Genomic DNA, 144,179 nt, shown 5'->3' with positions numbered 1-144,179 from the left:
CTGTCCATAAACAGGTCTGTGAAGGCATGAGTTGGGTCAGGGGGATTCCTTTATCTGACTCTGTAGACTGCCACAGAGATGCCATTGGTGAAGGACAGTACAATGAGCCCAGTTTGAAAGCACAGATTGGTGTTCTCAAGTCAGCTTGTAAAACCTGACCACCTAGCTCTCTTCAGACTACAGGGGTTCTGAGTGAGCAGGGATTACTTGGGGTAGACCACAGACGAGATGAAAAAGTAACCCAAAGTAACCTCCCCATCTGGTTTCAAATACAAGGGTCCCGAATCATTCCATTTCAGACTACAAATTCAGCAAATGCTGCTGTTGAAGTCTTAAAGTCTTCACCCCAGATACCCCTAGGACAGATCTGAGAATTTGTCTAAGTCCAGACATGAGCTCTGAACCTTCCTGTAACTGATAGGAAAATGCTGGGAAAATACGGGAATACCTGGAAGAGGGACAACCAGCGGGCCCCAAAGGTATTTGTTTTACTATTCATGGCTTTTAATGCAACGCCATGACTGGTGGATATTTGAGTCTAGAATTACCACTAAGCTTTGATATGAAAGCAATGCATTAAACTCTGGGTTGTCCAAAAATTTTGTGTGTAACAAGCATGGTCTTTGTTGCTCTGAGGCTGTGATCTCACATCAAACCTCTGACAATTAGCCACAGATGCAGTTGCACACTGCAGGGTTTTAATGCTGAGTTTCACACCACAGATTTTGAATGTCTTCAAGTATTCGCTCACCCAGTTCTTGAGTATCTCACAGTATGCATATACAGTTACACGATGATTCATTACACACAGTCATGTCAGAGCAGCTATCAATATTAAATCACAAAATGCAGGAGAAAGATGTTGCCAAAGATACAAAAAAATGTTGACGTAACTGCTTTGGGACAGAACAGGAAAAGCACAGGAGAGCACATATATTTTCTTGTCACGCTATGAAGTGAATCAGAAATAATATTAAGTTCACATCAAACTTTAGTGTGCTAAATTATTTCAAAAGATGTAACAAGGTCACACGTTCCAAGCCAATTTAATTGCTGCAGTTATATTGAACAATTGTGTTAAAATGAAACAAGATGTAAAAAGAAGCAGGTATTAAAGAAATTGTTAGGGATACTACAAAAAACCTTGAAGAGCTGAAACTTTGTTCTTTCCAGAAATGTACATAAATGACTGTGCTTGATCTCTGGGGTATGTGTGTGATTTCTGGATTCATGCAAGCTAGGGAAGCTACTCTTTCAGATTATTTCATTCCATCAATTTCTGGTCTCACCCATAAACAAGCCTAGAAAATTAAGGGTGGGGGTGGGGATGGGGTGTTGGGAAACCACAGCTATTTTTGTTCCTGAATGTAGTGCAAATCTGGAGAAGCTAAAAATATTGGTGCAGCGCCAGAACGGTCCTTATTTCAGCAAAATGGGCTGGTCCAGAACTGACTTGGAGGCCATTGGGCCCAATCTTGTTGCCACTTATAAAGAAAGTGTCTCATCTTTGCCAAGTGTGAACAGGCAAATCCATGGCAGGAGTGCAGAGATGGGTGAAAAGTATCAGGATACATTCCTAGCAGAAACAGAAAATGGTTGAAAGTCTGTGCATACATACAAATACCTTCCTTTTCCCCTTCTCTCCCTCTTGCCTAAGGCCAAAATAACAGAATGATCCAACTGAAAAATGGATCCCTGCTCTGTCTTTCAGTGGCAAAAAACACCGGCACCCATTATTCAGAATGTCTGACTTAAATCATAGGGGAGTCAGCAAAGGCAGCCAGGGACAGTTTTGGAGAGTGTGTTACAAAATAATAGATGAATGTGTAAAGCAGCTTGGGAAATTTCACAACTGGCAAACTCCACACAGGACCTTACCACATGTTTCCAAGAAAAAAAACAAAACCCAAAACACTTATCTGCCTGCATGAAAGCCAGCAGCTTTATTGCTGTCTGGCTGCATTGCACCAAGCCTGCATGGGAAAGAGCCACAGCCATCACTCTGCTCACTTTGCTCTGCACCATGCTTTCTCATGCACAATGCAAAAATGAAAGAAGAGAGGGAAAGCTAAATGCAGAGATACAAGCAAAGAGAGGCAAGATACGGAAAATTACTGGAGCAGAAAAATACTGAAAAGCCAAATGGCAGGGCCAAGCTGTTCCACCAGGCTCTGTAACATGGCAAATGGCTCAGGACCTCTATTATTTTATTACAAGCAGATGATATGCAAGGCCTGGATCATTCGTCCTAGGCAGCCAGGTGCTTCATACTCCTTGGCCTTTTCTGTACAAAGCTTTTTTTTTCCTCCTCTTCAGGTTTTCTCCTGCTGCTTTTGCTGGTGTAGTTCCATTTCTGACAGCAGGAAAAAACATGCCAGTGCATGGTGTTTAACCATGATGCCAGCTAGATGTCCTCTCAAAAGCTTTAGAAAGCGGCTTATTGGCCAAACCCCAGCTTTCACAAGACATAAGTCACATCAGTCTGCATCGTTTGCCTGCTAGTTCGGATGCATTTGGATGGAGCAAGTGTATATGGGGAAAGAGGCAAGAGGAAAGAAGCCATTACCATTTCCAAGTTCTCCAGGCCCTGGAAAGTTTTACTGAAAGAAATCCAACTGAAAACAAAAAGGGCCATCAAAACCCAACATGGAAGCTAATGGCCGCCTGTATCCCCATGATTTCTAGGTGCTTGCGTTAGAAACCTGTGAAGACTGAAGGGTGGTGTGTGCCCACTTTGGGCTGGGGGAAGCAAGCAGGGGCAGTGTGAACTCAGTGTGCCAGGGGCTCATTTTTCAAGGTCTGGATGCATGGACTGCCCAGCTGTGGATCACGAGTGACACACAGTGGAGGGGTCCATAAGCAGGGAGAGAATGAAAGGCAGGGTGCAGCTAAAAAAACAAAGCACTATGCCTCATGTCTAATTTGAGCAAAACCCCATACTGTGTAGCTGCAAGACCACTCCTCAGCAACGCCCCTACCCAGCGCTCCTGGGCTTTCATGCAAGGGACTGTAAACAAACAAAGGAGTAGGAAACAGAAGGGGGGAAAAGAAAAACCTAACACCTTTCTCAATGAGGGATTTGGCTCAGAAAAAGCAGCATAATAAAACAGGAGCTCCTCTCTTCTACCTACAGCTGAACACAATTATGAGTAGGAGAAAAAAACCCTTCCCTTTCATGCTGCTCAAGAGCCCCAAGCACACCCCTCCTCACAAAACTGCTGCTCTGTGCCAGCCTTTGCTATTAACACCTCCCTTCCCACAGTGGGTCTCTGGAGGTCCTCCCTGGCCAGCTGCATCCTTGGTGCTCTGCTGTGCTGACACAAGATGGTTAAGTCCTGAAAAAGTAGTGCACCCAGCTGTGCATAGAAAAAGATGGAAAGTAGTTTACTGCTAAACACCTCTTCATGAGCTTTCTGCAGAGCGTTTTCTAATAACTTGAACTGTTGTGCAGAAAATCTGATTTCCTAATTGTGTGCTGGGTTTTTTCCTAACTTTGTGAGCCAAGCTATTAAAACTACCTTGTTGCCTTCTGTTATGCTCTTTCCTTCTGCAAAGATGGACAAACTGCTTTTTACTTTACTACAGAGGAGTAACGACAAGGCAGGGTAGGTTTAATGACTTAGTGAGAGTGCAGATGCATTTTCCAGGGGCAGAGCAAGTGTTTTTTTCATCTGAAGGAGCATGTATCTGCTCCTGTCCCAGTGCCTGGCAGGCGCAGTGCCTCACCCATCCTGGCTCTGTCTCCTGCATTGCAACTGGCTGAAAACTTCTCCTGCTTGCTATCTTCTCTTGAATATGCAGCCAATTTTCTCCTTTATGGAAAAAAAAAATATCTTTTAGAATAACAGGGGATATGAGATAGATTTTGCCTTCCCTGATCAGTGTAAGTTATACTATCCTTGGAGAGCAGCTCCCTTGAAATCTGTGAATTGTGCCACAAGCTCCAAATAGTAAAGGCAGCAATTGCTTGCTGCAAAATGGAGTTTTGCAGACGAAGGAGGTTTGGAAATTAAATGTAAGTCATAGCGTTCATTGAGGCTTATATACAAATAATTTACAAGAAGTTATTAATAGGTGCTTAATAGTTTGCCTTAGTCACTGGCAATCAATTTTTAAGGAGTCCAAAGGGCAATGAATTGCCTCTAGCCATCAATTACCTCAGAGTTACTTGAAAACCACCACGACACATATTAGTCATGAAATATTTTAAATCTTGCAGTAACCTATGATAAAACTTTTCCAGCAAAACTTTCATACAAGTGATGACTGCATTTGTTCTGCAGTGCATGGTGTGCTTCCTGTCTGGATAGATATTTAAACGGTCTGCAGAATTGACCAATGCCACTAGGATGACACAGGATAAGATGACCTGCCTTTCCTGTAATCTTCCCCAGGGTAGTACCTCAGGTTTCAGAAACTGAAGAGTGACTTTGATGGGGCTATGCTGATTTATAGGAATTGCGGTTGTAGCCCTGTAGCAGTTTTTCATTAAAAGTAATAGGGGTTATTACTAAACCTGCTAATGATATCCTAAAGTTTTGATTTCAAGGCATGTGGCTGTAAGAAGTGACTTGGTATGGGGTCATTCTGTTTTTTTCCCTTCTTTAGAGTCACTTTGGGAACAATTTTTCATCTTTGCATATGGTTGTACAACTGCAACGTGATAAAATTCACATACGCATAGAAAATTTATTTCTAACTAAAGGGCCTCTGTGACTAGCCAAAAATTCCTCCCTGAACAGTTTTGTGGAAAGCAGTTGCCAGCTCAAAGAGTTTTGATTCATTAACAAGACTGCTGATAGGAAGTGGGCTGGGAATAGTCTTGAATAAATTGCATGAAGTAATCCCCAAACTTTCCATATTATTTGAACAGTCCCTGTGTGCGCACAACCACTCTTCTTCTATCTGGGACTGCAGGAGTGATTCCATACCTACAACAGAGACAAGCTGGGACTCCTTGTCCAGGTCAAACTTACCTGCTCATTTGGTCCCACTAAAACCAGTATAACTGGCTGCCACAGACGACCAGGTCAAATGAGTCTGATAAATGGTAAGATATTTATATTACCATTTACACAACTATTTCTTCTTCTGCTGCTGCTCCTTTGTTAATGGCATACAGCTACAGAAGAGGCAAACTTGAAGTATAAAAGGGAGAAACTCTGATGTGCACGAACAAAATGAAAGCACTGTGAAAAAAAGAGGAAGAAAAACTGGCCAGGAAATACACATCTATCATATATCCTCACAAATTGTTAAATGCTCCCCACAGTCCTGACTTTGTTCTTTCCAGCAAAATTATTTCAAGTTGTGGAATCCAGAGAGCATCAGAAAACATCTTGCCTGATTCATATATTCACTAATCCATTAAACTGTTTTGTAGTTGTATCAATGTCCTTGAAGGTGTAAATGTATATTTGTCCAAAAGCATTTTAAAGAGCTTTAGAAACAAATTGAGACAGAACTTCATACGTGACATTCCACTACACCGAGTATGCAGGTCATGAGTTTAGCATGCCATTTCTCTGACAGCAGACTTCTTCCCTCGCTTTAACATCAAGAATAGGCAGACTAGAGCATGTCAGATACTTATTTCAGTAAAGCGGGCTCATCTATAACAAAAAAAAAAGTATAATTTTGCTGTGTTCATTACACACATGCAAAACTCCACACTGTTGTTTCTTCCTGCTGGAGCAAATCCTCAAAACATATCCCTTGAGAGGTCTAAATTTGCTGTGAAATGCTGAGTGACGCACAGGTGCTCTCTTAAAAGTTAGGACATAATGGTCCTAGGTGCTGCAGAAACATGCAAGGGTGAGGATATTTTTGCTCCACATCTATCACAACATGCAACAGGTGGGGGAAACAAGAGGGCAGGGAGAGAGTGGAGAGAGCAGGACAGTAATATAAGTGTGTTTTCATGTAGAGAAGTGCAGCTAATTTGTTGAGAGCTGTCAGCAAAAGTCAATCTTCTGCCGATGTGTTTCTTCCTAGTTCATACAAACCGATTCTGCTCTTATCCTGTCACTTGGACACAAAGACATGCTGAAACTGGATGTTCCTGAGGAATTATGCTTGGGACAACCAGAGCTACAGCTGAGCTTCTTTCACAAGACTGGGAGGTGAGCTCAAAATGGAGAGAGGTGTACCTTAAGTGGAAGTTCTGAAAGACAGGAACATTGGGTATTGTTTCATCTTCAGTCCTGCTATTGCAGATGGTGTGACCCAGAAATTCAAGAAATTTGCTAATGGAAAGCAACCTGGAGGAGTATTGGTCAAAGCAGGTAACACAACAGGGAGCAGAACTGACTGGCAAGAGCACCACTGAGTCAGGAAGCGCTTGGAAGATGAGAAGGATGGTCAAAGAGAGATGAGGAGAAGGTAAAGCGGAGAGGCAACAGAAACAGTCAGCATCTCTAGCTGGTGGAAACTTGAGGAATTCTCCTCTGCTTTCAAGGGAAGACACTTTGCATCTGCAATGGTCAAACTACCTTGTAGCTGCCTTGAGTTTTTTACAGGCAGTTAGATTTTTCCAGACCACCTCTAGACTTTTATGGAAGAAAAGGTCACTTAATAACACCCCTTCTTCCAAGAATCCATCCCACAAGAATTTCCAATAATCCCTTGGCCATAGCATTGCTGAAATATGGATTTTCCAGCTGTGGGAAGAGACTTGTTAAGGTGATTAGCCCCAAATAGCTTTTTAAAGCACAACTCGCATGCCTCTGGTGCTTTTCAAAGTTTCCTCAGAATCACATGTTTTGATTAACTTCGAGATAATTTAGAAGATAGGCTAGATGATTAATCTGCCTGTTCTGGACGCAGAGCTAAGATACGCAATGTTAATGGATTTCCAGATTCCTGATTCACCACAGAGAGACAACAGCTGTGGATGAAGAGATCCTCCTGTACCAAGATTTGGTCTGTTCCTCCCATGGTCTGCAGTCATTACCACCCCGAGGGCTGGCATACAGGTACTTGGTCTGTAAAGTGCTTTGGCCCCTGTGGGGTGCAAAGGTTTTTCAGTGGAAGACTGTGACATTTTCTCCTTGCTGCATTGATGTTTCTTTTTTCCTCTCAGGTGCCTCAGGACAGATGCTGCCTGCCTTTCCCCCTCTCTGGTCTGCCAGTAGCTCAGGTTTCAGTCGTGATCACAAGCATTTCCTGGCTACTGGTGTTTGTGTCAGCATAGGGGCTGGAAGCTGTTTCCATCCAATAGTAACCAATGAATGACACTTCTAAAAAAAGGAAAATAAAGGTCTTTGTGCTGGTTTTGCTGGTTTTGACTCCTGTGGTGGAACCTGACATTACTTCTGGGGGAACACAGCTGACACGTTGTTCCCATGTTTTTGCCTGTCAGTTTTTGTGTTTATGGCTTGCAGAAAGGGTTGGGTTTTTTTGCCTTATACCCTGAAAGCCTCTTGTTCCTCCTTCGTGGTGCAGCCCGTGTGGCCATAGGCTCCTGACATAGCCTTGCTGCAGACGCTGGCACAGCAGAGCCAGAGCAACGGGGTTCTGGCCAGTGTGCTCCCGGACCCCCATTCCTGGGCGGAGGGATCAGCCTCGGGACACAGCATCCAACCAAACAACTGCACCACATCTCCAGTGCTTCCACACACAGGGGCATCAGGGGACCTGTGAACAGCAGCTCACACAGCTCCTAGAAATGCTGCCTCTGGATCGCCCACACCGATGTATGAGTCTTCCAGCTCTCCAAGTCCTATTGTTTTGAACTGTCTTTAAGCCACCAGAAGCTCTTTTTCCAGCCAGACCTTGAGAAGTTGCATTCTGAAAGGGGCTGCTGTGTCATAAAACGTAATAAAATACAGTGAATGAGACACGCGCCCCCCCCCCCCCCCCCCCCCCGATTATTAATGAAAAGTCAAACTGATGCATCAATCTACGTTGGCTGCTTCTTTTTTGTTCCGTTTGTCAGCTTTTTTTCTTTTCTTTAACCTTTACAAAATAATGTGCTGTTTGAATTAATTCCTCTAGGCAATAATCACTTAATGCTTTTCAAGTTGGCTAGGTGTGGAGGTGTATTAACAATGTTACACACTAACACGTAAAAACACTTTAAGGTGGGCTATTGTATCAGGTGGGGTTACCAAACATATGTTTGCCTCAACATATTGTTTGAGCTTAAGGAGCTCTGTCAAAACTTTGTGCATTGCCACAGGATCAGCACTGACAGAAAACCAGCATTGCTTAAAGCAAAACCAGGATTTGCTTAAGATCACCAGGATTTAGGAGTGATGCATACAAAGACTAACACAACAGAGATGTGCATGAAGCAGGAAGAGGAATGATGGTTTTCAGCAAACTGTGGAGCTATTAACCTTTGACACTGGTTGGTGTCCTCATGCTGAAGCTGCTTGTACCTATCTGCTTACCTTCCACTGAAAGACTGCATCGAAGTAGGATTTTGAGGGGGTGTCAGCTCTTCTTTGGCAAACAAGAGGGAATAGACCAGCAACTGTGTTTTTGCTGCTGTTTGGGTTTACGTTAGTGAAACCCTGGCTCTTGTGACTACCACTGAAGCCTACAGAGTCATAGTATGTCACTGGCTATAGCTAATCAGAGCATGGGGGGTGGGTGTTTGAGAACTGTCCAGTGTTGGGCTAACTCTTCTCTTTCTGAAGCCACCATGAATTTTAGTGTCAATTTCAGAGACAAGATAGTGCCGAGGGCTATGGAAAATGACACCTCTGGAACCACGAGGTTGTTGTTTTAAACAACTGTATGAGAGAGGTATTTACCTGGGTGCAAAGAGTGTATGCACGGGGCTGGAATATCCAAAGCACTAGTTCTGAAACCCCTTTGTAATGACACCACTCCCTGGGTCAGACAGACAGAAATCCCTCTGTCCATGTGGGTTCAGCTTTCAGTTCCCATTTCCTCTTTACAGCCCCTGCACTTCCTTTTCCCAACATTTTCTCACTTCCTGCTGTTAACACCTCTCCATACTGTGAATGTCATCATGCCATCCCTTTCCTAGAATCATTGTTCAGCTCACTGCTAGCCTTCCCACATCAGCTACTAGTGCTCATTCACAAAATAATAGGAAATGCATTCAGCGCTCCTAACATGTCTGTGCTAATGTATGATGGATCATTTCTGGAAAGACTTCCAGCAGCACGTCTTCATTCACCTAAATTACTTCTGTTCACTCTGTCAGAATTTGATGGTTATTGCTTCAGAGTTTGCTAATGGAAATTGGTCACAGAGCAGCTCTGGCTCCTCAGCCCTCCTGCTGCAGCTGGAGTTGGGAGAGGCACTTTCTGGGATTCGTAAAGGCTGATGATATACTGGGCCCTGCCTTGCAACTCCCAGAAATAATTCTTGGAGGTCAAGAATGCTAGGTATTTTCTAAAGGCAGCTCCATCTTCATGCCTGGAGCTGTGAGCATTCCCCAGCTGTTTAAGATCATCCCTTTTGGTCAATAAAGCATATGCCAAAACCATATTTCAGCCAGTCTCCTATACATTTCCTAAGCTCTCCACACCATCCCATGACCTCTGTTTATTGTAAACATCACAACACAGTGAGGATTTTTGCATGGGGGAGTGAGTAGCCCCTGAGTAGGTGTACAGACTTTGCAAACATGTCCTGAGAATAACCCGTTGCAGAGCCAAACTGGAGAGTTTTTTTGAACAGGTGAAGAAGGGACTTATCGGACAAACATCGCACCTGTATTTCTGGTTGTCCTTTTCACTTTTCTTTTGGATGTCAAATTATTTGCTTGAAAAGAAATATCCTAAAGAAAATTGCTTTCTCTACTAGTGTAAAATTTATTATAGTTGAATATCCAGCTAGGAAGCAGGTAAAACCAATAAATATCAAACTAAATAGTAATTAGTTTTACTCTCAGCTGTTTTTATTTATTTTGAGAGGAGCAATGGATAGTGAAACACCTTTGAAAAACTGCAAGGTAAATGCATTTCAGCAGTTACAGTCCAGGAACATGAGCTTTTAAATGTCCACAGCGTTTAAAAGGAGCTGCAGGAAAAGCAGGCTGCTCTGCTTACTCTGAAACCTACCTTTGAAAATATGAACAACCCCCTGTCTATTGGCAAGTTTGCCATTATGTTGCTGCATCTCCAAGAGTTCACATGGGCTTATCCAGGGAGGATAATATGCCAGGGAACAGGCATTTCCCCCACTGGATGTGGATCACTACCTGAATGCAGAGCCCCAGTTTTTTAATAACCAGAAAATTTTCTTACTCCTGACTCTGAAAAGTCTCCAAAACATATAGAACATGAATGGCCCACAAATTGTAGTGGCAGGTTTGTAGGAGATGGTGAAGCTGGATGGGAATATTTCTCAGAAACACATTTGCAGTGTCAGTTTATGATTCTTCACTGGTTGTGAACAAGCTTTAATTTTCCCCCATTGTTAGCACTAAATCTGTCTGAGATGTTCAAAATAGTGTGGAAATCTTTTCTTTGGAAATCTCAGCCATTGTATCTGTATGATTTCAAGCTAAGAACTTAATCTTTACTTTAAAAAAAAGCAAAAACGTTATGAGGATAATGATAAGGACAGTAGGAAATCAAGGTTCAAAGCCAATACTGATCCAAGTATTACCAGTGTCCTGCAGTCACACTTGTACCTTTCCATGCAGAGACAGCTCAGAGACCAGTCCTTATCACAGGGGAACTTTGTCCCTGACCTGAATGTTAATATGGACTTTAGCCTTTGTTTTTATTTTCATGAGTTTTCAGAGATTACACGTTGTCAAAGGCAGGTTTCGCTCCCATTTGAAGAGTAGAAGCAGTGCCCACGTTTTGATTCTGGTTTTATAGACATGCATATGGAGTTGCTTTTCTGATTGCAATAGGATCATTTGGCTTTAACAGGGAAACGAGACAAGATTGTGATTCTATGGATGACAGTAACACCACTTTTTGTATTTCCTGGTATGCTTCTGGAAACAGCTTAAATGATCTATTTCAGTAAAAATTTAAAGCTGTTAACCTGCAAAAACTGATGTTTCCAGGGTGTGACACCTGCAAATCTGTGCAAACAAGTTAATGGTCTTACTGCAGAAGTAGTTCTTACCAGTATATTGAACACTGCAGCAAAACTGATGGAGACTTCATGGAAAACAAATGCTGTTTCCTTCCTAAGAATGGCCACTGGCTTGTCTGAAAAGCACTTGTTAGCTGTAATGAACAAATGCTCTTATGAAATAGATGCAAATGGTTGGCGTTGTGCATTCCTTAAATCACTGGTGTGGCACCTTCTTTTTTGCCTCCAAGGAGATGTCCAAGGGCTAGGTGGGTATTAGCATCCTGAGCATCCTAGTCATCCCACCGTGAGGCAGCTTGCTGGGCAGTGTGAAAAGTTCTATTCTGTGTTGAGTCCCTGGGACCATCGGTGAGACTCACACTTCCTTCCACGTCAGGGACATTCCCACACAAACCTCTCTGAAGTCAGCAGGACTTCTTTTCCATCACCTTTAGCAGCCTGGGGGAAGGCAGCAGACCCCTGAAAATGATCTTTCAAAACAACTTAAAATGAGAGGGCTTGCATGTGCCCTGAGACTGTTAGCACTCTGTAACTTCAGTTATTCTAGAAGAAGATACCTTCCAATGGTACCAACCTTGTCACTCTTGGATGCTATATTCCCATTCATTTATGGTTGCACTTGCAAGAGAAAATCCATGCTGCCTTTCTTTCTGTCTCTACTCAGAGACATGAGTGCTCTGCCAGGAGGCAGATTTTGAGCCACCGTCCTACATTCCTTCAGCATACTGTTACAACAGAATTCGGCAAGAGAGTGTCAGGCTGATTGTATCAGCAAAACACAGCTATGGCCATGGCCTTGGCTTTGGTGAGGGAAACCAGGAACACATTTCCAGCTTTCACAAAGGTGAGGAAAGAAAGAATCCCAACTAAAGTTAACACAACAGGAAACGGAGGGTCTGGCAGCTGGAGGGCTTGGGGTCCATCCTGCACAAAACATGATGGAAACCAGCCCCAGTGAGCTGGCAGCTGGCCCACAGAAGGTCAGTTCAACATGGTCACTGGAGCCCTTCTCCTCCCTGGATTAGACATTTAATCTTGGTATTTATGAATGAAATCTCTTCGTTTCCCCTGGGGAATTACCAGGCATGAAAGGACCATAGACCCAGAAGAGAAAAACAGGGAAAATGGAGAGAGGAAAAGCCAGGTCATATTTTTTCATAGGGTGTTGTTGTTTCATGCTCCCATCCAACAGCCACCTCAGCAGCTAGTGAGTTTGATGCTGTAGGTTCCAGCCAATATCCTCCATAATAGATCTCTTGTCAAGTTAGTCTGCTCTTACAAATGCTGCTCTGTGCTGTAGTCATATTTTGGAGCTGTATGGCTCTGTTCCTTGTTTTTCAGGCAAAGCCCATTCCCTTCTCTCTCCTCCCAAGCACCACAGGCTCATCTGTAACAGCAGTCCGCAGGTCCACATGGTCCCAGTGACTTGCCATAACTTGCCATAAGGGTCTGGGTTTGCTTAAAAGATAAACCTGCTGACTAACTCAAGCCTTCCAGGCTTTCAGAAAATACAGCTATTTTCTGCTGGACACTACTTCAGCATCCTACTTTTCAGCAAGTCCTTTGATGGCTTCTTCATCTCCAGTCCTGCAACACATCAAGATTTGCAGTTCCATTAGTTTTCAGACTGTGGTCCAGCAGAGCTTAACCACAAGGAGTTTTTCAACTTTACATTTAGTCCATTACATTTACCTTTTTCCACATTTCTCTTCCTGGTTTATCATCACTGAACTTATATTTTTCCTTCTTCCTTCATTGCTAGTTTTTGGTGTCCAACTGCATTCTGACATAATTCTCTTTTTCTGCTTTCCTGTCCAAGTTCTTCTCCAAGAATGAGGTAAATACATTACTAACCGGCTCCTGCCTGAGTTGACAATGAGTCAGCTGGGTGACCAAGTTACTTAACTGAGAGGCTATTGAGTCCTGCCCCAGAAACAGCCTCATCTCCTGGTGGAAATACCGTCCCTTGGAGATGTTCATTTATTGCTCTGGGTTCTGCAAAAACACATTACAAAGCGGCATTCCCCATACTGTGGAATTCACAGTGGAAAGGGAGCAGAGAGAATAAATCTATTATCTCTTACTGAAATGGAAAACTCAGACACTGAGGGAAATTGCCTAGGCATATACAGTCTGTGGCAGAACTGGGCATCATTTCTGCCTCTGGAGTCTTGGTGCACTATTTTACTCAGTTGGCTATATTCCCTCTTTCTTTTGATCATTCCTTGCATTTGTTGAATGTGTCCTGGGTCTCTGTGTTAGAAGCAGGACCAGAAGAGAAGGCAGGGGATGGTACAGTGACCAGACCGCTGCATCATACCATGCGGTGGCCTCATACATGGGCACTGAGCTCTGGGAGAGAGACAAGCAGTGGGACCACAGCCACAGCACTTCTCAGCACAGCCCTACGCTGCCAGCCGCAGGGGCAAACCCAGCTGCAAAGGGACTGGGGACAGTTAGGGAAGAAGGAGGGGGCAGAAGCCCACCCAGTCTGGTGGTGTGGTTGCAAAGGCTTGTGTAGCTTTATTGATGAACAATTCTTTGATGACTGACTGGATCTGCTTTGTTTTTCATTGTACGCTTGACTTGCACACAGTGTTAACTAATGAAATCATGGTTTTCTTTATTGAAATCACACGTATGTCACTGTTAGTTCATAGCAAACAACATGGCTTCATAACAAATTTATACACTGTGTAATTTTTTTCCACTCAATGAAAAACACACTGTTTTGTTTGGACAACCTCCAGACTTTTCAGTTATGGAGTTACTCACTGAGATGGAAGCATGTGGGAGGTTGTTTTAAGCAACATTACTAGCAAAGCCACCTACTCTGAATATTGGCTGCTCTTGTACTTTATTTGGATGAAGAGTAATATTTTGAAAAGTGTCTGAGCTACTTAGGAGTCCATGGCCTGCACCAGAAAAATTTCACTGGTGCATGCTGAACTGGATGTGATATTTTTCCTTCAATGGTTGCACCTTCACACAGTAATACAAGGCACTGAAACAAAGATGCATTTTACTAGTGCATTTTTTTGGTTCCAGAGTGAGAATAACCTGCATTGGCACAAGCAATGGTAGACTAGGACAGATACATTGACTCAAGCAAAGTTGCATCTCTTCCCTTGTATTCAGCAAAATGCAAGCAGCCACATTTGTGAGCGACTTAGGGCACTTGGGAAGAAAAGTCTTTTTGACTTTAAGCCAAAGTATTCTACCAAAACTTTGTGCTTCTTCAGCTACAAAAATGCTCTGGGGAAATGCTAGCCTTGCAAGTAAAGAGACAGAACACTATCATTATAAAACAAGAAATCTGTGCTTCAAAGGCTTTCTCTTATACCACTGTGCACTGGAAAATGGGTAGAAAAAACAGGAACTTGTATTTTGCATAGATGACTTAGATGTTTTTTCTTACACCACTGCCTGGTGTCTGCTAACTAATAAAACATCTACCTTGGCTACAGCTGTGCTGCAGGAAACTTCCAAAATGCTATTCAAATGCTGGAGTGAAAGAAAATCCCAAAGCCTGCTGCAAAGCACAGGATGTGCACATCCTGCTGGTAGTATCTGCTGTGGGACAGATTCTTCCACAGCAGCTTAACCCTCCGGCTAGGCAATGCAAGGCAGAAATGCCACTGGCCAGGAGCCACTGGAGAGGCAGAGGGGCCATCAGGCTGCCATTTTTTCTATGCTCCTGGGAGGACCCGCTCATACTAACAAAGCTGAATATGTTCTTTGACACGTTCTTCTTGGCTGAGTTATAGCCATCGAGCAGAAGGTAAAGCTAGTGCTGAAAAGCCCATCCTGAGTTCACCACGAAGCACTGTGACTGACATCTCGCAACAACAAGCCTTAAAGCCTCAGCCCAGACAACGTTTATATCCTTGCTCCCTGGGCCAGGTCTGCGATCATTATAATCCATGCTATGGATTCATTATAATCACATAATTCCTTCCACTCCAATTGAGTGGTCTTCTGCTGTATCCCAACACAGATTTCACCTCTTTACAGAATGCTAAAGGCAGGGAAAAGGGTAGCCCAGCCTGGCTCTATTTCATAAAACTACTTGCAAGAATTTTTTGACACCTTCTTCTTGCAACATGGCCATGTGGCTCACCTGTGGCTGCTGCTCCTAGCAAGGCTCCCCTGGCACTGCCATCTGCCCAGGCTGACTTCTCCCTTCAGATAGACATGGGGGTCCCCCCTACACCCCACAGCCCCTTTGGTCCCTGCCTCCCTTTGCACCACTGCAACTGTGGCAGGGCAGAAACTGGGGAGGGAGAACAAAACTTCCCCAACTGCATCCCCTTCCTTAAGCTCACTGGGTGCATGTCAGATTCGGAAGCTAGTGCTGGAAGTTTCCAAGGACTGTAATCCTTCTTTAGCAGGTAGGTTTACGTGGTTGTGGTTTTTTTGTTTGTTTGTTTTTTAAAAAGAAAGCTGTCTTCTATGCATGATGACAAAAAAATCATCATTTCTCCCTTTGCAGTTGCTCTTTGTGCCTTTCCAGGATTTTGGAGTATGCACTTAATCAAATTCAGGGTGTGTTCTACTTAGGAAAAAATAAAGTAATGCTGCCCAGTGTCTGTCAGTTTTTTGCACAGAAATATAAAATAATAATAAAAAAATACGTCCTTTAAAGTCTTCTAATTCTGCAAGTTTTCATGAAGTTTGTCTAAGCAAAATCATTGCCTGTGTCACAATTGTGTTTTATTTGTACATTTGCAATAAGAAATTAAACATGCCTGGTGTTTCCAGACCAAAATATACATCATAGCACAGCTGATGAGGAAAGAGGTCTTGACAGTCAAGAGTCTCAGTTCCCGCTGTACTTTCCTGTGCATTCCCTCTGGTAGATGAAGTGTGGATGGCTTGTGCTTTTAACCACATGGACTGAAAAGGAGGATTTCCACTTCATAGAAAATCTGCAGGGTTTGGTTTTTTTTTTTGTTTTTTTGTTTTTTTTTTTTAACCCTGAGCTATGTTTTTGAGGAATGATGATCCACAAGGAACATTGGTGCTTCTGAACCTCCAGCAGCTGTCATTTCCAGCACGTGGGTCTGTGTGAGCTTGGTGTGGTCATGGCCAGATGCCCCAGCCTGGTTGCCCCTTCCTGGCACATGGCTGCCCTCCCTTGCAGGTGGGCACCACATAGCTAGCAGTCCACCTGCAACGTTCCCCCCAAGCCCTTGCACCTGGGGTCTCAAAATGACCTTTCCTCCCCCAAAATGTGGAAGATCTCTCTCTCTCTCTCTGCTGGCTAGGGAGGGAAGAGGGCACAAGCATACCAGGTTACTGTTTCCTGGGCTGCTGCTGCCACCACCCCTGCCTGTGAGCACACGACCCTTTGGCCAGCAACCTGAAAAGTCTTAGTTTGCTGCTGGGATCCAGTGTGCCTGGTGGTTTATAACCCTGGAGGGATGTCCCCACCTGGACATTAAAGGTAAAGTAAGTGACATGGGAAGGGGAAAACAGCCATGAGTAAAAGTAGTGCCAAGAACCAGACTTTTGCAGACATCCACAGAAGCATGGTTTCATCCTTCACTTCCTCAGGCATGGGCTGTGAACCTTCCTTCTCCTTCTCCTCCTCCTTTTCTTTTTCTTCCTCCTTCTCCTTGTCCTTCTCTTCCTCCTTCTCCTCCTTCTCCCCAGTGTGTTGACCACCTCCAAAATGAGTGGTTGGCACTGCCAGGCTTGGGGTCCATGTACACACAGGGCGCTGTTGACACTGGTTGGGCAGTGCAAGCCTGTCCTGGCCAGAGCCGGACCGTTCCTGAGCCCTTTGACAGACCCTCTCTTCCTTCTGCCTCTGTGCCTGTCCCAGGTTGAGCACTCCTCATCCCACCACTCTTTCCACTGACACTGCTGGAGAGAGCAGAGCCATGGACAGGAGTGCATGTATCACTGAACAGCAGGTGAAAGGATAGATGATCTGAAGGCTAAGCAACAGCTCACCCCTAAACATGTTCATGCAAAGATGTAGGAATGATGTTTCAAAAATAAAAGAAAGGTCACTCATCTTTTTCAAACCCTTAACCCCATCCAGGAGAGGAAACTATGTTTCCCTGATGTGCTTCTTTAAGAAATAACACAGGGGCAACCAGCTTGCCTGCAGCATATTGCGTTAGCTGTAAGGACATATATATATATGATATTAGCGTGTCCCCTGACACAAGAATTTCTATACAAAGTTATTGTCACTTGCTAGCATCTAGTTGTGGCTCAAAATCAGACCTCACTGTGAGCAAACAAGATAGGGGTCTGGGAGGCAATAGCAGCTGGACTAGCTCAAAGCAGGCACATTTTTGAGTAACTCCCTTGAACTAGGGAGTGTTTACTTATTTTGAAAAAGCAGGATTGCAAAGAGACACTTGAGGACAAGAAGAATGTACAAACTTCAAAACCTGCGGCAGAATAAGCATTAAAATATCCGGATATCATGAACCTTGGAAATAAGAAGTGAAAAAAAATAACCTGTGTCAGTCCTTGAAGCATCCTTCAACCTTTCGGTGGTAAACCACCATTTATATAAAACCAGTTTAAATTTCTGTTGAAGTGTGGGTGGGAAATGGGAAAGCTTCTCGTTTCAATTGGCCTTTTGAGCTCTTAATAAATGAAATACACCTAAAACAACAGTGTTCTATGGCCGTGTGTGTGTGTGTGTGTCTTTCTGTCTGTGTCTGTGTGTGTGTGTGTGTCTCTGTGTTTGTGTCTGTGTGTCTGTGTGTGTCTCTGTGTGTCTGTGTGTCTGTGTGTGTGTGTGTGTGTGTGTGCGTGCGCGTGTGCGGGAAACAACAAAAAAAACCCCAAGAGGCAATGCCATGGAAAGGACATTATTCTTTCCAAGACAAAAAATGCCACAACCCAAAATCCTTTCTGAACTTGCCAGAAAGCCTTTCAAAGGATCATACAAACCAAATCCTGCACAGAAGGTAGGGTGTTGTCTCCTCTGCTGTCCCTCCCTCACTGCAATTTTTCACCTCCCTGTTCTCTATATATTCTGTTTCTTTATTTCCCATAGAAACATTTAGACTGGAAAAGACCTTTAAGGTCATTGAGTCCGACTGTAAACCTGACACTGCCAAGCCATGTCCCTAAGTGCCACAGCTACATCGTTTAAACACCTCTAGGGCTGATGACTGAACCACCTCCCTGGGCAGCCTGTTCCAATGCTTCAACACCCTTTCAGTGCAGAAATTTTTCCTAATGTCCAATCTCAGCCTGTCCTGGTGCAACTTAAGGCCGTCTCCTATTGTCCTGTTGCTTGTTACCTGAAAGAAGACAGTGACCTCCACCAGCCTACAGCCCCCTGTCAGGCAGTTCTAGAGAGCAGTAAGGTCCCATCTCAGCCTTCTTTTCTGCAGATTAAACAACCTCAGTTCCTTCATCAGACCTGTGCCCCAGCCCCTTCCCCAGCCCCGCTGCCTGTCTCTGGACACGCTGCAGCCCCTCTACATCCCTCTTGCAGAGAGGGGCCCAGACCTGAACACAGGGTTCGAGGGGCGGCCTCAGCAGTGCCCAGCGCAGGGGGACGGTCACTGCCCTGGTCCTGCTGGCCACCCTGCTGGGGACACCAGCCAGGGTGCTGCTGGCCGCCTGGGCCCCCTGGGCACACTGCTGGCTCCTGCCCAGCCGGCCGTCACCCAGCACCCCCAGGCCCTTTCCCACCAGGCCCTTTCCAGCCGCTCTGCCCCAGCCTGTAGCGCTGCGTGGGGCTGGTGTGACCCCAGGGCAGGACCCGGCACTGAGCCCTGCTGACCCTCACACCACTGGCCTGGGCCCATCGCTCCAGCCTGCCCAGGTCCCTCTGCAGAGCCTCCTGCCCTCAGGCAGGTCAGCACTCCCCCCAGCTTGGTGTCATCTGCAAACTGACTGAGGGTGCACTCGATCCCCTCATCCAGGTCATCGATAAAGATATTAAACAGCACTGGCCCCATTACCGAGCCCTGGGGAACACCACCTGTGACCAGCTGCCAGCTGGATGTAACTCCATTCCCACATCACCCCCCAGGGAATTACAAAGAAACCGTATCTGTGATGGAAAGTACCTGGTGTTTACCTTGCAGCTTGGTTCAGAGATGGTTTAGTATGTGGAGGAGCTGCAGAGAAAAGCAACACAAATGAGGAGGAACTGGGAGGGCTCTTTGGAGAGGTGACAGGAGAGTCTGGCAAGAGATTGAGCTTGCAATGACTAAAGGAGCGAGCAGCAGATTCATAACCATGTCAAGGCTAAGCAGTTGAGAAGAGGATGGCTTTAGACAAAAGTGGAAGAGGCTGATTCACATCTGCTCCTGCCGGACCAGCTCATCTGAAGCAGTCCTGTCTTCCCAGCCTGGGAGGGGCAGATCTCAAAAGGCACAAAGCAGGATGGAGTGGTTGGCCCATGCAATGCTGAGGACTGTGCTGCCGGCTCTGGGCATCGTCATCCCAAATGTGCTGGCTCTCCAAGCTCCTGCTCTGCATGCTGCCTACTGCATGCTGAAGCTGTGTCCTGCATTGCTGCACGTGTTGTGTATTTAATGTTAACAGATCACCATATAAACAGTCTGACTTTGCCAGCAAATGGTGATCCAGGGCTTAAAACAAAAAATCCCAGAGGCATTGCAGTGTGTTTTCACAAGGCGCGATTTATTTAGCAATTGTGTATTTTGGCTTTCTGCTTGCTATGTCCAGCAATCAAGCTCTGTGGGGCTGCTTTACATTACACATGCCATATCATGGAAAGCTCAGCACCATGGCATTAGTCATGAATCACCAGGGTTTGGGGAGAAGAAAAAACCAAACTCATCCCTTTTTGTATTTTTGTACTTAGTAATGCCCTGAGTGACTAGTACTGCAATTTTACCTTAGGCATGCCAACTTTATTTTCTGTTACTTTGCTGAAGCAGACACTTGGTTTCTTTCAGTATGTAAGTGATTAGCTTCTCTAACAAAAGGCAGGGAGGGGGTTAATCCTTTGCCTAGGTTAACCCTTTACTTAGGACCTCATTTCTTCAAAATGTGAAACAGGAATTAGCATAAGAAATAGAGTCTTAAACCAGCTATGCTCAAACAACATTGAAATAATACTTTCTTTTTTTTTTTTCAGTTCTTCCTCCTTCCTATGGCTTTGCAAATGTGTGTATGGACACATTAATTTCCATGTATAAGCCAACCAACTTTGGTTTAGTCAATGTACAACCTTCTACAGTATAAACAAAAACTGGGGACTCATTCTAAAAGAAACAGGTCCATGCACAGCCAGAAAGGAAAAGGTAAGCGAGAAGAGAGAAAGGAAAGGGAGAAGGGAGAGGGAGAAAGGAAAGGAAAGAGGGAGAGAGAAAAGAAGCAGCAGGTTTGTTTTCTTTATGCAGGAAAACTTTTCAATGTAGCAACAATTACATAGGAGGCCTGAGGTTAAATGGTACAAATATGGACTTGAAGGAAGTGGGGCAGGTAGAAATCAGGAATAGAACTGATTAGATGATTTACTGGCAATAACCCACCCCTTCACTGTCCCCGTGTTTCAGCCCTACACCATCTCCTGGAACAGGCCAGCCGTGCCTCTACACAGACACGCTTTTTGGGTAATTCCCCTCCACATCCAAAATACTAGCTCTCCCGATGAAGGTTATTTCTTGCACACTCTGTATTACACATGCTAAATACTTTATTGTACTAGATACAACCTCTAAACATTTACAGTAAGTGCACTTAATAGCAAAATTGTTTGCCAGACTTCACTGGCTCTCTCCATACTTGTGAGTTATAAACATGGTTTTCTTTAAACAGGAAAACAAACGAACAGATTCCTGAGTCTCCCCCCAACACTTCTGGTTATCAGAAGTGTATCACATGCAAATGGGAACATTTCACAGAGGCTCTTGTTATAATGCTGGCTGCTTATTAGTGCTGGATTTCCATATACCACAGAAGACAGCAGCATAGTTTAATAACCTTGGTACTTGGGTGGGGTTTTTTTTGGGTTTTTTTGTTGTTGTTGTTGGGGTTTTGGGGGGTTTTTTTGTTTGTTTGTTTTTGGTTTTTTGTCAACCACTTTTTTTCTCCTTCTAGACTTAGAAAACTGGAGCTGGGTGAATAACTTTGTGGGAAAATCCTCTAAAAAAAGAAAACAGGAGGAAGAAAAAGGGCAATTTCTCTTGAGGAGGCATAGCTGGACAGATGTAAGAGTTAATACTCTTTAAGCTTTCTGTCTATTTGAAGTGGCCTTTCCAATCAAATAGCAAAACCTGGGCAATCCGCCTGAACAAATGAGTTTGCAGTTGCAAAACTCCTCCATACAGACATCAGTGTATAGCACAGACTGATCACCAACTGATCGAACTGATAGGAGAGGTAAGGGTATTTTCCAACCTAAATGATTCTGTGATTCTATGACTGGTAGAATTGCTATTGTAAATCGCTCAGCAGGAAAGGCCCTGAGGAGGAACAGAAAGGAAAAGTCTCTGTTTGGGTTATGTTACTTCTGCAGCAGGTGGAAAAGAGCCATCTGCTAACGCTGACCTCTGCCAGCTCCATTCTGTCTCATGGTCAGAAGGGACCCAAAGGAATGACAGCTACAACAGGGATGGGGGTCACACCTCAGCAGAGGATGGGGACAATGCCCTAGAGAAATGCCTTTGACAGCTCTGCTTTGCACCACCTTGATTCACAGTGACTGAAAGGCAGACTACAGGTCTGTGCACCACAGCCTCTCCATCTGGCAGTGTCCTCTTTAATCCCACCTGGGGAGAACAATGTGCTGGGTGGGCTTTTATTTCTTTCATGGAAAAAGCAGTGTGGTTTTAGCCCATGGATAACTACTGCCAGGACAACAGATAGAGCTGGTGGTGGTGGCATAGCAGAGAGGAACCCCAGTTGGCTTCACAGTAGTTATGCCTGGTATCTGGCAGCATACTTCTGGTGCAACACAGAGGTCAGAAAAAGCTACCAAAAGCTGCCTCAGAAGCCGTGACCACTTGAGTTTCCTGGGACAGATTGCCTGCGGCCAACCCCTCCTGACTACCACCAAGGTACAGACCCAAAGACATACTCCCCAGAGTGACTTGGAAAGTTTCATCTAACTGCAGTGCCATACTGGGAGAAATTTATGACAATACTGAAAAGTTACTTTGGAGGGGAAGAAAAACTAAGATACTGGACATAAAAATATCTCCATTCCTGTTTTGACACCCAAGTTGCCCAGGCTTTGCACCATGAACATGCCTGCCCTTTCTTTTTTCACTGAGTGACCCACACCAAGCCTTTGTTGCCAGCTTGTTTAAGCAGTGCCACAGCTGACTGGTTGGGTAAGACAGAGTTAAAAAAACAACAGTGGATCTTGGGGCAACTATTATAAAAATGCCATTACTGGTGCACTACAGGCAGACAGCTGTGCTTGGTTTTAGGAATCACTGAAAAAGCTCTTAACTGGTCTGCCCTGTTTCCTTGTGCCAGCTATCTGCCCAGCTTTGAACATCCCAGTTAGCAGCCAGCCTGAGGCTACCAAGAGATATCAGAGAACACAGAGCAAAAAAGGGGTTGACAAGAAATGCAATGTGTGTCAAACACAGATTATATTTTCAACTTTTCATGTAAATGCTGTGAGTAACAGTTCTGTGGACCAATGGGGTCACCCAGCCTCTATAAATGTGATAACAACAAGGAGTTAAAATTCTACTTAATAATACTTCATTCAAAGGAAAAATTTTCAATTCTCAGACTTGTGCTACCACCAAAAAAATGAAGTAGGAAAAATACATTTTCTTTGACCTACAAGTTATTTCATCAACCATATTCCTTTTAATACACAACTCCCCACCACTACAATTGCTGAAACAAATACCATTACATTTGAAGTTCAAGATGATTTACTTGGACCAGAGGCAGCCAGCAACAAAAGAATTTTAATGACTGTGGGAGGATCGTTGGTATTTTAAGAAGTCTTCTAAAACCTTTTGAAGGATTTGAGATAAGTAAAAATAAGTGGAGCGATTTTTTTTTTCCCATAAGTACTTTGCACCATGTTTTCACATAGCGGGAGTGAGTTCTACAACTGCACAATGAAGCTGGAAAATCTGAACAGAGAAGCAAAGTTAAAATCTGAGATGAAACAAAGTGGCATGGGAACCACTCTAAAGAAGACAGCAAATGAACCCTATTCCAAGCTCTGATTTTTATTCTCTTTGCTCACAGCAGCTTTAATTTCATTAGCTTGCAAAGAAACACTCAATCCACAGATCAGATTTTTCAAGGATATAGAGAGATCATGTCAAAAAAATAAAGCACTAATTAATTTTTAAACAGCAGCCACATGCTCAGTGAGTTCCTCTAGTGGAATCGTACAAGCAACGTTTGCATTCTGTTGTCTTTGCTCTAAAGCATCGCACTTCACCTTCTGGAAGAAAAAGCCACCTGCTGCTAGAAGTGCTCTGATTAATCTACATGACAACTGAAATTTTAACTGAAATTAATTTAAACTGAATTTAATCTTAAATTTAAGTGTTCAAATGGTCCAGCTTCTTGAATTGTCAAATGCCTCCTTGGAGAAGAGCTGATCGATGTACCTGGGCAGCGACTGCCACCTGTCACAATTACAATAAGAAAATAAAAGCTGCCCTGGACACCCATATTCACAAGCGGCCTCTGGACCCACCTGCATATCATGAACAATTGCATGGTTTAACACTATTCACCCATGACTTCTCTAAAATCACTGCACTTTCAGCACAGTAAGCTAAGTGAATTATTTGCTGCTATTTCTTAAGATCGTCATCCCCCCACCCTATCTGGGTTTTAGATTCACTAAACAGCATGCAAACAGCAGTGAAAAGGACACTCGGAAAGGGCACACTGTCCTCAAGCCTCCCCCAACCCCTGCCCAACCCCCCCCCCCCCCCCCCCCGAAAAAAAACACACACCCCCCAAAAAAAAAAAAAGGAAGTGTCTATGATATCCTTCTTTCATGAGGGAGTTGGGGACAGGAAAAAGTGCTCCGCCTGATCCAAGGAAGAAAGCAACTATGAGCACTCTTGAGAAAAGGAAATTATTTTTTAGTCAGATGTTGCCGGTCATTGGAGGCACTCTTACCCTCTCCCTTCTTCTGCTTACCTGCAATAGCTCAAACACCATGCAAGCAGTAATGAAAATTTATGAGTGGCTTAGCAAGAAGATGTTTTTAAATCAAAAAGTTCATATAGCTTGTTCTTCTCTTTCTCAGTACTGTTATGTGGATAAAAAGCAAATTGACCTTCACATTCACTTGCTCTCAAATAGAGTCAGGAAAAAGAGCTGGTTTGTCCAAAGTAAGTGTGACATTCAATAATTTGGTCAAATGGCAGATAATGTGTTTATCTTCTCTGCCCGCTCCATCTTCCACAGTGTCCACACAAATTTGGCTTGACAATACAGATGAATTTTAGTTTTACTAAAAGCCATGGCAAAACTTCCAGCTTTATTCAGTGGAGACAGTTTCTGCTCACTTGCCTCTCTTCCCTCCCTCAGTGAGGAACTGCCTTTCCCAAGCTATTTTATGCTTGGAAGCATAAAACCCATACATCTCTTCAAAGCAAGGGATGCTAAAAACTCTGCTGCTTGCTGGGCTGACCCTCCCTCCTCCATTTCCTCCTTGCCCAAAAGGGAGAATATTGCCCCTTATATTACATTCCAGGACAGTACTTTGAAGGATACATCTCTGTTTTTTTTTTTTGTTTGTTTTGTGGTTTTGGTTTTTTGTTTGTTTGTTTTTTTGTTGTTGATATAGAGGCAAATTATGATGAGTAAAATGCCCCCAGGAATTTACTGTTGATATATTTTACATTGTCAGGAGAACACACAGCTTCCCAGTGAAAGGTCCCAAGTTTTTTATTAGCAAGATCCCATGTTTGTTCACATTTACCCCTGTCAAGAAGTTTTGATTAATGTCACTGATTCTTGGTGACGAAGATTCACACAATTGGCATTTCCCTTCAAAACAGCCATGTACATGAAAAAAATCCGTCTGTTAGGTTAGCTGTTCATAACAATGTGCGTGTGTGGCTGTTACCTGTAGCATGGTCTATAGGTATACAGACCTATAATATATAGGTCTATATATTGCAAGCATCACTTGCAATAGCTGACTACCTATGTCGTTTTGACCTTACAAAATAAAATTGTACCTTGGTTCTTAGTAGTCCATGGCTTGTAGGATGAAGCATACATCTTTTGAAAGATAGCCTAGAAATGTTTCTCAGTGCAAAAATGCAGCAGCTGTTTGTTTTTTCTAATTACAAGAAAAATACCATTAAAACATATCCATTTTTTTACATTAAAAATCCCTTTGCTTTCCCAATGCCATAAATATATATATTTTAAAATCTATCAACTTGACTGTAGCCCTTTCAGACCTTAGCAATGTGTTGTACTTTAAGAACTTGTCCATGAAAAACTTGGGACCCCTCATGTGTCATACATTGCATACTGCACTTCAAAGAAGAAAGTTAAATACCTTGTGACTAGAGTACTGTTTATTTCATAATCTAAACAAACACTGGAATACAGTCTATGCTTTTCTACTTTCCTGACGACTTTACAACAAGGGTTTGTTTTTGTTTTTGTTTTTTTTTACCTAATTAAAACAATCTGCATACACACAGAGCATGCATGCTTTCTAACACCAGTAATGAAGGTAAGAAGAGTCAGTTTCCATCATCTTTCTGTTGCCTGTATTAGAAAAAAAAATACTTTTGTTTTTAATGTAGTTATGGCAGAGTGGCTAAGGATATGAAGACTAGAGCACAGTTTTACTCCCTGCACAGAAAATGTTCATCACAAGCATGCTGATGATGATAAATATTACATGTCTATTAAATGATAGGCATACTTTTATCCCCTTTACTCCCTTTTTAAAAAGACTAAGTGGCTACATGTAAATGCAGTGAAGCAGGTATAAGCTTAATTAATCGGAGTTGATTCAGACTGGCACCAAGATGCAGCGAAGTCCGACAAAGTCTCAGTGAGGCTTTCCATGAGCTATCGATGACTTTCACCACAAGGCACCTGCCTTCTGCTTTTTGAAAGCAGAAATCAAAAGCCTTGCAGCTCGGCCAGTCCTGCAGATGGGGTGGACTGCGCCAGTGTGTTGGGCTCCCTGGAAAAGAAGCACTTGTAGTCCATTAGTGTTTGAGAAAACCTTGTGAGTGGGTAACCTTCCCTGGGGCCGTGCTCCCACCCAGCTCTGTGGCATAGCCCGCTGCTCTTTGTCGGCCACTCGGCTGGCTGCGGTTTTACACCACCGAGTGGTCGTTGCTGTGGACACCAGCCAAGATGGTGTGGTTCAGCGAGGATGCCGACCGGTCCGAGCCTTCGGTGGGGCCGTTGGCACTCTCACTGCGCTGGCAGCAGAGGATCTGCTTGAAGGTCGCACTCATCTCCTTGTCCCGATAGGAGTAGATGATGGGGTTCATGGCGGAGTTGAACTCCGCCAGGAGTAGGAAGAATTTTTCATAGGCCAGGACGTTACACTGGGGACAGCAAACATCGAGGAGCAGCAAGACTAATCCTGGGGTCCAGCAGATTATGAAAGCACCTAGGAAGAGAAAGAGAGGACAAAAACCAACAAACCCCACAAATACACTAATGCACCATTACTTGTCAAAACACTAAGAGAACCATCCGACTGGAAGTGACGATGGTTTTCTCTTCCAAGAGTATCGTTCCCACACTATTTCTTTGTTGACCTGATGAGAGGGATGTGTTTCAAAGATCTGTAAATGGTTATGGGCAGCACATCAAAAGAGCAAGGCATTCCCCCCACACACACTCATCATCCAAAACTCTGCTTGGCAAATACTTTTGTGTTTAAAGTCGATAATGAGGAACACTTTCCCTTCAGCTAGAGACCTCTGACTAATCAATCTCTTGATCAGGAGAAACAATGCAGTAGTTTACTTCTCAAACTAATAACAACAAAGAAAACCTTTCTGTGAGTGCTGTGACTGAAGCATCAGTAACAGAAAAAGAGTGGTGCAGGCAGCGATTCTCAAGAAAAAGAAAGACTGGGTCTTGTTAATCCATTTCAGCCCCATTATGTAACGGAAAGTCCTAAACACACATCCTTCTTGCACTGAAATGCCGGCCTTCAACAGATCTACTTCTTTTTTTAGGGCTCTATTCACTAGAAATTCAGAGGCTCCTCAGGCTTCAATAGCGTAAATGCCAAAGTGCCTCACACTGATTAAAATGCTTCCCCCTCCTTTCTCTGCTTTGCAAAGCTCTGAGGGGAGCAAAGCCCAGAACAAAATTCAGAGTTCAATACAGAAATGAAATCATATGCCTTGCACTTTATTGGGAGTACTCAGTTAAGCAAAGATGAAACCCCCTTCCAAGGTTATAGATGTTTTAAATATTAGCACTGCTGGGGAAGCCCTTACACACTAGTCATGTCAGAACAAAGACAGTGCTCCTGAGATTTTCCAGGCTGACATGCTTGACTGATGTGGAAACCAAGTCTTATCATCAGTGGGCAGGCTCAGCACAGGCAGCAGCAATAAGGGCTTCCCAGCACTACCTGGCAAGTGCTGTTTTCAGACAGGTTCTCCTGTCACTGTGGTATTTATTTGCTAACACACTGACTTTGTTTTTTTCTGCAGTGATGCTCTCTGCAGGTCTAGCAGCTGACTACAGTCAGCCTCTGGAGCATGCAGACTTTTTGCCGTGCCTGCCAAGAAAGTGCCAAGCTATTTCCAGTTTGGGCAGCAGCGCCTGTAAGCTGTGCAGACACCTTTCTGTTTGGATACCAAACTCACCTAGATCAAACAGAAGAATGTTTTCTGAAGGGCTTTGCAAACATGCGTGGTGTGCTGCGCTACAGACACTGGTTGCCAACCAGGCAACCACACACAGGCTTCCTACGTACCAGAAGACATCCCTATACTGAGCTTGCTCGCAACCGATGGTGCCACAGTGCCACTCAATGCCTATCACTTTGCTGACCAACTAAGACTGCAAAAGGGAAAGAAGCTGTTAGGCAAACTGCTGGCTGACAGTACAAAGCACCCATGTCTTTGGCCAAATGACTTTGTTAGGGGCTGGCAGCAATTTTACAGCATAGGGATGAAACTCTCCCACGCCAAGGTGGCATCAAACACAAGAATACACTTCACAGCTTTTGTCTGCAGCTCTTTTGGAATTCTAGCAGTCCTAGAAAAGAGTACTTGAAACCCATACAAAGGACTACAGTCTTTTGTCCCTTCCTTGTACCAGTTCCCAGAAAAGTAGAAAACGTCACCTCTTTATTTGCAGGATTGTCTGCATTGAAACAGAGGCTGTCCTCTGCATGCAGCAGCTCTGCTGAGCTGGTTTCTGCAGAAACCAAGCTAAACTTCCCAATTCAACCACTCACTCCTGAAACTGGTGTGTTCAACCTCTTAGCTAGAGAGGCAGTGGTAGACTGTTCCAGCTTGAGCATGTATTTTCTTCATTACAGCCTGCCTCAGGAGAACATCAGAGAAGGGAACAGTGCAAGTCTTGGGACCTACAGTTGAGTACCAAAGACGATGACAGCATCCTCACCAGGCCTGTAGCAGAGAAGTCCAATGCGGGAACAATAGAGCTGACAAGAAAGCTCTCACTGCATTGTTCAAAGTTACAATTGAAAGCTTCCAATTTTTCAACAATTTTTTGGTTTTCTTTTGTTTCTTTTCCCCCAGATCTGTTGTTGAGAATCTGAACATGCCGAACAGAATACGGTGTTGCTATCATTTTTTGGGTATGTTGAAAGCAGCAACAAGAAGAAACAGTACTGTGAGGCAGGTAGGCATTTGCCCTTGGGAAAGCCCCAAATTCTTTGGCAAAAGTCCACATGTGGCCCACTGCATTGACACTGGTCTCAGGCAGAGTTTCTGAGCCCTTCCGGGCTCCTCAGTATCTCAGATAGGTCCAATAACCCATATGCTGAGGCTTGACATGACTGCACTTCAAAGTGAACTGTGACTGAGCAAGCAACTAAATGCCCTGTGAAGCTCAATGCTACGCTGAAAAAAGATAAAAACAAAGGGTCGCCTTCCCACATGGCTCTGGAAGAGTATGGAAGCAATTACTCTGCAAGTTGTCACCCTGCTGCTCACACTGGACATGGAGCTGGGTCAATGATGTGCTGGCAGCCAGGGTGTCGAGAGAAGGAGAAACCCACACTGCCCAGCTCCAGACCTGCCTGGGTAACATGGGCTTTCCTCTGCCCTGGCCCCCAGCCACAGGCCAGGCTGACTTTCCAACCTTTCCTCCATGTGGCAGCAGCAGCAGCAGCAGAGGAGCACACAGCATCCAGGACCTCACCTTTGTGCAAACAGGGCTAGCTTCAAGTCTCTGAACAGACAGCTCATTTGTTGTTGGAAACTAAAACCCACTGAAGCCAGCCCCATTCATTCTAGCGGGTTTTGTTTTATTTTAGCCCCTGGGATTTTCGTAGCAAAACTTCCCATCATGCTAATGGCTCCTGCAGCTTATTAAGTGCTTGCAAATGGTGACACAAACAATGCTTTGGGTTTTCTCACTTGTTATGTAACTGTCAGTACTCTGGAAAATACTGGAAAGCATCACTCATGGTAAGGGCATGTTTGAGTTAGGTACTGTGCAAGGAACATAAAAATGTCAGGCTCCTATTACTTCAGATTTAGGAATCATCTGTTAACATTGAATTCTTTCTCTGAAAGGAAACACAAGCTTGGAATTTATTTTTCCTACTTCTTACTTGGAATATTTGTCGAAGTAAAGTGATACTAAGCTAGAAGCTAGGTTAAATTCTCCCCTTTCCAGAAATCTGTTCTGTATTGATTTCACCAAAAATGAAGATCTAAAAATATCACATCTAATAAAACTATGCGATCCAAAAACTTCCTGCTGCCAAATACTGAAAAGCCTTAAGCATACATAAAAATCTTGATGTATTTTTCTGCTCAGGAACAGAACTGAGAGTAGCCTGAAGTAAAGTATGAGTAATTTCCACGTGTACCTTAATATTTTACAAACATGGTCAAAGCAATGATATACAAAACAGTTCTATTGCATTCAGTGAATTAATTTGCTCATCTTCATGGGTATATCATTGTCACGCCACGGCACTAGGAGAGCCCAACATGTACAAATAAAATCCTTGGGTGGCTGAAGAGCACCGTGGCCTGGAAAGATAGCACCTTGGGGTGACACCTCCAACCCTGGCAGTCCTTAGAGGTGCTGGCACTGCACAAGGCTGACCAAGCTGTCCAGTTGCAGAAGGAGGAACATCCCTGTGTTGCCTGGCCAAGTTCTGCCCTGCAGGTCTGGCAAGAGGGATGGGTGGGGAAGAAATGGCCATCAGGCTGAAGGGGCAACTGGCTAGCCATGAGACAGGAAAGCTTGAGGGAACCAGAAAAATGCCACTGTACATTTTAAAAAAGGATTTAAGGAGACAAGAGGAGAAGGGCTGATACAGGCCAAACTTTCTGTTGCTGTGTGGTACTTTCATCCATGGCTGAAACTCCAGCTCCTCATGCATACCCTGTCTTGCTGTGCTGTGACAGAAGTCCACCGAGGGCTTTCCAATCACCACAATATGACTTCATCATATCTCCCTGAACCTGGTGCACCAGAGCAAATTGCATTTCCATAGTAGTCGGATGCTTGGGAACTCCTGGGTAAGCATGGCATGGCCTCACAGCAAGATTTGATTGCAAGACAGTAAAAACTGTTGTGGGCAGTAGGCATATGAAACCAACCATGATAGATGACACAAAAATAAGCGAGTAGAAAAATAAAAGAGAAAACTCCAAAACCCAGCAGCAGAAAAGAAACAAGCTACATGAGAATAAGCACTGATGAACTAGTCACTCATTACTAGGATACCAGACTGGATGGCTACTCACGAAACTTCATGAAACTTCTCATGTTAGCAGGTGAATCATTTTGTAAGCAGCAACGTTCCCTTCCCCCCCCCCCCCCCCCCCCCCCCCGACAGCCTAAATCTGTGTTTATTCTATGAATGTTTCTTTTCCTCTAACTCACAACAGCAAAAAAGTGTTTCTGCTCCTGCCAAGTCACACACTGCTGTCCCTGGGAGGCTCCAGTGGGATGTGGCTCTTGTCAATGCACACCTATTCTGAAACACCCCTTTTCTCCTGCTTAACCATATTATGTCCCTTTTGTGTGTCCTTTTCTACCCATCTTGATGTTGACCCTGACTTTGCTGTTTTCTGGTACAGCCTTACACCCACCCTGCAAATCCCTTGCAAGAAGAAGTCCATATGGAGGTGAAAAACTATAGAAAGGCCCTCTTGGAGTGAGAGAGGAGAAGGGGGAATAAAGATCTCACTTGTGTTTGCAGTTTTGTAAAGATTACAGAAACCGGGTAAGGCACTACCATATCAAAGACAGAAAAGACCCACTCCAGCTGAACTGCAGGGACATTTATGTTCTGCCACTCTTGCCCACGCACTGTCCTCTCCAAATCCCTTCCTGTTGTCAGGGGCACTTGTGACAGCTGGCTACACCATCTCTTCCACTGGGTTGATGGTGACCTACAGAGGAAAGGACATCAAGCATCACTGCCAGTTACCCACAGGGAGAAGGGTCTTGCTGCACATTCTGCAGGCTGAAAGCAATGCTATGGGGAGATGATTTGGTTTTTTTTTAACAAAACTATAGCCAAAAAGACCTACAGAAATGCCTGGCAACTTCCATGCCCTGATACAATCCCACCCTCAGCAGGGAAATCCACTTGCTGTGTTAGCTGAGGAGCAAGCTCATCAGCCACAACACAACTGCACTTCTTCATGCCCTAGCCATCTGTAAGCTGTATCAACATCCCTCCTTATCACACTGCATACTGTCTTGTGCATAGCATGAATAGACATAAGTACTGCATGAAACAGTGCTTATTTATAGTTACTTATTGTTTTCCCCAGATACAAATATTAAAGAATGAAATCTAAAATGAATGCTGAATAATTATATATGCAAAAGATCCATGAAGATAATTTATCACACTGTAAACATACAGAGTATATGAGTTGTTCTTCTAATTCTAGTCTGACATAATTTTCCCCAATTTTGCCACAATATTTCTACAATATTGCTTATAGTTCTAGGTGGATGAAAACACAGTTGTTGCTGGGTTTTGTAGTTTCTGCTGAAAATAGTCTATATTGGGGTAAGGTGTGCTTCCACCCATGGAATTTTTATGTGAAAAAATAAAAAGCGGCTACCACATACGGACCAGATTAACAAATGTAAAATAATCCTATGCTGAATTTGGCAAATTCTGCAGAACCTCAGATATACAAGGCTTTTCTCTCCATCCACAGACTCCAAAAGACTAGTGGAAGATGCTAGTGAAAGACAATCCTTGAAAAAGGAGGAGGGCAGCATGCAGCAGGCCAGCAAGAATGGTCTTGTTGGAAAGGGTGCTATCAAAACCCCTTCATTTATTTAAGGTGTCTGTGTTTAAGGAAGCTGTGTGAATTTTGAATTAGTGAGAGATTAGCAGCACACTCCTGCCATTTTTGATTGAGGGCAGAATGCTGCTTTCTCTGACATGTGTCTGGGAGACTTGGATGTGATGGCCCCCTTTGGGTTTCAAGCCAAACATTTCTCTGGTGGAACTGTGTATGAAAGGAAAGGTGGATACCTCCAGCAGTGTAAAACAGGAGATGAGAAACAAAACAACACTAAAGAACATCTACATGCATATTCATGCAATGGTATCTTGAATATACATCTCATAAGATGATTTGGAGCAAGATGACCCAAGCAAATATGAGAAAATACACAACTATGTGGCATATGGGAGGAGCTGGGTGGTATGAGCTATCAGCTTCTCTTTCACAACACTATACATACCCATCCCTGGAGACCCCTGTTTTAGTCTTCCATGAGCTGAATAGCTCTGGATGTGCAGGTTATAGATAAAACCCAGACATCAGCTTTTCCAAGGACCTGAACTCCACATGAGAAGTTGACAGGTTTGCCAGATTTTTCAGTATACTGCATCCATGGTTTGGACAGGGATTTTTAAATAATCTGTTTCTGCTAGTACTGCATCCATTCTCTGACTTCCTACCTTCTCTACAGCTATATGCACCAGCACATTCCGGTTTCTTCCTGAATCCTGTCTGAGCTTGCAAGTTTGGTCAGGCTTTGCACAAAATAATGGGTGGATCATGTAGAACACAGAAATCTTGCCTTGATCCAAAACCTATTTCCCCTTCCCAGCAGGAATACAGTGCTTGCTTCTAACATGTCTTCACTTTTGAACTCCTGTGCACAGAATTTACTCAGTGTTTAAGGGGTGGCCACCTTTGTCAACAAATCACCCCCTGTCTGAGGATCCTTTCTGCTTCCCTCTCAAACCATTCATCTGGTTTAAAACAAGCTGATAACTTTACATGAATGCTTTCTTGGGGCTCTGCCTGTGCTCTAGCTGGGCTGGGAGGAGCGGCAAGCCTTGTCTACAAGTTAAGTTTCAGTGTATGTTAACATCACCTCATTCTGGGCTTTAATATTTAGTATTTCACCTGTCTTTCAATCTCTTTAATGTTCCTCACCTTCTTTCTTTTCAGAGAAAATAAAGTAAAAAACCTCTTCTTAAATGGACATACATCCTTGACCACAACTGATACTCCTGCTGGCATACAGACTCCTTTGCTACAGGCTGGCCTCTGCTCTCCCTGTTCTCTTCCAGTGCTCACATCATTTCACATTTCACATCACCACACTGCTCTTGACAATTTATCATTGAAACACTGATCTTACAAATTCCTTGGTGAAATCTTCAGGTCAAAGTCTTCCTTTTAAATCAAACACACTTCTGCATCTACACCTGCTGCACACAGGGCCAGCTGAAGACACCCCTGACTCACTGCAGCATTTCACTGGGTGCTGACAACAACCGACAGCCAACAAAATGTGCTGGTAGCACCAGCCGCATGCCTGCCGCCTCTCAGCATGGGGATGCTCAGGTGGAAAAAGCTTGTGGTCAGTACGACTGCATCTACAGCCATTGCACCTCCCCGTTTCTCACGGTGGCTGACACCTTCGGTCTTCTCTTTGTGTTTTGGTTTGCGAGCCCAGACCAGGGTAACGAAGAGCAGGTTTCTCTCAGGAGGACTTGCCAATGGCAGCTGTGGGAGTCCTCGTGAGCTTGCTCCCTGCAGCACTTTGAGCTCGCCACGCCTGAGTGCTTGCTGCCAAGTGTGGGAAGCAGGGTACGCTGACACTTGGCCTCCTGCCTCTTCTTCTGAAGGTCCTATCTGCTGGGTGTCTTTCCACCTGGACCCTGAGTGGCCTTTCCATAGAGCCTGGCACCAGCTGCGGATGTTTCAGATACCACATAGGTCTCCAAGCTGTTGTGTTATCTCTGTAGTATCTGAAGCTTTTGAAGTTTGAAACAGCAACAGACAGAAAAGCCTGGAGAGAACTGATAACAAAACAAAACAAACTGAAGAGAAAATGAGACGTGAGCAGAAGCAAGCAGTCAGAACTGATCTGTTTATTTCATGGGTGCTCATTAAATCCTAGCCCAGGTTAACACTTGCCTGGTGTCATTCTCTGCCTGCTGCTCACAGTCCTGCAAAATGAGTTCGCTGGTCTCTGGCCAGCTGATCCAGCGCCTCCCCAGTATTTGTTGACTGACACGTCTGAAGGAGAGATCAAGTGCTAATGCAAATGGAGGAGACCAGGACTGTTTTTCAACTGACACCTGCAAACCAAAGGCGTTTGAATACCTTCACCTCTCAAACTTATGCTTGTTGTGGTTTAAAGAACACATCGCAAAGGCAGCACGTGCAAACCACTTTCCAAAAAGAAAGCAAAAGCTTTGGCCCGTGGCAATTTATCCACGTGCATTTGAATCCCTCAAATCAAAAAGTGTTAAAGGAAAACAGAATTCACCACTGATCTAGTGACGGCAGGAGAGAGACAGTGGTCCCCTCACCACTCCCTGCAAAAGAAGAAATGAAGCCTTTTATCTATAAAAAGCATTTTAGACAAAAACAGGAAGTCATTAAACACCAATGGTCAGGATTCCAACTGATTTCTAAATTCATAAAGATATGTGAAGCTAATCTCTGAATAAAAGCCTGGCTGTTGCCAAAGCAATCTGAGTATTTATCTCTGTGTAAAGACAAACAGTAGTCCCTGTGGAGTTTTGCTGTTGCCAAAAACCTGACATATGGAGGAAATTTTAATGTCTTTTTCAGCTTTCAGCCGTTCTAGATGAGCCTTTATTCTCTGTTGTGGACACAAACACTCCTACAGTCCCAAATCAGTGGCAGTAGCTTGGCTGGAAAAGGAACACAAAAGCCCATCTGATAAGAGGCTCCTGAGGCTCCTGGTCACTGCGACACAGGACAAAGAAAAGCAGGCAACCGATGTCTGGGGAGAATTAGAAGCAAGAAACTGCCTTTCAGTCCATTTCTGGCAACCTACCTGCATCCCCTAGCCCAAACTCAGCCAGGATCCTCTTTGTGGGCTCTGATGGCGCAGGGTCATAACTGGGGGTGCCAGGTGGGTGCCAGACCCATGCCTGAACAGCAAGAAGACCCTGTCCTAGGAGTCTGGTGAGGCCTTCAGGTCCTGGATGCGGGGTAGCCGGAGGTGGCCAGGTCTGGCGGCGATGCGAAGGTGTGTAGACAAACAGGCCTAGGCAAGCACGATGGCTGGCCACAAGAGGTCATCTGAGGCGGGAGCGGGACGGCTGGCACCCTGCAGGCAGGGCTCACAAACTAGGGACTGTTCTGCCCGTCTCCGCAAGGTATATTTAGCGCGCCTGGGACTTGGGTGTTTCCCCACCTCTCTAGTACCTGCAGTTTTCAATCACAGAAAAATCATTCACAGCCATGATGAAAAAAACCCTGTCTTGCCCGCTTTTCCTCTGGAAATCCGTGCACCGCCTGCGGTGCTCTGGTGCTTTCCCATGGACAGTCACAATGCTACACTCAAACAATACAGTTTGTTTAGCAGATTTCAAACAACTCTGGCACAAGAGATTGTTTAATTGTATTTTCTTTTGTTGTTAAGGGCATTAAGTGTTACTGATAATATGTTTGGATAAGCTCCAGTTGCAACACAAGTTTCCAAATGAAGCATGGGTGGATGCAATTTAGTATGTAAAGGACTGCTTTGATTCTTACATAAGATGAAACTAATAATATTAGAAGAAAAATATTAGCCTCTATCTGCTTCCTTAATAGCAATGAAATTTGTTTCTCCCATGCGAGTACCAGACTATGAACAGGAGAAAGGGTTACAAAGAGGTAGAGATACTTAAAATGACTGTTATATTCCAGCTCTACCTCAACCACAATAAAACTGTGTGTGCTTTTATTTTTGCATAGACATACGAAAATTTATCTGATTATAGCTAGCTGGTTAAGCTGTGGTAGACACCCCTTGAAGGAACTGCATCAAGACCAGTTACACAAAACAGTTTAAAGAATCAGAATCCACCGGTGGCAGTGCTCCTCTGGCAAAATGAAGCACACAAGCTCCGGGGTACAGTGGACAACAGGGGAAAACCCCTCTGGGTTAAAGGGATGTCACTCCAGAATAAACCTTCTGGAAAATCAGTCTGTCTTTTGGATATGTTAGGATAGCCTCCTCCTCAAAAAGACCTACTCCTCATCTGAGTAGATGAAAAGACTGCCTTAAAGCAGCAGCAGTGTTGGACAGGCTGTACACAAACTGCAGCACTACCGTAAGTCACCTGCACACCTCTGCACTGAAGCAGCATCTAGGTCATACAGATATTACTCAGGTTATCAGACTACCAGTAAGGTGTCTACAAATAGCAATGATAAAACAGAGGGATAGCAGACAGATATGGCATAACACTTCACTAGAGAAGCACTAAGTAAAACGAACCACCCAAATTTTTCTTCTGGTAAGTAAATTCTGACAGCTTATCAGAAGGGTAAATTCCAGGTTTTAGCACTTAATTCCATATGTACTTGTTTAAACCTGTCTCAATGAGGCTGACAGCTTGGGTAGAAAATGCAGCTTGTGGTCTATATTTCTAGAGGAAGATGAGACATGATTTAAAGGGATGCAGCTACCTCTTGGTTCTCACAGATACTTCTGAATTCCCTTGGAACATCTGGAACAAGATGCCATCATAGTGTAACTTAAGTCTTAGGCGAGAATGGAAGATTAGTATTTTATCAACTACATTGAAGCCAGCCTCTGGCTTTTCTTTCATATTCAAAATCTGGATTCTCTTTCATATCAGGCAGAAAGGAGCAATGCAGTTGGGTACAGCAGGTACTTTTTTCCCTGTCAGAAGGGTGTTTACTGTCCTGCAGCATATAATTTTACTGTGGTAATGAAAGTATTTCTCATACTTAAAATGGGAAATACAGCGAAACAAGTCTGGAAATGTTTCATTGCTGATGGTAGATGTCTGGATTCCAGTGGCAGCTTTTCTGTGTTTTCCTTTGTATTTAGCATTACAGAATCTATATTGATTTAAAGTCTTCAGGCAAACACAGAAGACAGCACTGATAAAGTTTAGCCTTTATTTCAACTCAGCTTCAAGAATCACACTGCCAAACAACGCATTACTGCGGGAAAAAAAGAGTGTGTATGCAGCTAACCCCCCTCTCTCACCAGTACACAGTTGTGGAAAATCCTGGGAACACAGCTATTTGGGGAGAGATGCTTTGCGCAGTTCCACATCATTAGGTCAGGACAAAGCAAGGGAAAAATTCAGAATGCATTAGACACCTCCATCACTACTAGTGAGGGAACCCCAGTCTGATCCACCTAAAGGGTTAGCCGTTAAAACTGCTTCTGGGTTAGGTGAGTGACATATCCTCTCACCACGACTGAGTTTTCACAGACTCCACATATTTATCTGAGATGTGAGTTTGATTCAGCATACTGAACTAAGCTAGTGTTTCAGTTGGTTTTCAGGAGCAGCACTCTACCTTTGGCAGTCTGCTGTCCTGTGCTATATTTAACCCCTGCTATACAAAGTATGGCACCTAGAAGTGTCCAAGAATAGCGCTTGCCTTTCAGCTACTGTGTTAGCACCACATCCTGCGTCACTGTGGCTTAAAGATTTCTATATAAATAGCCTCTGAAACCACAAAAAGAAGCACTATCACACTATTTTGAAGGTTGCTCAATCTGCATGTTTCTGAGGATGTGACTCCTTCGACCTCTGGCACACAGTCTGCTCCGGTGTCCCCATAAAAGACTGTAGATTTTGGCTATGATAAAAAGGAACAATAACGACGAAGGGAAAAAAAAAAAAAAAAAAAAAAAAGCGGTCTTCTCTTTCAGCTCACTTACTCCCACCTACTCATGAAAGAGCAATTTTATTGCAGCAGAATACTAAACTACTTTCAACACCAAAACTGGGCTGATTCCCAGCCACCTCCATTTCTTTCAGGGGTGCCCACAAGAAGTGCCAGACAAAGGTCATTTAAATCCTGCCCTTATCTACCAAGTGAGGAAGGAAGAGGTGTCAACACTGCTGCTTTCTCTCTAGCATGCCTGGACCCCAGCTCGGCTTTGTCCTGGGTCTTCTCCTGCTGGGCACGGAAAAAGCTCTGTTCCCACCGAACTCTTGGCCTCTCTTTTCTAAGGTTACCTGTCTCCAGACTAAAGGGTGAAACCACCTCATCCCTTAGGAAGACACAGAGAAGGCAAGCTGCTGCCAGGGCAGAGCTCATGGCTGTGCTCCCCCACAGACATGCCGGGGAGCGTGCTGCTTCGGCAGGGCAAGATCTTGAAAATTCTTCCCTTTTAGCACTCTCTGCTTGCCAGGGACTTCAGTCCTCAGGGGATAAGGGATTTAAAGACTATTCAATGTAAAATCTTTGGCAGTTGTAAATGACACCATCTAGTATTTTCAAAATACAAGACATTTATCTGAGATGCAAACCGAGTGGATTTGGTAATAATCCACCTCACCATTATACGTGGCAGGACAGTACTTTTTAAAATAACCACTAACAACAGCTCCATCAGATGCAGCACATCAGCTAAGTACAATGCAGGCCACACCAATGGCTGCCAGAAGCAGAAGATACCTGTTGAAAGCGTTTGCTTCGCACTTGGAAAGCCTGAGACTGCATGCAGAGAATGATAAAGCAGTGGCATCCAAAAAGCAAGCCTCATTTTTTATCCACGCTCTGATGACCCTTAGATCTGTCTAATCCCCACTGATTGATCCCATATGCTGTGCCCACTGGCCACATCTGCACGGCATGCTGCTCTGATTCGTCAGTGAGAATAGGTTCTAGATGCAGGTTTGGGATGTCTGCTCAAAGAAAGGGGACGGCATACAAGCAGGGAGCCAGCCATCAAAGAAATCATAGCTCCACTGACTTCCAGAAGCAGTTGTAAAAACAAACAGTTGCAAATGGTACAGCTGGACTGAAAGCAGGACTCCAAAAGAAAAACAAAGGCTCCTCCATACTCTCTGTGGAAAACCACAAGAACTTTCTGCAAGTTTATCAACCCTTAAAAGAAGGTCTTAGTATGTCTAAGCCATCTACTGTAGTGCATCTTTCTGTTTTAAACAATGCTGGGTTGCAACCATGGATACAGGTTGCAAAATAGAAAACCTAACTAGCATAACATCAGCTGTAGTTCCCCAATGAAAGAAGAGCTGAAGGACCAAGACTGCTACCAAATCATAAAGGCAGTTTCCAGCTGGATTACCTTCAGCATCTTGCACAGGTCTGCAGCTCAGCTATGGGGCTGAGAAGGCAGTAAATTGATGGGCTAGCAAAAGGGATGAGACAGGGCCATGCTGATTAAAGATACACCTCCTCAGATCACTGCTGCCAGCTTCTGAATTGCTCCATGTTAAAAAAAAAACCCTACAGCACCAAGGAGACAGGTTCTGCTCACTGGCATTGCTCAATGGTACCAGCATGTGTCCAGGAGGTGAAACCTGGGGACACAGGAAATACGTTTTATTGCAGTGTGAACTAATCAAAGCACTACATTGAACACTCCTTCTCCAGGACACACTCAAAATCGTGCTTGCATGATCATTCAGATTGTTTCATTCAGCACTGCTCACAGGAGTTGAAGTTAGATTATTTTGGGACAGACACACCAATAGATGAATTCACAAGATTTCTGCAGTTGTTTTTGTAGCAGTTGTTTGTGGGCTTGCACCTAAAGCAAATGGGAAGCTGCATGAGATAAACTGAGACCTTTGAGGCAAAAGGCCCTCCACTGAGGAATTTTTGGATTAAAAAAAAAGGCAGAAAGGGCAATTAGTACATTGTAAGCAGATTGGTTGCAAAATCCTATTCAGCAAAGTAACTGGTTCTAAGAAGTACCTCTGCTGCTTTAAATGAAATGCAAAGCTTTTTTTTTTTTTTTTTTCTTCAAAAAAGAATAAACCCCAACAATTTAGCAACAGACTGAAGGAAGCAAATCATACCTAACCTCATTTTCTTTTAAAATATCTTAACAAAGAAGGAATATTGAGGGAAACTCCCAACACAGCAGCAGTGTGTTGGGGGGCACATAAAGGAGAAGCCCTGATACAAACTCAGATCAGCCTTTGCTGGACTTCATTTAAAGCTCCTGGTGATAGTTGCTGGCTTCTCACCATTTTTCTGCAGAGCTCAGAGCAGTGGCCATAAGCGAAGCCAGGCTAGCAAAATTAGGGATGAATGCAGCAAAGCAGCGATGCCATTTCAGTGATGTAGGAAAAGCTCATGCCTCCAGCTGCTTGTCTTTAATAGGCAGGCTTTGTAGCCTCGGGATTGATCACAGCTGTGGCTCAAATAACAAAAAGCCAAACCAAGCAACACAACAAGCTTCAGATCTGCTGGGTTCTTGCTAGCTGTTCTGCAAACCGAGAGGAGGAGAACAGCACAGATTTTCTGTCTCTGATACCTTCTTGGAGAGACAAGTGACAAAAGATGAGTGCACTTGTTCCTCCTCAAAATTAATGAGCAATCAGCTTCCTTAGTCACCTGGTGACACCAGAAGTGTTTTTACTGGCACCAGTGCTCTATCTGCTGTCCTGCCATCTGAACCCTAATATGGTAACCGCATTCATTAATGCGCTATCTTTGTGTGAGAATACAAGGCTGGGAATGGGATAATGACCAGGAAGGTTTTCCAGACCAACCTACTGCAAGTTTGATGATTCCATAGTACTTCCAGCATGTATTTTTCTGAAAACACTCACTATTTATATTTATTGTTCACTACTCTGCCTTAAACAGCATTTATCAGAGAAGGCTGGAAGCACATTTCACCAGCTGTAATACTTTTAAGGATGCAGTCTTGGTGTATGCAATGAGGCTGAACACGGCTATGGGCGCATGACAGGTAACGTGGTCTGGGCAGGACAGAGTCTTTGCTCCTTGTTCATTTCATCAGCTTTTGGCTGACCTCAGGTCTGAAACCGACTGAGTGCTTTGCAGAGCCTGCGGTGTCGGGATCCCTTCGGAGCCACCTGGGTCGGTGAGCTCTGTGTGCTGGTGCACAAGATGTCCTTCCTGGTTGTGACTCAGCCGCCCTCCTCCCTTACTGACATGGCTTACCTGCAGAGTGTGCGCTCCTCACGCCTGACCCACCGCCGGAGAAGCCCGAACCAGTGCCTGACCATGGGGGTTTTGCAAAACCCAAGCTGTGCGTGACTGGGGAGGGGAATGGGTGAGAACAGGGAGGTGGCAGCAGCACTGCTGGACACTGTTCCCCTCTTACCCTCCCCAAAACCAGGAGGGATTTTCCCTAGCAAGCCATAAACAGTGTCACTCTTTCACAGACAGTGCTGGCTCTTTTTTTCCCCCTCCAAACTGGCCAGGGATCCTTCGAGATCAAACCCTGCCACTGTTGCTTATCACTGTGACTGTCCTCTGGCATCGATGCTTTCTATGCTACTGCATAATAATACATTCAATTATATATTTAATAATATATTTATATTTAATTTAGAATAAAATATCTATAATATAAAAATTATATATAATATAGAGTTTAATAATATAATTATAATAATCATTATGCGATACATGATAATATGATTTGTTATATAAGAATATAATATAATAAAGTAGTACAGTTACTATACTATTGGCTATACCTTACAGTCACAAAAGGAAAAAAAAAAAAGGCTCAAAAAATGGTGTCTGCACCTGATCTACAGCCTGGAAGTTCCTCATCTCCTCCTTATTCTTCATCACAGAATAATGATTCATCAGAGTTACTTTGGGCAGGAGTTCAGGGTTGATGGGAGAGGGTTGAACTGCAGACATTTCTTAGGGTTCAGTTGTGGTTGTCAAATACTGCTGCTAGCAGCAGGTCTGAGCTGGAACGTTACTTCAATGCAAGCATTTTGAGTGGAAAATTCATTCATTCGCAGTAGATGGTGCAGGGCGCAGGCAAAGGCAAACACATCAAAAACAACAAAATGAGTTTGTTCACAAAATGCAGTACACACTGTCCGAAGGCTTTTTGATACTGAGATAACTACATACAGTACAATGGGCGCAAGGAAAGGGAAAGGCGGAGGAAGTATGCCAATGCCTGTGAGAGTGCTGCATATTGCTGCAACAGACAGGTGTAGACATTGACAGATACAATTTAAAACTTAATCTTTTCCCCAGAAATGTTCCATCGAGACGTGTAAAAAAGATGAGAAGCGGCAACCCCAAAAGTTGTTAACAGCAGAAGAGGGCCATATGACCTGCTACCCCTCCATCCTTCTCCCTAGCTGTGCTTTCTGAATTTTGTGACACTACGAAAGTTGTCCCATCAAGCCAGAATCACAAGAGCATGAGCTGTCTCCTTCCTGTGCTGAATAGCTGAGAGCACAAACTTGCTGATGAAATCCTTTCTTGCCACAATTCTTAGGTGATTTTTCGGGGAACATTCATACTTAAAGCAACTTGCAACACACTAAGCAGGGAGAAGGAAAAGAGTGTGAATTACGGAACAGTACTGATGTCTCTCTGGCTCATTTACCGCTGCCTGGCTTTTCAAAAGCATGTTGTTACCACAGTTTTAGAAATTATTTAATGCCATTGTGGCATTGTGTTTGTGTTGCCTGGCTTCAAGAACAGCTAATTCTTTTTTTTGTTTTTGTTTTTTTGTTTGTTTTGAGGAGTGGTGATAACAAAAATACTGGCACACCTCCATGCCAAGGGAAGTGATGGGACTCTTTGGGAGTCCTTGCTGGAAGGACCAGGAGAAGGAGCCAGAGCAGCCTCCACTTTTTGGCTTCCTCAGAGAAAAAGGCCAAACAGTTCACAGTGGTCCCCCAGGGAGAGTCATGACCACCCTCTATAGTGCTCCCTGGCATCACGGCATGGCCAGTGAGCCAAAACCCTCACTCGCTGGAGGCACTCCCAAGCCCCAACACAAACTCTCTACCCCAGCCATTTGTTGGCATCCAGAGACAACTGCTATGACTAGAATTTGAGGGTTCATCTCAAATTGTGCAGACCCACCACCTGTGCCATCACAAAAAGTGCAGGCCCACCACTTGTGCCAGTTTTTGGTTTTTTTTCTCAAGCATCTGTATAATTCTGGGAAAGGACACAACTGGAGGCAGTTCCTGCCAATGCATCACATGCAGACCAAAGGAACATTTACCAGCTCTTGAGAGCTCATCAGCTCTAAGCAAGTCCTGGAGCCAGAGCTGACACTGCCACAAAGGGGGTAGTGGTGCTCGCAGAAATGAAGGATCCCCTGGAAAAACCTCACACCAAGGGCACAAATTGCAGTATGCGTATATGCCCTTTAATCTCAAATGATGAAAATAATCTAATATCACCTAAATGAATAAACAGTTCATACGTGAAGTGAGCTAACAAATAATTAAATATTTCCAGATGTTTCTGTTACTGGTATCTCTCATGCTGGTTCAGGAAGTTTCCAAACCTATTGCTAGTCTAGCAACTCTTCTCTCACAGCTCTTTAAAATGCTGGCAATGTGCCTGTCTTTTCCAAGCACTTTGTGTTTTATTTTCCTGGGGCATGAAAGATAGAGGTATTTAGACAAAGAAAATATACTTCCAAGCTTCCAAGCATGTGGACTTTTTTTTTTTTTTTTTTTTTTTTTTTTTCTTTTGATAGTGGTCAGCCCATGTCATGGAAGTGGAGGAGATGGTTTCAAGATGTGGCAACATACATCTCTTATTATCGCAGATTTCAGCACACAGAGAAATCCATCATATCACACTATTGCAAAACGCTGTCTGCAAAATTGCATATGTGCAGCTTTACAGGCAATTATGTCAGGACACTAGTACCTTTTCTACGCACTGTGCTAAGACTACTTTCTTAACAATAAAACCCCTTAACTCTTTAAAACAGTATCAGAAGCCTTCTGCTTGGGCTGACTTTTTTTGTTTGTTGTGGTTTCTTTCTTACATACATCTGAAGAGATGCTCAATGAAATTGCTCCACCCAACAGACTTTTCTCTTTCCTGTTTGAAAGCAACTGCAACAAAAAGAGGCAGTGAACTTAAACTTCAAATGAAAAGATGGGGGTCAAAGCTTCTCTAATAAAATCTCTAGCAAGTATAACATTTTCTTTAGTAATTTTTATTATTTTGGAGGAGATCGGCACTCCACAATGCAATACGCAATGGAGACATCCCATAGCTCACACTTTGCAAGATTCCCTCTACTGTACAAATCAAGGGTAACTCATGATAGTTAGCCTGTGGATGCAGGAGAACACTCTTAAAAGTTTTGGGAGAAAAGCGCATCGTTTTAAAGCAAAGTGCATAACGTACAAAGCTTATGGAGGATCACAGCCATGAATTTAAATAAATTTCATCATTTTTTAAGGTCTAGGTCAGGTTTTAAAATCTGGTTCAAGTTCCTGCTAAGATTTCAGCAACTTTTTTGGTGAAATCCTGGTGTTAACACAGCCAAATGCAGAGCTAGTGCTTCACCCAGCTCTGGGTCCAGCTCTTTCTGCTTATTTTAAATGGAGGAGGTGTTAGAAATTTGAGGCACTGTCATATGCACTGTATCCTGGAAAACTGCTAAGCTGGTGGCTGAACATCCCTCCCAAAGGGAAATACTCAAGCAGGCACAAATTTCTGATCAAGCCTTGACTGGTTGTTATCTCTGTGCAATCTACTTTTTCAATTACTGATGCTCTGTCAGGTCCTTAGCTTAGGAACTGGAAGTATGTGACAACTAGGTTTAAATATTTTTTTTTTTTAAAGTACCTTTTTGGTGTCAAGTTTCCCAGAGCACTAAGGAGGGGTATATAGTCTTCCTAGAACAAGCAGAATTTGGGGAAGCCTGGAAAAAAATGTATCCCTACACTACAAACCGCTGCCGTGCAGGAGGGCATGCCCCACTCCTGCTCAGTTTCTGTGGGCTCTGCTGGACCAAAAAAGCCCCCCCAGATCTCAGCAGCAACAGTAAAATAGCCTGTGCCAGCAGTGGCCAAGGGCAGCAGGCTCTGTTGCACCCTGGTGCTCTGCTCCCTGGGGAGCAAATGCCTGCCAAGCCAGCTCTGCAAGGTAGGTACTCGATACTCCTCCCGCTGAGGTAGTTGTCTCTCAGTCAGAGATAAATCAACAAGGGGGCTCAATGATGAATATTTAATTGTACTATTTCCTAAACTTTCCAAGGAAAAAAACCACAACCTTTAAGTTTCATATCCAAAATTAATGGGGTATCTTTACTTATTTATTTGTTTTTAATTCTTAGCAACTCCAAGTTTCTAGATGATTCAGAATTTCTTGGGAATGTAAGCAACTTGCAGATGGGCTGCAGGGTATGAAACAGGCAATTTCACCAAACCAAAAAAATCCCACCTGAAACATTCAAAAAACTAGACAAAAAAATTAGATAATTTGTCAAAAGTGTAGTGAATTAAGAGCTCCCTGTTAATTAAACCATGCATGCCTGTAAAATCAACGTCCATATCCATAAAAGAAGTGTAAGAGGTTAAATCTTCAATGCATGTCGCTAATAACATACGCTTCAATTTTTTTTTAATGTACACCGAAAAAAACGAAGTATTGTCACTGGCAGGGTGAAAAAATGCATCAAATGCTTCTTCCATTTCACAGCCTCGTTGCAAAAACTCAGGGAAAATATCTTCTCTTCTTAGAGTAGTAAATCTCTACACACTGGATATTTACACCTATGACAATGGTTTCCTGTAAGGTATCTATACTTTGTTTTCTAGAAATAGGCCTGGAACCATTTTTCTCCACCGTGCCACAAGGCAGGACAGCCTGGTAGCCCAGTGCAGCTCAGAGGCACCTGAGATGGGGCTACCAGTGCTGTGGGACAGGGTGATCCAGGCTGCCATGGCCCCACAACATCCTCCCACAGCTCATGCTCCTGTGTACCATCCTGGTGGCTGGGCTGGCTCCCAGAGGTGCTGTTCTTGCCTGCCAGCTGAATGGGGCAAGGCTACAGAAATAAAGTTATAAATAACAAAAGGGAGTGGAGAGATGGGAACAGCAGGAGGGCAGGTGAAGAATTAAAGAAATATAAATAAAAGGGAAAATCTCACAGGAAGCCGCATCAATCACTAGTGTGTTGTCTGGAATGTGCTTAAAAGGTCACATTTTTTGAGTGCATATGGCTTTATAAACAACTCTTATGCTTACTTGGTGGGGCAACTGGGGCCAGTGCTGCATATCTGAAAAACTTCCACTCTTTAACACCTCCCACAGCAGCACATGGGTATTTGACAGATTAACAGACTGAAAGCTGAAGTGTTCATCGAAAGAATGCTACATTAATTATTTCCAGTTAATTAGTTTTCTTTGTTGGGTTATTTAAATTGACCCCTCCTCCCTCTAGACTGAACCAAGCCAAGGTTTTCTGCTGGAAAGAACTCAGCGGAACTCATTTCATGCAGAAGACTGGCTAAACAGCCAAGGATTGGATCCTGACTATCCTCAGTAAAGGACCATTTTTAATCCTCATGGTCTACAGAAGATGTATAAGTCTACTAACCAACAAGCATTCTTTTTACTTTTTGTTTTTCCCTTCCTTTTTTTTTTTTTTTTAACAATAGGAAGGACGTAACACACTTTGATATTACTCCCTCCTTGTTGAAGGAAAGCAAATCCAAAACGCAACTGGGAGGCACAGCCCATCCACGAGGCTGAGCATCAGGCAGCAAGCAAGCAGCAAGTGATGATGCCTCGGCATCCAGAACCCCTACACATACGTCTCACAACATTGCTTCCACCTAGGGAAAAGGCTTTCTGGGAATCGGGTTGCAAAATGTAAAAATGCAGAACAGGGACATAAAGAGTGATGCCAAGGGGGCTGAGCAGGCAAGGGAGTTTTTGCAGGTGGCCTTTCTGTGTACCTCCCATCCCTGTGGGGCAGACTCAAGCACCCTCCCTGGGGATGGGAATGGTGAGGGCAGAAGCCGCTGACTGAAACCTATGGAGAAGTGACTGAAACCAGCTGCTGGATTAACAGCTCTCTCGGGGAGTCTCTTTATCTTCTGTCCTCACCTGGGGCTGGTAGGCTTTTTCAAGTGATCTCATTAAGCCCTTAGTGTGCCTGAGAAAGAAAAAGGAAGGAACCCCCAGATCTTAATGTTTTCATAGCTAAATCCTGCAGACCACCCTATATTCTGGCACCAGAACAAAAGCAGAGGAACAGAAAAGCCAATTTTCTTCATTTCCCATTTCTTTATATTGTATTAGCAATCACTTATATTGAAATCATAATAACAAAAAATGTGGTCTCTTTAAGGAACAATTAATACATTCCACTGGTGTATACTACAAAAGGTACTTCCAAAAGATGTATTGTTGAAATAAATTAATAAATCTTCATGAAGAACTCATAAAAGTTCCAAAACCCATGCCAAGCATTATTAGAAATGCCAGTTCCTTCTGTATTTCATGATGTACCCAGTGGATCAGCTTCAGCAACCGAGGTACCGCATCTCTTCCACTCTCATCTAACAGTGACAGTTACCTCCTTTTCTCTAATATAAATTATTGACTCATCAGCTTCAGAACAGGAATTTTAGTCCGCACACTTAATTGGGAAATGATTCTTCAGTTTCCTAAATGCCACAGCATACAGGAAAAAAATTAAAAAAATAAAGGGAAAAAAAAGTAATCATCATGCAACTACAAGCTTCAGATTAACCATATCAGTAGTCAACCTCTTAAACAAAATACAACACAAATTAAAAATCTACCAATTTACCTATTCATCTTGCCTGAATGTAAGTCTTTCCTTCCTGTTACTGTCAATCTTACAGATTTTTATTTTTTTTTTCCAAACCTTTAGATCAGGGGTCCTCAAACTATGGCCCGCGGGCTGGATACAGCCCCCCAGAGTCCTCAATCTGCCCCCCGGTATTTACAGACCCCCCCCGCCCCCCCCGCTGGGGGCTGGGGGGGAAACCAAGCAGCCGCAGACAGCTGCCTGCCACTGCATCCGCGCCGGCCCCTGGTTAAACAGTTTGAGGACCCCTGATTTAGAGCTTGTGCACCACCCCACGACACCCACCCTGCACATTAAGATGCGACACCCTTTCAGTAACCCACCAGCATCTGTGTGGCTTTTAGCAGTACAACCTATGTTTCAGGTGATTTGTGGCAAGTCAGGTTGAAGACCCAATGACCAACACTCGCACCTGCAACTGCGATTAACTTTAAACATTTCAATTGTGTCTAGTGCAGTCACCACATGGAGAGTGTGCCTTTCAAATGGCACATGCCTGAGAGCCTATAGCAGAACAGTAACTGACCAAGCAAGCCTTTTGTTATTCTGAAGTTACATAAAACCTCTCAATATACAGCTGACAAATCATACACTAGAAGCAAAGCAACAGATACAAAACCCGGAGGCTTAACTGTGACCCATCTAAAATGTAGACCATGCCCTCTCCATCTCCTTCAAAGGCAGAAAAAATGACAGAAATTTCTCAGTCTCAGATGGAGGATGAGACTGAAACACTTGGGGATGTCAGCAGGACCACAAGATACCACCTTTACCTCTTGCCTTAAGGTAGAAGAATAGCCCGTGGTCCCCTCAGATGCACTCTACCATATCCAAGGAGCAGAAAGAGCAAAGTTACAAAGTTGCACACTGTTAATATGTGTTTGGAAAGCTCAGAAGGTGATGAGAACTCAAAGAAACACAGCAGTTGCTTTTGTGTGCAGCAGCATGTAAATGAGAGCGTTGCTGTGGAGGCGAGACTGCATAACACCAGTAGGAAATCCAGACAGAGCAAACGCTTTTTGATTTAGATATTGAAGAGCCAGGTATCTTTCTGTGTTGACATCACTTCAGAAATCACCCATGGTAATCTAAAAATCCACTACATTTTACAGGGTGGAAAGGCAGTCCTCTTCATATTATTTGGCTTCCATGCAAACCTTACAGTTTATTTTGCCTGGGCACATGCATGGCAAAGGCAAGGGATCTCCTGGAAAAGGAACTGGTCAGCAGTGAAATCCATTTGACTATTTGCCTCCAGAGGAGGAACCAGAACATGCTGTGCCCTGCTGATGTGACTTTGAACATCAGGCATTAGCAGACGTGCTTTGCAGGTCTGCCAGCTCAAGACAAACAATCTTCTATTGCAAATTTCTGTTTTGACCTCTTCAAGCAGAGCTTAGGAGAACCCACACATCATTCCCACACTGCTTTCTACAGCGTGGTACAAACAGATGGGAGTTGATATGCATTTCTATTTGCAGAGAAGACATAAGTTTTCTCCTTCAGCCTCTGCCTTTCTCCATCCATGAGGCTTTTCCCAGCCTGGAGTTAAGTGACTCTTTCTAGCCCCTTTGCCAACTAACTGAGAGCAAGGGGCTGTTTCACACATCACTTAAAGTTGACATTTTTTTTCTATGTATTGAAAGAAATATATTTCCCCCTTAAACAGTTGTAACCTGAAGGTAGAAACATCATTGCTTAAAGTACATAGCCGAACTCATGGCTATGCTAGTGATTTTTTTAGTTGTAACCCACCTACATGAAAAGCAGATCTTGTAGCACCAGCTGCTGATTAATAGGCACAACATTACTGACTTTTTAATACTGTTATTCACCAGACTCTTCACTCCTTGCTCTGCTCACCAGCTGAAGAGAAAAATAAAAAAACAGCCTGTTCCTCATATGTTCAAGGTTTGAAATGAAACTTTTTTTTTTTTTTTTTAGTAATTTCATAGAAACTTTTCCTCCCACTTCATGGGAGCTAACCAAAATGCACATGCAATAGCATTGGCACGGAAGCAGGCGGGCTGTGGAGGGCAGCATGTTGCACAGGAGACCTGCAAGTGATGCTGGGTCCCTGGTGCAGTACCTCAGCCTGTTTTGGGGCGTTAGTACAACCACTACAACCTGGGAAAAGTAAACAGAGCTTCCACTGCACCCTTTTCTCTTACATAAGCAGATGCTGTTATGGTAGAAAATGTCATTAAATGTGTTTATTTTGATAATTCATTAAGGTAACCAACTTAAAAAACCCCCAACATATCATGAAGGAAATCCAGTTACGTATCTAAACACATTTAAGATATATTTGAAGACTTACTCTAGATTTCCTTTTATGAACTACAGTTTTCAATTTTAGCTTGTTTAATGGAAGAAAACGGCAACCATCCTACAAAAACACAATCGATTTACACAGGCTTTTTTTCTTAACTCTTATATACACAGCTTCTGCTTGGAAAATTCACCTCTACATTTCTCCTTGTACAAAAGTAAAAAGCGGGCACTTAAAAGCAACTTCAAACAAAGGAAGACAAGAATTATCAATGCCATGTGTCTGAACAAGTTCTTTCTGAGGTTACATCAATATCAGAAGATGGGAAACAGCTCCAAAGCCTCTTTTAGGAGAACAAGGAAAGCAGTGAGTCCAGAGTCAGAGAAAACAATTTCCGTGTAAAGAAGATAAATGCAGGAGCCTGGCAGCTTCTCCTGCTTGTAAGAGCTAAATTCCCTCCCTCTTCTTCGGGGGCCAACGACTTCTTTCATGAAGGAAGATGGTTCAAAAATCTTAACTGTCCTTGTATTTATCTGTGGTTATATTAGCCAACTCATACTTAGATACTATGTAATTTATTAAAGCAGAAGACCCAAGCAGATAGCTCTTACTCCAACGCAAAGAAATAAAACAGGAAGCGCTTCAGACTTAACAAATAATGTCATAGCTTCTGAACTCTCATGACCTTCCATACAAGCTCTGAGTCCTTTTACCTGCTTTCCAGGCACTGATGGGAAAGGAGATGTGTCCACCAGTGGACCTGCCACATACGCAAGAAGCACACTTGAACATAGTGTCAGTGTTTCTTTATGTGGATACAAGGAGAGAATGAACTTCAGTGACTTTTCTAGGCTGAGCAAAGTGGAGGGGTGGCATGAAGGCTTGCTGAATGAGAACTGCAGAAAGCATGAGGATTTTCTGTTGCTGTTGTTGCTTTCAGCTTTAAAGGACGATGTAAAATGTGTAAGTGTGTAACAGATACTTACTCATGGAAGAGCTGGAAAAAAAAACCAGAAAAAAGCAGAAAAGACCTTTGTGTGAAAGAAAAAAAAAATAAAAAGCAGTCCATCTGTGAGCTCAGTGACTGCATCCCCAGCTGAGTGAAACAGGAAAATAAGAAGCTGTTCTGCTAATCAAGCCAGAACCAGAAGAGCTCAGAATCAATTTTTTCTTTCACGTTCAGGTTCAAAATACATTTATTGAAAAAATGCAGAAACTAAGCCTTTTCCTTGACAACAATTTTCATGTTAGAAGGAGGGAGGCACAAAAGCTGTTGTCTGAAAGCTATCGCTCAGTGCTGACCATTTCCCACCCGCTGACTAGCGGCTGTACCTCAGATGTCTCAGCAAGCTTTTCCACTGACAAAAGCTTTGTGTTTTGATGTTAAGAGCCAGAGTTTCATTGAAACTATAAAGGAAAAAGTAATTTGGGGTTTAAAATCATATTCTTGTGTATTCACAGATTACCCCAAAAAACAGACAACCCAGAATACTTACTCACGCTGCTCATGTGCAATGAAGCAATGCACAAGAAAGAGCACCACTTCTTCTCTCCCACAAAACAATCTCTTGTTTTCAATGTTTTCCACTGGTGGAAACAAATGATTGTTCAACGACTCATTGAATGCCGTTTTGCAATGCGACAAGTTAACAGCTGGCATTTTTGTTCACATAGTTTCTCAAGCCAAGGTCTGGTTTGAGCCGTTTTCACTGAAACACGGCAAGGATAAACTGTATCTCAGAGATAAAAACAAAAAAGGGTGGCTGGACATGGACATCACCCAAGATCTTCCAGGCTGCAAATACTTTAACAGTTACCAAGGACGTATCAATTTTAGCTGAGGATGCAAGAAATTTAACCCAGAGAGTTAGCGAAGAAATTAAGCAAAACATTTAGAACCAAACTCCCCATGCAATTGCATGCTTTCTAACGGACAAAAAGTTATCTTGCAAGCAGGCATTCTGCAAAAGCCTTATTGTTGCCTCTTCTAAAAGATGGATTTCCATCCTTTGTTGCAAAAAATTCAGCTCAAAAAGCCCAGGATAAGCAGATAATGTCATGACATTTTACATGTAAGCCTTCCTGCAGATGCTGATTTTCCAGTTTTTTCCTCAGTAACAATTTCTACCCTGGGCCTTCAGCTTTTCTCAGATTTTACCGAGAGCTCTGGTTTAGCAGAGATGTCCCACAGCACATCCCCACCTCTGCTGTTTTGGAGGATCCCAGGTTGGTAAGTACTCACTTGTGGACGTAGCATGGCTAAGTGGAGTCAAGCAGCAGAGTGAGCTATGATACTAATTTATTTGGTTTAGGGCAGATTTTCACTAAGTGAATTTCTTTCTTTAGCCAGCAGTTTGTTATTTCACCTGGATCCAACAGAAAAGGTTGGATTCTACTGCTTGGAATAAGGGTGTGATTTCAAAGTCCTATTATTCATGAAAAAAATAAAAATCAATTTGCTTGGCCTTGTTGTAAAGAGTACCTAACTTTTGCCATTACAATTAAGTTTTAGAAGCCTTTTGGAAATGAGACAACCTATGCAAGCAATTAGAATTATTTTTTTATTTTTTTTTAATCAGAAGTTGAACGTGAGTACAAAGAGAACTACTCAAGGTTTATCCCTCTCTGGCCATTCTTGGAAGAAGGCAGAGAGCTTTCCTTCACCCTTTAAATTTATTTCTTCCCTGAAAAGGTAATAAATTATACTGAAGTCAGGAGAAAGACTTTTATTAAACAAGACCTCATTTCCATTGTATGTAAAGGAATGGATTTACTAGAGGGATTTTCCCCCTTCAAAAGTGAAATAAAATAAAACCACATTCCTGCCTTGGGAAATGATGGAAGTTCCTCAAAGCACAGTTTCAAAGGAACCCAAGTGAAAATAAATAATACTTATTCTTAACTGAAGGGGGAAAGAAGGGGGAAACTTCCAAATGGTTTCCCCAAGGGTGAAGCAATGAATTACACAGGGATACTTGGAATACTTCAGAGAAAAGACAGTTACCAGGGACATATAAGCTTTAGCTGGGAATGCAGCAAATTTAATTGGAAGGGTCAGTGAAGAAATTTAAGCAAAACTGTTAGAATGAGACTCCCAACACACCCGACCATGCTCTGGGTTCAGAGGAAGAGCTGTCTGGATCCAAGGCACCAGTAACTTCTGCTTTAGCAAGGAGAGCTTGCACAGGCTGGTTTTGAAAAAGAAAGCTACTTACGAAGTTTATCACACAAACAAACTGACCACACTGTAATTTTCAAATACTGTGCTTCCTTATTCTTTTTCTGTTCAATATCCTCACCAGCCAAGCAGTACTGGGAACAGGTTTGGTTTGGGGCTACCAGACAAAATTCAAAAAGATTAACTGGAATTCATTTACAGGACTGTAAGTGACAATAAAAATGATTGGGGAGCAGTGAGATTTAGACAGACAGGTTAAGTGTCAGAGAACGTAGCCAGTATTACTTTTACTAGAAGCATTAAAAAAATGAAGCAAACACAAAACATCCTATGCAAGTCCAAAAGGTCTTAAATTTAAGACACACTCCAAGCATTGCATAACTACACATAGATTATAGCTTAGATTCTAACTTAATTTTAACAGTTCTTCGTGAAAATTTTTCTTTGTTTTATAAAACAGAGCTAGATATGTCTAATAGAGTAATCAAGCTATATTTATCACGAAAATAAGAATATGGATATTTACACATATGAACATAAAAATATTAGTCCACTTGTTATGGATAAATAGACATCAGGAAAATTCTATTTTTTGTTATTAAATCTGAAGATTTCACAAAGAAACCTTCTAACAAATATAAGCGATAATATGAAGCCTTCCGTTCTGTTTCACCTACTTGTAAGCTGAATGTAAGCTGTTTTTTAAGTCAATGCCAAAACGTTGTTAAGACGCATGGGAAAAATACGCCAAAAATATTTTAAGTAGTAACAGCAAGCCCTAGAAGCCACCCCCACCCCAAACTGTACATGTTATTTTCCTCCACGGAAGCTTCTGAGAAGAAATCACACCTACTCCTAAGGACTTCCATGAAAAGAAAGATATCAAAACCCATCAAAAATCCTATATGATAAGCTATGCCATAAAAACCCCCAAACCATACGTAGAGAATAATTTTAACAGCTTGAAAGTATTGCTGCTACACTGCAGCTCTGAAAGCACTTATAAACCTACACTCTCCATATAATGATAGTAAGAACTAATACTACAATTAGTCCTCCTCTATGAGGAGCACTCCATATAGACTACAGTCATCAGCCACGATTTCCTGGTTTAGTTGACTGAGTGTTAAATTCACAGTTTATGCACTTTTAAAATTTACTTATCTAAAAACACTGGGACTGCACATAACTGCACCCTGTGTGCTAGAACAGAAACTCATTGATGCTCAGGCTTGTATTGCCAGTGCCAGTTTCAGAATTTATTGCCCTGTTTTTCTGTCAGAACTAAATCAATACACAAGCAACATTACTGTGATGTAGAGGTCAGGCAGGGTTGATGACTCTGAACGAGTCCCCAATGCTGGCCACAGGGTAACTCAATATTTATAACTTCACTCCCTCGCTTCCAGAGATGCAGCAGAGAAAATGTGCTACTGTCATCTGAACTCCAGCCTGTTGTCACTGCCCAGCCCAGCTCTCTAATAAAAATGTAATAATGTCCAGGCAAAAGAAACCCAACTGGATCCTGCTCTTCTGCAAATGGGGCCACTGCTGCCTGGTGGAAGGACATCTCCAAGTTAAGATGACATCCTCATTCTTAGTCATCGCAGGCAAAATGCTGCTGGGGAGCTCAGCTCTCTCCATGCCAGCAGGACTCTTCATGGAGAAGGAAGTTGTCTTCTTCCAGTCACAGGGCTTAGAAGTAAACCCTGGCTTCCCCAAAAGTTCCTCTTACCAGCTGCATTTGGCTACCAAGGATGATGTTTTCTTTGGCCCACCAGAATAACTTTACATGGGCTGGGAAGGTCTGCTGAAGTTCAAGCGATGACATGACTAAGCTCTGTCTAGACAAGACCATCTTCATCTCGGTCCAGTATCACTTAACCTGGTAACCGGTGAAATATAGTTAATAAGGCTTAGGTAGGTCAAAGCCTTACGATTCAGGGGCTGAAAAAGACAGGCCATCCCAGTTAACCACCTGACACCGCATGAGGGGTATGGACATAAAGATATACCTGGGGCAAAACACAGGGTACTGCCGCTCAGGTTGTAGCGCTATTTCAGAGCGTCTTTATTTTCTACTGAAAATCAAGCGCTCTTACTGCTTGAGGAGAGGAAGCAGGAAAAGGTGCAAGCTGCGTGCCAGAAGAAACAGCGTAGATATTGAAAACATCGTTTTAAAAAAATGTGCCTCCTCAGAACTTCATGATTTTGATCTTGGCATGAAATGCTGCATATCAGGCAATCACCCAGAAAGGTTAAAGTTATCAATAATGCACTTCATTTGCTTTAACTGTCTGGCTACAGCACATGTTGACATTCACGTGCATTACCATAGTTACTTGCTGCTTTCTGTTTCCATTTGGTAGCTAGATGTGAAAGAAAACCTACAAAAGTATAAAAATAAGTCTCTCATGCAATTCATAACTGCGGCAGAGAGGGCAGGAAAAAAGCTGTTGCTGAGCAGTTCCACCCTCCCAGATGTTTATACTGAACTTCCAGATGTTTTCCTTGCATTTATTGCTTGGTTATAATAAGTAAGGGACTGTCTTCAAACACAGTGAGACTCCTTTAAATCAAAACAGTTCATAAAAAAAAAGAGCCTTCACTTGTTTATCCGTGCCCACATTAATTTCTAAATCTTACAAGAGTAAACCGCATTCCTCCAAACAAAGTGGATGGTCTTACAGGAGGGAAAGGCCCAAGTGTCTTTTTAGTTCCCAGGAACATAAAGGGTAAGCAATTGTGAATTCCTTGTTTACTCTCCCTACATCCTGGCAGCTAGCTGTGGTGCTCAGCTCAACAGGCATGCCTGATTTTGGCCAAATACTATTGGGAACTCACCCAACAGAAAGCTAATTGGCAGGACTGGTAAAATACATGTAACAATAATAGCAACAACCCTTCTTATTTAAAATTAAGTGATAAAACCTCAGTGTCGTAATCTCACAGTCTAACTTCTAAATAGAGAATAATGCCCCAAGACACGTGTGGAGGTATGGGGAACAGTTATCCACATTGCAAAAGCAAGAGCTGACGAATTAAGGATGGCTGCTTAACCAGCATTTAGGAAGAAAATATATAGGGTAACTTTCCAACAGTAACAATCTAAGCTGGTAGTTATCTACAAATGTGGGTATATAAGAACCCACAAAAGACTAGCCTTTCATGACTTATTCCAGGCGATGGAAATCCAGAGCAGAGCTAGTTTTTCCAGCCCTGAAATCCTTTCTCAGTGCTTTTGCCATAGTATTATAAAACCATAGTTAGCTACTCTCATCCATTTTGGGGCCAAACCTGCACTGGGCCAAGTCAAATGCATTCAGACTCTTAACTATGACCTCTACCAGAAAAACTGTTTAGCTTTGCCTTTAAATATAAGATGAGAAAATGTGGGGGATGGAAGAGAGGATGCCAACTTTCAGCTGTCACCGAACTTTCTGCCTGTTCCCTTGATTGCTCATTTAAACATAACACATGGTAGTGGTGAAAGGCAAAGTGTCATTGAGCTGCAAGCCAAACCCAACCAGATTTTATGGCTATGTGTGTTAACACAGTTCAGTCCTGCCTTAGCCCCAGTGCAAAGGGAAGGCGTGCTCCAGAGAAGGAGCTTTATGTTCCTTGTTACTTTCGAAAGATTTCAAAAGCAGCCTTGTTAAAAGAAAAAAAAAGGGCTAAACTATGAAGTCACTTCCTTCTGTTTAAAATATTTTATTCAAGAAAAAAACCCAAAAGGGCATGAAAAGAAAAAAAAAGAAAAATCTGCTCTCTGCTTATGACTTGTTCCTAGGATTCAGCATCCCACCCGCTCTGCGGGATGACGCAGTGTGCCAGATCCCGACCGTTCCAGCCAGGGCATCAAGCGCCCGTAGTCCTCCCACACAATCACCCTCTTGTCAGCGGCGGCTGGCGTCCACCCCGCACACGCTGACAGCATCGCGTCCAGAGGACTGCACCCCCTTCGGGGCGGCTCTTCTCCTCGTGGAGCAAGGCGTGAGGAGGGCGGGCAGTGCTGGGCAGCTAACGAACAAGAAGCTCTTGTGTTACTTCCCTCCCCCTCCTGCCCCCTGAAACACAGAGTGGATGGGGACAGGGGAAAAGATGTTCTTCCGCTTGCAGCAGTGAGGCTTTGCCCGGGAGTACAGCCAGCAGGAGAACTTCAGGATGGCCGTTTATGGAAGTTTAAAAGTCAAACCAACAGTTCATTGCTGCCCAAGTCACAAGGGGGTTACTTATGGCTAAGCAGCATTTTAACAAAGATCCTAAGATGAGGACCAGTTTGCCTGCCTCTGCCAATGCTCATAGGTTTACTCCAGACTCCTAGCTCTGTTTTTCCTTGGTTCCCAAGCCACCCTCCCTCTCCTCCAAAATGAACTGCCTCCTCCTGGCTAAGTGAGCTGACACACATAAGCTCCCTTCCCCACTCAGCTGCGGGGCAGGAGAGACGGGAGAGGGTTCTTAAGAATAAACTGAAACACTTCCTTTCCCCATCTCCACCTCCAGCAAAATGGTGGTTTCTGCCTCAAACAGCAACATATTACCCTGATCTGCACCATTAAGAAAGGCAGGGTGTCTTTTCCTCTGTGTTATCGAGGTTCACTGATGCAGAAAAAGAGAGAGATTGCAGGACATAAACATTCAGCAAGTTGCTCCCAGCAGCCTAAGACACTCACCATTTCTGCCTTTCCCAAAGCTGAAGCAGATAAACTTGCAGTGGTATGTATTGACTACCTTTGCAAGAGGGCACTCAAATACGGCACTTGAAATTACATTTTCTGTTTGTGAAAACTGCAAGCCACACTTACAAGCATACTGCAAGCGGCACCAGAATACCAGGACACTGGCCTGATCAACAGGCTGACAGCACTGTCTACTCCAAGCTGAGCTACTGCCTAACCAGTGCTTTGAAGGGATGCTTAACTTTTTTTTTTTTTCTTTAGAACCATAAAACAATCCTTCACTGGAAGTGCAAATCCAGTAATATGGGACAGCACTCATCAGCTGATGGCAACTGACAAACATTTCTCATTGTTTATTTAGCAGTCTGCTTAACTACCTGATGCACAAACATTTAACCTCACAAAAGTCCCTGTGGTTGCCCCCAGGCTTGCTTCTTGAGTTCAGGCTTTTTCTTTCTTTCTTTTTTTTCTTTTATTTATTAAAAAAGCCAAAAAAACTAACCCACAACAAACCCACAGGTGCTTGCAGCTACCTTTATCTTACAACCATGACTCACAGGTAGTAAGGCAGTGAAAGCATTGCTGCTTCTTTACATATAGCCCTATGACTGACCTTCTCTAACCAAAGAAACCATACTACTCTGGGAAGGAAAAATACTGAACACCAAACCAAAACCCAAACAAAAAAGTCAATTTTCAAAATAATACCAAAGTGGGAGGTTCGAATACAGGATGACACATGTCACAGCCTGGGAACGCCTTTATTTTCCTCAAACCAATTTAATAAAGTAGTAAGTTACCTCTCTTTGTAAATGGAGTTTTGTGCAGATTAGCAGAGGTGCTAAAGCATAGCATGTGCACAATACTGAATGAACTTAACTGCACCAGAAGCAAGGTCCTGTTTGACTTTTGAAGCTACCTGCAGTCCTGAAAAAAAATCTTACTCCAGATAGCCCCAATGAGGAATCAAGTTATTAATGAACTACATCAGCACCCAAACTTGAGTCACCTTCAGTTTGGCTAAAGCTACTTAACCTCTGGAATTGTTCCACTGTTTCCAGAATAATACCTGGGAAAAATAAGGTACTTATTAGGGGAAAAAAAGGACTACTTGATGTTGTTTGTACACATCTACTGCTGTGGCCACACTGGGTGATCTTCCCTGTGACCTCTGCTCATAGGAGAACAGAGAAGGGTGCAGTCACTACCTCACTTTCCTGCTGCATACATATCTCTAGTCCCATACTGGGAATGCCTGCGATTAGCTGCCATGTACTGTTTATTCAGTGACTACTTTTTTATTCCTATAACTCTGCATTGCACTGGTATGAGTGCTTACTATTTCCCAACTTTTTTTTTTTTTTTTTAACATCTGAGCTAGTCTTTCACCTCACAGGAAATACTCCACTGCTGTATGAACAGCAGTTCCTTCAGGAGGGAAAACAAGGATCTACTTCCTAGAAAGCAGGCTGCAAAACATGAGTTTTCTTTGTGTTCTTAACCTCCTCTTGCCTTCTGCAAGGAGGATCATGGAGGTGGGACAGGACAGATTTCCAAAACACCAGGCAGTCAGGAGAGGTTTTACCCACCACTACAGCCTCCCTTGCAAAACTCACAAAGATTCTTTCCCTAAAGAGAAGAGCAGGCATGTAGGAATACATCTTACCAATGGCTGAACAGGTTAGTCAACTACACAGTTCATGTTCTGGTTACAAAACTAATCACTAGGTCCAAGAGTAACATGTACACTCTTAAACTAACATATGAGTTGACACAGTGACTCACATCAAATCTCTGCAACTGTTCTGCTGTGTTTGTGTAGACAGAAACTGCTAAAAAAACCACAAGTCACAGTGTAAAGCCATAGAAATCAGGATGTCAAAGCAAGGACTGGGGCTATTTATGGACTACTAGGGCAACTTCACCATACAACAGGGTACTAGGATCCCAAGAGACCTGTGTACAGTGCTGGAGGACCTCATGGGTGGGAACACAGGTTGGGACAAAGAGAAAACTAGCACCATCCCTGCCTGCCTGCAGCTCGCTATTATGTGTGGCAACAACGAGCAGGATAAACTGCAAAGAACATCACCAGGGAATGGTACCCAGTATCCAAGCCATGCTTTTGCATAAGAAAATTGGGAGTCCCAGACAAAAAACAAATACAGCAATTCACAGAAAGACAGGAACCTTCTGACTCCAAAGTGTGTCACGACATTTGCCTCACGTTTCCTTGTTTTCCAGGCCCTGAAGTTCAGGCACCTCCTGAGCAGTGTGCTGAAGCACACCAGTGCCTCATATGCTACTTTTCTGCATTAGAAAGTTGTCAAGTGCTCAGATGTGCCAAATATTAATGACCTCAGCAAACTGTACACGCAGCCCTGCTTAAAACGCAAAACCTTTTTCTTCAGTAGCCTGTAGCCCCTCACTGTTCTTGAAATGCAAGTGCACTGCCTGAATTCACACGACAGCTTTTGGCTGGCAAAAAAGGAAGTGAGAGGTACTTCAGTGGAAGACTGAGCCTTCCCTGTACTATTTTAGGGTTGCAGTCATTTGGCATCTTCAAAGACAAAAGAGCCAACACTGCACAGTACAGGCTGCTACAACAGGTTTTAAAACTGCATTGCTGCTTACGTCTCAAGGCTCGGGATTTTCATCAGTTTCATGTCACAGAGCTGAGTGACCAAGTCTCTTATGCCCACTTCCATAAATAAAATTGCTAGTCCAAACACAGTAATGAATGCTGGGAGTTCTATTTACCACCACCTCTCGTAGTGTCTTCCAAATGCTGCTGGACTCCCAGAAGCTGGACATGCATTACTGAAATCTCCTGATAAGAAACAGAGGGGGAAGAACAGGGGAGGCAAATAAAGCACTTACCAAGCACAATGACCACAGTCTTCAGGAGGCTCATCATGGTGTCCCGATTCCTGCGGGGTCCAGAACTGTGCCTGGACATTCTCATAGTCCTTTGGCGGACATACCCAAAGATATGAGCATATAGGACTACCATGACCACAAAAGTGACCAGGTTGAAAATAGCCCAGAAGACCAGGTAGGAGTCACTATAGAGTGGTGCCATGTTGGAGCAGTGAGTGATGTCACAAATGCAGTTCCATCCAACACTTGGTATGGCGCCCATGACGATGGCCATAGTCCAGATTACAACAATTACGACCACGACTCGCCGGTTGCTCATCCGAGTATGTAGCTGCATTCGGAAAACCGTTATGTGCCGCTCAATAGCGATGGCCAACAAATTGGCTACAGAAGCTGTCAGGCTAGTGTCAATGAGACCCTGACGGAGAAGCCAGGTGCTTACAGTCAGTCTTCTAGTGTTGGGTCCTGTGTTGAACATTAAGTAAAAGTAGGCCAGCCCTGCAAAGAAGTCCGCAGCAGCTAAGTTGGCCATTAAGTAATAAATAGGAAAGTGGAATCGGCGGTTGACGTAAATAGCCACCATAACCAAGAGATTGGCCAGCATTATGAAGATGCAGACGGTAATCCCCAGTCCCATTACAAGTTTGCTGACAGTGTTCCATTCCGTGGCTAGATATTTTCCACTTCGGTTATAAAAGAAGGCAATGGTTTCATTGTAGTAACACTGTGGTTCGCTCATGGCTGTGGACTGAAAGAAGAGAGGGGAGGAAAAAACCAACAGAGAGAAAAAAAAAGAATGACATCAGAACTGAAAACATATGATTGCTTCCATGGACAAGACACGCGCAGAGAGCAGGGAGGGGGACAGAAAGGGAACACACTTCAGAACAAATTCATTTGTTCAGACCAAATGACATTCCACAACTCGCAAACAATTGCTCTGAGGAGTCCAGTAACAGCAACCAGATTAGAAACATCCAGAAATGGTTCCATCTGCTCTGGGAGCTAGCATGATTTCTGACGTAGTTGTAAATTGCATTGCAAATGAGCTTCTGGCTAAGCAGACCTGCTGAAAATTCGCTTAAAAAGAAGGGCATGCAATTTGTAGGAAAAGTTAACGTTGTTACAGGGCACCTTATTTACATTATCAGTGCATAAAACTGTTGTTTGGCTGGAGTGGTGTTAAAATAAGTGCTTCTCAAAGAGGAGAAGTAGTGGATTACATATCCTAGGAGGTTTTGATTCATTGACATCTCCATCAGGGGCATTCCTTGTTGTTCTGTCTTAAAAACTGGGAAGAATACCCTCGACTAAGATCATCAATATGCTCTAAGACAGAATTGCCAGGGCTGGGAGCCATGTCCATAAAACATGCAGTGCATTTACAAGCAACAGAAGCATATCAGTGTATTTCTGCAAGCATTCTTCTTTTTTCATCAGCCAAATTTAAAATCAGGGTTAGAAATATAACTCATCTAAACTGGCTTACACCAATTTGAAATAGGAGCAAAGCAAGAAATCAGAAAAACAGTATTCAACTTAACCAGTGTTAAAAGCATCAAGCCTTATTTCTTGCATTAAGTATTGTTACGGCTATGTTAGGGAATACACAATTTATTTTCCTCGCAGAGTACTCAGCTGAGCACAGCTACAGGTGCAAATACAAGCCTTACACTCCACCACAATGTGGAAGTTTTGCATAAAGCTGTTAGCTAACAAGAAAATGCTTAACGAGCTTCCTTCCTCACTTATAATCAGTTACTCAAGGTGCAATTCCCAAAAGGCAAAACTTAGAAAAAGAAACCCTCTGAATGACATCCTGGTTCCCTGTTTGGCACAGCTTAACAACAAAGTTGTAATAATAATAATTAAAAAAGCCCCAAACCAAGAAAATAATGTCAAAAAAGTCTCTTTCTAAAGAGACCCAGGAGACTTGGATCTGACACCCTACTTTTATGGCTGTGAAACTCTACTAAATTTGAATTTTTACAAGGCGGCAACCAATTTTAGCAAGAAACCAGGTAATAAGACCAATCAAAGAACAGAACAACAAGAAGAAAGGATGAGAATTTCTTCCCATTAAAGCATGAGAACAAAAACCTATGTTTTGGACAGCTCCAGCCGTTCCGCAGGAAATGCTACAACTAACCTGACCTTCATGTTGAAACCAAGATGTACCGAACTGGGAAACAGAATTAGTAACTGGACTTGAGTGAAAATAGTATCTGATAAAGATTTCCTTAGAATTACCCAGAGATGTTTCTGTTTCATTTTATTTCCATCTGTTTGTCAACACAATTAAGCTAATTTCAATAAAGCAATATACAAAACTTTCCATCTATATCCGAAGTGCATTACATGACATTTAGACTTATGTTAGAGAAAAAGGTCTTTTTTAGAATGATTTTACCTCCAACACAAACACTGATCAGAAACATTTGCAGACCCAGGATAATAAAAAGCTAGAGTAAACAGTATTTCTCAGCACAGTGACTATAAAACTTTTATTGTTCCTCTAGGATACATCAACTCTCAGGTTAGAAACCTTTCGGCCTTAATTATTTAAGAATTTTAAAAAGTTCTCATGTAAGATCTTTCTGTTGTACAGAAAAAACAATTTATAAAGGATACTTAAAGGGGAACCTAGCTACAAGACATCTGGCTTTAATTCTTTGTTTAAAGACCACGTGGTAATAACAGGTCAAGTATAGGAACCCTTGAGGGAGAGAGGAAGTCATAGGAATGAATTAGTGGCCCTTATAAAAGCTTGCCAACATCTGCATTAATTATGTGAATGCCCTGGTTTCTTTGCTCTCTGTAGGAATACCTGGATGCAGTCTTGCAGTCTGAATTATGGAGGAGGTCAGGACTCCAGGATCTAGTGGGGACTTTTGCATTCCTGACTAAATTCTCTCTTTGTCTCTATATTTGTCCATCTAAATTCCTTTCAGATGGCTGCTGCCCATATGTAACTATTCCTGCTCCACAGTTGCTCCGGTAGGCAGAGGCCAGCTACACCTGACAACATATTTTTAATTCAGAAACTTTAATTGTGGTAAGATACACATAAAAAAAAAAAGGTGATTGTGTGGCTTTGTTTTGCAAGTGGGTTTAGAATGTGAATTATTCCCTTATTTTGTAATAATCTCCCCAGCCTTTTCACATGAAATATGAAATAAGATATGATAAAAAATACCTTGTCTTCCTCACAAAATGCCAAGCCAGGGCTGAACGTATGCAACACACATGAATATGTAAAACACTACAGTTAGACTTGTTCTATTTAAAAGCACGACAGCACTGGAGCAATCTTGGAGGAATAGCATGAGGGTCACTGCTTCTCTTCTCATTTTGAAGACACAGGAACAAAATGCTCTGTTTGCATAAGGGATCTTGGAGAAATTTTGGTTTTAGGGTGTGCCAATTTAAAACCTGGGAACTCTTTTAAAAACAATCTTTTCAGTCCCAAGGGAAAGAAGAGCAGAAGAGATAGTTTGCTGACAAAAGTTCTAACAGGGGAATTTCAGATGACTAGCTTTCTCAGATGCCAGCATATATCTTACAGGAAGGTTTTGATCTCCCAGGTCACGAATGTACAAATCCCAAGGTATTGCATTTACCTATGATGCTGCTATCTGACTGGAAAGGCTCAAGCGGGAGAGAAACACAACATATCTCCGGGTACCGAAAGTGTTAACATACCATAACAGCAATCCAAGCAGGCAGACTCATCCCCTCTCCTGCCCCTGCAGGAAAAGGGGCAGGGAAGTTTATATTTTAATTTCCTGAAGTTTCACTCAGTGTGTTTCATTGCCTGGGTAAGCCAGATGTGCAATGCCCTGAGATTTACCTCATCCATTTAGAATATCTCAACAGAAGTTTAAAACAAACTGAGCTGCAAATTGCCCATGTTAACTGAACCTCTAGGACACATCCCTGTAGAGAAAAGAAAGGTCTGGATTATAAAGCAACAAGACAGATAAAGCAAAATGGAGTAATAGCAGGCTAAACACAAGGCCTCCTCTAACCATGTGAGGTTGATTTAATACTCAAGACACAGTTGTCCCAAACAAAAGAACAAGAAAGTCCTAAGCACATGGAGTTAAATCTCTTAATATTTGTATGACGTAGTTATAACCACGACATAGTACACACAGACCAGGAAATTTGGCACCAGGACTTAATAAATAAACCTTGCTCTGCTTCTATAGTCAAAACCAAGTCATCCTGTGACCAGACATCACCTTGGCACTGGCCTTTCCAGCCGCTACATGCTATACTCATCCTCTTGGTTCCTCTCCTTCGGTGGTATGGAACCAAGCCACTGGGGTGGCAGTGGGGAGACTGGGAAGAAAAACCCATGCAAACATCTTTACAGTGTTTTGTGTTTGATTTGTCTTGCTGCTGTCCCACTTCTCCATCACAGCTCAAAGAGTGGGGTGAGGATCTGGATCCAAGACAAGGAGCAGCTTGCCTGTGGGATGTTCTTAAGTGAGCAGGCCCTTACCCACCTCTTCCCTCTTGGGAAAGGATCAGAATGGAGAAGGTACTGGCTGCCTGAAGCGGGAAGGCGAGAGGGGATCTCTGAATCCTGCCAGCTAAGAGGTGAGTGACAGCCCACCTGGTGAGGTCTGTGCCTGGAGAGATGCTTAGGGTGGAAAACAAACACCACCAAGTTTTCAAACACTGCTGATTGATAACATCTAAACGAAGCATTTAGTTAGCACAAGGTGCCTGAGGGGCAAATGATCAGTTTACAAACCCCACTACAATCCAAGTGTTTGCTGAGTTCCTCAGTCCACCTAACAAAAAACAGAAAAGGAAAAGAGGATACTCACACCCCACCTCCACCTCAGCATGCACAAGTGTATTTATTTCTTACCGAGAGAAACAGAACTGAACATTCTTAGAATACTAAGGTCTCACTTCTACAGAGCTTTTAAAACTTGGAAACCACAAAACTTATTCCATAACCAAGAAAATTCTTAAAAATATTTTGACCCTAAGCTCTCTGAACACAGTCTGCTCCTCTTTCCCCCCCCCCCCCCCCCCTCCCTTTACTGAACTAACCTTGACATGCTGCTGTTTTCTTACCCAGAATGCAAACAGGAGATGAAAAGCAATTTATTTGGCAAGGAAATCTGAGGGAGATTATAATTTTGTACACAATGAAATGCCAAGTACAAGTCAGCGACCACAATTTTGAGAAGTCATGCAACTTGCATGCAGTCTCCTTCAAGTTTGCAGGACTCTGAGGAGACTCATTCTGTACAGGATGAGATTTTAATTCTGAGGTAGCTAGTATTGGATCCTAAAAATAATATTTAGCATTCTTAGTGCTGCCAGAAATCCAGAAAACATTTCAGGGGAAATGCAAAATTAGGAATGATGGACTAGGACTCCAAAACAGCAAGAGGTGTCTTACACCCTTACATTTAGCGCTGCAGTGACTGGAAAAGCAGTAACACTGCCTTCAGTTTACATAAATACTCTGAAGTTTACCAATATACCAGGAAGGCTAGAGCTGAAAAACTCTGGGGAAGCACCAACTTCAAAATCCCCAAATAAGAGTATCAATTAAGAATATTTTAATATAAGCATAAGCAAGTAAGTATAGGAATAATTGACTCAATACATAAATACTTTCTTAACCCACAGCTGCAAAACCATGGGTTTTATGAAAATAAAGTTGTAACAGATGAGAAAAAAATTCCGAGTTGCAACAAAAAATTTCTCCATTATCTAATGAAAAACACAAACTATTGTTAAAACTGCAGAAAGAAAAAGAATAAGTTTAAAAACAAAGGGGAAAAGACAGTGTTTACTTTAAAGTAAAAGTTGAGGAGGCATTTACCCAAAGTTTAAGTAAAATAAAAAAAAATTAAAAAATCAGAAAGTCTCAAGGCAAGGGTCCTGATTAATTATAGCCTTATGCCTACTATGCCTATGTACAGATACAATCTCCTCTGCACAATGAAAGTATGAAACCCTACCACCAAGACACAACAGCTTCTCACATATTCTTTTCAGAATTGCATCTTCCGAAGTAATTGTTCAACACTTAACGAAAAACTTGTACAATAAGGGATCCCTTTAACTCTGCTGTGACATGATAAAGCTTAGGGACAGTGTGGCAATAGCTACCGTATTAAATCATTTTTAGGATGCTTTTGTTGTAAACTGTATTACTATGGAGTCTCAGATCTGACAAGTGTCCCAACTACTAGAAACAGAACTTCTCATTTCAGTGTCTTATACCTGGAAAGAGTAACCTCAACCTATCTAGCCGCTCAGTGTACCAAATGGATCCAGACACCAGCAATACTGGAAAAAGAAGCAATTTTACTACTGAAAGGTATAATTCACAAGTGACACAGATCCTGTTGGAAACTATGATTAAGACCTCCACAGACTGACTATAAAATCAGGGAGGGTGTTGACCTTCTCTACTGCTTATTCACTGTTGACTACTACAAAAGCAAGTTCAAAAATAGTTTCCATGGGCTAAAAAAAAAAAAAAAAAAAAAAGGCATGAGTGAAAGCAGGAAATCCAGCAAACTCCAAAAATACCTTTCTTCTGGAAGATGCCAGGGTAACTATCAAGTCTGAAATACCTCGACTCAGCCCTACAGCTTTTCAGGACAGATAAATCAGGAGCCATGAAATTTGCTATTCAAACACAAGAGCATTATTGAAGAGTAGTGACGGTCAGGAGCAACACTGAGCTGGCCCAACAGCACTGCAGATTACAAGAAGTTGAACCCACAGAGGCAGCACTTGGTACTGCTACAGAAAGGAAGCATGCATGCACAAGCACATGCACATGAAGTCTCTTTCACTGCAGAATTCTGCAAGCAAAAGGAGTTTCAAGAAATTAGAAAGCTAGAAGAGTTGGGAAAAATACCCAATGAAAGACAGTGAACTCATCCCTCCAGCAACCTACCCAATAATTCAGACACTGCTGTGTTGTTCCTCCTTTTCCACATTTTCAGGTGAGCTGCATCGCTCGCCAGCACTACCTACATGTTCTAATGAACATTTTCTAGTTGAGGAGCAAATGTTTGAATCGGAGCATAGTTCTACATCATCACATCCCACTTACTTTGCTAGCATGGCTTAAACACTTTGAATATTAGATTTTTTTATTCCCAAACAGCACTTCTCTGTCACCCCATCTCCACCATTCAAGCTCATCTTGAAGGGAGGCCACCACTGCAACGTGGAGGTATTGCAAAAATAGCTAATTTGCTTTGCCGCTAGGAGAGACATGATAGGGCATGTTGAACCCAAATCAGGTAGTTGAGCCTAAATGTCCCATACAGAGTATAGAAAGGGCTTCTACAAAGCCCTGCAAGCTTTGTTTTCTTCTGAGAGAGCTTTCATGACAGGCTGAGCTTCACAAGCAGTAGCCAAACACAGCTGTAGACTCAACATTTCCCAGCTTTGTGGGAGATAGAGGAAGACAATTATAGTCCATCGCTTAATTTAGTGACTGAAATACTCCACCTCTTACATCTTCAAAAGAAGTCTGTGTCATGTTGCAGACTAGGCTTCTCCACCATCTTGCCCAGCTCACACTCCCAATGCCTACCTGCCTCACTCTCAACTTCACAGCCAGGCATCTGACCTGCTGCAAACCCCTTGAAGGCTGCTGTGCAGGACAAGTGCAGCACAGGACAGACCTTTCCCAAAGACCCCAGTCTCAGGAGGAGCTTTCTGGAGAGGAGTGCAGCACACAGTCCCCTATCTGTGTCACTTTAGAAGCCACAGGAGTGGAAGAAATGGGAGGGGAAAAAAGATCTGCGCCTCTAACACCTCTAACATGGAAGTGAACTTTCATACATCCTTTGGGTCCAGTTTGGTGCTCAGTAAGCCAAGCTGGGAATTAATTCTTGGCTATAGCGGCTGAAAGACTGGCCTTTTATGCGGACAAAATGCTGTAGGTTACTGGGGCTACTTGCACCTCCAGGGCACAGCTTCCATTACTCCTTGTGAAGCAAACCAGCAGTGTGAGCACTTGGGAGAGCTTAGCCTACAAACAAAATGCTTATTCAAAATTATGTTAATGAGCACAGTAAATTTCATTTTGGACTGGAAACTGAGATTTCCAAATGGAAATAAGATGACTATTCTGTGTTTACCATGGCAAATAATTTTTTCTTGAAATATACATTAGACAGTTTGTGTTTCTTTTGCTTTGATGCACTGTTTTGTGAAACATATAAACAGAATATAGAAAAATATTTCTCAGAGCTCTGGCAGCAATGGGTTCTCTACCAGTAACTTGTTCATACAGTACTGAGCAGCTGCCTATAAGGCAGTATTGGTCTACTTCGAACAAAACAGAGATCTCTTTTGAACTCCTGGTAATCTCCTCTAGTGTAAGATTAAAAAAGCCCATTCCCTATGACACCTGTAACTGGATGGATATAGCTCTGATCACAAATGACTACTTCCAGTCTCACCATTTCCTTTTGTTCTCGTTTACCTTGTTCACCACCACCACAGGTTTGTTTTGGTAGAAAGGTTAATTTGTTTTTACTCACCTAGAAGGGGAGAAAAAAAAAAATCGCCCATTTGTTGATGCAGAATTTGGCACCAAATCCAAAATGCAAATCGTGTTGGCCTTTGCTGGGTAAAGGGGTGACTCCATAAAAACTTGTTCTCAAGCATCATTACAAAGAGGGAAAAAAAGCTACTGAGTATAACCATCCTGTGGTAAGGGTAGTTTAAATCTCTTCCACTCCAATTCAAACAAAAAGAAGGGAAAAATAGGTAAGCATTCAGTGGCCCAGAGCAGAAGTGGTTTTTGGCTCTGGTAACCACATAGCAATGAGAGGCCACTATAATGGAAACTGCTCTGGATTTCTCTTAGACAGCTGCAAAGCAGTTATTTCAATGTATTCATTTACTTCTAGTATTTGGCTGGTAGGATCCACTGCTGGCAAAAGCAAAGAGAAAATGATGAATTTTTGTTGTTTTCTTGTTTTAAGCATTTCTAAAGCACTGTTGGAAGTCCCTGGTTCATTAAGCAACTGGAGCTCAAATAATTTCTTCTTCAAAGGTTTTAGTGCAGAATTCATCTCATGCCATTCACAAAGAGAGAAGATACTAATCACTTTACAGAGTATATTAATCAGTTTAGATCATCACTTGTCATGTTTCCTTTTTGCAAACAGCAAAGCCCTCTGGGATGCTAAATGCTTCTCACAGAATTATTTAACTTTCCACTTACTGCATTATCAGACTAATCAGGTTTCTAGTGACATAATTTTGCTTACACATAGCTGAGGTATGAAGTCATATGTACCACAAAATATCCCCAACTTAAAAGTCAAGAAGTTGTTACATTTTGTTTCTCTCTCTTTAAGAGCAGAATGACTTATCCGTTCTGAAACCACTAGACTCTGCCTTACAATAAAAGCTTGTTGCCAAAAACTCAAAGCATATTCTCGAAAGTTTTCATTTCATTGACTTCTTTGACATATTGTGGATGGTGTCCCAGAATGGTTTTCTATTCCAGATTTCAGCTATGGATAGCTAAACTACCCTGAAACTTTATTTATCCTTCACATTTAAACATGACCAAGATGCCTTAATTCTGTGCTCTTAATCACAGCTTATGCCTGTTAACAGGATGCTGGGGGAGGGGGGGGAAGAAGATGGGAGCAAAGAGCTTCAGACAGGTCAGTATGTAGGGAGGGTACAAAGAGACATGACTATGGACAATGTGTTGCTTCAGTAGAGGGTTGCAGAAAGCACCAAAAGCAGTTTCTATAGTGGCATGCTAGCAATAAGAATATTTTAAAACAGTAACAATTTCACACCTGGTATCCAGAAGGGACTTAAAAAAAACTTTTCTCAAGATGTGAATCTTTTGTTACCTGACTCAGAAGGCAAAGCTTGAGTAAGATACCATTTGCAATTAAATTAGCAGGAACTTATTGTGGTGCCACCACATACATCTGTAGGATTGAAGCCCAAGTGAAAACCTGTCATGGTGGGCTTCAGATTGCAAAAGAGCCTGCTGAGGTATCTGGGATTCTCCTTTATGGCCAATAAGAGTCTACTCCTTTTTGACCTGTGCAGTTAAAGGACTTATGGTAGGCAGAGGAATATTTATTACTGATATGCATATACACACGTAGATATATGTACATGTGTATACAAAATAGATAATATTTACTTCTAAGATTAAATTGACCAAATGTGAAGGAAACCAATTATCCTGGCAATGCCAAAAGAAAGTTTTAAGAGAAAACTAAAAAAAAAGATTAAAGATAAAGAAAGTTTAAAGTAGCAAAACACTTCTTCTGAGATGCCATCTAGCTCATGCAAAAGGCATGCAAGGCTACTTCCAAGTTAAAAAAAATAAAATCCTTCCCTGAAACATTAGTCTTTAAATGTCTTCTGCAGCACACTGTAGCATCTACTCTGTTTTAAAAGGCAAAACAATGCACCCCAGGAAAAAAAAAAAAGGTGTTTTAATGAATACAGTTTTATAAACTATACCCAAAATTCATTTGTATGCTACCACAAATGGGAAAGGCAAGCTCATGCAGTCCCAGTCTGAAAAGTGCTTTACTTCAATACCTCCATCTAACGATGAAAGTCCATTATTATGCATGAGCTTGAGAGAATGGCATTGTTCTATGTCAATCTCCCACACTGAGATACAAGTCTTTTCTTCCTGTTGCTACTTCTTTTCAGCTCCTAAGTCAAACATTATTGATGCATAGTCTCTAAAACACATGTGTGGAAGGGCAGCTGTTCAGATTACAAGTCAATGACCAGAATCATCCATTTATCTCTGACCTTGGGTCTAGTGATGCAAGTCCATGGCAGGATTTAATCAGCAGAAACTCCCTGCAGTCACAGGACACATGTATTTATTGAACCATAAGTACAACAGAGTGGTGACTGTGCTGATCAAGTCCTTTACAAGTGATAGCTTTTCTTCCACTCATTCTTGCACCACAGTTGACTTATTTTCTCTTCAAAAAGGCATTTATCCTTACCAGCAATCCTTAGATACACAAATTTCTCATATATAAAGAAGGGTCTGAAGAGACAACCCATGGAGGCAGGGGGTTCAAGTGCCTTTCAGGGCATGTGAGGAGATCCCCTGGGGGAGTCTTTCTCCAGAAAGGGAGAAAGCAGCTAGACAGCCTGGGCTACAAGCATACAGCATCCACCTCCAACTAGGTATTCTGTTCTGCTGTAAAGACCCAAAATCCTTCTCCTGACCCTAAAAGGGACAGAGACTTGGAAAGCAACAAACATACTTCTAAAATATACTAGTTCTCCATATGAAACACAGGAGAATGAGGAGGACAAAGAAGTTTCTCCAGAGAGGATTTTGGGTTCAGCTCACTTCACATCACCACCTACTAGTGGACATGGTCTTTGTAAATTCACAGGGTCGAGAGATTTCTGAACTACTGCACTTCTTAGTGCAGATTGCTAAGAGGTATAGTCTCCTGAGCCAAAGAACCTCCAGCCAACAAACAAAAGCAAAGTAAACATAAAATCTCCTGTTATCTGACATCTGCCTTAAGCAATTGTGGTGCCTTCTACAGTAAAATGTAGAACTTAGAACTGTTAAGGATGTAACAGACACTTGGATCTCTATGAAGTCAAAGGGATTTTGAAAAATGCTTTTCTGAGATTAAATCTTGATTGTTATTAACAGCTCTTTCTGTTTGTAATACTTACTTCACCAGAAAGACACAAGTACTTGGTGTTCAGTACGTGGAGCTGAAGAAATCACTTTAGTATTTATAAATACCAAGCCTGAAACGCACACTTTGATTCATGATAGCAAGATTAGTGTGTTAGTAATTGTAATACATTATTAATTTTATTACTGCTTTCGGCTTAAAACTTTAGCTTTCCTGATAAGAACACTGAAACTGAAATTTCCTGTGGCATTATTTCAACTGAACCACAGTATGACCTTCTTCCATTTTGTATTCAGTATTTGTATTCAGTAAAAAATGAACCGTAGTGCAGGGATCACCTACATGGAGTCAATGAGGACTGTATTTTGCCATATATTTTCTTAAACAAATAGTAAAATAATGTCATGTGTCAAAATAGGACAACATTTTTAGCAAGTGAAGACTGTCTAATACAATATTTCAGCTAAAATTCCCTCTGTGACTCAGAAGTGAGACAGGAGAAAAAGCTAGGATTCAATGAGGAAATAGGAAAGAGGTTCAGTCAGTTTAGTTGCCCTTTTCATTGTGGTCTGCTCACCTCAATTACCTCAGGTTGGGACATCATGGAGGACGGCACCAAATCAGTGGGGATATCCATAGTAGCTCAAAATATCCCTGCTGTCCTTTGCACCCTTCCTCTGCACCCGCAAACCCGTGGTAGGAACACAGAAGCACTTCCTCAGACCCTAGTCATGCTGGCATTTGCTCCTAGTAGGAAGGAAAAAAAAAAAAAGGGTTGAGAGTAACAAAAGAACTGGACATGCAGTCAACACCCAAGCCCCTCGGCTGCTGCAAAAACCAGCCTGTGATTTTGCACAGCCCAACTTGCTTGCATGACGATTCACAACAGATTTGCAGAGAAATTTCAAAGGGCACACTGGAATTTGGTCCAGAAGAACAAAACAATTCACTTGACCACACAAATTAGAATTTACACAAACTGAGTAACAGCAAGGAGGCTAATGCACAGACTGTACACATTTGCAGGGAAAGATGGTCGCTTACAGAGCACTGGAATAGTGTTAACGGATTTTTTTTCTGTAGTTCTTTTGTTTTCCCTACACACCAGAAAAAAAAAAAAAAAAACAACAAAACCAACCCCTCACAGAAAAGTACTCATGGAATTACTTGCTGGAATTTAGGATACATTTATTTCCTCAGCAACTATTGTTTTACAGTTTGGTGATCACATGAACTTTTCTTCTGTCTTAAGAAAAATAACTTAAACATTATGACATCCTTATCCTTGATTTATTTTAACCATACATATTTGGGTGGGTTTTTTTGGGGTTTTTTTTTTTTTTGTTTTTTTTTTTTTGTTTTTTTTTGACAGATTTGCTGTAGGTGAATACTGAATTGGTGTGTAAAGTTTGATCAGTTCATCCAATTTTACTTCTGTAACTACCACGTTTATCAAGGTTAGATCAGCTTCCCATAGGTTTCTATTCTTTGGTGCAAAGAAAACTAAACGAAAGGGGAGAAAATGGTAAATGGCCAAGAAGTTAATCCCATTAAAAAATTCTGGACTAAGGCTACTGCAGTTTTCTCCCCCCAGTCAGGTCAGACATATAAAACACCACCCACAAATTAGCCACCACAGAAGGGATTTTGCAGAGACATCTATTGCTCTCAGTATCTACCAGTTCCTATCCTGTAAGTCGTGGCAGAAAACCACACATGCTAAGTGTATTCAGCATCCAACAAATGCACCAAAAATGGTGTCAAACCTAACTAATCTTTCTAGCTGAGACCATGGTGTAGTCATACAGACACAGCTAGTGACCTTCCTGGCCACCGGTTCATTTTTTTTCAACAGTAACGCTTACGAAGCCAAGAAAGAACAGATCATGCTGTAGGAAAGTTGCACTCCACATGGTTTTCTGAGTCAGTTATGTCTTTTTTTTTTTTTTTATTCGTTTAAACTTAGCCTTTGCACACCACTGTGGAAATTTTTCCTCCTTCTTGAAAAGCATCATCTTGAAATGCCTGCCTCACATTTCAACACATCCCCACATGCCTTACGTCACATGTAGCTGTCTCATCTTCCAAGCTCTAGGATCACTTTTTCCATCTTTATATAGCTTTCCAGTGACCCCTATTCTTTCCTACTCATTTCTTGCTAGTAACCTTTCATTCTTTCCACTCCTTGCTCCAAATTTCTACTATACTCTTGAAGAGGACAGAAAATGGAGATTTAGCAGTCTTCCACTGGAAGCTGAAGAACCAAGCTACACATCCTTCAGGCTTCCCCTTTTCTTTTAAAAAAGAGAGGTTTGCCTTTTTCTGAAATTCACTGCTTTTTGTACAGTGCATGACAGATGAAGGAAACACATAGCATCAACTTGAAACTGCTTTTCTGACTATCTGGCCAAGAAGAGAGTGATTTTCAGTAAAACTCCATCAACAGCCTCAAGATCCTCAACCAACACATTTCATCACTGTCTAGCCAGCTGTCACAAATATAAGAACTCAGAAGACCTTTTTGTTCGTGTTCTTCTGTGTCACTGTACCTACTTTACAGCATCTCACTGTTAGTTTCTTTTAAATTTTATTCTCTTAATCCTGAAACACTGCCACTCCTGGATAATGAAGATGGGGAAAAAAGTACTGATAAAGCAGACTTTAGGGAATACTAGACCAAAATCAAAAGGTACACTTAGAATCCTGTTGGCCACATATGAAAAGGAGAGGAAATCATAATTTTTACTAGGGAGCATCACAGAACAGAAGAAAAAAAAATATCTAAAGAAAAAAAAAAAACCAAACAGGTCTCCTCAGCCTTTTGCTAGTTCTGTGTACTCCAGGTAGAACAGAAATGCCAGAAAAAGCTTAACCCCATAAAATTTAATGAGCACTTTAATGCAGATGAGAGATTTGTCTAATTCCTAAGCCTATGACCATTCTACATTTTTCCTTCTGCACTTAGCTGTATTTTTATTGCTGATATTGCACTGATACCTCAATTCGCCTTGAAAAGGGAAGGGTCTTCTGCATGCGTCTTGCTTCTCAACCACCTGAACACAACCTACACAATAATTAGGACCTTCTGCCAAATCATTAAGCTTCTAAAAGCATTCCAGCTGAAAACAGGTTGGACTATACTAAAAGCACTCTCCCCTGGCTCCTGAACCGCCCCATCTTCTTCAGCAGTAATGAAGTACAAAGAGGACTGTGCTTTCACAGCAGTGCAAAAACAGACTGGCTCCATTCAAGCAAACAAAGGTGGCTTCTAACTTAATACCCGTGTGAGTTCAGGGTGCAGCCCCGTGTTTTTCAAGAACTGTGAATAAAGGGAATAGGATCCTCAAATGAACTTCACTAAAGGGCATTATGACAGAAAATGTAATCTCTATTAAAAAGAAAGCCTGAAACGCACAAGCACAGGGAGTGGCTTCTTACTAATGAGATTTTGATGGCTTGCTGCACTACAAGTAACTGGGGAAAAAAACCCCAAAACCCCAAAAAAACCAAAACCACAACACCAAAACACCAAAATTTGGAAGTAGATTCACAGGTATTATCCCCAGACACTGAAACTGCAGGTGTCGCATGTCAGTACCACCCTACATACTCTTCTCTTCACAGACTCTGCTGTCTTTACTGAGTGCATCTGCAGAACTGCAAGCTGGGAAACACATTGGATCTGTATCAAAAATTTGTAAAATGGAGATTATAAATTTTCTTATCCTCTGTTAAGGTGACTTATCTCTAAGAAACTATGTTTCATTGTAATAAACTACAGCATTTAGAAAATCATCTGTAGTAATACATTGAGTTTTTGGTTAACTGAGGGGAAAAAAACTATCAGCTGACACTCAGCAGAGTAGCCTATATCTAATATGCAGAGCAGGAACACATCCTCACCAAGAACATACTGCTTTCTGACATGCTATCATTAAGCACCATGATTACTGGATTAGCTCTCTGAGACCACAGAGAAGGGGAACAGTGCAGTTTTGTTATTACATGGAGTAGTTAGGAGAAATGCAATCACATATTACAGAAGCATCGTCTTGAAGGAACTGCTTCTGGAAAATCCATTTTAATGACAAAAATTATTACCCCTTATTCCTCCCCAGTTTCTTGCACAGTACCTTGTGATCTGCAAATATCAGGAGTGATACAGTAATACCAACAATTTCTGCATTACTGTGTATCTCATCTGGGCCTCATCTAGAGTAAGGTGCTGGGACTGAAAGGCAAATTGGATTTTCACAATTTGTGTCTGTCTCTTGTGTCAGAGAATTTCAGGTGTCCTGCATCATTCCCACCTTTCAGCTTTGGTTTCTTGCACCCGTATCAGACTCTTTTGGTATCATGGCTTGACTTCACAGACCTCAGTTTTCTGGGTTACATGACTCTGAAGATGCTGATTGGTAGGGCCATGAAGTGTTAAATGTGACTTAGCTAAACAAAGCTACCCTCCCTGCACACCTGTAGTGAATGAAAGCCTAACTTACAGTTTCTCAGAGAACAGTTTGAAGTTCTTATTGATCCCAGATGGATAGGACCTGTAAACCCATCAAGGAAAATAAAACGGAACAAAATGCAAAAAGGTGAGAAAATAAGATGATCTCGCCTAAGTGTCCCACTTCCAGATGTCACTTCAGAGACATTCCAGATTTCATATGGCATCTGAAGTCTTGCCATCCAAAAGTCATCATCTGGCATCACTCACCTCCAGCAGCCTCTTTCACTAAACAACCATCGCTTGTAAGAATTAGTTTGCTCAACACAAAAAAACCCCTCTGTGACTCCACCACGCAGCCTTACAAGGCAAAAAGGCAAACAAACACCATCCAGGGAACAGCAACGGCAATGACTTTATGGGTCTGCTGCTTCATTTTACCACTTGTTAAATGATGGTGATAACATGAATTTTTAGTTATCTGCTATGGACTTATGGAGGTGTTTTTTCTGCTCCCAGTAACCACTGGGCTAATAAAAGAATAACTACAGATGCATTTTCTATCATGTAAGAAAATAAAAATGAAAGGCAGAAAAATTGGTTTCAATTTCATGCATCTAAGAAAAGAAGAGGCTTTCCTGTTACTCCTTCCTTTACTACAGTGACTGCTAGAAATTATTGCAAAAATCTGGACTTGCTATTGCAAGTTACAGAGCACTAGATTTTCTTCCTAATAGAAAGATACTACCTCTTTTCGAGTCCTTTTGTTACTTTAGGTAAAACCTTCACCACCTCTGATGCTGTCACTTTGAACAGCATATGTACATACTCACAGAAATGCAATTCACTAGCTTAAACCTGTTCTGAAAAAAATTTGTGACTTTTCAAACACCAAAACTTTTATTGACGTATACTTCAAACAAATTGATTAAAAATCCTAAAAAAAACCCTAGTATGTGTCAACATGATTTTGAAGGTGAGCAGAGGTACCTGCAACTGTGAAAGGATAGTTTTAGCAAACTGGCAAAGGGCAAACCACATCACAGAAATACAGATAAGAAGCTCTTTATCTCCCTGAAATTGCAAGGTGATCCAAACTCTGTTAGCATTGACTTTTTTGAAACAGTTTGTTTCAGCAAGCCTTTGCATAAACACAGCACTCAGTTTTTCTCCACCCCCACCCCCCATCCCTTCTCACCATTCTTCAGTTCATTACTGGTTAAAATGAGGGGGAAAGCCATGTGCTACCTCCCTGTCCTGTCACCTCAGGACTTTACTCCTCTTCCCTTGCATGGTATGTCTGGAGTGGTGTTTCAGCAAACATCTTGTTTTGTATCAAGAACCAGACTGCTGAATGTTGGAAGTGAGTTTGTTACGTGGTGTACTTTGACAAATAAACGTGCAGAAGGAGAGGCATAAGACATGTGAAACTTTACTGGATGACCCGCCAAAGCATAAGGACAAAGTGAACTAACTGAAGCAGTTATGATCGCTACAATCCGTATTTCCTCCCAATTCTGCCCTCTCTCTCTGTTCCAGGGTGTGTTCTGCCTGCAAATGAAGATAACCTCCTGCGCCCGGTGTCAACTTGCTCAGCAGTTAAAAGAGCTGCAGTAAGTTAATAGCTGTGATTCAGTATTGGGTAAAAGCAGCAGAAAAGAAATAAAAGAGATTTCCAGACAGATGGTGCGGCCCATTGTTATACTCTTGCCCTAAAGTCCTTCTAAACAACAGCAACAACTCTTCCACTTAATGAGACTCTTTCCCTACCTTCTGCCCATGAAATTTCTGATGTCTCAGGAAGGACATCTCCCCTTTCAGCAGATGCATCAGAACAATTTGGAAGCTGACACAAAATTAACTGTCCCTGCCAAATTTGAATACACACATTTTACTGTACAAATTCTGCAGCTTCGTTGCTGTCAGCCTGACTCTCTTACCTCATCCCCCTCTCCTGAAAACAGAATAAAGGCTCCCACCACAGCAACATCTATTACTACAGCAGTAAGTCCTGGGCTAGATCTAGTATATGGTACTGATGAAACAGCTTTACCAGCAGTGAACCTGAAGTTACACTGCTGGAATTGGAAGTCATTTTGTCGATAATAGCATGGAAGAAGATTATAATTTCTGACGTCACAGGGACTGATGTGAGCTCTGACTGGGTTGTACCACTGTTCATATACATCATAGTAGGAAGTGGATGCAACTATTCAACATGGCTTCAGGCCAACTACCAACAAACTGCCCAAGTTACATCTGTTATTACAGCACACGGAACACTACCCTCTGTTGCCCCAGTGAAGGCCAGTTGTACAAATGTGCCTCATCCCAAAGCCTTCCCATCTGTTGCTTCTAGTCACTGGACAGACTGCTTTAAAGAGCTATGGAGCTATAGCATCTTGCCCATTTGGAAGATCTTAATCAGAATGAATAAATGAACTGTGAAAATGGATTTATGAGGTTTTACTGAAGGGTCATTGAAGCCTGGAAGGGGAGTGCCAGAGGAAAGGGACAATTTCTCTCTGCTTCTTTTGCTGTACCATCACCCCCCCTGGAAACAGCCTCTGCCAGTAAAGCTAGATGTTTCTTGAGTCCAGCTTCACTGTCTAGAAAACTAGGTTTTACTGGAGTTTGCTAATACAGGGGAAGGTTCAGACACAACTATTGGAGATCTCTACCTTGCAAATGCTGCAAAAAGCCCCCACCCAAAAACCAGAGTAAAACATACTTGATGATCTGTGCCCTCTCCCGTTAGTGAGAGTGACTATCACTGAAGTTACAACCAGCCCTAAGAAACTGGCCATTTTTTTCAGTTGGAGATCAAGGACAGACTTAAGATGCAACAAAACTTTACTCATTCCCTTCTGCAGAAGCAACTGAGGTTGTCACAGGGAACAAGGTGAGTTTTCCATCCTGCTGTTATGCTAGCACTTCACACATGGGCAACAAATCCTTTTTCGCATGCACAAAGACAGGCAATAACTACACAGAGTAAAAGATGCTTAAGTAATACCTCATCCCCAAAACACAGCACATACAGTTGCCCAAATTGCAACTGGAAATCAATCTATACCCAGAAACATTTTTCCATCAATTCCCTGTCCTGGTGGAGAAATGACCTAATTGTTTCTTTGCAGTAATCTGTGGTTAATTCCCTTTGAGATTAAATGTCAGTTCTTTGCCAGATGCTGTTTAAGACATCAGACCTTTTCTTTTGCAGGCTGAGTGGGTTAATCCAACAGCATCAATTTCTATCTGGATAATTTCTGCTCACAGAACTTCAGTTACTGGTGAAGTAATGCACTATTTGAGCACAATCATTTCCAGAGCAATTATTTAAAAAAAAAAAAAAAAAGGTAATTTTCCAACCTGACACAACAGATGAACAACAAAGAAGCTGTCTAACCAAAATATCATTAAGCTTTAAAAGGGAGGGAAGGAGGGAGGGAGACATGCAATAAGAATAATTAAGTATTTTAAATGTTTCACTGTCATCAACAAACAGCTTGTTAATAACAAAAAAACCTGGCAAATACAATGGGTAATTGGGCTGGTTGGCCCCCAAACCAGGATCAGTTAGCACTAACCCCTCTCTCCTGCCATCACTGTTTGGCTATATGGTAGCAAGACGAGATCCAGTGAACTAGGGACACTTGCAGGGCTGCAGGAGCACTAGTGGAGCTGCACTTCAGGACATCCCATGCAAGCACAAAGGCTTACAAACAGCTGCAAAAGGGTTGGCAGTGAGGTAGGCTGAGATAGCTTCCTGCCAAAGTGCTGAGAGAGTGCAGAAGAACAGCCTCCAGCAAGACCTCTGGACAGCAAGTGCCATCACTACCTGCCCTCTGATCTCCAGCATGCTGCCTGACCCACATCAAAACCTCCCAGGAGACCAGAATGAAAGAACATGAATACCCCAACAGATCAAATCACAAGAGCAGAGAACCCCTCTTTTGGCTGTTGAAAAACATCCTTCCTTTACCCTGTGTGCATCATCTGCTTTCTGGCTTTTTTTCTTTAAACGTGATCTGAGCACTTGTGACTTTAACAACCAAAAAAGCAGAAGGACAAAAAAAACAAAACAAAACAAAAAACCCAACCTTTCCCAAGTTCAGATCTAACCCACCCCCTGAACATGCCAAGGCAAGTACTGTTTACACTGCCGCTGCTCCAACTTCAGAACGACAATGTCCTAAAAAAATTGTCTTGGAAGTGATTCAGCATCACAAAGACAGACCACAGAACCAGGGATTTTATTATTGCTATGGTCCCACTGCTTCTGTGTGTGTGATGCCTGCTTTGATTGCACTTTTTCAGCCAAAGCTTACATTCCACACAATATGTATAGCACAACCACCTCTTAGCCACTAACAGCATCAAAAGCAGGACAGCAGCATGTTTAGCTGTGTATCACTTTGCAGACTGCTTTACTGAGAACAGCAACCACTGGCCAGAGCATTCAGCTTTTACTTAAGCCAAACCAAAACAAAATATTAACAAAAAACAACTTGCGAAATTTAACCTCAACTTGCTCACCCACCTGAAAAGCATCTTACCAAACAATCAGAAATAAGAGAGCTAACTTAATGAGATCAAATAAAAATGCAGAAGCCCAAAAGTGTATTACTAAACAAGAAAGAAAAGAAAAAAAAACCCACACAAAACAAAAAGGAACTCGTCTTTCCTACTTTCCCTTCTGCCTTCAGCTAACTCACACCTGTACACCTCAAGGAGTTTTTAAAAGGTGTTCCAGGGAAGTCTGCAACTTTCTGAAGATAGAAGAGACTTACAGTTTCCACGGCTTCAGTCTTCACTTTCAGGAGAGCAATACAGCTGTTAGCTTTCCTCATATAAGGGGGAAAAAAGACGAAGCTTTCAGCAGTAATCCAAGGCTAGAAAGAAAATTATTTCAACACAAATTTAAGCAATTGTCCTTACATTCAGTAGGACTCTTCCACAACACAATAATCAACAAAGGATCCAAAATCTACGTCATTTGCATTCACAGCACAGCCTGTGCTTTGGGGTGGGGTGGGGGTGGGGAAGACATCAGTCGAATCTTTCTGAATAGGAGCTCTGTGGTTAATCAGGGAAAGATCATTGTTCTGGTCTCCATAACTAATAACTTGAGTACTACAGGACTGCTGCTAAATCGTCCCATGACAGAAAACAGCCTGTAACGAGCTCAGCAAAGACGTGTCAGGTGGAGCCTCCTTCCCCACGCTAAACAATTTCATGAACCCTACAGAGGCAGCACTGTATGAAACCATCCCTCTTCCCCACTGCAAGAGTAAGGAGACAATCTGTCACCTTATTCATTTACCACACACTGAACGAATTTACGACCATAAAACAGTACCACCGTGCAGTGGCACGCCCCTTGAGAAGCCATCTACTCTCACAGAGGACACATGGGTCAGGAGAGACATCTTCCTACTCATCCCCTGGGGGCAAGATCAGACCCCCTGCCCACTCCTCCCAAAAAGCACATAAATCTGAATGTATATAAAACCATCCCAAACAATAAACCTCTATTCACAGATTTTCAATGCAAAAAAATCAGTAGACAGTACACTACCCTGAGGCACTTATCTTGCAGGGAAATGTTTTCCATATGCCACTCTTATTTTGCCTGTCCCTGTGCCTCATACCCCTTTTGAGTATGATAAAAGCAGTCTGAGTTCCACCAAAGGCCAGACAGTCCAAGTGTCAGTAATTGACCTATGCATGTCTGCCCTTTTCCTTTACCTGCTCTGATGTTTATCCCCAGAAAGGACCTTCAGTTGTTTTACTGTGGCCACCATGAAGGCTCTTTGGCGAGTAGATTATTCCTCAAATTACAAGCCTTTCATTCCTTCTGGAATTGTTTTTGTCTTGGGGTTGTGTTTGTTGTTGGGTTTTTTTTGGGGGGTGTTTTGCTTTGCCTTTTTTTTTGGGGGGGGGGAGGGGAGGGGCAGGGTTGTTTTGTTTATTCAGGGAAACCAGGAGTCTGATCCTCTGCCTATGAAGTTCAAATGCATTTTGTTGATGACCTCAATGGCAGGCAAAGAAGGCAGGAGGACTCCCACTTTCCCAAGCATTTGCTACAGGTCCAAGTGAAGTCAGAATGCTCCAGCACCGTTATTTTGCGGCACGTACCCACGCTATTTCCAACATGCATGAGCTGGTTACTTATGGTAAAAGCTATTTGAGAAGATGATGTTACAGCATTGATTGAAGCAGAATGGATTCTCATTTTGCCCATTGTGACACATTTTCAGAATAATGGAACTAACCAAAAACATCTTGAAGGAAAAATAACAAACATCTTCCCTCCTCTGTGTCAGTGGTAGCAAGATGCTCCATCAAAAGGTCTTTTCTAAGGCATATAAACATCCCATCATGAAGGCAGGAAACTAAACATTGCTGTATCTGATTAAAAATAAAAGAGATTTTTCTTGGCCTTTCTAGTCTTCAGTGTCCAAAACAATTAACTCCTTTCCCTCAGGATATTCTAGGGGACCTGCATCTTTACTATTCTGACTTCTGTTATCAGAATAAAATGCCATCTTTCACTAATCAACATAAAATACATTTTGAAGGGAAAACCCCATATTATTTGGCATTGTAACATGAGAAATCATGAACACATTCACCCTAGATCATGTCAATTACGGTACAAACTGGACTCACATCCGCAGCAGTCTAATCCACAAGGCATGCAGTAGTACACTAGGTTTCTCAGCATACTACTCAGATGAGATTAAAAAGAAAAAAGAGGCTCTCATTTTCTATTCAAATCTCAACATTTTTGCTATAAATGCCACCATCATCCTGTCCACAACTCAATCATGCTCCTTTTCCTCATTAAATACAGGATTTTTTCTCTGTTACACATTGAGGGATTTGAAATCTGATTTATCATTGGACAAAACTTCATTTTTAGTTTGTGTACTTGTCCTTTTCAAGAATCTTTTCTGTACTTCCCTGACCTAGGTCAGCTTGCACCATCCAGTGCAATTCTCTCACTTGCTCAACCTCCTTTCATGATTAGTTCCACATTGTACCTATTCAACACACATCTCTTGGGCAGCATTTTCTTGCCTTTAAATCCAAAATGATACTTCATCTTCTCTTGAAGCCTCTTCCTTCTCTGAAAAGATTCTTCAGAGCTTTGCCTTAAAAGTCAGGCCTGCATGGCCTCATTTTCTGCAGCTCCCCCTTTAAAGACAACCCACCAGGTTGCCTTCCCATCACCATCTGGAACCCCTACACTTATTTCAGTCATTATTTATCAGGAACGTAGCTTCTCCCAGTGGCCTCCATTAATGCTTGTTTATTATGGATTGCTTAGAGATGATCATTGCTTTCCCACTCTGCAAGGCTGGAGAACCTTTTCCCACCCTCACTTGGGGCAATGAGTTAGCATCTGCCTTAATGCAAGGGATGCTGGCTGGTACATGCATGTTTCTTCAGGTGTTTGGGGAGCTTCTTCAACAGAACTATCAGGTCAGCATAAGGTAAAGTAACCAAACCAACCACACCCACCCACCCACACAAATTGTTTTAAAACATCTGTAATAGCAGCACCAGCTTCAAGAAACAACTGCAGCAGCAGCTCCATTGGATTTTTTGAATTAGTGAGTGCTGGAACAATAAGATGTCCTTGAAAATTAATTTCTTGTTCCTCTTTTTCAAGTTAAAGCAACATGAACTAGGAAGACTCCAGAGTAATAATGCATGCCATTATTTAATTTCAACATTATGTCAGTACTCTAAACTTGAAGAAAAGAACCACCAAGAAAAGGCCAAGAAAATAAAGAGGAAAAGCACAGCTAGACACAGACTGCTGGAAAATAACACCCATCTGCTCTGGCTTATGTAAACAAGTAACTACAATATGGATGGTCTCTCATAGCACAACCACAAGGAAGCTTCTGTCATATGACAATGTTTTCATAATCTGCACTTTCATCATAATGGTTTCTAAAGTAAAAAATACTTCTAAAATAAGTAATTCCAAAACAGTTTATTAAATTATTTTAGAATGGTTTATTTCTACTGACAGACATTAACTTTGAAGATGTTAAATAAGAGGGAGGAAAGTTCAGAGTCACCATGGATAGCTTACGATTTAAGCCACACCGTTAACTGTTGCCAGCTTTGTGCATGCATGTAAAAGAAGTAAGTATGGTGTATGCTTTTGTCCTCCTCCATTATAAACAAAAAAAAAACCAAACCAAAACCCAAGCAAAGAGCTGTTTATTAAAATCATTCTGAACACCGGGGCTGCAAGAAGCAGTTTTCACCTCACAGAGCCAAGACGGAGGCATTGCCTCACACTAGTAGGTGGTAGAATTTAATTCCTAGTGCATTCTCATCACAATTTTGCTTACTAATCAGTATCATTAAAGAAGACAGTAGTAGGCAAAGTCACTTGTATCAAGGTATAAATCACCATGTAAGATATCAGAATGCTTTTCTCCAGCTATCATTCCTCAACAGGAAAAGCAGCAAGAACATAACCTTCTCAACAACTTACAGACTTTTAATATTTATTTCCAAGAAGAAAAAACAAAGTAGTACAGTTAAATACTTCCACAGATCAGCAACAGAGACTCCATTTGTTAACCTCACCTGACACCATCCACCTTTTGTTTAAAACTCAGAAAAGTAGTAGTATGCTGTCATTCTTCTGAAACGAGTTTATATTTAAACATTCAGGCAATATCCTTTTCACTAGATAAAAAACATCTGGATGATAACAGAATGTCACAATTCTTTAAACAGCTTTGAGGGGGGCCAACATTAAGGCAAATACTTCTTTTTTCCCCCCTCCATCCACAAAACAGATGTTCAATCTTCAGGCAGAATGAACCACCACAAAACACAATAATCTGGAAATGCTGAAGCCAAGGAAGTCCACAATTAAGCATGCCAAACCCAAAACCCCAAATTACAAATGTACTATCCTAATATAGATCTACACAGGCCCTGACCAATGGTGCACAAACAAGAGTTTAATTAAGTTTATCTGAAACAGAAACTTGCCGGCCACCCCCCACAAAAAAAGTACATCAAAGACTGCAAGGAGTCAGCTTAACATAGTTCAGGCCAGCACCAATGCAGACAGAGTAACTGTTTATCAACTTCTCAAACTATTCATGCTGCTCCAGAAATATTTTTCTAACATCTGCATCAGTTCAACTGACTGTTCTCCAGGCAATTTCTGCAGTGCTGTATTTTGCATAGTTAAGCTGAATGAAGTTTAAAGGAATTTAAAATTTACAATAAGAAATAATTATCTTAATGACAGGGTTTAAATTCCCTATTCTCACGTCACTGCTTTTTCCCAAGACCACAGACTTACTTATCTGATGGACAGCAGTGACCCAGAAATAAGATCTTACCTTTGATCTTGCCACAATGGAGGGGGAAGCAAACCCAGTAGCTCAAGACAACAAAAATCGTAATGTTGACAAATGAAAGGTAATTACTTCTTGCCCACCACGCAAGTCTTTGGCGTGCTTAGGGCAATACACACAGAACTTGCAAGTCCAGGCTGTAAAATCAGGGCTGCTTACTCCTTTCTTGGCAGAGATTGAACGGAATTCCTTATCACCACAGTCTAAACCACTGTCTATGCAGCATCCCGCTCAAACAGTTAGGGTTTTTGAGGAACAACTTTTAGGGATGATCAGGAAGTCACACTCCCCCAAATATCCCTGGAGCAGCAACAGCTGTCATGGATGCTCAGCAGAGAGCTGCAGCAGAGTACTGGGGTTTGGCCTTAGGTAGCTCGCTCTGATCATTCCATCAATTCAAGATTTATAAACACAAAGCAGTTCTCAAATATGCCCTGAAAGGAGAAAAATGCAGGACATACAAAAATTTCATCACCTTTCTCTCTGACTCTTCCCCTTTCAATTATCAAGTGAAGTTTAATGCAACTTAGGCTGCTGCCTATCTGAAAAAGCAAGTAAACACTGAGGATGATTAGCACACAGCTTGACTAATTCACTTTAAGAATTGACTTGGATTAACTCTGATTTGTGTTTAGCAGACAAGCTTTTAGTGCATACAAGAGGTCACATGAATTAAGTGGGTTCTTGTAAATTCACACCATACTTCAGTGATTACTCAACTTCGACTAGGTCCTCAGCATACATACTGCCCAATGGAAACAACAAATATTTCAATCAGAGCATTTAGGAGACACCAAGAATTCAAATGGAAAATGCAAAGCCAGGAGGAAGAATGCAGTCAGTGTAGAACAGCAACAACCACCACCACCACCTAATGCACACAATGGCAGAAAAGTACTATCTAGTCTGGGTCACCACTTTTAAGCTACATGCCCTTTGCACACCTTTTAAAGAGCAAGAAAGGAGAAAAAGCAATCCTATTGTAACTGAATAGCAATGGATTGTTCTTAAAAAAAAAAGAAAAGCAAACCTAAATATTATTTTGCCTCAAACTCTACCCTTGGAACTCAGTTCCATGCACATTAGCATGGGTACAAACATTAAATGCACACACACTTCAGAGCCTCCTTAAGACAGTTCATTACAAAAGCATAAGCTGTAAAGCATTACTCGGGAAGCCATGAGGATTCTCTTTGCAACCACACAAATAAGCTAAGTAGTACAAGGGACCCAGGCCACAAAAGGAGAACGTACTGAAATCCATCCACAAACCAGAGTTTTTAGGCACCCCACCGTCGCAACACACCAGCTGTGTTCATGACACCAAAGCTAAAGGCTCATGCTGAGCTCCCCGACCCCTGACAAAGCCCACTTAGGCATGCAGGGTCTGGTTTTCAGTCTCTCCTGCTGCTGAGCAGCCTCTCCTACATCAGCCCCTTTACTCCGCTCTCATGAGACCCCACATGGAGTACTGCCTTCAGCTCTGCAACCCCAATGTAACGACATGGACCTGTTGGAGCAGAGGAGGGCCACGAAGATGATCAGAGGGCTGGAGCACCTCTGCTATGAAGACAGGCTGAGAGAGGGCTGTTCAGCCCAGCCTTCCAGTACTTAAAGGGGGCCTTCAAGAAAAAAAGGGGAGGGACTTTTTACAAGGGTTTGTAGCAATAGGATGAAGGGTAATGGTTTTAAACTGAAAGAGGATAGATTTAGATTAGACATTAGGAAGAAATTCTTCACTATGAGGGTGGCGAGACCCTGGAACAGGCTGCCCAGAGCAGCTGTGGATGCCCCGTCTCTGGCAGTGTTCAGGGCCGGGCTGGATGGGGCTGGGAGCAACCTGGTCTAGTGGAAGGTGTCCCTGCCCATGGCAGGAGGGCTGGAACTAGGTGACCTTTAAGGTCCCTTCCACCCCAAAACCATTCTATGGATCTACACAAACATGTGTCACACAGCAGAATTGGCACCATTTTGGAGAAACCCAATGGCTGCTACTTGGTCAGCCACAGTGTAGGGTCACTGCTGGGTCCCATCTGCCTTCAGTCTTGCAGCAGTCTCCTTTCAAGGGTGCTCCACTTAACCCAACAGGCAACACTGACTGTCGGGAAGAGTAAAGCAATGTAACTAACCAAATCCTCAAAGTTTTCCAGTATAACTATACTAGCATCCCTCTGTAGTGGAGATGCAGCTTATGGAAAAGCCCCCACTGCAGGGTCCCAAGGGGAAGTTAAAACACAAGCAGAACGGTCAGGGGGAAAGATGGGGCATGGGATCACTTCTGGCACAATTACGGGAGGCAGATGCACAGCAGCTTGGCATTCAAGTTTGCTACTAACTGAGAAGCATCACCTCATTTTTGTAGCTCCCCCATGTCTGCCAGTGCTAAAGCAGGGAGGAGTAGGGTGTGGCTTCAATGCCAAAGCCTTTCCTGCGGTTTTGTGCCACTCTCCTGAAGGAAAAAGCAACTGCTTTCTCACAATAATTGTACCACGAGTCCCTTCACAGTATCTTCAAGGCTTATTAAGAAAATTTTAAGGAGTAAAACTGAAAAAAGCTGTAAAGAAGTCTCTCAACCAGGTCTTTGCCATTAAAATCTGAGCAACTGGCTTCTGTTCATCAGAAACTTTGTGGAGGAGACACTGAAGATGGAAATATGCAGGACCATGGTAGAAGTGTTCGTTCAGGCATACAAGTTTTAAGGCATTTATGTGTTCTACAGTCATGTAATTCCCTCCTGTCATCAGGTTGTCATCAGCTTGCCCATCCCTCCCTGCATTTTTTCTCTAGGCTGAACCTCTTTGGATGCTTTTGCATGTGAAACTTCAGCAACCCAAGGCAGGGAACAGAAATATATTTTACTTCTTGGAGAGCCAGGCACTAAGCTATGCTATTCCTACCACCTGTTTGCCAAACTGCAATAATTCCAGAGACCTATTTTAAGCCCATTCACCAATTACCAGAATTGCTTTGATCACAGCAATACCCTGAAGTCTCAGTCTGCTTCCAGTCTCAAGTGCATAGGATATTTGAAATAGGACACTGCAAGTGCTGTAAACAAGAAGCTGAAAGACTAGAGGAGCAGACAGATGAATTTGGAAAAGTCTTCTCTAGTTTGCAAGGTTTCCATACAGGGAAATGCACTGCTCCGAGGTGAAGTTTTCATCAGTTCCATTGAAAGCTTTAGGAGGGGCAAAATGAACCTGATGCATTGTGAGCCACATCAGGACAGCTCTCCAAGCCCTGTGTAGAAACCATGCTCAGGACAGGTCAAAGGCATCCTGGCTCATCTCCACAGCATTAGTCCCCGTGTCTGCCACATTTGGGGAGTAACAGCAAGCAAAAGTAAAGACCACTAAACCTGATACCATTACAAATGTCTATCTTTCAAGTGCAACATGTCACATTCATAATGGTATTCCTCAAACATCAGGTACCTATCCAGACATCCGTTTGCCTGAAGTTGCTTACCCCATCACAACATCTCAGGAGAACACAGTGAATCCTATTTCCATGACTATAGCAATGAGGGAGCAGTGACCCTGTTGGAGCACTGGCCTTGCATCTGCAAGAGCATAGCAGTTTACAAAAGGAACACATCGATGGAAACAGCTGAACACCCTAAAGAATTCTTCACCAAAAGCCAAGGCTCCATTCCTCAACCAAATCTAACAATTATGTGGATGGTAAACACATGCTCAGGTGTGACTTACAGCACATCCAAGGTGGCATATAGGACAACATGCTCTTAGTACCTTAGCTGGTTCCTCCTGACAAGACAGCAGTACCCAGGAACATTCTCAGCACAGACCCAGGGAATATTCAAGTTATTTTCCTGTACCAATAATTTGCCAGTCAGACACTTCAGCAGAGCTGTGTACACATTTGCAAAGGCATCTTCCAAGTACAATAGTCAGTGACATTCAATGCAGCATTAATACAGAATTTACTGTGCAGCATTCTCCTTTGGGATTTACAGGCTTGTTATCATCAGTCTGAATCTATTCTGGTCTATCGCACATTGCCACACCAATTTCCTCAATGCTTCTGAACTTCAATAATTAGTTTTCTATGTTAAAAACTAGCCGGCAACTATAGAAATGTACTACAAAGTTTAATCCTATAAGCACATCCTGAGGCAAAGTAGCCAAATTGCCCCTATACATCCTACTTACAGCTTCATTACCACACCAAAGCAACACCTCTCCACTGCAACTCATCGCAGGACTCTACCTACCTTGTAAAACTACTGACCCAATCTCTACAGGGAATCACTGAAATTTACGTCTACCAGCTGAGGTGTCAATGAACGCGCTCCGAAATGCATAGATAGAAAACACCCACCCCTGCCAGCCTTTGCTGCTACTTTGTATTTTCTTACACGTAACTGTGAAAGTTATTAGTAAAATAACAACCAAATCTTAAGGGTGCTAGGACCCAACAAGTGTCATCACAGCCACAGAGTAAGGGACTGGAAAAAACACAAGAAAATGGATCCCACCAAGAAATTCAGTGAGCACCTGACACAGGCAGGGGAACCGAAGGAATACCATGTCTTGACCACAGTAAGTACCAGCACCATCCCTCCCAGTTCAAGGCAACTTCTAGGGGCAAGGTGATCTCCTGCCGACACAGCAGTTCTCCACTGAGGTCTCCTGCCTTTAGCCAGGCAGTCGAGGGCCAGCAGCTGTACCTGGTGCTGCTTCTCGACAACTTGCTTCACCTTGCCCCAGAGCAGGAGACAGTGGAGATGCTCACCACCTGCCAGGCTGCCGTGCTGCCAACTGAAGGGACAGTGACCATTGCACCAGCAGCGACTCTTGCTCACTGCTGGCATAGTTGATTTGGAAATGAGCAGAAAGAAAACTCGGGCTTTCTTCTGCACCAACAACCTGGTGACACCTGCAGCCTGGCTGGGGACAGGATGAGAAGGGGAAGGCACACTGCCCGTCACACACTGCAGCTATGTAACGGCACCCCAGTTCCCTCGCTCTGTCAGCGGCAGCAGCTCAAGGCATTGGGACACCATCCTGCAGGTCTGACATCCACAACAGATCAAAAGCAGACGACTAAACATTTAGCGAAATGCAGTGGCAATGTACCCTTTACCAATGCCCCACTGCAACAGACAAAACAACACTTGCCACGCTTGCAAGATATGTAGCTATTTCCTCTTGAGAGGTTAGCAGCCTTTCACCTTTCCTGCACACACCGACCTGAAGGATAACTACCTAACAGATAGGCATGAACAGCATCTCCCTTGACTTCTCAGATACCAGTAAGTCTTTGCTGGAGTTAGTGTCAAAGCTTAGTGCTCTTCACTAAATCACCCACACATTCAAAGAAAATTTGAATCTCTCTATGCAGTTAAACATTCAACACTCATCCAACACTTTTTTTTAATTTAAGCAGAACTGCATCCAACTTCTTCACAATAAAAAAGGATACTGTTCTAGTCATACATATATTTTTCCATCCAGGCTGAAAACAATCATTCTCAATGGCCGAAGAAGTTCTAAGAAAAAGTCTCTGCAAACTGCTCCTATAAATAATGTACTGGCACCATTTTGTATTTGACATACACGCCCTAAAAAGAAGGGGAAAAGGGAGGGAAAGGGGCTTACAATCAAAAACAGTATGCATTTCCTTTGCCAGATTTTTACCACTCTGAAAATCTCCAGCATTCTGTACAGAAAGATCTTCCCTTTGATGTCAATCCAATGCTTTTTTGCTTGCTCCTGCAAGCACTGCAGTATGCAATAAATTTTCTAGCTGGCAAAGAAATGGGTGTACTTTCTAGAGAGTACCTCTGAAATTCACCCTACTTAGAGGGTCACTGTGGCACACAGATTCCTAAAGAAAAGGCTAACGGGTGCGTAGGTCTCATGCGGGCATGTTACAGACATTTGAAGTTCATCATATATGACCATCAAAATGATCAGCACTATTTCATCAGTTTCAAAAATCCACTTCAGCCGATGTTTGCCTGTTGTTCACAGCCAGAAGCAAAAGCAGATATTACAAGGCTCAAATACTTGCCATCTTTGTATTTTTAAATAGAATTTAGAGGTTTTCACCTTCTGTCTAGAATACGCCACATGGGAGCCAAAACAAATAATCAGTTCCAATGCCTCTCAAGTTGAAGTAATTTAAAACAAAAATAATGCAATTGGCACAAAACTGTAATGCAGTTCTCACCAATACAGTACTTGTGCCCCCAACATGTTTCCTCCTGAAAGAGATGCAGCCGTCCCACTTTTGCAACTGGAAGCATTTTTCATGTCACTGATCCATGCTGTGTACCCCCACCTCAGCAGCAGACCATGATGCGATCTGCGAGTGGAAAAATGGGGAAATGCTTACCTCCTCTTTCCCTAGCAGGAACAACAGCCAGCTCCTCATCCAGCTCCACTAGTGATAATCTTAAAAGCGTTTGGAAAGCAGAACACTCCCCACACGCCCCAGCCTAGGACACTGTCCAGGCTATTCATTCCAGGAGTAGCCTGAGGAGGAGGGACATGGTTTCTGCCCCCCTGGCAGCATGGCTGGCAGGGGCACGCATGCCTTACCCAGACTCCTTGAACCACAGCAGCCACATGAATCTGTGGCTGTTTTCATCTGCCAGAAGCAGAGGAAGAAGGTTTGCTTTCTTTTTATGAAGAAATACTTCTTCACAATGGGGCGAACATGCCAGTGCTCACCCATTTACATGCACTAACATAACTGCCTACATTACGTGGGTCAAGAAGGAGCCAGATGCAGTAGAAAGTAGATGCAGGTCTGAGAAAAACGTGTTTAACAAACTACTCCAGGCTGTGCCTGTCAGGAAATTCTGGGGACTTTGCACTGATCTAAGCAGGGGTATTGTTCCCTATGCAGAAATGTAATGTCTTAACCATCTTAAAAGGTCTTTTTGAAGGGCTCCTTAGAGAAATGGAATGATCTTAGAGTCGCCATATGTAATAGGGACACACATATACTACCCAAACTGGCACTCACTAGGTTCTTTTCCTTACTGGTGCTAATTGCACAAATAGAAGCTACATTTTCAAGAATAAGAGGCACCAGTTATTAAAAAATGAAAATTGATCCTAGAGTGAAACCTTCAGTTAAACAATGACCAAGACTTTACAAGCCAAGCACGCTGTTAATCAGCTCAGGTGTGGAGGAAGAGCTTCAGGCAGTCAAGGAACAGCAACAGGTGAAAGGAGAGATCTGGATATACAAAGGCAGGCACTTCTCAGAATTCTCGAACTTCATTAAAAATCAAAACAAGGCACCAGACCTGCTTCAGATGTTCATTCTTATTTGCTTCAGCACAGCAATGAAAGTGCAAAAATGCATAGGCAATGCTTCTACTTGTTTTAAAGCAACTAAGCTTGAAAGATAAATGTAGAAAACCAAAATCTGATTCCCCTGAAATGTAAGCAGAACAGCAGCTCTTATTCCCTCCATAGAGCTTTCCTCTGCCCTAGAGTAATCCAATATTTCTGTCAAAGCAACACACCAGCCTTGCACCTAATCCAAAGCCGTTCAGTGCCAACAGAGATTTTAGCATTGATGCCTATGGGCCATGGATGAGGCCTTAAGCATTTCCATTAGCTACAAAGGACACTCAGGGAAAACACAAAATGTCTAAGTTCAGCCCTAATGCTGCATCACTGAGGAGTGTCACATTTCTACAGCATTACCTTGCAACGCATGGAAAAGCAAAGTTAGAAACATACATGGAAAGTGCTACATAATCACTACCTGTCCAGGCCATTACCACCTCAAGTCCCTGTTGATCAGATCTTTCTGGAGAGCAGTGGGCTTCAAATTGTCATTACATCACAAGACTTCAAATGGGGACCTTAACTGAAGGGAAAGCAACCTTAAAGAAAAGGACAGAGCAAAGAAGGGGGGGGGGGAGGGGGGGGGGGGAAAGAGTGCAAATTTTTTTTTTTTCAGCTATTACCATTGCCTTTTGATAACTCTTGTGCTTTTGTTTATTTTTTTTTTTTTTTACAACAGCACTGTTTACTTTTTAAAAAAAGTTTGCTTCCTTTTCTTTTCATAGTGCTAAACTGTTAAAAAAAGAAAGAAGAATATAACCTATTGTGGAAGAAGAAGCAGCAGTGAAATACACAAGAACTAATCCACAAGCTGTTTAGTAAAACAGTTGTGTTTCTTTTTCCTAGCACTACTTGTGGCAGTTGCAGTTCAAACAACCCATTTACACAGATTTAAACTGAATTTAAGTGTCCCTTAAATTACATGCATTTTTCTTTACGGAAGGGAGGAATTCTCACAAACATAGCTGATTCCAGCTTTGGGAGGGAAGTGATAATGAAAAGGACAACAGTCTCACAGTACAACCTGTTCCCACTCTCAAATTCTTCTAGGTGTCCTTGGACATCACCAAGACCATAAGTAACAGCTGTGAGAACTCCCCATCCAGCCCTGTCGGTGACAGAGCTGCACATAATTTCCCCCTGAACTCATGCAATAAAGAAGCCACACAGACAGCAAATGGCACGGTAACAGCCCTCAGCAAGTGCAGGCAGGTCACCACCTAGAGGTGCTCCAAGCCAGCTCTTCAGATATCTGCAGGAGGCAGCTTACCTCTGAGAGCCAGTGCACAGAACTGCTGGGTACTCAAAGATGGTGGTGGTCTCCCAAAACCAAAAGCTACTCAGAAGACAGACGTGCCTCAGAATATCAGAGAAAGCAAGCTCAATACGGAGATGCTACTAGGAAACAACCGTTTATTAAGGTGTTATTAATGGCCCATCACAGCAATGCAAAAGCCAGCCCTTACAGAAGTCCTACCTAAGATTCAGCTCCAGAGCTAATTACTTTCATCAATACCCTTGTCCTGTATTCCCCACATGCTTTTGCTGTGTGTAACAAGCCAAGTTAAATTTTTTCTCCTATTTCTTAGCAGAGAAGTAATTAAAATATATGTTTTATATATCATATATTTACAATCTTCCAGAGTTACTGATGAAAATCATGCAGCTGTTAATTATCTTTGCACACAGTGATAAGACTGCTTGTTAATCACTCATTAAGCTCACATATTAAAGCTGGGTACACAGTGTAGCATTACTTCAATTCTGCATTTCCCATGTGTTTTGTCTCAAAAGCTGTTTAACCTTTCCACCCTTAATATTTGTTTTGAAGAGGGAAGGAAAAGAAAGCAGACACCAGTCATTATTCTCTCTCCAGCCAGCACCATTACTGGTAACTTCTCAGAACAAAGTTTGTAGCAGCCAAGGGTCTAACCAGTGCAACCTGTAATAAGGAGTGATCTGGACAACAACATACTGAGCATGAAACTATGTTTCCACGTATTCCTAAAATAACATTTCCTTAGTTATTTGCAGCTGAAAAGCCAGAACCACAGCTCAGGTACAATTGCACAGGATGAGACACTGTCAATCTTTTCTGGAAAAACACAGCATTTGATTTTGGGTAGTTAATATTTAATAAAAACAACAGTAAAATGCTGGCCTATCGAGTTGCTTTGTAAGTCCGAGCACGTATCAGTTAAGGAAAAACGTACGACATGCCTACAGCTGGTATTAGAGAGCTGCAGGACGGAACCTCACTTAAGCCCGTGCGCAGAGAGTACGCTTCAGTCCATTGCTGAAATTGCCAGAAGGTATTATTTTAGTACTACAGTATACCCCATCCTCACACAGGAGTAAAAGTCTGCATGGCATGCAGTCCTGGCTGCCAAATTGAAACATGACTCTCAGACCTGAGAGTGACTCATTTTAGACCAAATGGTACAACACACCAAACCTGACTTAGCTTGCAAGAGAATTTCTCTGAAAAGATAGAATTGCAGCAGTTTTAATTGTAAAAGAATGCAGCTACCCTAATTCCCCAACACTTTGGGAACACAGGTTGCCTACAGAGGCTCCTGCAAGAAATTTTGCCTTGAACCTTAAAAAGAAAAAAAAGAAAAATTACAGCGGGGGGCGGGGGGGAAGACAAGAAAAAAAAAGGAAGTGAGGATTTGAGCAGCTTCTAGTTTTTCTAATTTCTTCAGACAACTGAAATCAAAAAGGTATGACCTTGTTTCACAGAGAAATGCACAAGAAAAAAAGTTTAGGCATTCCAACATTTTTCTGATAAAGGGCTATACAGAAAACTTTTCACACATTTCCATAGGAAGAATCTTTTTTTGGCTGGGAGGTTTCCCATTGTGGAGCTATTAAAAAAGAACATGCACAAAGGAGTGAGACGAAGAAACTTGGTCCCTCTGGTTCCACCTCTCTCTTCTCACTTCACTTTACTAATGGCTTTTAACCTAAAGCTCCCCTCCTTCTTCCCACCTTGCCCATCTTTCTCTAATACTCCATACCCTGATACTTCCCATTCATCCTGTGCCTGTGCTTTACCTTTGCAAACACCAGGGATACACGCACACATGTCCCATCTGACTTTAGCAGGCTCTTCATCCAAAGGACTGAGGAAGTCAGGGGAGAGAGGTGGCAACCATTTTTTTTTTAGCCAGGACTTTTTCCACTGTCTTAATTTGGTATAAATAAATCCAGAGAGACTTCGTGGAAAAAATTAAAAAAAAAAAAAAAGAAGTTAAAAACAAAAAAGAAGAAAAAAAGTTAGGACAGGCCCTAAGTAAGCGAACAGTGGCAGTACTGTCAGTGTCCCTTCATCAACCAAGTGTCCATTCCTTATTCCAGGCCAGCCTCAGCGGCGTTAGTCCAGCAAGAACAGCAGCCGGACCCGCCGCCCAAGCCCGCCCAAGCCCAGTCCCACGGCGCCCCGTGCCGGACCCCCGCTTGCGGCGCGCCGCCCGCCTTGCTGCGCCGTGCACCCGCCGCGGTTGGCACCAGGTCCGGCAGCACCTTGGAAAACACCCAAAAAGAGGAGGAAAAGCCCGGCGGCACGCAGGCGGAGCCCCGGGACAGCGGGACCCCTGCTCCGCTGCGCTGGCGGCCCGCCGCGGGGCGCTTACCTGCGGGAGCTGCGCGGGCGCGGCTGGAGGGAGCGCGGCGCCGCCGCCGCCGCCACCGGCGCGCACAGAGGGATGAGAGAGAGGGCGGGGGGGCGGGGAGGGACGGGCTCCCTCCGCCCCCGCTCCGCCCGCCTCCGCCGGGCGGGGGCCCAGGTGCGCCCCGCGCCGCCCCGCCCCGCCCCGCCCCGCCGGACCCCGCGCCCGCCCCGCGGTGGCCCCGGCCGGGGAGCGCCCGGCATCCCCGGCTCGCCGGCATCCCCGGCTATCCCGGCGGAGGGCTGGCGGCCGGCCGCGCCTGGCGGCAGCGCTGGCCCGGGTCGAAGGCTACCTCGAGTAGGGGCTGCGGGGCTGCGGGCAAAGGCTGCCCGGCGGCGGCATGCGGGTGTTTCTGGAGCAGCCGAACTTCTCCCGGTGCAAGTGCTGGGACCCCTTGCGGCTGCCGGCAGGAGCCGGGTGCGAGATCCTCTTGCTGGAAGAATCAGTCCGTGCGTTCACCAAACCCCTGTAGCTGGAAAGGGGCAGGGTTGCGCGGCGGATACTTTTCCAGACTTCTTTAGAAGTGTTACTTCATTATACACAACCAGATTCAAATTTCTTCTACTACCCCCAGCCCCCCACCAGCTTTTGCTGTGGAATAGCCTGATTCCGCTGGATTGCGGGAGCATCTAGAGGCCACTTTTGCATGTGCATGCATCAAGTGAAAAGGCAGTGTAGGCTGCACGGCACTTAGCATTCAGAGGCTGAAGTGCCTAGGCGTTTCTAACCCCTGTAGAGAGATTTTTAGAGAGATTACTCACGGCTATACAACAAGCCAGCAACTGCCTCCAGCGGTACAAAAGCCCATAATGAAAGACCAAGCCCATTTAAAGTACTCCTTGTGTTTCCCAAGAAGCCAGAAAGCAGCAGAGAGAGTTCTCCTCAAATCACACCTTTGCTTGTGTACTGTCAACACAATGATGACCCTAGCTTCTACAGCTACTGACAGTATCTACTGTATCACTTATATTGCTGTTATTAGAAAGATGTTCATCATCAGTGTGAGCACATTTTTTTACTGCCATGGCTGGTTAGGAGCTCCTTCCCTTTAGGAAGCAGTCAAATGCTCTTGTCTGTGTGTGTATCAAAAATGGTTACGTATGTGTATATATATCTTTATTTCAAGAAGACTGAAGTTTGGTGCCCACACACTACCAGACCTTGTTTTTGTACTCAGTACTGTGATTTAGCACAGAGACTGAGCTTTAACATGCAGAAAAGTCTTGTTAAACATTCAGCAGGCCATTAACTTTGGCAAATGCTTGATTTCATCCTCTATCCATTTTCAAAGCAAGCTACCAAGTGTTTGCAAGGAGTGACCAAGAAGCATGTTCTTTTACAAGCTCTAATACATGGTTTAGCATCCATACACTAAGTGTTGTGACAGTCTTTAATCGTTTCCCATCTATGCACAGGCTGCATCCAGGTCGGACAACAACTGCAGGCTGGAAACAGTGTGCTCAAACTGCACATGTACACCCTGATGGTAGAAATGGGGTGACTTGCATGACCCACTGGTTGAAAAGCAGATCTTCAGAATTTAAAATGATTCCTCCCATGCTATGGCAATAAGTTTTTCTTGTGTGGCTTCGTTATAAACCAGATTTTACTCAGCTTTTTTTGGGACAGGGGCTGCCTGCATGTGTCTACAATTCCTGTCCTGTGCTTAGCCAGTTGCCTGGGTACCGCTGTAACAACAATAAGTTAAATATAATCAAAGCTTCAAGCAAAGGATGAGCTGACAGGACCTACATCTCAGTGGAAAGACCTACCACCCCAAGCAAGCAGGAGCATGTTTCATTGTGATGGTGCAGGTATGAAGACGGTCGGTGGGAAGAGCCACTGCATCTGCACATTGGTAATTACCACTGCATAGCCTCCATAAAAACATCTCACCTAGTATGGTTACTCAGATTTGCTGGTTAGGACCTTCTCTAGTGACTTTACCTACTGACGCCTGAAGGAAAAGAGCAGTCCTGTGCTCATGGGGAAAGCATGATCTGTGCATGAGGTGGAATTATATGAAGGCAAAACGATGACACATGTTAAAAAAGAAAAAAAGTATTTCCGAGTCCACCTTCAGTAAAGTAAGGTAGTTAAAGCAGCAATGTTTTTTCGGTTGCTCTGATTTCTGTTAGTGAGTTCAGACAAGCTTGCTTTGCCATGATACAGTGACTTCTCATTTATTCAAGGCTAATATAATTAATTCTCAGTCTCCTACTCTTGCTCTAACTAGAAAATATAGGCAATCTTCAGTAAATCTTAGAAACAGGCAAATACTGAAGGTCCAGGGGAGATCATGTGGTCTGACTAAGTTTAATGAATGTAACTTCTATGAGACTTGGCTGTGCTGCTCCGTGGTCTGAAATGTGTTTATGTAATCACACACAGATGTACTGAATCGCATCAGATAGGGAAGTAGTTTTCACATCTTTCAGCCTGGAAAAAAATTCTGATTCCAGAACAAACCTTCTAAGTTCCATGTGCTCGATTTTGTGAATTGATTCAAATCATAAATATGCTTAACATGTACACACATTGATATATTTAATTCTCAGTGTTCATAGAGTTTCAGCAGTGTTTGCAAGATTAGTCATACAGACCCAGAAAAGTTAAACATCTAATTCCTCTTTGGTAAGGGCCTGGAAAGTACCTCTGGTGTTTTTAATTAAAAAATAAAATTCAGGGAATTTACAGTTAAGATGTCTCTTCATTGTCACTTCTCTATGCAGCATACTGTGGTGTTCTTTTAACAATGGATAATTTAATTTCAGATTGGAAATGTGCCGCATCTTTCAGTGCTGTGGATGCTTTGAAGGAAGTGTTAGATGAGACCACAATTAATAGTATCTTAGTGGGGAAAAACTGGGAAGCTTCAGCATTATCTGAGATAGGAATATTAGAGAACTTTAAAAATATTTTCAGTGTAGACTTTTTATTGATCAGCTTTTAAGTATGTTCCAGTTTCTTAAAACACCACTGTCCACAATGCGTTGCTTAAGCACATGTTACGAGGAACAGCTCCAGCAATGCATGCAGAATAAAGAGCTCTCTGGAGTGTGACTTTTTGCTCATTTGTTATATATAGACTATCCAAACCCCAGTGCTCAAATGTAAGGGATCTGTTCAGAACAGGATGCAGAGGAATATGAGCAAATAACCTTACCCACAGTTGGAAGACACGCTGTTCTCCAGAGCAACTTCAGACACATCTGAAGTCCCACAGGAAGAAAGCAGCCCTATCCGTAAAGCCACGACATCTTTGTTCTGTTGTGATGCTTCTGCCCTCCTTCAGTCTCCTCTGGCCTCCTGCTATGTATTTACAGCAACAGTGCACGATGGCCTACGAACCATGAACTCCCAAACCTGGAAAGCTCTCAAGGCAGAGAGCAGCTTTTTCCATGCAGAGTTTCTCTCTCCCTGGCTCAGCTTCACGCTGCTCAGACCTCAGCTCATCTAAATGCTTCTGCAGCGTAGCTGGTTGCTGAAAAGCTAACACAACTGTACTCCTCCTGCAAACCAGACTTTGGCTTTTCATGGCTTTCTGCCCACATCCAGCCCCTAACAGCAGGACTGCAAGGCTGTGATTGAAGGGAAAGTGGGTGCCCATGGGTGCCTGAGCAAACCAAGGGTTAGCGATGTGCCCCCAAAAGCCGAGGAGATGGCTGTCCCCCATAGCCTCCATGGAAAGATCTGGGTCAGGTAACACTGTATAGAGCAGCCTAATGCCAGAAACAAGAATGGCATCCATCCAAGTGATCAGCATGTCGGCTCTTTGTGAAAGGGGCTTTAGGTTTGTCCTGGCGCTTGCACTATCCACGCTGCCCTGAGATGGTCACACCAAGATTTGTAAGATGCTTCAGGCAAGTTATTGTCAGAAGTGTGAAGGAGTCCAATGCATTAGTGGCAAATCCAGTAATAACTTGTACACCTGAAGCCTCAGCTTCACTGACCTTAGAACCCATGTGTCAGTAGGTGCCAGAGCACACAAGAATTGGTGGTGTGAAGCATATGGTGCTTGTTTGGGTTGGGCGCGGGGGCAGGAGGCTGCCTTTTAGGAGGAGAGGCCAGGAAGCTGACTGTTGTGGCAGCCTCAGAACCACAGGGGAGGTGAGAGAGTGAGGGCAAGCTGTGAGTTTTGGGGTAAGGGCAGAAATGGGGATAGCTGCAGGATCCACAAGGGGAAAGCAGTGGAGATAGGCTGGGGACGTGTCTCCCATGGGAGGGCAGCAATGTTGAACAGCCCCACGTGGCATCAGTCCTTTGGCTTGGAGATGTGCCTGGGCTGGAGCCTGGGACTGGGTCACTGCTGCTGTTTTGGGGAAGCTCTGCTTTTATGCAAGATGCCTAAAAGCCCAAGTAGCCACCTGGACACTGCTACTTGGCCAGCATTTTGTTCTCCAGGTTCTTTAAGAAACAGTGTTTGTTTGTAGGGTGTTGAAGAAAGACTGGATGGTGAGTGTTGTTCTGATTTATCTCTTCATAAAGAATAGGATCCCAGTCTGCGATGAAAGAACTGAAATCCCCCTTCTCAGGAGGATACAGGGAGACAAGGAAGAGCTTTAACCCCGGCAAGTGCTGCGGCAGCCAGTTAAAGCGTGCTTTCACATGTCTCCAGCACTCACCTCTCTGACTCTAGCTGTGAGGTCCAGTGAACATAAAATCCTGTCCCAACAGAGTTCATTAGCTAACAGACAGCATCTAAAATACATAATTTTTCCTGTCTGTGCCCTTTCACTGGGAACTCAATAATATTTTTCCACCAAGAAACTGAATGCTGTACTACTTTACAGGATTAAAAAAAATAATTCTCGGAAAATGTCTGATGGAAACCGCTGCGCTGTATATAACTTTGCACATCAGTTTGGTCTGTTTAAATGTCAGATCTCTGAAGAGTTGCTGGAGCTATCACTTGAAAAAAAAAATAATAATGGCAGGTGGAAAACTCAGTCCAACATTAGAATTTCATTTCATTCAAACAACAGTATTTATCATTAGTGTCTAAGTGTTGTTACTTCCACTGAAATATAATTTGCCCCTTCTGTCTCTTCCAGAGCTTTGGCACCATGAACCACTAAAACATTTCTGTGTGGTGCTGTGTCCACATGGGGATGGGGAACACACAAAGGAGAAGTGGAGTGGGACTGAAGCTTTAACTGAACAAAATTTAAAAAAACCCACCCTTTCAAACACAGGATAAGACCTGTAATATTAGCTGAACAGTAAAGAATTTGGATATATTTAGTTAATGAAAGCTATTGCTTGAAGGTAAGATTGGTTCATTTATGTCTGCACAATAACAGCCCCAATGCAGAACATATGAATGCCAGATGGCTGGAACTGTTCCATTAATGAACTGATGCTTTCATTGTTCTGAATTTGATTTTGTAGCTTTTTGCTTATAATGATTTGATTGCACCATTAAAAACCTTCAATAAATTCCCAATAAATTATTCAGTGCTCAGAATGCGAAAGAGGAGATGCCTCTCTGCCTCCATTTTCCATCGGCCTTAAATGGGACTTGCAGGTGTATAACACCTCTGGCAGTCAGGCTGATGAATACATTTCAGGCTGTTTTCTTAGTACCTCCATTTAAATAATGTATGCAGGACCCATGCACAATGTTCTTCTAAGGCACAGGAAGATTCATTCCAGGTGACACTCCATTAGAGTCAATGGAGTTATCCAGGGAGGAATATGAAGGACAAAAAAAAAAAAAAAAAAAAAAAAAAAAGAAAATCATGGGTGTGTATATAGGGAGAAATTCCTTCCAAATATGTGAAAATACAGGAGTAACATCAGGCACTGGGAGATACACTTTTCCTCCAGAGCACAGGCCTCTTTCATTAAACATAATTCCTATTATAATAAACTTCCCGGTCTCCAGGTTTAATTAATAAGCAGTCTAGGAATCCATTTCTTGTATATGTTACCACAGGCACATTAAATTTCTGGCTTACACACCTCCTCTCTAAACTTGCTCTAGGCTTCAACACTCAACTCCAACGCTGTGGCTCTGCTGCCACCCTTTGTCACAGACAGACCTGGTATAGTTAGGTGACAAACATATCTCTGTCCTCTGTGGCTCCTCTCTGATCCCCATGTCTGAACAGAACTTACGAACAGGGAGCCTGGAAAAAGAAAAAAAAATAAAATCTAAATATTGGTTAGCAGTGAGGAAAGGCTTCCTACCAAAGCTGGGCTTCTGCTCTACGCCTACCTTTGAGATGCTGGAAGGGCTTCAGTCTTTAATGCCAGAAGCGAAGCCAGGTCTCTTATTTCTTCTTTTACTTCCACTTCAGTTCTTTTAAGGTTGTACTTATTAAGCAAACTAATAATAAAGTTAAATAAAATAAAAGGGGGAAAAAAGAGGAAGGTAGTGGAGTGTGGATGCAGACTGCTCACAAGACCCTTGGGGACACACTCTGCTTTATCCTGTTGCCCAGGGCCCCTGTGCCCCTTTTTCACATAGCTCCCACAGACCTCCTCTGGTGTTGGTAGGGATTACTTGTCTCTGACATAGCTTTCTGGGGCACGACCACACTGAGGAAGAAGCAGAGGTCAGGTAGCAGAGGGAGGTTTTGGTGCACAGCCTCCTTAGCATGAGCACAGGAGTACAAAGGCAAGTTGGGGTGGGGAGAGGCAGGAATACCAGGTAGCAGAGCTGGCAACCCTTTTCCCTGGGCACCTCTTTTCCCTCAGCAGAACACAGATATTTTCCTGGGGTGCTCTGTGTGGTTCGATCCTCCTGGATTTCAGCATTGTGTCTCAGGGATACTAAAGCCAGGGGCTGACCACCAGCCTGGAAACCAGGCTGTAAAGGTGGGATTCACCCCACCGTCTCATTTCTTGCTCCACCTGGAACACTGTGGGGTATCTAAGACCTGGCCTACGGGAGTTGGGTCTGCAGGGGAGCTGCAGAAAGCCCTCCTGTGTCTTCCTGGTGTAGGGGGAGAGGACACTGAGGCATTCTAGATGGAAACATAAGTGTAGGTTCGGATCCGGTCACCTGCCAATGGAGAGCAAGCCAGGGCAATGGAGAAATCTCAAGGATTTGCACACCACCACAGAAGCAAAGCCCATAAAGTCCAGAAACTCAGATGCTGCACCCTTACAAGTGCTCTGCTGGCTGGCTCCCGCAATCTCTCTTTCCCATCAGGGTGATGTGTCATATCACATGTGGTCAAATGTCCCTCTCTCTGCCTCACACAAGTAAGGAGGAAAGACTTGGGGTCAGCTCAACCTCATTAGTTAATAATTGAAGGCCTGGTTGCCTGCTAACTATCTGTTGCCATTTACAGTTGAATCACTGCTTGTGTTTACAGACCACCACGTAATATTTGCAGCATTTGTTTGCAAATGTTCTTGTAGCTCCTTTGTGCTGCCTTCACAGGGCAGGCAGAGTAAAGGCTACAATGAAAACCAGGCAGAAAGCTATTTGTTTGATGCCCGTGGAGTCAAGGAACAGACCCCTTGACCTCATCAGCTAAAGCCACTTTAAAACTGATGAAAGTCTAACCCCGTATTTTTAACAGATGAGCACACCTTCCCTGATGTCACATCTGCTTCTTTGAGCAGCTGCCAGAATGTAGCTGGCTTGGACTGTGGTTTTTCAAAGATTTCTGGATTCCCAGTTCTTCTATTTTTTTAGTAGGTAGAAGGTGTCCAAAGTGCAGAGGGAGGTCTGGTAATTTCCATGGTAACTCTTTGGAGACATCCTTGCCTTGATGGACCTCCTCAGCACCAAGAGGAGCCAGAAATAGCTCCAGTTCTGGCTTTTGAGCAGTGCTATTAAAAAAAAAAAAAATAATGTGGGGCCACATCAGATTTTGGTTTTCATTTTTTGTTTTGAGGAGCAAAAAGCTTCTCAAGGCAAGGCAGAGCAAAGAGTCACCTGAGCCAGGGCAGGGAGGAGGCTCAGGAGGGTGTTCAGTTCCAAGGGGACACAGGCCCATGGAGGACCCTGCGCCAGGGCAGTGGAATCAGAAACAGGAAAAGCAAAAGTAAAGGAACAACAATGCACCAACCCAGTCCCCTGTACCACCCGCCGCCTTATCAAAGGGGCTGAGTGAATGTGACAAAGAGAGCAAAAAGGGAGAAGAGGTGTCAGGAGTGCAGCTGAGATGTTTTTCTAAGTGTTTGTTTAATTGTTTTTATTTCTCAATACCAGAATCAATAACTAGAAGCTGATTAATTTGGAATAAATTAAATCGGTTGACATGTCCTGACACAAAACTGCGTTTTTTGGCCCATGACAGAAAGATGCTGTCTGGTAGGCAGAATATGGGTTACTGATTCCTACAGTTTTGTTGATGGAAGTAATGGATGTCTGGCTGTTCAGGACTAACAATACCTTAATTCAAATCCTTGCTTTACCATGGCTTAATATCTTTAAGCCAAGAGTATGCAGATGTTTTTATAGAAAACATGTTTATCAGTCATCAGTTTTGAATGCAAAGGACAAGTAGCCAAGGCAATGTCTGTGGCAGCTACTACACTTAAAGTCAGATTTAATTACTTTTCCCTGAGCCTTCAAACATATAAGCTGAATTAAAAGGGCCGGCCTGCTTCTGCATTAGCCTGGGCAAGAAACACCCTGCCTTCCAGAAAGCAATAACTCTGTTAAATGGAAGGGAAAAAAGTGTGCTGCATTACAGGAGAGAGGCACTGACCTTTCCAGAGGTTAACAGGCAACGCACAAAATAGAGATTTTTTGTTCATTAGGAGGAAACATGAGAGCATAATTAGAAACAGGCCATGCTGTATGGTTTTGCCTACTACTACTACTATTCGACACAGCAGAATAGAGGAAGGTACCCACTAGTGTGGGGGTTGAATTAATGATTGGAAATTTAATAGTGAATGATTAAAATAGGCACTAATTTTTTTCCCCATAGAAGTTAGGAGACTAGCGATTGAGTGTTTGAACTTAAAATCAGTTGAATAATGGTAATTTTAAAAACATGTAGGTTTTTTATTTATTTTTAATAGTATAGGTAATGAAGAGGAATGTATGCCATTCAAATATATCATTAGGTGGATGGAACAGTAAGAGGCAATAGGAAAACTATAAGCATACCACAGAGACTGATCTATTCAAATTGTCCTGAGATCTGTTTATAAAAGACCCTGAGCCAAATTTCAGTCTCCATCTCACCAGCTGTGCATGAAGGCTGAAAACAAAGACTTTTCCTTTCTTTGAGGCATGCCCATACACCCTGTGAAGGTTAACAGGAACTGCAGAAGCATTTGCCCTACGGGAAGGTGGAGTCAGGAAAAACACCTTATTGAAATGCTCCACCAGGAGTTTGGTGTTCAGGACCTACAGCCCACATGGATACATTGAAACTATTTTGTCTTTCCCTTCCCAGCAAAAGCTTTGCAGAAGTTGTAAAATGTTGAGGTTGAGCAAGGAAGAAGTAGGTCAGGGTGCAAGGCTGGTCAACTTCATATACTGGGAGCCTTACTGCTGAATTACACATGCTTGCTGCCACATACTTAAGCTACTTAAAGTAGAGGCTTTAAAAATCTGGCCAGTCTGGCTTATTTTCTGCTGAAAGCCATGGAGCTGTTGCTAGTCAGGAAGAAGTTCTAAAGCCAGGGATTTGACACAACCTCTTGGTCACAGAGATGACCCCTGACTCAGGTGGCATAATGCTTGAATCACTGGAAACAGAGGTGTCACTGTGCCTCTTTCCATTCAGCTGGCATCTATGGGACAAGATTTATAGCCTGAAAAAGACCAGAAATCCAGCTGCTTTTCAGACAAAATATTCTGGGTACCATTTTGAGGCACATGCTTCATGGTCACAGATCGGTCATCCCTGCAGCGTATCTTCCTTTCTGACACGGAGTAAAATACATGTGTGTTTGAAAATACTGGATTGTAAGGACAAGAAAGAAGGATTTCCTTCATGTGGATGCCAAGAATCACTTCTTCTTCAAGGCACATTTGGATATTATGAACAGGTGGATGAGCCAAGTGAAATCCACTCCTCAGCCTGGGTTTGTCCCAGCTAAGGGTAAACACAGATGCATGGCAGCAAATCTTGCAACTCAGATAAGGTGAGTTTATGTGGTCCCATAAGCACTGAGTAAGTGAAGTTACATATTGTGCAAGAAATCCGAAAAATTGTGAGGCAAAATGCCTAAAAAACCCTATTTATGAAAGGACTGATATCATGTATAGTCTCTGCATTTTAAATAACACTGTGTATAATGTGCTACCTAAGCTTTTTAAATACCATGATTTATTATACCTTCATGAACTTTGTTAGGATAGCTTTTAAATATGTTGCATTAGAGGACATATTCTCAGCCAAACACTTCTGGACCCTGTTATTCTCTTTTGGCTTTTGAACTGTGACCCGTTCTTCATCCCTAGTGTGATTCAGCCAAGCTGTTATTTACTGCAGTGAGTGAAAGATTACATTTTGTGGAGACCTAACACCTAACAAGAAGGCATCCATAAAGTCACTCACACAGTAACATGCATAACTTCTGTGAACTCCAGAAATTCATTACTCCCCCAAAATACATAGGTCGTATAGAGGCAATGATGAGTTAATGGTTGAGGTCAAAATCAAGTTCTCAGTGTCAGGAAAGGGCTAACATAAATCACGTGGCTTTACATAGAATCATAGAATCATTTAGGTTGGAAAAGACCTGTAAGACCACCAAGTCTTCATCCACACCAGTGTCTGCATGCCTAAGTAGCTCAGCGTGTGACTTCCATTAGCACTTGAAAGGAGTGTGACAACGAAATCCCTCATCTTCAAAATAGGAATACACTCTAGTAGTTTAGCGCATTCCTGGGAAGTCTGGAGCAATGCACTACTTGTGACTTGGGAAGGGTGGCTTCCAGATGCTCTTTTGGTCAGTCAGTTAAGCAGGGATTGTGTGCAGTGCTGCTCCTCAAATTGCAACTCTTTTCACACTGCTCATGCAGCAGAACAAATACCCGTGCTCCCTGGGATGAAGTTTAAGAATAAAATGTAGCAGGACTTCTCCATTCTGCTTCCTACTGAATCAGAAGCTTGAATTTTGTTATGCCAAAGATTTATAGGCTTTACATTGCTGGAAGTACAAGAAGACTGTGGGTACAAGAAATAGCAGATTTTCTTTTGTAGTAAGGATGCTATCTGTACAGAGCAGGAAAAGCTCCTCCCAGCATCCATGGCACAATGAGAACATGCTTCTCTTGTCTTGCATCCCATTCTGGTTTCCACTGTGCTTCCCAGAGCCTACCAAGAACAATAAATCTGCTTCTCTCCTACTCACAGATGGATTTCATCTGGAGGAGGATTATCTTCAGGTGCATAGTGAGGGGTTGTCTCTAAAAATAGCATCTGCCTTCTAGAAAAACACCCTTAGAAACCACCATCAGCTAGAAGTAATGGAGATAAGGCAGGATGGAGAAGTGGAGGAGGAGAGTGGTATGTCCATGTGGTCCATCCGTGAGCTGGGCACCTGCTGCAATCCAGACCAGCTTCCAGGACTCCTGGAGGAACTCAGGGTCAGAGGTTTCAGTGAGGGTGAAACTGAGAACAGAGTCCCTCAGGATATGGAGTGCAGAGGTGAGCTTTGAAAACCTCTGAAATTAATCTCTACAGTGAAAAAAAGATACAAGGCCTTTTAGTCTCCTTCCAAATGCTCCATTTAAAAGCATCAGTGCTAAACTCAGTGAAAGCAACAGCAGGGGTTATACACTCTTTGGGGCACAGACTGTGTTTTGCCAGTCTCTTGCAGGGTGAAACATCAGTTTTGGGTGGAAACCGCAAGTATTGTAGTTAAAAGGAAATAAGAAAAATGCAATTCATACACTGCCACCCCATACATCTAGGGCTGTTGGAAGCATGTGACTCCTGGGTTTGAGTTTCAAGTGACATAAAAAGTCCATGAGTATCATTACTACTAACCACATGCCTTGCCCCTCACCCACTCTTACTGATGCAGACGTTGTCCTGGTTTCACTTAAGCTCAGCGTAAACTTGCATTTCACTGCTGTAATGTCACAGACATGAATTAGAGCTCCTCGATGACATCATAGTCAAGAAACTCGCCTCACTTTGCTAACTGGCAGTGGAAGTCTCACTCCTGACTTCCAGTGATGCAGAAGATAGTATGCATGGTGCAGGGGCGCAAAACGAGGGGATGAAATAGGGGCCTTTGTGACAAAAGGAGGCCAATTTCCAACAACAAAACAAAGCTTGTGCTGGGATTTTAAAGTGATCATGTCACAGCTTGGAGCTGCTCTATAAAATCTCAACCTGCCACTGGGCAATGGCAGACTTGAAGGCTTGCGGGTGGCAGAACTGTAAAAATCCAGGAAACTATCAAATAAGCACAGCTGTAGCCCAGAACCTTCTACCCTGCAGCAAATCTGAAAACCACTTGACTTTAAACATCCCTCCTCCTTCTGTCCGCAAAGCACATGAGATATGGGAAGTTTGGGACTGGGGGCTGGGAACACCAAAGACGCAAGCCTTGTTATCAAACCTTCTTCTAACTCCGCCATCGTTAGTTTGGCTGATGCTATTCAGAAAAACTGTGCTAAGGAGATGCATTTGATGGAATTACACAGAGCAAAAAGACTAGGCACAAAGCAGAAATCTTGGAAGGCTATATAATGTTCTGAGATTATAAAGCAGAGATTTATAAAGACACAGGAAAAAAACTGATTTTTGCAAAAGAAAATATCTCTAATAACCAAACAATAATGATAAAAAGCCTTTTGTCTGCAAAATCATCCCATGGGTTTCATTGTTTCCTCTTGCAAACAATGTTATCTGGAGAACAGGCAAAATTTCCATTTTACAGTCATCTATATGCTACAAGAATAAGGGGGCAGAACAGATGAATTGTGCTTTCTAAAGAACACTTTTGCTGTACCTGAAAACCTCCCCTAAGATTAAGGTTTTAAAAAAGGTGTATTTCTCTTACACTTTTTTGAAGACTAGAGTTGTCAGTGATGCCATAAATTTGGAAAAGAACTGCCCACCTTTCCTGCCAGCAGCAAAAGATGTTTTGCCCTACAGCCATGAGTGATTTTAGATTACACATTAAGATTTGATCAACATATGATTAGTATATCTGAGCATTTCAATGAAAAAAAACAGGCTGGCATTCAAAGGCTGAGGTCACTGCTTGAAAGAGAAATGTACATGCATAAGGACACACATGCCTCCTCTTCATTGGCATCTCTTCCTTTCAAAGCACGTATAGTCACTGACCTCCTTTGTCTCTTCATCTGTGTCTATTTAAAAATGCCAGTCAGTTTGAGCTGTGTAAAAGACTTCTAAGCTAAGTCTGATAAACATCTCTGTCATATTGAGTATGGTCTGTAGTAAGTTCTTTATGGTGGCTTACAGACAAGACTTCCTTCTTGTGGCTTTGGGAGGTGTGCGCACAACAGAAGCAACAAGTACTGACCTTGCCAGAATGGACCATCACCAGCACAGGTGGGAAAGCCATTATTCCTTTACAACAAACAAATGTATAAATAAAAACAAACCAGAGCAATGTTAAAGGATTTGTGCCTAGGTTGAAAAAAACCACCAGGAAGCAATTACACATCTCTGCTTTTTTGTTGAATCTTAAACTGTGCAGCACTTGCCTTCTGCTGAAGCGAGCGATAGGCTCTTGTGACTCATGGCTACTTAACCACTCGTCTCTTACCTGCTTGCTTACCTTTCACTGCAGCCTAATCCTTTACTGGCGGATCTGGAAATGGATTTTACTGTATCAGCACCTCCTACGCTCTCTCCGGCCTCCCAGGCTCCACTCGTGGGGATCAGGACTGTGTTGTGCCAGATATGTATATGCTAGAGCAGAAATTCATAGTCTCTACAGCTTGCAGTCTTAATAAGCAAGACCTGAAGAGAGCAGGAGGGAAGGAAGGGTTATATTCCCCAGTAAGAAATGAGGGATTTAGTGATTTGCTCAAAGTTGTGCATGTTAATTGCTGTCACAGCTAAGAACTGGAAGCAGGACACTGGAATTCCCAAGTGCCAGAACGAAGAAACTAGACTTGTACAAAATGTGCTCAGCTCTGATTAAAGGAAATAAAAATATAACTTAAAAAAGGAACCTAATGGTTTTATGTTTGATATGTAGCAAAACGCAGAAGTAAATCCCCCACCCCCCCTTACTCAAACCCAGATTCCATGTACAGATGCATACAAAGATGAATTCAGAGTTTAAGTGGGTGAAGTTTGGTTTATTCCCCTGGAGATGTGCTTGTTTACATATGGCTGAACTAGAGGTATTATGTCTTTGACAACATATTCCATTAATATTTTTGTACATACCCATCTGAACTACAATCTCCAACTGTTGTCTATTACTCTGTTTTTCAGTTGTTTAAACTTTTCACCTTCTTGCTGACTTCCTAATGGAACAGATTCCTCATGCTCTGGTTTCTGGTGTTGGGCTGAGTTTTTTTTTGTTTTTGTTTTGTTGTTGTTGTTGTTGTGTTGTTTTGATTTTGAAGGTTTGTACAGATTTTCCACCACTTTGAGCAAAAGTTTTAGGAATAAGTATGCAACAGTGGGACCAATCCTTTTGCCCTTCCTCATTCTGAGGTTCCTCTTTTGGTTTCAAGAGTAGAATCTGCTGAGCAAGACACTACTCAGCACAAATAAAGTTGGCAGAAGGAGCCGTTAAGCAGAAACAGAACTCCTGTCCCTCAACCAGAAGGCATTATGATTTCTGTGACAAAGGAGATCATGTTGCACTGTTGTTCCTACAGTCACAATAAGAGGAACAGTCAGTTCTCAGAAATATATGATTTTATTTTAAGCAGTTTTTCATGGCAGAGTGGGCTAAGCTAACACTGCAGCTAGGGTCCTGCAAAGAAAAATCAGAAAAAATCCTTGAAGGTCAGATCCTCTTGCCCCTTTTGGTCTTTAAAAATACAGCTGGAGGCGGGTGGGAGTAGCACACCAGGCAACTGTGACCTCCAAACACATCTCCACAGGACACAGCCATAGAAAATGCTTGATCAGATGCTTCAAGTATCAACATTCAGATTTAGTCTAAGTTACACCTTCTTGTTCCTACAGCATAAAGGGCACTAACTTAATCTGCTTGGGACAGTGACAAAACCTGTGCTATCAGATCTGTGTTATGCTAACCACCTCCTTAGACTGAATGTATGGACACACCTTTATGACCCCAACTTTTCTTTTGAAACAGGATTTAACCCTTAGAGATCAGGGGAAAACACCTGGGAAAATGCAGAGTAGATGCAGTAACATAAGGCAGAGCATGTACTAGAAAAGACAGTGGTGTGAGAAGCTCCTGCTTTACTGAGGAATAGATTTGAGGGAAAGGAGAAAAGGCACACCGGAAGAATAACTGATGTTATCCAGAGACAACACAATCCAAGCTGCATGTTGACCAACTGGATATTGACCCAGGGGGCAGGAACTGGAGAAGCTGAGAGACGTGGAAAACTTCTTAGGAAAGAAAAGCACTGCAATGAAAATTCCTGCAAAGCTCAATGAAAAACTGGAGGGGGGTGTGGATGGGGGAGGGTGAGTGTCCAGGGAAGCAGTCAGAACAAGGAAAAACAATACAAGAAAGACAAGTGAAGACTTAATGACTGAAGCAGAAACTGCAGTAAAGTGGGGAAATGGGGACCCTTCTGCCAACAGACAATCTGCAAAAGAAGAATTTGGGCAATCAAAAGTAAAGATGGAAAACATCCTCAGATTCAGTTAGAACAACACAGAAAAAAAAAAAAGGCACAGACTTTTAAACAGAGTGAGTTCCTCCTTAATACAACATCCAATGAAATATGGGAACATAGCCAAGATATCATTAATATTACTCCAATAGTAATGTCAGAAATAGAAGCTGCAATTCAAAAGATGAAAAACAATAGAACAGCAGTCAAAAAAGTCCTAGCAGTAATGCTAAGGATATGTGATATCTATCACTTAAAAGAAACTGTGGCAGCTCAGCAGCAATGCTTGAGAAAAAAAAAAAAAGAGATCCCTGCAGCACACTGGAAACATGAAGTTATTGTCAAAATGCCCCAAAATGGGATTATAGGAACCATGACATCTGGAAATCAGTTATCAGCTGTATTTAATCTGAAAAGTTCTCTGTAAGTGCTGCACCCCATGGGGTAAAAGGAGCAGTGGATGGAAAGTTTTGGGAACAGTCTGGATATAGGCTCAGCCCTGTATAAACCAGATACATCCACTTAGCCTGTTGTAGATATATGCAAAACAGATCTCAGTGGCTTTCAAAGCTCCCAAAATAGCTTGAGGAGATCTTTGCTGTGGCGTGTCTCTTGGTCCAAGAGAAGCTTGGCCGCTGTTATTAATAACAATAAGGAAGATAAAAGTGAAGTGCTGTATCAGAGAAAGAGTAAGCAGTGATGTGGTGTGAACATGCCTGCAAAACATGGCTGCATTTCCCTTCCATTGATATTAGGACTTGCCCTGATACTGATAATGAACATGATACTGAACAACAACTCCAAGAAATGACACGGAATGACACCTGAAAAAGAAAAAAACAGGTCAAGCAAAGTTCAGATTCCATTATGCCAAAGATATTTTTCTTAAAAATTGGTTCTCAGCAGATGTCAAGAAGATAAAACTTTTACCTGAGTAGTACAGTAAAAGCTAAGAGAAACCACAAGAAAGATGTGAAATTAAGAACAGCAAAGATATCTGCAGTATTCAGTCAGCTTAACACAGCATCTCCCAGAGGAACAAAGAAAAGATGGTGTGTAGGAGAAATCTTTAAGAAGAATTTTTCCCAGGGAGAACAAATACCTGACCTCATCTTCAGAAGGGATAGAATCGGCCGTTAAGGAGAAAGCAAGGGTAAAAAGACAAGTTCCCACACTTAGCATCAACGTCTTTTATGAGGAGACACTACCTCTCCATTTTGACAGCACAAATGCCCCTAGGTACAGCTCATTGCCACAACATGTCACAGTGTCCAAGTTCTCAGGAGTTCTCAGGAAAAGAAAAGCTAGATGTTTGCATGGCTGCTTAGAGTACCCTACACAGATTGTTCTTTAGAAGATATAAAAACAACCATACTAAAATTTCCAGCCTTTCTGGCTAGCTGACGGAAGACAGTTGTTATACCATGGCTGTGAGCTGTGGTCACACCTATTCAATGTGCTTAACACATCTAGTAGTTCTCTGAAGGCTGCAAACCACTGTGCAACCTTAGTTTGCACTGCACATGCGCAGAATTTTCTGAATGCGTTGAAAGACCTCTGGGTAAAACTGGGGGCAGACCACCACCAGAATAACCATGCAAATGTAACTCATTGCTGTCCTCTTTTTGTCTATGCACCTGACAACAGGTTGGATGTATGATCAGCAGATTTGCCATGTGATGCTTAGCTTCTCATACTTATTCTGCAATCACTTCAGAGCACCAGTGTAGTTAACTCCTTAACAACACACTGACATTTGTAAGAAGGTCCATTGTTTTGAGGAAAGCATATCTCAACCCTTCTGCTAGTGTTGCTTACAACTTGAGGTCTGTCAGTAGCAGGTTGAGATTCTTGAAGAGTTTGCAAAGTTTAACTCAGGGATGTGAGACTCCATGGCCTCCTCCAATACGGACAGCAAACTTTTACAGATGCTCCCAGTAGAATCTTCAAAGGGTGAGGCAGGAAAACACGTGGTGAACATGTGGGCTTCTGTGGGGGGTGTTTCTGCTGTAATGGATATTTTTCCTCCACCAGTTTATTGTGATGCAGACAGCAGATCCTGAGGGAATAGTGTGGCCACTCCTTGGAGTGCAAGATCTGCTTGCGCTGCAGTGACAGGCAAAGCTAACGTTGCAACCATTTGCCATTGCCAATAGCTATAAGCTGCAGGCTGGCTTTAGTTGAAAAAGCATGGTATCACAAGCAAAGGTGAGCATATTTTCTAATGAAGATTTCCTTGGCCCTGATCTCTGTCACTTTGTGGAAGCTTATGCAGCAGAGGGAGAAACTCCTTTTGCTTTGCTTCACTGCTTTTTTTGCCAAGGGCTAATTATTGCTTATACACTGCAGTTATATAACTGATTATCCCAACGTTAATTAAATCCTTGCAATCCTTAGAACCCCAAGCAATGGAGCTGCCATATTTAACCATTGTATTTAATCAGTCAGTAGGAGAAGGAAACTCCTGTTTAGAGAGGAATATACTCTGAATTGCTCAGCCTCTCCTTGTATCTTCCAATACCCAGTTTCTTAAAGGAAAGACTCATTCCAGTTTGCAAGCAGAAGTCATGTAAAGCTCCCTTCTGCTTGTCCTCCATGCAAACATCACCACAGGAGTCCACACCCTTCACCGCTCACGACTCTGCACCGAACATAGTGTCTACACAGAATTATTTTGTGTCTCTGGCTCATATCCTGCTTGAAGAAGCAAGCTGTTAGTTTTTTTCTTCCTTGATCTTCAGCTCAAAGAGCAAGGCTTTGCCTATTGCATGTGTGCAGAACTATTTCTTATGTACTCACTTGACCTCAGTTGCTTCTGCACAACACAGTTCCACAAGGAAACTTTGTGCCATGCCTGAAGTGAAATAGGGTTCCAAGACACCAGGAAAATGTGAAAACTGCCCTAGTGCTTTAGCAATATATTCTATACTCAGTCAAAACCTGGGAAGGTTAGAGAGAGGATGACAGACATTAGCATGAAGAACTGCTGTACCCAGCAGTGCGCTGCACATCCTTCTTGATGACAAGTGTCATTTTCCTCCAGCAAAGAAGCCATCCCTTCTTCTTCCTTTCATCAGTTAGGAAGGATAGTGTTTTAAAGAGCATGTGTGTTAGCCAAAATTGTCTCAGTATTCTCAGAAGTGGAAAGAGGAAAACAAGCCCAAATATTTTCATGCACAAAAAAGTTAGAAGTCTGTTTCTATGGATATTGTTTGTCTCAATGATGCAGTCACTTTGGTATGAATCTGATTGATTTCATGAGCAAAGTAACAAAATGTTGGCTAATGTACACTACTGCTATTGTGCAGCAAAGTAGAGAACATAATTGAAGATGGCTCCTTCTCGTTTACCCTGGGTGGCTCTTGAGTGGTGGCTAGAACGAAAGCCAACAAAAAATAATAATTCTGTCCCTAAAGCATGCAGGCATGACTCTAAATTCAGACCAGGAACAGAACAGGGAGGAATGGAGATAGTACATTTTTCATGTTCCAGAGTAAAGCCACACTCCAAGCAAAGAAAGGATGGGGTAATCTTCAGACTCTGATTCCTCAGTAGGGCATGAGATGTTGTGTTGGAACTGTGATATTCCGGTATTTTGCATCTGGTCAACAACATTTTTGAAGTACTGGGAAAATCAGAGATAGATGCAAGTAAAATACAGAGTGGAGAAGACTTGTGCCACGTGGGAGGGTCTTGCGTAAAAGTAAGCTATATGCCTTCAGCACTGAATTCCAAGCAGGTCAGAGGTAATGAGTGTAACAAATCACAGTTCCACAAGTGCTTTTCATGCCATTTAACGTCCTGCTGCTGCATAGTTCAGTGAGGACATGGAACAATTGCATAGCAGGTGAATGCAGCAGCTTTTCTTCTGACCTGAGGACAGATTTGTGTATGGTTTAGAGTAATCTGCAGTCTCAACACAATTGAATTGTGTTTGAAAAAGCACTAAAACATCCAGATGTTTAATGGATCCTTTAAGTCTGTGGAATTGGGTTAGGGATCATGCATACAAATCCTTCCTTGTTAGGCTTTTCTGTAAGGCTAATTTGGCTGGAAGCACAAATTGCTCTTGTCTAATGGAAACAACTCCCTTCTCCATCTTAATATTCCCATCACAAAGTTACTAAAAAGATTAAGAAAACCCTGGGAGAAGTCCAGTTTTCCAGGATGGGAGGTCCCTCCTTTGAGTAATTTAGTTTCTTCTTCTTACAAGAAGTCAAAATCCCTCTTTATTTCCCTGAGTTCTCTTCCTCCAAAATTTATTTTAAAGTTTTGCAGAGTCTGAGGTGTGCTAGGAGCATGTAATTGCAGCCTCTACCTTAGAAATGCTTCAGAGAGACAGCGGTGAGAAAACTGTTAGTATGAAAATAACAGCCTCACCAATATACCCACTCACAATCCACAACTGAGCAGCATCATGATTAATGTTTTAGAATCTGTCTTTGCTCTCCATTTAGCCCTAACCGTTTATAGCCAGAGTTCCAGTCACATCAGGTGTTTTTGCAAAAAGCAAGGTTGTTTTTTCTGTTGTTTTTTTTTTCTTTCTTTTTTTTTTAATGGAAAATAAAAACTGTTCCATTCAAATTCTCTTGTCCTGTGTGTATGGCACAAACCTTTTCAACAGAAATAGCTTCTACAAAACCAAGCCCTCATTAGACTAGTCTGGACTCCAGTGGATACTAGGGGCAAACTGTCGGGGGAACTTTTATTTAAAACTAAAAATGTCATTGTTACTATAGGCCTTTAACTTCTGCTTTAAGGAACAAGTTTTCCCAACCCCACCTTACCAGTCACCAGAATGAGATTTAGCATTATTCCTAGGGATGCACTTCTACCACGGAAAAATATCTACTTATTTCCTATTGGTCTTTCAGTTATATTCGGTAAGTTTTAATATAGCAAAAACTTAAACCTGAACTAAGGTAAGATAAGAATTTCAGGAATATGCTACCAGCTCAGGCCAGTGGTTCATCTAACTCAGTTTTTGGTCTTGAATGGCAGCATAATTGGGGAAAGTATGCATGCCTGGCCTCACTTTGCAGTCCATTCCCCTTGTACTACTCCCCAGCCTGTCCGCTTGTGTCAGGGATGTTTGAGAGCACTTCCCTATACCTTACAGAGCACACTGACAGACCTGTCATCTGTGAATTTGCCTCTATCCCTTTTGGAAACTTTTCTGCTGTTCTCATCTGAGAAACTTCTTTTTTAAAATGCCTATGTTCTCCATTTGAAAGCTCCTTAACTTCTGTAGATTGTGATCTATCAAGGACTTGGTTTGCTTTGTTTTCTTTTTGAGTTGTGGCACACAATTTACTTTGGCTTCTAACACGGTATTTTTTAAAAGCTCCCTTGCTGCTCATAGGCTCTAATTTTTTTCTGCCCTAGATGTTTTTATGTGCTTTACAGTTTGCTTCATTTTCTGCAGTTCCCTTCTTGAGATTGAGCAGCTTCATACTACATTTCTTTGACACACTCTCTCTGCTGCAATGTTAAACTTAATGCTGAACCTTTCAAATGGACTTCCTACTATAGTTCCTAATTTTGTTATTTTAAGACCTAAGAGTTACTCTCCTGAGCTTATTTTGTGCAGTCTCCTGACTGGCATCCTGACTGCTGCTTCCTGAATTATCTTCCTAAATTTATGCTTGTTCTAGAGCCAGAGATACAGTATGGAACAAAAATTTGTATTTTTTTAATTGCAAAATCTGGTGGCTGCTGGCCTAAACTTAACGTGGATCTACTTTGCAGTGGCACAGTTACTGTTGTTCTTCAGCCCTGATGTTTGCAAGCTGCAAACTAATCTTAATTCCAGCCATACCCTTCATTATTTCACTGAGAAACCTGATCTTGCTTGTCCCAAAAATATGTTGTAATTAGCTTCTAAAGAATTGACTTTGAGAGCTCTTCAGTGGAAAAGATAACTGGAACACAACAGAATGAGTACAGTTACTGAATAATGACAGTTAATGAAAAAATACCCAGGAAGTATAATACTATATGCAGAAAGAGAAGGATCTTAGTGATTTAATTCTTAGAAGGTTTTAAATATTAAGAAAGAGACTAATCTTTTTACAGCTGTATCTTTCCTTTCTGCTGGAAGTGTACCTGCTGCTGAGAAGCTCAGCATGCAGTGAACCTGAGGACAGAAGAGTGTTTTTCCAGATGAAAAGAGTTTTTTCATTGTCTAATCACTATTATTGATTTGTGTTATCACAAGTGGCTGTACTTGTTACTCTTTTTTTTTCCTGGGAAGGGCTGATATATGTTTACACCAATTCTTGTCTTTTGTGCTTATCTTCACCAATGTCATTTTGGTAGCTGGGCAGCTCCTCTTGTTCCTCTGTCTCCAAGCCTCACCCTCCTGGGTGCTATCTACATACCCTGTGGGACAATAATCCCCATTTTCTCCCCAAGAAATGTCATGGATCAGTCCTTAGTATACGTGAGGTGCATTATCCAATTGCAGTCTAATTCTTACTGTATAGCTTCTACCTTACCAAGCTGTAAACATACTGCTTTATCAATAAGCACTGTTCTTGTGGAGATAATGTATGGAAGAGGTTTTCTAAACTTTCTTGTTAATGTCTTCAGGGATTATGATGCCTAAAACTACATTCGGATTTGCTTTCCAGCTGCTCCCTTACTTTGATCCAGACCTGCTGTACTTTGGTGGCGTTGTTCTCATGGGTGATGTCCATTCCTGTTACAACTCTCACTTACTTGCATTTCCACTGCAACAGCAACTGAGCATCTAGTGGATTTATTCTCCTACACTCTTCTGAGATCCTACACTTGAGTCACACTCCCATGGTTACAAGTCTGTGCCAGTGCCAGTATGGTGGTTTGACCTTGGCAGCATGCCAGGCGCTCACCAAAGCTGCGTTGTCAGTTGTCCCTCTCCTCCTTGGCTGCGCAGGGGAGAGAAGGTCTAAGGAACGGCTTGTGGGTCAAGACAAGGACGGGGAAATCACTCAGCAGTTACCATCATGCACAAACAGACATCACTTGGGCAGATCAGTTTCATTTACTACCATTCAAATCAGACTGGGACCATGAGAAATAAGACCAAATCTTATAAACACCTTCCCCCGACCCCACACTTTTTCCCCCCACCCCTCACTTTTTCCCGGGCTCAACTTAGTTCCTGATTTCTCTACCTCCTCCCCGCGAGCAGTGCAGGGGGCTGGGGAACGGGGCTGTGCTCGGTTCATCACACCTTTCCCCCGCTGGCGCTTCCTCCTCACTCTGCCCCTGCCCCAGCGTGAGCCCCCCCGCGGGGCGCAGCCCCCCCGGCCCAGCCGGCTCCAGCCCGGGTCCCCGCGGGGCCACAGGCCCTGCCCGGAGCTGCCCCAGCGCGGGCTGCCCGCGGGTCACAGCCCCCTCGGGGCGTCCCCCTGCCCCGGCGTGGGGCCCTGCCCGGGCTGCGGGGGGGGGGGGGCTGCTCCCCGTGGGCTCCAGGGGCTGGGGGCACAGCCCGTCTCACCGGGGGCTTCCCCACGGGCTGGGGGGGAACCTCTGCTCCGGCGCCCGGAGCCCCCCCTGCCCTGCCCTGCCCTGCCCTGCCCCGGGTGCCTGCAGGGCGGCTGCGCTCACGCTCTCGCTCCCCGCTGCCTGCGGTCGCCTTTGCACAGCGACTTTCCCCCTTCCCAGCCGTCACCCACGAGGCGCCACCGCCCTCGCTGCCGGCTCGGCCTCGGCCAGCGGCGGGTCCGGCCTGGAGCCGGCTGGTGCTGGCGCTGTGGGACACGGGGGCAGCTTCTGGGACCTCCTCACAGAAGCCACCCCTGCAGCCTCCGTGGCCCCCCCCCAACCAACCAAAACCAACCTTGCTATGCAAATCCAATACAGCAAGTAACTGTTCCCTGTCTTCTAGATCTAGGTGCCCCCTGTCTCGGACTGGATCTGAGTGTTTCAAGGACTTTCAAGGGCAGCCAGTAGAAGGGACCCCAGCAATACTGTTCCCTGCAGCTTTGTGACAAGGCATGGAGGAAGGACCCTAAAGAAGCAGCTTCACCGCGTAATGTCGTTGCTCCCTACCCAGCTCCTTTGGCAATCCACCCATTAACTGCCACAGGACCCTGTTCTGCAGTCAGCTGCCTGCGACCTGTGACTGTTATCATGAGCACTGCAAAGATACCTCTGGAGCTGCTGCTGATTGTGCCTTCGTTTGATGGTCTCACTGGGTACACATTGCTGTGGCTAAAATAAACAGTTTTGAGTGGTGAAACCTTGAAGTTAATTTGCCTTTGGGTTTTTCAGCAGTGGTTGGTGTTCAGATAACACAGCAATTTAACCACTAGATAGAGCATTATCTTGACCGAAGCATTATCAATATGGCAAATAGAAAACTGTGCAGTCAACCTCGGTTACCTTTTCCTGTTCAACATTCACTGCCATTGGGCTCAGGGAGGCAACTATCTGCTCAGTCCTGTGCTGCACCAAGCAATGCTTTGAAAGAGCACAAGCTAACACAACCCCTGACACCTCTGTTGACTTTTCCAGATACTTTTCCAGTAGCGCTTTGGGAAGGTAAATTTGCCTAAATGTTAAGTGAAAGCAGCTCAGTACTTCTGGGAAGCAAATCCTCTGTCATTACTACTAATGCTAGCTGGTGAACAGGGTTACTAGGAGTGGACTGGACCCTGCAGCTTGGCTGGACAAGCCACAGCATTCCTGGGAATGCAAGTGTATTCTGGAATGCACACGTGTGTACCTGTGTGCACAGGGTGGGACATCCACAACATCCACGTTCAAACAAAAGAAAGGCATAACCAACGCTCACACAGCGAGCCTCCTGTGGAGTTACAACTGAGCTAAGAAGTGATGTCACATGTCAAGGAGTATTTTGTTGCTTTGTTTCCTGCTTTTTAGGTAAGGAAATTACATTAGGTACTGCACATATCTAAGTGAATTGCAGCTGTTCATGTACTTATCCCTGTCAGTATCTACAAGGCAAGATTTCCTTTAAGATTTTCAGCTCAGCTGACCCTTCTGAATCACTGTGACCTCTCTCACCACAGGGACTGAGCGCTTTTATGCCTGTAATGTCACTTATCTCACAACCCCTCACACACTGGAACAGTACTACTGCCCCTCTCACACAGGTAAGACCAGGAGTGCTGCGGGATAAAAGTCCTGCCTGACAAGTCCATGATGGAGGTGGGTGCCTTGCCCACATACAATCTACGTGTCATCTTATCTAGGTACTGTATGAACACACAGGACAACTGGAACAGCATGCAATGACAGAGCATGTGTCAGGTCAGGTTTTGCTGCAGTGGCCAAGCCTGGGATGGGACCAGATTGGGTGGTACTTTGTTGAGAAAGTGTCAAAGAGTTGATAGATATTTCTTTTCCTCTTCTTTTGGGGTATATACATGAGATAGGAAAGAGCTGTGTGCTGGCAAGGCTGGCTTTGGGGGTAGAAGAGGAGCTCTTTGCAGTTCAAGACAAATAAAAAAACCTTATCTTTGTTTGCTTTCTTTTTTCACAAAACACTTGGCTGCTGAAAGGATGCATAAACCAAGTTTCCTCCTGCTATGTTCTTTTTCCTCTGTCACAGTTTCAAGATATTCTTCACAATCAAACGCTTAAGAACAATTAAATATCTTTCCAAATAACAAGGCAGCAGCCAGAGGCGAAGTCCTATATTGTCCAACTCCAGTGTGAGCTTTCAGACTGAGCCTTCTCTTTTCCCTGAAGCTCTGGATTCCTCCTCTCTTGGGTTTGCAGCACCCAGAATTTATTTAGAAAACAAGAGAGTTTAACCCCTAACAAGCAAGCCATACCATATTTACGCAGTCAGATGCAACAGCCCTGACTGAAAGGCTGGAAACCCCTACAGCGAGGGACCTGACCAGTGCTTTCAACATGTTATTTAAAAACAATCTGTTGGTTTTTATAGCTTTTGGCTATATAGACAAAACACAGCCAGTTAAAAAAGTAAAATTAAATCAAATCTAAAAAATATCTGGTGGGGCTTAGGCTCTTTCCCTTCAGTGCCTTACTCCTGGCTAACAAATTAACTCACAAAGTATTTGGTATCTTTGCTGCTCTGGACACCAAGAGCTATTCCAATGCCAAACTGTCTTGAGGGGTGTGTGTGTGTGTAGTGTGTTTCTAGGCCTCCTGACACATCACTGTTGTTGTTCTGCTAATGCAGTAAGTCTAATTTGTTCTAAACTGTGATCCTCTTCTTAATCCTACTGATTTACTTTCTACTTCTCACCATTAATGTACTCAGAAACCTTCAAGATTGCAGCAGTAGGGCCACTTCCTTCAAAATATCCTATCGTTTCTTTGGCCACATGGAATGTGAATGTTGTTTCATCTGTCTTCGTTAGTATAACAAATGCTGCTTGAATCCCATGGCAACCATACAAAAACACCTGTTAACACAGAAAATGAAAAAGAAAGACAGATTAATAAATATATAAATACATAAAATATATATTATAGGATCCAACAAAATGATAAGAGGAAAAGCAGATTACTTTTTTGTTGTGGTGTTTTTTTTTGTTTGTTTGTTTGGTTTTTTTTGTTTGTTTGTTTTGTTTGTTTTGTTTGTTTGGTTTTTTTTTTAAATAAAGACTTGTAGATGCCCAGTCCAGCAGTTATCTTCCACTGGCTGTTTGGTGGAGAGGCACAAATCCACTTACACAACCAGAAAGAAATATGCAAAAGCACACATATCAAGCACAGAACCATCCTGTGTTTGTTTATGCCTATTCCATCACACGTTTATTTGGTAGGTCTTATATTGTGGCATTTTGGTTTTTATATGCTGTGTGGTACTTCAATGAGCTGTTGTTTTGCAGAGCTGTTCCGTCAGTTTGTGCTCTTGTAAATATGTCTCTGAAATGGTGGAGAGCTAGCTAAAATTAAAATCATATGTCTTTCCAGCTGCAGCCAGCAAATGAGGATAAAGGCATTCCTGAATCCCATTAGAGGATCTCTGTGGTATTTCAGACATCTTGAGGTTGCTGTCATCAAGCCTGTCCCTACTAAAGATCACTCCAGCATTGTAAGAAGCTCACCCTTACAACTGTCATTATGGCAGTACTAATTGTCCTAGGAGGTGGGTGGTCACAGTGAAAGTGAACGCTCTTTTGCTCCAGCAACACTGAAACAACAGGCTGCTCTGCTGCAAATAACCTGTGCTGGCAGACTCCTAGAACTAAGTAGGCAGCCCAGGGACGTAGGAGCAAACCGTGGTGGACTCCCTGCCTCTGGTGGAGGCTTCCATCGACTCAGACCCATGTTCATGAGAAAGCCCAGAGCATGAGTGGAACCCATCAGCACGGACAGAGGAGCAAGGGGAGCAGGCAGCAGAACTCAAGTGTGAGTTGTAGACAGATCAGTTCAGCACATGGTGTGAACCAGGAAAGTAAGTGTGCATAGGATATTAAGCGTATATAACCTAATGTATTAATAGTCATCATGAGAAGAAGGAAGTAAGGGTTTGAATCCAGTAGATAGACATATGTAATATCATGCAACTCTCTCATTTAATCATCCCCCATGAATTTTGTACATTTTCTCAGATTCTATAAACTATTTTGAATTTCCAAATGTGCGAGCATCATCTGGTAAATCACCTGCCATCACATTTGCTTACTAATGCCAGAGAACAAAAATGGGTTTAATTTGCAAAATGAGGTATGACCAAGCAATTGCTTACGGATATTGCAACGCCACTGTGGACTTCCCACACACAGAGCTACCCTGCAGTGTGAGACTGCATGACACAAGGCAGCTTTATGCATCTGAGCTCTCAAGGGCTCTGGTAGTGTTAGTTATCAGTTCCTGTACCAGTGTTGCTTCTGTGGTCACTCTTCTCACAGCAAGCACACTTGCAGCTGCGACCTTGAACCCTTGCTCTCAACCATGAAGACCAGTAGAACAAAAAAGGTTAGTCAATGTGGGCGAAGTGTTCCTCCCCACTCACCTCTAACTGCTTGACCTGGTGGGAGGGAAAGCAGTTTTCCTGGTAAAACTGGAGGCTACAGTCACTGAGAGCTATAAGCTGTGGGTAAGGATGAAGGGTGTGTGGTGTGAAGGAGCCATATCTTTCCTGTCTCTTCTTGCATGGCCCTTTCCAAAAGGCAGCTGTCACCAGGACCACAGCTCTGCAAAATATTTCAGAAGAGGCAGTCCTCAGCCTCTTTATATGTGGTTCCCCTCTTTATATGTAGGGGTAACATCTGCTATTGATACTCAGGGAGTAGCTGTGTGCGTGCAAGTAACAAAAAGCTATCATAAATATAAAGAAATAAGAATTTTTATTGAAGGGTGTGATGGTTCCTCCTTGTTTTCCCCAGTGTATGTTCTGGAACAGAAAAATATTCCTTTCCTTCGTTTTTCTAGATACTAATCTACATTTTAAGATTTTTTCTTCTTCCTGGCTGGAGTAATTTTCTTGCCTCAGCTGCTAGAAGTACTCAGCTATTTATTTTTCCCATTAACCACCACTACCACCGCTAAATGGAAACAGTTAAGATTTTCAACCAAATTAAAGTTGTGGAGCAAATGCATTGATTAGTCTTTCATCCCATACTTTGCCAAGCCTAAACAAGAGAGTGCACTTGTGAAAGGAAGCCTGTAAGGCTGAGGTCACAGGGAAGGTAAAACCGAAAGCCACAGGGTTTCTAGATTACACACAATATTAAGAACCACCACCAAACTTTTAGAAAATTGTTATAATCTTTAGGAATATGAATTAATTACAGGATCATGCTTCTTGAGGTAATAGTGACAACTTATATGTTCCCCTTTGTGCATATTTTTCAACCAGATTATCGCAAAAATGTTCTTCAGGGAACAGGGTGACACATCCTTATGAGGATCTTGGGCCTCTCTGAGACCATCAGCTAGTCCTGGAAGGTAGGAATAATATCTTCTGTGGACTTTTTTTTCATTCTGGTGCAAGGCTGACAGAGTTGCTGCCAGTAGACAGGAGATGGTAGCAAAGATACATGGGAAAAAGATCCCATGGGGAAAGGAGAGATAAGGAAAGAAGTATTTCGAAACACAGCTCATTCCCAAACTGGAGTTTATCATGTATGTATTGTAACTTCACTGTCTGGGAAGTACTGTTTGCATGAAAAATGCTTTTTCCCCTGTATCACCAGATTTACATAGACACTATTTTCCAAACTAGAATTTCTTCTTCTTTTCCCGAGTCTTGCCATGATCTAGATGCTACCAGTACCACAGCTCTCAAAGGTGCCATTGAACAGTATGCTATGCAGGCCATATAATGGCATTAAGTTTAAGAAACTAAAAGTGCATTAAGCGTAATGAGAAGTATGCTTTAAGAAATAATGGCTTTTCACATCTCTGGAAACAAGAAACCATACAGATGAGAGAGGCTTGAATGACAAGGGTCAAGTTCAAACTGAGATCACAACATCCCCCCAAAAGGTTGGTGGTGTTTAGATGCAGAATTTTCCTTTAGAACATTGCTACTGCAGTGAACTGTGAGTTTAGCTCCATATACAACACTGAACTCTCTCAAATCTCCTTTGGATGCAAATCTTGATCTGGGTCCATCTCGGTTGAGCAGCTTTGGCAAAACCTAAGTACATCAAATTTGTGCTTGTTGAACCTTGTGTCGATTTCTGCCCTCTACTGGAAACGAACCCGGTGGCACTCATTTGCTGCCAGAAAAATATCTCCTTGCACACACATGGGTGATGCTGCTTATTTTCTGCTTTTGTGACTGCCGAACAGTTTTGCCTGTAAAACCACTATTTTGGGTGACGGTACGGGAAGTGGAATAGGTTGTGAAATTGTAACTCTGAAGCATTCTTGCAAATACAATGAGGATTTTAAGACCATGGGGAAAGAATAAACCCCAAACATTACACAGTGACATTTTTACATTCTGTGGTGCAGTGTAAATTTGTTTCTTATGGCCCTAAATAAGAGGCATGCCAGATGCAAGCGGGTCACTGAAGCAAGTACCTATCCTTTCCCACTGGGTGACATTCAGGAGACAGCTATCACAGGCCTGCCGGTGATTGCTAGATTTCTTGTAAGTTACGATTACCATTATATGACTATATTGGCTCATGGGTGTGTTGGTCTGCTTGCAAATGGGAGACAGTGCTTTATTTGAGAGCTCTGGGAGAAAGGGAAGTAAATCTGCTGAGGAAAAAATAACAGTGAGAATGCAGATGAAATTATGGATGACACCATAAAGTTAGACAACATGAGTGAATGGGGCTGTTACAAAGAGAAGAAAATTCTGGCAAATGCTCTTCAGGGGCACCACCACCCCAGGGTGAAGAGATCAATTACAGATGCAAAGTTGCAGGTGCTGGGAGCTGTCTGTAACTCTCTCCCTTGACTTGTCCTTTTTGTGAGAGTTTTCCCACTGCCCCTCACATGAAGGTGCACGAGTAGAATTGGGCATAGGAATACTGAAGCAGGTGAAGCAAGCTACTAAAATGTTATGACAGTGATAGATGGCTCATTTGGGAGTATTAAAGAGTGCAGTGGGATGGAGTGGCACATATTCTTTAATAAAGGACAAGAAAACATTTTATGGTGTAATACATCATGGTAGGCCAGACAACGCAAGTGTGAATCTCAGTCGCTTTCAAGATCTCCCTGATTCCCCCTTGTCTTTGACAATTAAACGATTTTTGTATTGTGGGAAATCCAATTAAAGACTAATATTTATAACTCATATTCTTCCTCCCTCCTTTTTGTAGGCTTTGTCCACATAGAGAGCTGTGCCAGTATTGCTTGGTTGGTGTTTTTAGGCAAACACTGTTAAATTGTTAGTGAATGTCTAAACAAGAAGGATGGAGAGCCTCTGACTTACAGGCTTTCTCATTCTCTCTTCACCCCTTGGAATGGCCCCAACAGTAGAGCCAGGTCAAATCACAGCAATTCTAGATTAAGCTTTTGTGTTTGACTCTTGCTGATACTCTGTTCTTTTGCTTTTCTTTTCTTGTGGTGCCAGTTATCGTCCACGTGCCATCTGTGTTGTCATCTGTCTGCACCCCCACCCCCACCTCCACCCCCACAACTTAGGAAGCATTATAAACTCAGAGCAAGACTGTATGATCCAAAAGCAAGTGATCACTGCAAAGAAAACTGTCCCAGTCTAAAGAGATGCTGTATGAGCAAACAGCTGCAATACACTTTCCTGCTTAGCTTTATGGATATTTTTATATATTATGCTGCTTATTCTGATAAGAAAGTCGTATGCTGCCAAACAGAAGAAAATGGTTTCATATCTAAAAGTCTGAGTTGGTATTTCTGGAGCCTTAGGGATGTCCTGTTAATTCCTGAGTTCTGCCTTGCATAAACTGCAAGGCAGCTTCCCCCATTTTCTTGTTTAAAAAGAAACTCCACTCAGCCTGCCTTTTCTTCTTTGTGGTTCCTCACATTTCTTTCTACCAGCCCTTGCAGAGGTGAATTCTCTTGCAGTGAGAATGAAGAATTTCAAAGCAATTAGGAAGTGGGTGGTTAATCTTCATGAAACTTCTCAACTGGTGTCACTTAGCATTACTCCAGACAGCTTCAGCATAATTAGGCTAGTGCTTCTGGCTTTCTGGTTTGGCTTCTGCTGCTTGTAGGTTTAAAATCTTTGTAGGAAGCTTTAGGTTTCGTGAGCTGGTAGCAGAATACATGCTCAAGTTGATGTCTGCAATGAGCTGTCTGGCAGAAGTAGCAGGCTGTTGAGATGACTTGTGGAAAAACTTCAAGCTTGGCAAAAACCCACAGCATACTTTCTAAAAGCAAAACCCCAACAAAACCTTGCTGGCTTCATGGTCTGACCTTTCTTCCTCTTCAAGCGTCATGAAATGCAAGGGAGAACGTGACTCTGCCTACCACTGCCTGCAGAGCTGTCCGGCAGCCCTAATAGTGGTGATGGGGAAAAGACTCACCTCTGAGTCACTCTCTGAGTTGTTTTTGGTATCAAGCTGTGGCTCAGGAGGAGCCTTGTGCATTGCAGCTTCACTTCAAGTGGCATGCTCTCATCATTTGCAGTTGTGTCAAATGCCTTATTAGGGCTGTATTTTTTTTCCTTGTTCCCAGGGAAGGAGGAAAGTGACTGCACTGCTATACCCAGACAGAGCTCCGCCACCTCTAATGAATGCAAACTTTTTTTTTTTTTTTTTTTTTCGTGAAACTCCAGGGCACTTTTTCTCTGTCCCCCCCACTTTAGAGCACTGAGAGCACATGAACATTTCACAGACCTGTGCCCAAACCCTCGGTCAGCAGTCACTCCCCTTCTCCCCAAACTGCTGAATGCTTCTAGTTTATGCTTCCCCCACTTCAGCTGCTGCTGCACTGGTCCAGTGTTGATTCAAGTGTCATCTTACCCCTAAATAGGTGACACTGCCTTGTTTAACTTCAACTTCTTTCACTTTATCTAGAACAAGCATTTTCCTTGCCAGATTTCTTTCCCCTCTCTCTCTTCACTCTTCACCACATCCCAAAAAGGACTGAAGAGGAATTCATTTCCAGCTGTGCAGGAAAGGAAAGAGAGCAAAACAGTTCACAGTGCAGCCAAATTTCAGCTGAAAGATGACATTGCATTTACTGAGCTCTAAGTGCAGATGAACAAATGCAGAGCCTATTTAATTCTGATTTATACTGAGCTCTGCCTGACCTAAACCTGGTCCATTTGTCTCTTTTTCCAAGTTTTAAACTATGACAGCAACAGGAAAATTAGAATACAGTCAGCCTTCATTTCAACCAGGGCTTTCGTTCCTCTCCTTGGTTAGGATCTACCCTAACAACGACAGTGTTTGGCTCAGGATTTACACACCGAGCGGGGATTTGACCACCACTTGGAGCTCAGTTCCCGGTCTGTGGTTCAAGGCAATCTGCAGGACCTGGAGTGATATCATTCCAGCCAAAGCCTTCCCTTCCTGTCCCTAAACTGGGATTGTCATTCCTCACCTTCTTGCCTTTTGCCAGCCTCATCCTATTGCTGCAGATGCTTTGCAGGGACCTTTACCATTCAGCTATGGAGACATCTCTGTTACCCTGATGCAAGAAGTATTCATTGTTTATTTACGCAGAAATCAGCATGTAAGTGCAGGCAGGCCCAAATGACTTAGGGCTTGGTGGGTGCACAGGAGCCAGTGGATGGCCATGCCACACCAGCTCTGAAGGCCACCCTGCCTTTGGGCAGGAATCCCTCCTGCCTATGGCGGTGGATCTACTTCTCAGCTTCCAGACCAACTTCCTTGCCTGTAAGACAGCATCAGTTCCCAGAAAACTGCACGTGGCTGTGGCTGAAATACCAAGTGTGATTCTGTCTCAGGGATTTGCTGCCTTCATGCTGTGCTCCAGCTGTGCTTTCATGGCAGATGACATCAGCAGCACTCCTCAAGCCCAGCATATAATATTCTCAAAGCAATACAGAAACTAATTAATTCCAAGTGTGCCCCTAATTTCCTGACACAGCTTGTATCTGCCTTTACTTTTGCACATGCAGGAACCAAGCCACCTTCTTTCTCCTCATCCTAAGTGGTCTTGAAGTAAGCAACATTAAATAAACATGCAAGGTTGTATATATTCCGTACAGACTGCATGGGGTTTTTGCAATGTGGATCTCATTAAGATCAAATGGGCTAAGGGAATAGCAAACCTGGCATTGAGTAATAAAATAATCATGATAGGCCTTGTGTAAGCCAAAGCTTTCAGAGGAATTTACCACCAAATTCAACATTCCAAAAAGTGTCCTTTAATTTTGCATGTGCAACTACAAACACTTCATCAATTTCACAGCGTAACTATCTCACACTGAATACAAACTAACAGGGGCACTAAAAATCAGGAGACATAAGTCTCATGCCGGTCCTGCAACTATTTGATCAAAACTCAACAAAGTCAATAGGAAGTCTTTTCAGAAAATTGAGCAGTTCCTACATCACATCCTAAAAAGTTTCCCGATCAAGACTATGCCCTTTTTAGGGCTTATTTTAGATGCAAATAATTTTGAACCACTCTTAACAAAAGTTAAATACTCCACAAAAGTGTTATACCTGTTTTAACACAAGAAGAAATGGATTTGGTTAAATTGGTGTAATTTCACTGGAAGTACACTGTGGCACTATGACCCCAAGCTGATTGCTTATCATTGCAAAAGGCGAGTTTGTCACCTTTTCTGGAGCACAACACCCAGCTGTGAGCCCCCGTATGCCCATGAATTTGTTTCTTAAACTCCACAGACAGCACAAGACCATGTATTGCTGCTGCTATTGTTGCCTTCGTAATGACATGCAGCAGCGGGCAAAAGCAGTTAATCAATTTTCTCCAAAAATCAGATTGAAAATGTAAAGATAAATATCAATTTGACATTAATAATGTTGGGTTTCTTCTATATTTTTCCTATCAAATACTGTATTTCTCTTGCTCGTCCTGTGTCTCATTCAGCTGTTGCTTGAGGCTACACTAAATGAATGAACATGAATGGAGCTCACAGAAATGTATTTTTCAAGAGTTTCTACTGTTCACAGTGGTGGAAAAAAGCTCAAAAATGTGAGTAAAGTGATTGCTACAGGGCTTGCAACTGTAAAATAAAGGGAAAGGAACTCACTACATAGTACCAAAAGTAGTTCAGGTTATTTTCTCCTAAGCTGAATCCAGTCATCTTGAGGCTTTCACTCAGCATTTTGGGGTGTTTTGAAATGATGACTACTGCAGCAGGCTGGATAGGGTGACACTTGAAAAACCTGCCTTCTAGTGTCCCTCAGCGTTCACAGTTAAGAGGGTCCTTTCCATCAGGCTACAGCACATTCCTATACAGCTCACTCTGCACAATAAGCATTTTGCAGGGTCAGTCTGCAAAGATGCTTTAGTTCAGGTCAGCCAGCCTGAAGCCTGGATTTTTCCTGCATTTTTGAAGGGTTCAAAATGTCATGATCTGGGGTTACTCTGCACCATAAACTATTGATGCAGCCTTCTACATAAATCATGCCGTTAGAGATTTCTTTACAGCTTTTGGGTTCAAAAATGGATCTTCCAGCCCCCACAATCACAGTGCCTCCTGGCCAGCTGTGAATTAGGTGAATTACCTCAAGCTGTTAGCTGCAGCACGTCTCCTTCCAAGTAATTAATGAGGAGGAGAGAAGAGATGTTTTCCAGACTCCTGGTGTGAGGTAAGAGTTGGCTCCTCTCCTTTTCAGTGCAAAAATGGCCGGAGAGGTACCCGCCCACACGAGCCTCAGTTAAGCGATGTGAGGTGTGGGCTCCTGGCCAAGGGAGCAGTCTGTTGCACGGTTTACCCCATGCCACTTCAGCACTAATGAAAGAAAAGGAAGAGGGGGTGAGGCTGAGACTACACTGACACCAGGAAAGGTAGCATGCCTTGTTGGCAGCTCATGATTTTGCAGGAGAAGGTATGTGATTGACACCCCCATGATCCAGTACCGGGCTCCAGTCACGAGGCACCAGCTTCTAGGAAACTTTTGCAACACTTAATGGCAAATTTTAAGATTTTGTTGTTGTTGTTGGTCCCAGGGTTTTGTGTCACGATGGGCAACATAATTTGCCAAGGGCTTGTTCCACATCCACCTTGGGTTGTGGGTACTTCGGGGCTGGGATTTTACTTTGGTCACAGCACAAAAAATGCCTTTTGCGTGAGTGGGAAATTACCATCAAGCACAGAGAGATCTGATCGCCTGACTGGGACTATTCCTCACTAGAAAGATAAACAGTAACCCCAGACACATCAAAGGCTTCTGTGTGAGGTGGAGAAGAAAGTCACTGTCTGTTCCACTGGATTTACCAATACCCTTGTAAAAAACACTAGCAGATGTTTTAACTACACAGACACAGCCTAAAATCACATCTGTCACACCCAAGTAGGTGGTATAACATCTTTTGGCTTCAGAAAGGTCATAAGCCAGCCCTGAGGAGGACCACCACCTCATTACCCATTTATGAAATGACACATCCGAAGGGGTGATGAGCAGGACAAGTGGGAGCTGTCAACTGTGGATCTGGAAGTGTGACCTTGCCTGCCACAAGAAAGCAGCAGCAACAGTGTAAACATGTGAAGGACACAAATCACAAGGCGTAAGCATGGATTAAACTGGTAAAAATGAGGAAAACATGGCAAATATTTCTGGGCAGTTAGGGTACAGTGGGGCACAAATTTGAAAAACAATTAATTGCTTTCAGAAGTTCAAGCACATAGATAAGTGATGTCCAAGGATTTCTTGCACTTCTACACTCACATTATTTTTTTATCCCCAAACCACTATTTTATGAAAACCTTAAACAGTTATTACACACATTACATTATCTTATGTTCAGTCTTCCATGAATGCAATCAAGCCCTGGGCTATGCTGTATATTAAACTTTGGCTGGGCTCACTCCTTCCTCCTTGTATTTTTCCATTTTTTTATGATGTTGTAAGTTTTGGTTTTCTTTCCCTGGAATCTTATTATTTTTAATTAAAATAAATAGTTTAAGTGTATCCTTTCTCAAACGATGCAGACTATCTAAAGAATGCTGGAGCAGTTATTTTAATTCATTTTTTTCTAAAATTTCCATTGTAGTTGGAACATGCTTTGAACCACTTCTGAAATTCCTGTCTGGTGCTTTCCCCCTTAAATGTTTTGCTCTGTTTCTTTCATTGTTTCCTTTCTCAAGATCTATCAGGCAGAGTTCTTACATTTGAGGTTAGCATAGGTAAGACATCTTGGTGTCTCTCAGGGGAGAACTGTGTGTTATCATAATTGTTTTACCCTTGCGCAGGAACACAACTACAACATCAGCAAGTACCCAATTGATATCCTGTGGTGGGACATAGAAATGAGATCAGGCTGAAGGTTTTTCCTCTGATTAACATACACATTCAGCATCAGAATGCTGCTGGCATAGGTATTTTAGGTCAAGAAAGACACCCTCTGTATTTTCTTCAAAGGAAGAGAAATGCTGCAAGGGACCACAGACAATATACTGATATAGCCGGTGTCAGTCAACCTGGGAGATGCTTTCAATGATTTCATTGGGCATTACTCATGTCCACCCTCCCATTTCTTGGTGATATCATTAATTCAATAGCAACACCTAAGTCCCATGTCAGCATATCCTGGCTTTTTGACCACTGTTTCCAATAACCCGCTTCTGGCTGTAAGCACATTGCAAGTCCCTGTACTCCAGTTTGTTCCCATCATCCATGGTTTCATGATCTGTTGCAGTTAAAATTATGGACAGACCCCAGTGATACTGAAAAGATGTTTGGGCCATCTAGTAATGATAGTAATCGACTTTATTCACTCCTTGCTTAGATTTCAGATAATATTTGCAGTCCTCTGCCCTTCTATACTTAAAACATTTTTGCCTGTTTAATACACATGAAATTAATATATCCAAGACACAGTTTCATCTCTGCTGACCAACCCCCATCCTACATGTGAAAAGCACAAAGGCAACAGAGGAGTTCTAAAACCTTACACAGTTCATTTACAGAATGATACAAAACTGTGCAACTTAGGTAAAAAATGTTTAAGGGAAAACCACAGGCAAAAGAAAAATATCCTGACTTCGGGCTGCCACAGAATCTAAAATTGAGGAATGCTTTTGCTGAAGTTCAGAAGCAGTGTCTGACTTGGGTCAAACATGGGCTTGTTATCAGAGAGATACAGCTCATGTTCATTTCAAAGCATAAGCTCCCGCTGAGATGAAAGAAAAAAAGAAAACCAAAATTATGTGTGGCTTGGTGTTTACAAAGCTTTCCCATGGGATTTTGTGCTTGTCTAAATCTGAATTTGAGGTGAAACTCATGCAGACATTGGCTAGGTAGAAGTCATAAGGCTGAAGTAATTGCTGACTGCAACTTGCTTAAAATGCCAAGTTGATACTGCATCTTCACCTGTTGTACCACTCTCTGCAAGCTCCAAGAAGTCACTGCAGGAAACTACCACAGCAGCATCACAGTTCCTTTCCTACAAAGTGTTGAAACCGTAGGCTCCTTCCTACCACCTCCAAGAATCCCTCTGTCAGCTGCGCTAGGTCCCGTTCCTCCTCCCAGGGCAGGCTTCATCTCCTGAAGTTTTGGGTGAAAATGAAGGTTGTTTCTTCCCATCTCACTTCTTACCACATGCATGGAACACTTGATCTTTGTACTATTTGTTTGAAGGTTTATGTGCCATTGCACGTTCTCTTCTCTAAAGTAAGCACCCCTAGTTGTCCCAGGTAATTTTTTCTAATTATCTTGTTGCTCTTGCTTGGCTCCATCTTTCATGAAGTGAAGCAGCCAGTGCATGTTCCTGCCAAGGCCTCCTGAGCTCCAAGTAGGAAATTTGAGGAATCTGTCCACCAACTGAATCTGTGTAGTTTTAAGTGTCTTCTCTCACTACTCACACTTTAGTATTAAGTTTCTTCTCTCACTATTCATGCCTCTTTCAAGCTCTCCTAAAAATGCTGGTATAAATCAGGCCTCTGAAGTGCATATCAACTGGTTTGCTTCTCTGGAGGGAAAAAATCCATTACTGTTTGCCAAAAAGGGCTTAAATGTTCTCACTCTTCACAGAAATAGGGCCACTAGCCCTTGTAGCTGTTCAGGAAAAAAAAATAATGCAGTAGTTTTGATGACAAATAGGAGGTAAATATGGCTGGCAAAGCCATCCCTATCTCTAAAGGGATGTCTCCTCTGGCTGCAAAAATCTAACTTTCATGACCTCTTCCTTCTGTCCTTTTTTGTAGGCAAGCAGCTGGTTCCTATTAGCCTGCAGGAATGCCGTCCCCTGGCTGGTGCAGAAGTGAACGTGCCATATGAAACCTGCAGCTTGCATGAAGAAGGGAAAGGAGTATCCTGCAAAGATCATTGAATAATGATGACTAATGATCCCTTTCCTACCTACATGATCTATCCAGAGACATTATCTGACTGACTTGTGTTTTTTCAGCTTCCCTTTTAAAACAAATGTGTTTTAGAGCACAGAAGCCACTGGACTGACCCAGGAGTGTGTGTTACACTATTTTTCTTCTCTAAAGCTGTATTAAAGTTCTCAACAAAATACAGTCTTTTCACTTCAGAAATTACTGTCTAGAGGCAAAAGCTAACTCCTTCTCTTTCTGTGACCTTCCCAGGCATCAAAAGTCCTATAATCTTGTTGACATCACCCTGTGCCACAGACACAAAATGTCTTTAATTATGGAAATGACATGATTAAACTAATTTGCACATGCATTTAGCTACCAGTCTTTTGTTCCTGTTTCAGACATACAGAAAGGCTTGTATGCCTGTCACCAGATCTGGTTTTTCGTCAGTACTGGATCAGTTTGTCTAATAAAGGGTAACATCCCTCCCAGTAAACCTTGCTTTGTTGATCATCAGCAAAATCACACTGAGGTAACACACGCTTAACAGCTGTGGATGCAAACACACATGATTTTGTGAGAGAGACCTGACCATTGGGACATGCCACACATATGTTTAATATATATGGGAATGTAGCGAAAAGCTAAAAGGAAGAACATTAATTTTCCTTTGTCTCACATATGAAAACTAAGAACTTTCAGATATAAAATACAGGCTTTATAGATGGCTAGCTTGAATTTGGCATTGGAAAGGGAGAGTTAGAGGATGGGAGAATCCTTATTTAAAACTGAACTAAAAAAATCCCTTATACATTGTTTTCAAAATGAATAAGATGTAATGGCTATTTTATGCCTATGTGATCATTTTTCCTGTATTATTTCTCATGTTTGAAGCAGGAAATTTACAGAAGTATACTTACCAAATTTAATTGACCACAGACATAAAGACTGCGAAGTCTAAGTAACTCAGGATAAAAAAATGGCAGGAAAATTTACAAGGTAAGAAAAATGAGAAAAAAGGACATTTTCTCCCCTTGCAGAGGGTAAATAAGCTAAAGAACAGCTGCAAAATAACAATCCTTTCTTTCTTCTGTTTTTACAAAACTATGATATTTCTCCCTCTGGAAGCTGCAGATGCCTTGGTAGGCTCCTGACAGCCTCCCCAGGGCATGGATCGGTCAGGCTCAAGTGTCTGAGCTCTGCAAACACACCCACATCCAGCTCTCCCTTCTAAGAGACTTGAGCAGGAGATCAGAGATCACATACGAGCTTAATAATGGGCAGGCATATTTTGTGCATTGTGATTATTCTGTAGCTTCAGGAAACCTGGCTTGGAAAGTCACGCTGAATCTCCCCAAAGACAGTTTTTCTGTTTTTGTAAGTAAACTGGCCTACTAAGAGAAGTGTAATCTAGACATGGGCCAGAGTCCTGCAAGTAAACTGGCTCCAGGAAAGGCATGCAGTTCAACAAATTGGTTCCAGTGGTTCCTGAGGGGTTACCACTGACTGCCCTGTAAAAGAAGTTACAGGTAACAGACCATCTCATTGGACCATTTGATTTCTATTTTGAGCCATGGTGTTTTGTCAGCTGCCCAAGAATTTATGCAATGTCAGACAAATGCTATCGGATCCAAACAACTGATGATCAACCTTTTTCCGGACCAGTTTTGGAAGAAGACCCTAAAGCTCATACCCATTCTCAGAATCATCCTCTGGGGACCAAAAAACAAACTTCAAACAAAACCATTTTTTCCATTCTTCTCCTAAAAGGGCTGCTTATTGTCTGGGGTGGCTGCCTACGACCAATGTTTAAACACAAGAGGATGGCTCTATTTTCAAGCCTCAGCTGCCTGTATGATGTCTAGATTCACAGCAGTAATGGAGAGTTATTTTCTTTTGTACCTTGTAAACTGCAAAATACTAAGACATCACTGTATGCTCCTGTTCCTATTAAAAGAAGTTTCACTACTGTTCTCCATGACAGCAAAATCTGCCTGGAAATGTGCATATTTCAGATGCACAGAATTGCAGATTCAGATGCACAACTACCCCTAAGTTGAAGGGATAAACACTTCCTCAGCGGCACAGAGCTCATTACCTCAGACATCACACTCAGAAACAACCAAAATGAGAAGAAAAACAAACAAGCACATTTTACATTTTCTACTTGTAAAACATTTCCTCTTCCTAATAGCAGGTTTGATCACCTTCCTATTGATATTTTTAGTATATTTGCTATTATTTCAGGATGAAATAGCATTAGGTGTTTGTGTGTGTGTATGTGTGTGCATGCATGTAGTCAGTCTTTCACTATGAATGAAAAAAAACATGTATATGATGGTAAGATGTTCAGGCACAGGTCTTCTGCCTTGTCAAGGTATTTTACCTATGTTCATGAGACTGAGTTTCATATTAAGGTAACACTGTCTTTTCTCCATGAATCTATTGCTGTATTTTAGTTACACATCCAGTGTTTCAATAAACAACACAGGACCTACGAGGCAACTTGCACAACTGCTCCCTAGAAAGGTCACATCCCATATGTAACCCTTTCAATACTTACATGCTGGGGTCAGTAGTTGTGCTTAATATCTGTGAGATATTCCACAACAACATTTAAGGTCATACGTATTTTCATGCTTAGAAGCTTTTCCTGTTATCAGATTTCTAAGAAATACACAAGCACTTCCTCCAGTCTCCTCTGTTCTTAGAAACAAGTTATTGTTGTCTATTATTTGTTGGCAGGGGAAAATGACCCCTGTCATTGCCACTGGAGATAAGGAAAAGCTTCTCTTGGGAGAAAGAGTAGCTGTAGGACAGTCCATTCAACAAGAATTTTTAAACATTTTTAATAATGAAACCAAGGCTATCCAAAGCCCAGTTTTGCAAAATAGGAATGAAGCAGCAAGAGCAAGGAGTGCATGATTCTGCCAAGGTCACACACATCTGCAGCACAGCCAGAGGAGCAGTTCGCCTGATGGACCAGGACGATAGCAGAGATGGTGCAGGCACACAGCTGCATCGCCTAGCTGCTTGTTCCTCCCTCCAAAATCTCTCCGGGAGAGATAGTAAGTGGGGGTAGGCCAGCCCTGCCAGAGGCTTTTCCCCCCAGACTTCTGCCTAGCAAAGGAAAGCTATGAGATAATTGTCAATGAGAAAATGAAATGTCTAGTATTATCCTTCCAGCCACAGCCATTCAAATAACACAGAACATTAGATGCATTACTAAAAATGCTGACTCAAGTTAATTCCTGGTGTAACTTCACCACAACCAACAGGCATAGAGCTGCAGTAGCTGAAACTAACTTATTACATCCAAAAAAATACAGCTAATAAGGTATAAAGAGTGGCGTAGTACATGGATCCCACAGTTAGAACTAATGTCTTTACCTTATAAAAGAACAAAAAGAATCTGATACACAGAGTGAAGGTTGAAAACATTAATACTAATTAAAATGACACTCAGAGCAGTGAAATGCCTACTCAACAGCAGCTTCACCTTGCTGGGAGGAACACCGGCCCGACTCCTACAGCAGGACTGAAACCAAACTGATGATGCTGTTCCATCCAGTTATCGGGTAATACCATGAAGGTTTTCCCATGCACACTTTGGACCCAAGCTATATCTTCAGTTCCCCTGCAGCTGAATGTTTCATTGAAATTATGCAAACATCCTCTTAAATTTCAGATGGATTCTGCCTGTGGTTGTGATCTGGCACAGGTTCAAGTGAAACAGCCTTCTCTGGCTCTCCAGAACATGCTGACAATGGAGACCTTGTCATTGTGCTCCCCTGCTGGTCCCAGCAGCCAGGATGCAGTACCACAGAAATGAAGAAAGTCGCTCGTTTCTAGCTGGTATTTCTGTTCCGGCTGCAGAAGGGATGTCAGCCAGGCAGAAAACAAGAGAGGCTTCAGTGCTATGCAACAGGCACACATCTGACATTGCTAAAGTTCTGGACTCTCGGTCTTAAAAGTAATTTTGTGATGTTAGTCACAGTCAGCACAGAGGTTGTGCTTAACTGTCCAGAGCAATGCAGGCTTGAGTTTTACTGCCTGCTCTCACCCAAGCTTAGGTGGGAAACACAGCGGTCTTGCTTCCAGGACCCAATGCTTCCACCACACCTCTGGTCTGATAGTCCCCTGGTGCAGGACAACAGCAACCCAAAGTGGGAAGCAAAAGCTTTTCTATTTGTTTAAACTTTTCTACTTGGTTAACATATGATTTCTGCACAAAAGCCAGTGAAATCTAGACCCATGCAAGGGGGTGGGGGCTGCCCGTTTTGAGGTTGTTCCTCCACCCCAAAGTGAAATCTCTCAGGTGTGGCTCAGGACAACCTCTTTGTTTCTACTTCTCCCCTTCCACCCTCTACCAGGCACTCTCCTACTCTCCCAACAGCACTTACAGCCAGATTTCCTGGCTTTGCCCTATTATTAGGGGTCTGTCATTGTGTAAACACTTTTAAACAGAAATATTCCAACAATATCCTTTTTTGCAAGGTTGCGTTGCTGGGCTTCCCCTTAAGATTAGCCTGCCTCAGGGACTACCTCACCCCACACCTTTTCTCGCGCCACTGAACCTGAGCTGTTTTTCAGCAAAGGTGGCCAGAGTCCTGAGATCAGGAAGGACATGCAGTTCATGGAAAAGCAGAGATGCTGGATGTCCTGAGTCTGAAGTCCTGGGTGAATATCAACAGCTGGCCAGTTTGGCATCTGTTCCGAGTCAATGCTTATCTGCTTTCTGCTCCTAGGGTTCAGTTCATGTTTAGCCCGGAAGATGAAAGGGAGAGACGCCGCTGGACAAAAACAATATTCTGTATAAAATGGAGTTGCTTTTCCACATGCAGCTTAGTTAGAAGAGAAGGGAGTTAAGCATGGTAAGAAACATCTGCTTGGGTTGGAAATTAAATGTCACATTGAAGGACAGTAATTCAGTATTTCACGTAAGTGTCACAGGATACTAACTTCACCTTTATTATTTGCTAGCACAGGTTTTGGAGTGGGGGAGGTGGGTAAAGTTTTTTTTTCTTTTTTACTTTTGGGTTTTTTTTTTCTTTCCTTTTGTTTCCTACACACACCCCTCCCCCCCCCCCCCTCCCCCCTTTTTATTTTCCTCCTCTTTTCTTTTGCCATGGACAGAGCTTTAAAAACTCCCTTGTGATGGTAGAAAATCCTGGTTTTGGCAAGCTCAATGGCTTGACAAAGCAACACACGTGACCTAATTCTACAGACAGCTTTGTGCCTCTTGTTTAATGGCTTGCAAATGAGTGCACATGAAGAAAAACAGCAGCCAGTGGAGTATGAGTAATCCAGCGGGGAATGCAGTTTGTTACGGGGATGCAGAGAGTGCCTGCTCACAGCATGCATCACCCATGGTGGCAGCCAACAGTGTGGGACTCCCCTGTCAAGGGGGACGCAAGCTGGCTGTCACACAGGGCCCAGTAGCAGATGCATTGGTTTTATTGGACAAGAATGGGAGCAAGAAGCACAGGGGCTCAAAGACCCTTTACTGACAGGTCCTGCCCCTTCCCCTCATCTCCTTACCGCTTCTTTGGATGCACCTTGTGGGCTTGGCTTTCTGAGTTACTTTCCCCCTGCTTGAGGACTATAGAACCTTCCTTCAAAGCTTATTGAAGCGACAATGACATTTCACCCATCCTGGTTCTCAGGAATCCTCAGTCAGCCATGATTGAGCTGTACCATTTGTTTTGAAAATAAAAAAAAAAAATTACTCTTTACAGCCTTCATGCGTTCGGGGGAGACTCCTTTCATGTTCTAAATCCAAGCCTTGCCTCTCCTGATTTCTATAACCATACAAGCACATTCTCCTAGACAGGCTTGGTACTGGGATCCAGTCTGTCATTACAATGACAATATAGCTTAGACTAAGCTCTTTTAAGAACCAGACAACCCCAAGCTAAAGAAGAGATGTGGTGAATACAGAAATGCAGCGTTATGAGAAAAGAATAACCAAGAATAGCCCAAAACTACTCTGCAGTATCTTAGCAGTAGTGGTCCTAGTACAATGTTTTTCAAGTGCCACACAAAGGACATGAATAGAGAGATATATTTCAATGTATTTTTAGAGTGAACCTCTTAGAAGTTGGTGCCAGATAGCATTAGCAGTCTTTGTCATCGAAGACACTGTTTTCTACTGTGAAAATGCAACATCAGTGTGTGCACTGACCTCTTTTGCTGTCAGACCCAGCTATGCCTGGGAGCTGCTTTCAGCTGCCCTGGCTTTCTGCAGGACCTGCATGAATCCTGCAGAGGCTCAGAGCCCTCCAGGATGTGGAGGAGCCTTTATTTGGTCACCAGCAGTCGGCTGTGTGCCCTATACTGCTCCTTTGTGTTCTCATGGGTGCTCTCCGAGAGAGAGGACTGCGGAATAATCTTTCCTGAAGCTTTATCCCATGTGTCTTAAAAATTACTATTTTTCTACTCTATGCTTTCCTAACACAGACTTGTTGCTCGCAGGTTGCCCAATGATGTGGCTTAACCCCAGATGGCAACTAAGTACCATGCAGATGCTTGCTCACCTCCACCCTCCCTCACTAGGATGAGGAGAACCAGGACAAAGGTAAAACCTCTGGGTTGAGATAAGAACAGTTTTATAATTGAAATAAAGTAAAATATACAAGTAATAATAGTAATAATTGTAATGAAAAGGGAGATAACAAAACAGAGAGGGGATTAAAACTCAAGAAAACCAAGTGATGCACAGTACAACTGCTCACCACCTGCCGATCGATGCCCAGCCAGTCCCCTAGCAGCATCTGGCAGGCCCTGGCCGACTCCCCCAGTTTATATACTGAGCATGATGTTCTATGGATGAAATAGTCCTTTGGCTAGTTTGGGTCAGGTGTTCTGTCTGTCCTCCCTCCTGGCTTCTTGTGCACCTGCTCACAGGTGATGATGGGAAACTGAAAAGTCCTTGGTTTGGGGTAAGTACTACTTAGCAACAACTAAAACTTCATACTAAATCCAAAACGCAGCACTATACCAGCTACTGGGTGGCAAAAAACTGATGGGTGTTTGCAAAACAGGTGTATGTATTAATTCTTAAACTTCAAGTTTCTAGATATCATTAGAGTGTGGAAGGAATAACAGAAACCTTAGATTAGGGTTCTGTTTTTCAGAAATCATTATACTGCAAAGAAATACTAATGATGTCCTGGAGGAAGTTTCCAACAAGAGTGCTTGCTTTAACCTTTCTGGGACTTTTTATGTTATGAGACACAAATAGGGGCTAATGCTTCCATAAAGCATAGACATTAAAGAGGGAAATTTGTGACTGCTCACAACATAGGTCTCAGTATTAGTTTTAAATTTGTCATTCATTTGGCAAAGCTTGGGTCCCTAACCAGCATTCAGTTTCAAGTACGTTTCTGATAAGGAGAAATGAGCCACCAGGCACAGTGGGGTGCTTCTCCCAGCATTTTTACACATTGAATATTTTATTTACATTAAATTGACTTTGCAGTGTAGAATGTTCTGCTTATTAAAAGGCTCTGGTAAAAAAAGGGTGGTAAGTGGTCTGCAAGGAGAATTTGAGGCCTGTTGTCCAACTGGCTTGTTGTATTTTTAGGCTTGAGATTCCCAGCTGTTTTAAGACTAAAGCTATATCTAGGGGTAGTATGAGAATTATGTGTTGGTTTAAGACTGTAATAAACAGAAGTCCTAAGTGTCATCAGTATCGCACCTGAAGGACATTTAATTAAATTAAAAGCTTCTGCAGTGCTTCTCTTTGGGTCTTTTTACTTATTCTTAAATTCATGCTATGCTAGCTAATTTACAGCTAGGGTCAGAAATCAAAGTAAAATGTTAAACTGGAGTTAAAAGCGGAGAATGCATCATTAAGCTGAATTAAGCAATAGTGCAAGAGCTGATGCTCATACCACTTTCAGTCCACAAATATTTGGTCATTGAGAGGCTCATTTAGCATTTGGGTTATG

General features: G+C 42.8%; 1 protein-coding gene and 3 long non-coding RNA genes across 8 annotated transcripts; 2 read left to right on the top strand and 2 right to left on the bottom strand.

The window, feature by feature from the left end:
* Positions 1-24,710: 24,710 nt before the first annotated feature.
* LPAR1 (lysophosphatidic acid receptor 1) lies at positions 24,711-120,465 on the bottom strand. Of its 4 annotated transcripts, none has more exons than XM_080372707.1 (5): positions 97,700-97,975; positions 97,122-97,282; positions 73,457-73,626; positions 61,199-61,946; positions 24,711-26,584 (listed from the first exon to the last, which is right to left on the bottom strand). In XM_080372707.1, exons 3-5 carry the CDS (start codon positions 73,514-73,516, stop codon positions 26,283-26,285), a joined length of 1,110 nt encoding a protein of 369 aa, XP_080228833.1. In that variant the 5' UTR covers positions 73,517-73,626; positions 97,122-97,282; positions 97,700-97,975; the 3' UTR covers positions 24,711-26,282. The 4 variants fall into 4 exon arrangements, with proteins under 4 accessions (XP_080228833.1, XP_080228832.1, XP_080228834.1 ...); XM_080372706.1 differs by lacking the exon at positions 97,122-97,282 and adding an exon at positions 82,120-82,221; XM_080372708.1 differs by lacking the exons at positions 97,122-97,282; positions 97,700-97,975 and adding an exon at positions 98,028-120,465.
* Positions 43,072-43,616, bottom strand: LOC308056843. Its single transcript, XR_013924992.1, has 2 exons — positions 43,490-43,616; positions 43,072-43,457 (listed from the first exon to the last, which is right to left on the bottom strand). It is a non-coding gene; the product is annotated as an uncharacterized lncRNA (long non-coding RNA).
* LOC308056850 lies at positions 44,531-46,998 on the top strand. Its single transcript, XR_013925000.1, has 2 exons — positions 44,531-44,653; positions 44,688-46,998. It is a non-coding gene; the product is annotated as an uncharacterized lncRNA (long non-coding RNA).
* A 3,521-nt stretch (positions 120,466-123,986) lies between the features above and the next one.
* On the top strand, positions 123,987-141,284 carry LOC308056845. Of its 2 annotated transcripts, none has more exons than XR_013924994.1 (3): positions 123,987-125,333; positions 126,217-126,305; positions 136,111-141,284. It is a non-coding gene; the product is annotated as an uncharacterized lncRNA (long non-coding RNA). The 2 variants fall into 2 exon arrangements; XR_013924995.1 differs by having other exon boundaries at positions 126,217-128,895.
* Positions 141,285-144,179: the final 2,895 nt, after the last annotated feature.

Source organism: Falco punctatus (assembly GCF_963210335.1).
Source record: "Falco punctatus genome assembly, chromosome: Z".
NCBI lineage: Eukaryota > Metazoa > Chordata > Aves > Falconiformes > Falconidae > Falco > Falco punctatus.
The sequence above is the reverse complement of the archived record's forward strand: the minus strand, read 5'-3'. Positions and strand labels throughout refer to the sequence as shown.

Coding starts and splice junctions, on each gene's coding strand:
- LPAR1 (XM_080372708.1), bottom strand. CDS start 73,516: ATGGATATCCCCACTGATTTGGTGCCGTCCTCCATGATGTCCCAACCT. Junction 61,947..73,456: donor CCCAACCTGAGGTAATTGAG/GTGAGCAGACCA, acceptor CTCTTCTTTCAG/TCCACAGCCATGAGCGAACC. Junction 26,585..61,198: donor GACTGTGGTCATTGTGCTTG/GTAAGTGCTTTA, acceptor TTCTCTTCCTAG/GTGCTTTCATAATCTGCTGG.